Source organism: Leptidea sinapis, chromosome 1 (genome assembly GCF_905404315.1).
Source record: "Leptidea sinapis chromosome 1, ilLepSina1.1, whole genome shotgun sequence".
NCBI classification, from domain to species: domain Eukaryota; kingdom Metazoa; phylum Arthropoda; class Insecta; order Lepidoptera; family Pieridae; genus Leptidea; species Leptidea sinapis.
This window is the reverse complement of record NC_066265.1, coordinates 9,058,326-9,202,504: the sequence shown is the minus strand read 5'-3', so window position 1 is coordinate 9,202,504 and position 144,179 is coordinate 9,058,326. Positions and strand designations below refer to the sequence as shown.

General features: G+C 37.5%; 3 protein-coding genes and 1 long non-coding RNA gene across 4 annotated transcripts; 2 read left to right on the top strand and 2 right to left on the bottom strand.

The window, feature by feature from the left end:
- Positions 1 to 52,797: 52,797 nt before the first annotated feature.
- On the bottom strand, positions 52,798 to 107,539 carry LOC126971262 (putative odorant receptor 71a). Its single transcript, XM_050817503.1, has 8 exons — positions 107,502 to 107,539; positions 60,191 to 60,316; positions 59,482 to 59,696; positions 59,003 to 59,036; positions 58,127 to 58,305; positions 56,232 to 56,321; positions 54,893 to 55,048; positions 52,798 to 52,891 (listed from the first exon to the last, which is right to left on the bottom strand). The coding sequence occupies exons 2-8, from the start codon at positions 60,285 to 60,287 to the stop codon at positions 52,832 to 52,834; spliced, it is 831 nt and encodes a 276-aa protein (XP_050673460.1). The 5' UTR covers positions 60,288 to 60,316; positions 107,502 to 107,539; the 3' UTR covers positions 52,798 to 52,831.
- Positions 86,963 to 88,127, top strand: LOC126971483 (uncharacterized oxidoreductase SSP0419-like). The gene has a single exon (XM_050817823.1). The coding sequence runs from the start codon at positions 87,057 to 87,059 to the stop codon at positions 87,798 to 87,800; it is 744 nt and encodes a 247-aa protein (XP_050673780.1). The 5' UTR covers positions 86,963 to 87,056; the 3' UTR covers positions 87,801 to 88,127.
- A 640-nt stretch (positions 107,540 to 108,179) lies between the features above and the next one.
- On the top strand, positions 108,180 to 110,713 carry LOC126971993 (NADH dehydrogenase [ubiquinone] 1 beta subcomplex subunit 9). The gene is made up of 3 exons (XM_050818557.1): positions 108,180 to 108,415; positions 108,805 to 108,947; positions 110,455 to 110,713. The coding sequence occupies exons 1-3, from the start codon at positions 108,318 to 108,320 to the stop codon at positions 110,646 to 110,648; spliced, it is 435 nt and encodes a 144-aa protein (XP_050674514.1). The 5' UTR covers positions 108,180 to 108,317; the 3' UTR covers positions 110,649 to 110,713.
- A 1,007-nt stretch (positions 110,714 to 111,720) lies between these two features.
- On the bottom strand, positions 111,721 to 120,596 carry LOC126972444 (uncharacterized). The gene is made up of 3 exons (XR_007731142.1): positions 120,491 to 120,596; positions 115,455 to 115,616; positions 111,721 to 111,915 (listed from the first exon to the last, which is right to left on the bottom strand). It is a non-coding gene; the product is annotated as an uncharacterized LOC126972444 (long non-coding RNA).
- Positions 120,597 to 144,179: the final 23,583 nt, after the last annotated feature.

The window sequence follows — 144,179 nt, the reverse complement described above, 5'->3', positions numbered from 1 at the left end:
AGCTTTTGTTTAATTAGGGCTCATACCGTTCTGAACAGATTATGCACTACTCGAGCAAATTCTAAGTGTAGTAGATAACAATATCTACTCTAGTAATACTTATCGAAACCCAATTTAAAGTCACCTTAATTGATACACATACCAATTAGTGTGGGTATCGAAGATATATTCCACAAGACTCATCAACAGTTGTTTTATTTGGCAGAGAAACCCTATCTCTCAAAACTGAAGGAAATATTTTTACTAATTAGTGACCCTCAATAAATAAAATTGTAAATCACGTAATTCGAAACTACTCATTTCAGATACGAAAAAATATAAATGTTCCCAAATTATACTGTGAAGAAGGAAACTACGTTATTATTGTAACCATTGCGATGACCGTGATCTTATCTCTAATGGATGCTTTTGTCAACATATATAGCTGTAAGTATAAGGGGATCAATATATGATTGTTTATTTATTATTATGAGTTACTTCAAAATTTTTATTTCAATGTACTAGTCTATTTCATAGGTACTTAAGACCTGTACTTGTAATTGTTATTATTCACCGCAGGGGGCTTGTGGATCACAGCATACAAAAACTTTAGTAGGACATTGATACTATTTATTGAGTTGCAGTTCGTGCTGGTTGCGTTTCATGTAGTTTCAGCAATCAAGACCATCAACGCATCGCTCCGCAACATACTGAAAGGTGCGCAAAACTGCAATTCGAATATATTTTATATATTTATATGCGTATACTCCATCATATATATATATGATGATATATTGTTATATAAATATATAAATATGTATATATATATATAAAACAATAACAAATGTGATGTTAGTTCCGTAGAACTTGGTAGGTAGTTGATACAGTTACATATTTTTATAAAATCTTGTTGACCCTTGTTACGATAAGAGGTGCTGCTACAATTAGGATGGTTATTGTGTGTGGATATTCTTAAAAGTTATAAGCTAAATTTTGATCACGTATAAATAGTGCTTCGTATCTGCACGAGGCATACTATAGTATAATATCTTTATTTTTAAAAGGATTTATGCTAATATAACTCTTTTTACACACAGGTTTCTTTATGATTTTTGGGATACTGTTGTAAAAAATATTTCGTCTTCAAAAGACTTACTAACTCTACCTACAGTTGTAGTATCAATGTCATAATACCACATTTACTGCTTTCCCATATTTTCCAAAATGTACGACCCTCTGCCCCAGAATAATTTAGATACATAAAATCTATAAAATAATAATATATATAAATCTATTGCATAGTAACCACCATAATAAATGTAAAAAAGGTGCATATTGCCCAGCAGTTGTGGACAGAAGTTACAAAGGTTTAAGGATTTTTGAAGTGAAACTTCTTTAGAATCGTGATTTCAAACTTGATGAAACGAAAATATAGGTTGATGGCCAAGATGGCCGCCGCGCAAAATTATGATTTCAACAATATGGATATCGTATCCGAGGTTCTCGAGGGTGCAGAGAATGAATTTGGAATCAATTTTGAAATCCAAGATTGCTGTCGCGCAAATTTATGATTTCAACAATATGGATATTGAATTCGAGGTTCTCGAGGGTGCAGAGAACGAATTTGGGATCTTTTTTTAAATCAAAGATGGCCGCCGCCCAAATTTATGATTTCAACAATATGGATATGTGAGGTTCTCGAGGGTGCAGAGAACGAATTTGGGATCATTTTTGAAACCCAAAATGGCCGCCACGCAAATATATCATATCAACAATATGGATATCGAATCCAAGGTTCTCAAGGGTGCAGAGAGCGAATTTGGAATAATTTTTAAATCCATGTCTATATGTGCCAATAAAGTGTCACGAAAATTTGGGACGTTTTTATCCAAGAATAGGGAGAGGGAGATTGAGACCGATTGAGATAGAGTGAGATAGAGTGAGAAAGGGCGAATGTAGGACAAAGCACGTAGGATTAAAAACCCCAGTTGTCGTATCACCGCTCTTCGACGAAATTTCCCTTAAAGCCGCGCCTATTGCGGAATACTGGGTCTCGAAATCGCGAGCAATTGCCAATTCAGCGGTCTACTGGAAGGCAAAGCCAAATTAGCTTCGAAGAAGCTGGGCGTTATAAATAAAGCACGGCAATACTTCAAGCTGGCCCATATTCTAGTGCTGTACAAAGCGCCGCAGGTCTAGTTCCAGTATCAGCTCCATCTATTTGACCGCGAGTAACGCAGAGCAGCTCGAATTTCTTTTTTGCTAGATTTATTCACATGTTAATTATATCAATTGATATAAAGGCATACAAAATAGTTGAGAGAATTTTGGAAGCTGCCTATGTTAAATTGCGCACGCATATAACTTCATAACCTGCGCTTATACAAATGAAATGATTCTTCGAAATAACAGATGGAGCAATTAAAGAGCTAAAAGCAACGTTCATAAATCTAATAAGGATGTGAAAATAGCACGAATTAAACTTTCTTGGGGAGGCATCACAATATAATCAATATAAATAAAACGAAGTAATATAGGTTCATAAAAAAAGGCGTAAATTGTCAAACATTTAAATTTTTATAACTAACCACCCGATTGTTAAACATATTCTGCATAATTATGTTGAGGGGAATCAGCGCATCATAGAGGTGATCAACTTCTATCATAAATTGCTAGTAATGAGTATGGCTCCTTTGACGTTCATAGGTAACGATTACCAGACATGAAACGTCAATATATTGCTTGGATAGGCCGTGCCATGTTCTTTGTTAACCGTTAGTTAAGTTTTTTGTTTCATTGAAAATTTGTTTTGTATTTTATTTTATAATATTTTTACATTGGATGAGTTCATTATAATTTCGAAATGATGTATCCATAGATTTTGTTGATGTGTGTACATTCTTATGCCACTTATGGTATTGCCACTTGCTAAAATATTTTTACTTACAGATTTAGACAGACAAAAAGAGATTAAGGTATCACATAAGCAAATACAACATAAACAAGTGCTGGTTCCAATAAGATATATTCATATCTCGCAAACAACAAAAGGATTTTTGGAGACTAATAATCTATGTATGTAACGATTTAAATTCTCTCTTTTCCTAGTGGTACTCTGTATGATACTTTTAACAACATGGATTTATAATTAAAATATGACTGAGAACTTCGAAAGTTGTATTTAGAAAGAAAATCGTTAATTTAATTTCCAAAATGCTGACACCGATTCGAAAAATAACAATAATCGCAACTAGAATTAGATTAATTGGATTGTACGCATTTATAATTATGCATTTTTTTTTACTTTTTAGTGCTTATTATACATGGGGCACACTTAAAGTTTTACACTTCTAGCTAATCGGAACTATTTGAATTGCGAATGTTATATTTTTGAAATGTTGCAACCTTCTTAAAAACCAATTGGCGAGAAATCATTTTTCAATTGTTTTTCATCACACATCAAAATTCCACGTGCGCAACGAAAACGGAATGAAGTCGAATAGATTTTAGAGCAACGATTTTTGACGATTTTAAAAGTTCTCTCTCTCCGCAACACTGTGCCTTTCGTCTTCAAAATGCTTTTATCAGAGAAGAACCTTGTTTGAGCACCGCGAGGCGATGGTTTGCTGAATTTGAGAGAGGTCGGGTTTCTTTACATGACGAATTTCGTGAAGGGTAGCCTTTAACTGCCGTCAACGAAAATAAAGTGGCTACTGTTAAGCGGCTAATTGAAGAAAACCCGCGGCTTTTTTATGAAACAATTCGAGGACTATTGGGGATTGGTATGAGCCAAATTCAGAAAATTTTGCAGCGGAGCAGAAGCGGGCTCGCGTGGAATGGTGCTCACAGATGCTAATGAAGTACGACCACGAACAATCTAATGCTGTTTATGACATTGTTACAGGACACGAAACGTGGATTTATTGTATAGAAACCGAAAAAAAAATCTTGTGAAAGGGTGTTAAAAATGAGAACAGGCCAACAAAAGTGAGGCAGGCGCGAAACGTGGGTAAAAAAATGATCGCATTTTATTCTCAGCTACGGGTCGCATCTGCATTCCACTTGAAGTTCAAAAGAGTGTTAATGCCGAGTGGTATTCTACCATTTGTTTACCCAGCCCAGGGTGTTAAAAATTATTCGCGAAAAACGACCAAAAAGCCGCGTACTCCTACATCATGATAACGCTTCTTCACACACGGCCAACAAAACTAAATCATTTTTAGCTTCCGAAAAAGTACAATTCGACACCCATCCTGCACAGAGCACCCGACCTAGCACTCTGTGATTTCTGTATTTACCCCCAAAATCAAAGATTTGATGAGAGGTTGGTTGATAGCGTTCAATCATCACGTAGAAAACATGCCTTCAGATCTGTGGTCCTCTTGTTTTACAAAATGGTTCTAAAAATGGTGCAAGAAAAAAAAGTTTAAAATGTGAAGGAGAGTATTTTGAAAAGCAATAAACATAATATTTTGTTTATAGCATGTTGTTTTTTTAAGTTATACAAAACTTTTAGTGTGACCTACGTATCTATTGTTTTGGAATAGTATTTTTAGAAGTGGGTTGTTTTTGTGTTAAAATTGTTTTAAGTTTTGATTAATCAGTTATTTATAATTTAATAAGTATCCTCTTATGGACAGGATCTATCTCTGCCTGCGTGTAAACTGCAATGACCATCGCAAATCTAAATATACCTGTCCCACAGCGGCAACGTAGAGAAATGTTCAAATAGCTACTAGATTCCTTATTGGAGTAGATCACCACTGCCACCACCTGCGGGATATCCCTGGATCATGATTCTTGGCAATTTTAACGCTCACTATACTGAATGGCTGGGCCCACGTACCCCGCTTATGAGGGAAGATCTGTTCACGACTTAGCTTTAACATAATATTATAGTCTGACACAACTGGTTATTGCGGTAACGCGAATAGTAGACGTGAAAGATAGTAGACCTTCTCTGTTAGACCTTCTGTTGGCCTCACATACCTACCAGAATTCTGTTGTCCCATGGGATCGTTGGACTTTCTTAGTAAATAATTACTCGTTTTTTTTTCTAAAATTCTCAGTCCTGTTTGTATTATAAATCTATAGTTGACAGAGGTTAGTTGAAAACTTGTGAATATTAGAAATGTAACAAGTAACAATCAATACTAAAAGCCTTGCGAGATCTTCTATATTTAAAATGAAACATAATTTTTCTTAATTATAGCAGGACCAATTAAATCAGGTGTTTCAAATTGAATTTAATATTGTCATGAATTATAAAATTTAATGATTTTGATGTTTTTGTGAAGGCAGTAAAATTAGAGAAATAGGCCGCTCGCTGACAACAGTTTGCAATAATGTGAAAGAACTCAATGATTGTGAGAATCTAAGTCTGTTCGTTCTGCTTATAATTGTGTCACTCCGATTCATTGTAAGCGTCGTCTTGTTCGTGTATTCCATCAGGATGCTCTCAGGTACTTTCCAATAAATTATCCTTTTTACCCTTATATTATTTAAATTCTCGTCAGTATTTGCGCAACAGTGTACGTATAATATCAACCGATTCCTCAAAACTTCGCTGTAGGTACATTTCTCAAGCGATTAACATCAAGAAATACATATTATTTTTGTTCTGAGTTTTTTTTTAAATAAATTTGGGGAATAATGGACCTATAGAGACGAGCAGGACATTCAGCTGATGGTAATTGATACGCCCTGACCATTACAACGCAGTGCCGCTCAGGATTCTTGAAAATCCCCAAAAATTCTGAGTGGCACTACAGCTGCACTCGTCACCTTGAGACATAAGATGTTAAGTCCCGTTTGCCCTGTAATTTCACTAGCTACGCCGCCCTTCAGTCCGAAACACAGTAATGCTTACACATTACTGCTTCGCGGCAGAAATAGGCGCCGTTGTGGTACCCATAATCTAGCCGGCATCCTGTGCAAAGGAGCCTCCCACTGGATTATAAGAATACGTCATACCGCTTCTGATGTGATATCAACCGCAAACGACGTAGATATGTTAGGACAGGGTTCCCTATAGAAAAATGCTCTAATTATTTTGAAAAAAAAATGTGTTGTAACAAACATACTCAAACATTCATCTACACACACTAAATATAAAGATATTATGCGAATATTTATAATTATGTATATGTGAAGTATGTAATGTAATGTCGTAGTCAAGAACGTCGAGCACAAGAAACGAGTACGATGGTGATTCGGTACTCGTTTTTGCTCGAGTATAAATGGTGTGCGGTGCGAGTGGGGACGGGAGCAGGCGCCAGATGAACACCGAGCGGGCAGTCAGGGAAGAAATATCGAGCGAGGCTCTTGTGTCGCACGCACAGGCCGGGAACACCACGTTCTTGTTACGTTATCTTATTCATTATAATGGACAACGAAGACACGCATGAAGATCCTGACAAAACAGAATTTTCGATGACACGACTTTCCAGACAATCCGGCCGTTCACAAACATGCCTCATCCATCATTCATTGGCAATATTTTTAGTTCCGGAATGACCAATGAGGCTTCTTAATAAGTACATTGAAGACTATTTACATAGCCATTATGATTCATGGTGGTTCATTTTCACCCTTTATTCTTAAATACTACAAGCTCTATACTATTATTGTTATTTGGTATTACAGCAGCTGGAGGAAGCATTGCGTTATTAGGTATTACAGAGGAGTTATTATCAATTGTGTTGTATGCTGTTATGCTGTTGCTGTTACTTGAACCGTCTTACCGGATGCGCACCGAGGTAGGTACAAGTTGGATCAAAATTTTGCATTAATTTCCTCGTTACAACTTCGATAATCTATTAATTTCATTCTGCATAAGGGCTCCCAATTTTCGCAATATTGAAAATTATGTTTAGGAAAGAATAATAATAGGCCTTTGTTAGGCACAAAAGTGTAAAGAATTTACAAAATACTAGGGCTACTGGAAACCCTATCGCTACAGGCAGCCGTTTTGGCCAACGGATCAACCTAGCTATCCAACACAGAAATGACGCCAATATTCTTGGTTGGTTGAAAGTCTTAAACCTTAATTAATCATAATAAAAGTATTGTAGATATAGCTTTAAGCACTATTTTATTAAACTACATAAGATGGTGTATAGGGAGGTATTCTATCTTGTGGCAATCTTCCAATGAATCGAAAGTGGTTATAGTATTTGGCCTCCAGCTTAGAACTTATTCATGGCTGCAGATGACACGAACGAAGCTGCTGGTGGTAACCATCCTGAATCACATTGTCACTCAGCCTGACATGGAAATTACACAACGGGAACTTCTAGACGAGTTATTTCTCTTGATGAAGTTTCTGCAGTACGAACAGCCGATCTACTCTGCGTTTGGGGCTTTTAACCTGGACAAACCTTTTATCTTAAATGTAAGTTTTTACATTCAACATCAATGAAGTATGAGTACTATTTATTCGTAGTCTGCTGGTACTTTTTGTAAATTTTGAAACATTGGTCTGGAATATTTTTATATATACTTGCTATACCTGAGATTCGTTTTTAAACATTAACTGTGTGATTGTGTTGAACACTTTTTAAGTTATAATATGATTAAAGTATTTGTGTAATGTGGAGTCATAATATAACTTTAATAGTCAGAAATCGTGCTAGTAAATTGGGATCCATTAGGATACCGTGTGAGCGGGTATTGGATTTTCTTCGTGAAACTTAATAAGAGTTAAACATATACATTTTTTGCATTGCAGGTACTTGGAAGTATCGTCGCCTACTTCTTGTTTATTTACAACTAGGATATCTACCTATCTAACAATTAAGAATCTTAGATAGTCGAGCTTTCTTTTTATTCAGCAGTTTTTACAGTTTAACACACAAGCTAACGTCTTCTTTCGTGTTTAGAGAAATCATGTCATTTAATTAAGTGAGGTTCTCAAACTATAAGCTGATTATTATTGCAGGTGTGTGTGTGTAATAGAATAGTTAATTTATTCATGTTTGTAACCACTGTAGGCATTTACTGCTTTTTTAATTCTTTGTTAACAATAATTAATATTTGGTTTTAAAGCAGAAATGTTGTTTTATTCATGTACTGTGACAATTATAACTATTTGACTCTACCACACAAAACTTTGCTATTTTAAATTAAAAAGTACCGCATTGTTACATAAAGCTATACACAGTCCTGTCACGGTCGCCAATTATGTACGTCACTCGTACACTGGAGTACTTATTTAAAATGATAACACTAATTTAATTGTTGAAAACGGTTTAATGTAAGTACTCGTTAATTACAATAGAAGTTTCTAATAAAGAATGATGCGAGCAACCACCATTACGTGTCTATAAAATCAATGTGACAGATCCAACTAAAACATTGTGGGTAATGTTAGAAAAATAATGACGCGTTGTGAAGTACCGCCGTGCACGTTTTTATACGCCTGAACATATACTACTAAAGCAAGAATATCCAACCAAATGTCATTCAGGGAATTAGGAGGAACATCAATTGTAAAGGGAACGCAAAATAAGGTATCGTTGGTTTTCATTTCCAGTTTTATTAGTACTACACTCAGCAGTATACTTTAAAGGTATTTTACGTTTGAAGCCTCGTTAGAAGGTGAGTCGCATGTTGATGAGGGAGATCGAGATGAAATGGGTTGCTTGGTTCGAGTAAAACTAGATTTTACGGTAATAAATTATTAGATTAATGTAAAAACAAATTTAAAAAATTATATCACATGTTCAGGTGGTAAATAAGTATAATATATATGTATATAAGGTAAATAGATATTTCATGCCAGCACTAAAACTAAAGGAATTAAGTCTCAGTAATTTTCGGAAAATATATATAATAGTACTAATAATTCAAAAAATAGGACTAATAATAATAATACATAGTACTGCTAGGTAGTACTATAGTATATAATACTACCAGTTGTATCACATTGTAATAGGTAACGCGAATAGCGCTTAGGCTGTCTTCTAAGAGTATACTTCTGCGGCTCAGAGCAATACATCGTTATGTGATTAAAAGAAAATTTTACAGCAGAGGCAAAAATGCGCTGAATCAAACTTGAATGCAATTTTGGCATCTTTACTTCACATGAAGTAGTTTGGCTCTATTATGGGACTTCAAGTATGGATGCAGATGTTGCGGTAATCAAAAATATTTTTGATGCTTGGGAGAATCACGGAATGCACTTGGAACATTCAACTCTGTCGTCGCTATGGCATAAAAGGAACGGTGCTTGATCTGATTTCATATTTAAACAATAGAATTTAATAAGTCGATGTTAATGGCATGAAATCTCGTGAGACTCCTCTCAGGGGGTACCACAAGGGTCTATTCTTGGACCGTTCCTCATCCTTATTTAAATAAATGATCTACCTTACCTTAAACTCCCCGGTAGTATTGCTTACGGATGACATTTAACTCATATTAAAAGTGAAACCATGATATGTATGATGAAGTAAACGTTGTTCTATCGGATGTCAAAAATGTAGAAGCGAATGTTTTGTTAAACGGAAAGGTGGAAAAACCGTTGGAATCAGCTATCTTTCTTGGCGTTACACTTGATTCCTAATTAAATACAATGGGGCCCCTATATTAAAGCATTGACTAATAGAATTAATTTACAGCATACGGGTTTAAAAAGATTAGACCACTAGCTGACACAGATACGGCGTGACTAGTTTACATTAGTTATTTTCACAGTATCATTTTCAAGGGTATATTCTTATGCGGCAACGAAATCGACATTAATACCATCTTTGTGCTGCAGAAAAGGGTAATTCGCGCCCCTTAACCTAGGTCTTATGGGTATAAAATCATTGAGAGCAAAATTTAAACATTTTAACTGTGGCCTCATCAAGTTATGTTAATCTATCTAGTCTAGAAACAGTGACATAGTAGTGGTGACATAATGTTGTTAATAGCAACAAACATTAACGTCATATGCCTACAATGCGGCTAAGTTGAGATAGTAATTCTTTTGTGGGGCGATGTGTTTGCTTTTATAATATTATCCCAAAAAATGTTTAAAATAAATGTATTACAAAACTCAAAAGAATTGTTTGCAGTCGTTTAATTATCCCTATTTAATAAAGTTAATTATAACGTATATAACGTCGATAATAAGATCACAGATGTTATCAATACCATAAATATTTAGTGTAATTACACGAGCTTATATCCATTGCTTACTTTTTCTCGTTAACTTTAACTAATAGTGTATAGTAGGAAGTAGTCGACGTTTTGATAATCTGAAAAAGAAAATATTTATATTACAAGATAACAACAATTCTGTTATAATATTACAAGTACAATACAATATTGTAAGTTGTATTCTGTGATGTGACCACTTAAGGCCATAGTTAGATTGAACGGCGGATACTTGGTAATAGTATCTTCCATGAAGTTGCCAAGTTTGTACACAATCAACTGTCACATCACATTGTCAATTGCGCCGTGGGGGCACCGGTGACTTCAATCAAGAGTCTTGATTCAAATGATTTTTCACATCGGCCCTATAATACGCGTTTGTAGGTGGCTGGCGGGGCTCTCAAGAGTTGCAGTTAATCCCTTGCAGTGGGACATAGCAGCTAGGGAAATTAGAGTATTAAATTTAAAAATTGATTGTATATTGCTTGCACAAACGCGAGGAACTATTATAATTTAGGAAGATAAAAAATTAAAGAATATTTATTTTCAGAATGACGAAAAAAAACCTATCTAAGAATAATATCATCATAGCGGTATTATTTAAAAAAAAGTCTAACGTTGATGAGTCGAGAATTGATATTGAAAATATTTTTACATTGTGGGCAATCAGTGTTGACCTTCTTTGCATTGTGTTTTGCTAATTTTAACCCAAATTGTTGCGCGACATCTTTATAACAGCTTTCGCAAAATCGTCTAGCATCTCTGATCTTACCGGCTCTAATTTAGTTGTTGGCCTTGGTGGATTCAAAACTTTTGTTAAATTTGTAGGGGACCAAATGAATACGTCCTCGACAAGTGGCTTTCTGAATTAAGCAATGAGAATTCTTGAGTTTTAAGTTTCGCTTTGTATTATCCACGCATTTAAAACGGCAGTATTCAATAAAACCTTGATACCTAGTTTTCTGTACCATTTCACGGTATTTCTTAAACGCGAAATATATGCATCCATTTGGTCAATAAATCCTTTTGATTTCGTTTAATCCAACTTTTTCATAACTGTTATGGCATTTTTGTTTTCCATCGCCATGAAATCTCCTCTATGTAGCTTAGGTTCTGTAAAACTTATAGGTAAACCTTTTCTGGATTTTCTGATCGTTCCAAAAATGTGTGTATTATTTTCCAGCATCAACCAACAGCATAGGCTTAGTCCAAGATATAAATTATCCGATGTTAATGTGTGTTCCTTTTTCAGTATTTGGCTGCAAGGGGACATATTATCTACTTTTGCAGGTGCAGTATTCATGAGTAAAAAGTAAGAAGAGCTTGTTATATTATAACAATGGCTCAGTTGGTAAGAGAAGTGGGTTCGAGATTCGCAACGTTCATAAATAAATAGAAATTAAATTCATATATCAACATTTCATTAGCCGTCAAAATGCAGATAACACAGATCGCATCTCCAAGATATGACTAATAATTGTAAATAATATGATAAACGATACTTTTTAAAAATACTGTTCCCCCAAGGAAATCGTTTGTGTAAAGGAAAGCCAAGTACCAAATAGAGGGTGCATAATATTTCAACAATTTAATAAAAGTAAGGTGCACAAATACGGTATACCATACAGGATCTACTTTACAGTTGATAGTCTGCATGATGATGATGAAATCAGATGGAGCTTTACGATCGTTGCGTCACTCGTATGGTTTTCACCGTTGGTCAGAGCGCTTGGACGAAACCCGAGAGGTGTGGGTTCGATTCCCGCATCGGTCATAAATTTTGGTGCAAATTAAATTAGTACATTTAACCACAGAAGTGCGGGATAATACTGTTTAGAAATGAAGATAAATACGGAGCATCTCAAACCAATTTTGGCTCATGACAGCTGTTGCAAAGTTCTGTCCACCCGTTGTAAATTTACCTTTTCTAATAATAAGATACCCTGGCAAGTCTAGCAAATACCTCCCTTGAGAACCAATGCGAATCTCTCATTGTATCGTTCAAAGACTTGTCAAAATTAGCAATGTCAAAAAGGGATAACTATAAGACAATAAAATTAAAACTCCCAAGTAATAATATTATTGTGCAGGATTAGTAGTGGAAACCAAAGTTAACCTTAAAGTTATGGGAACCAGGGCAGCTAACTGATGAGCTTGCTAAAAAAGCAGATTCGCACACTTCCTAGGCTCACAATCTAACTGTGGTCCAGGGGAGCTATTTAGCAGCTTCCAAAGCAATCAGATTATATCATAAAATAGCTACTAGACTTAGTCACCGGGCCATGAGCAAGCTATGCTGTTCCAAAAAGGCTACCAGCTGAGGCAATCTTATCTATGCATAAATATGGGCGGAAGACAACGACGAGAACCCTAACAATTTCCCACTCTAGCCATTGCAACTTGAATCAATGGAAAATTAACCACGATCTAGTCTGCAGTGGGAATTAGAGAACAAATCTCAAGCATATGTTCGAGATTTGAGAGGTTGTCTGATGTAGGGGGAACAATCGACCTACATGAATCAAATCAATCAGAAATGAAAACTAAAATTAGCCATAATATATAATATAAAGACAATAATTATAATTAATTATTTACAATTAGTTCATGTAATGATAGTAAATTATCTAGTAAAATACAGATAATAGACATAAATAATATAATTAATTATAAAAAATGTAATATATTCACATCTAATAGGTTACACCTACCTAATTATTATAAAAGACAGATAGCAAAATCGCTATCATATTATTTATTTTATAACACAGCCAACTATTTGGCAATCCCGTCTGCTGCTTCTTTTGAGCAGGTTAGTTGTAAGTTGATAAGCACTGCTTCTATTGAGCAGTGTGATAACTTTTTGGACTCCGCTTCTACTGAGCGGAGTAATAATTTAATAACCACTGCTTTTATTGAGCAGAGTATTAATTTAATAACCACTGCTTCTATTGAGCAGTGTACTAATTTAAGTAAAGATTTGGAATATTTTCCAAAAAATTAAACAATAAGACAATAGGGGACTCCTCTAGCAGTGTAAAAACAAGTAATTTAACATGTACAAGAATAAGTAATAATTGTAAAATTGCAAACCTGATGCACCAAAACATGCAAGGATTATTTGGTAAAGAACTTGAACTGGAGTTATTTAAGGATCATAAAGATATACATATTTTATGTTTAACAGAGCACTGGCTCAGAAAATATGAGCTCATCTTTAACTTCAGTGGTCATCAGGTGGCAAGTGCGTTTTGCAGAGAAAAGGCTACACGTGGCGGTTCTCTTATACTTGTAAGTAAATTATTTAAATTCAAAGAACGTGAAGATATTGTAGGCCTCTCTGTTGAACGTACCATTGAAATAGCATATGCAGAGCTTGATCACGCCATTGTTGTCAGTATATACAGACCCCCAGATGCACTATATGAATTATTTGAAAGTGTATTGGAGGAGGTTTTTCTAAAATTATGTAAGTCGAAGAAGTATATCATGATATGTGGTGATTTTAATATTAATTTATTAGAAAAATCCACCACCAGTATTAGATTCAGATCTTTGTTCAAATCATATGATTTAACCAATATTTTCTTAGAGCCCACTAGAGTAACCGGCACCTCCAAAAGCTGTATTGATAACATATTCTCAAATTGTAAACCCGTTTCTCAGACAATAATAAACAATTTGAGTTCAGACCACTTTGGCCAGTTAGCCTCTTTTAATATTGAGGTCAATAAATGTACTAAAATTAAAAAGTTTACGTTTGTTCCTGTGAATAATAGGCGAATGGAGAAATATAGAGGTAATGTGTCAGTTAAACTCTCAAATTTGGATTCATTGAAATATAATATAAATCCTAATGAAATGTATGATGTACTTCTATATTTACTTCAAAGACAGTCAAATCAGGTGGTCTCTTGTCATTTAATGATTCGGCAACAGCTGGCATTCATAGGAGCAGACAAAGGCTATATGAACTATATAGAGATCATTATATAATCATGATACATCTTTTCTCGAGTATGTTAAAAAATACTCTAAATTATTTAAAAGTGTTTGTTCTATTCCAAAGTCTATGCATATCAGACAGATAATTAAAAATGCACCGAATAAAATAAAGATGACTTGGAATGTGATTTACTGGGAATCTGGAAGAGTGAATGACCGCAACAATGAATACAATTTATCAATAAACAATACTATAATTCAATCTGCGCAGGAACTTGCTTCTGCTTTTGAAATTTTTTTTTTCTGACATTCCAGTTTCTATCACAAGCACTCTTGTCTCCTCCACCAGTGTTGCTGAGTCACTTCTTCTGGAAAATGTTAAAGAATGCCAACAAACTTTCAATTTTAGTTTTGTTAGCCATGGAGTAATAATTAAAACTTTTAAGTCTCTCGACATGAAAAAAACTGCTGATATATGGGGCATTTCTGTTAAAATAATAAGTTCAATAATTGATGTCATAGCACTATATCTTGCAATAGTCTTTAATAATTGTATTAGTCGTGGCTTGTCTGACCTTGTCAAACATAGTAAAATTACACCAATATTTAAGTCGGGTTGCTCTTCTGACCCGAATAACTATCGTCCTGTGTCGGTTTTGCCGACCCTTAGTAAAATTTTTGAAAAAATAATTTTAAGCCAAATGCTTACTTACTTTAACTCTCATAAGTTACTTCATTTGAAACAATTTGGCTTTACTAGGGGACGTTCAACAACGGATGTAGGTGTTGAGCTAATCAAGAATATTTTTGATGCCTGGGAGGAATCGCAGAATGCACTTGGCATCTTCTGTGATTTATCTAAGGCTTTTGATTGTGTTCAACATTCAACGCTGGTCAGGAAGCTATACCACTATGGTATAAAAGGAACTGCGCTCGATCTTCTGACTTCATATCTAAACAATAGAATTCAGAGGGTTGACGTGAATGGCAAGAGATCTCCTGGGACTCTTCTCAGTATGGGGGTACCACAAGGGTCTATTCTTGGACCGTTCCTCTTCCTTATCTATATAAATGATCTTTCTAATCTTATAGAGAAAAAACATAAGGTAGTATTGTTTGCGGACGACACTTCACTGATTTTCAAAGTGAAAAGAAACCAAGCTATGTATGACGAAGTGAAGATATTTTATCTGACATCGTGTACTGGTTTAGCGCTAATAACCTATTGTTAAATAGGAAGAAAACTAAATACATTAAATTTACCGTACCAAATGTCAAAAATGTAAATGCAAATGTTTTGTTAAATGGAGAGGTGATAGAACCGGTGGAATCTGCTATATTTCTTGGCATAACTCTAGATTCCAAATTACAATGGGGCCCCTAATTGAAGGATTGGCGAACAGACTTAGTTCTGCAGCATACGCGGTTAAAAAGATTAGACAATTAACTGACATAGATACGTCGCGACTAGTATACTTTAGTTATTTCCATAGTATTATGTCCTATGGTATATTGCTATTGGGCAACGCTGCCGATATTAATACAATATTTGTGCTACAGAAGAGGGCTATTCGCGCTATTTATAGCCTAGGTCCTAAAGAATTATTGAGAGCAAAATTTATAGAAATTAACATCTTGACTGTTGCTTCTCAATATAGTCTTGATAATGTAATGTATGGTCATAGGCACATAAGTGAATTTGGCAGAAACTGTCATAACCATAATGTTAACACCAGGAATAGACATAAACTTATGAGGCCTACTACTCGGCTAAGTCGAGTTAGTAAGTCTTTTGTGGGGCGATGTATATGCTTTTACAACAAGATCCCAGAAAATGTTCAAAACAAAAGTATAATGTTATTCAAAAGAATTGTTAAAAAACATTTGTGTGGTAAAGGTTACTATAACATAAATGACTTTCTTAATGATACCACAGATTGGGAATGGAGTGACCGCCCTCAGGCTATTAAATAATAAGTTTAATTGTACAATATTACTTTGTAAACATATTTATTCGATGAAAAAAAAAGCCCGCTGAGTTTGTTGCGCCCATTCTTCTCAGGTCTGAGGCATTGATTTTGGAATGGGTGGTAGTTTTTGACTTTCAATAAGTGATATCACATCCTATTTTGAATAAAAATATTTCAATTTGAATTTGAAATTAAAATATACCTGGGCATTAGTAACGAGCAGATGACAAATGTGATGTTAAGCGGAGTCTTCATCTACCTACCACAGTTATGATGAAATGTCTAACATCAGCATGCATTCTCATTAAACCTGGTCAAAGCAACATGTGCAAAACTGATTTGCGGTAGGTAATCTCACAAGCTAACAAAAAGTGCAATAATCTAAGTCAATGAGAAATGAAGTCAATAAAAGTTTCTTGCGTCGCTTCTTCTCTCTCAGAGCGCCATTTGTTTCCAAAGCGGTAGTAGTATCTAGTATATAAGCAATGACATCAAAATAATTCTAAAGGAATCAATTTTGAGAAAATAAATGCCTTTTATGCCTTTTAATGTATAAAAAAAAAATTGTCTAAACATGACGTCATAAGGAGCTAGGCGCGCACTGCGAAACCATTTATTTGTAACATACTATATACATTTATATACTTAGTCTGGCCATAAAAAAGGTTACAATTAACAATAAACAAAATATAACATTTGAATTTGGAATCTGTCATTTTAAATGATTGTTCATTGAGTTTTCTCACTTTAGTGCCAATACATCGTAAAATATTTTGCGATATGAAAATGGAGTGGGGTGATACCGAGATAGAGAATCGAATAGCTGTGATTGCATTTGACAAAGTAGTTATGAAGCCAAATGCAATTGTTAAAACCCTACGCGTGGTATTAGTAAAATGTTTGTGTACCGGGCTATTAATAGGAATAATGAGAGACCTCCTCCAAAAATTTGGTCAAAGCAGTAAGGGAAGAAATTCGAAAAAATCCTGCCCGAAAGCAAAAGATTTTATATCGGGAGATGAAGATAGCACCTAGAACTATGTCGTGTATTTTAAAAGATGACTTAGGACTTGCAGCCTAAAAGAGAAGTGTACCGCTTCACAGAAAAATATTGTTTACGAATCAGAATTTTTTTACAATTGGGCATCATTATAACAAACAAAATTACCGTATCTATGCTCAAAGCTCTGAGGAAGCTTCCCAATTAGTCGACTGAGTGCAACGTGGGCACTATCATTTTCATCTGTTTTCACTAGCGGGAGGCTCCTTTGCACAGAATGCCGGCTAGATTATGGGTACCACAACGGCGCCTGTTTCTGCCGTGAAGCAGTAATGTGTAAGTATTACTATGTTTCAGTCTGATATGAAAGTACTGGGACTTAACAAATGAGACTTAACATCTTATGTCTCAAGGTGACGAGCGCAGTTGTTGTGCCGCTTAGAATTTTTTGGGTTTTTCAAGAATCCTGAACGGCACTATATTGCACCGTACTTTTGTGAAAAAGGTATCAAAACATCGGCACATGTGTATCAAGATAACATTCTTGAGAAGGTAGTGAAGCTCCTTAACAACAGCATATTCAATAACCAAGAATGGTCCTTCTAGCAAGACTCGGCGCCGGGTCATAAAGCTCGGTCGACGCAGTCTTGTTTGGAAACAAACGCTTCGGACTTCATCAGAGCGGAAGACTGACCGTCGTCTAGTCCCGAACTTAATCCCCTGGATTATGATTTATGATCAACTGTTTTAGAGATTACGGCTTGCTCTAAACGCCATGATAATTTGGAGTCCCTAAAACAACCCGTACGAATGGCAGTGAAGAATTTTTCCCATGGAAAGAGTGCTTCTATTGATGGCCTCAACATTTAAAGGACTGTATTGCAGCCAATGGAGACAACTTCGAATAAGCTTTTAATATTTTAAATTTGTTTATATTTAAATTTTATTTGCAATAGAAATTTTTATTTTCAATGTTTCAGTATTTATGGCAAGTATATAAAATCGTAACTAATTTATAACGGTACATCGAATGCATTCGTCAAAGATTAATTGATGTGTGTTTTAGAAACATTACTAAATCCAAAAGAGTTGTACTTAAAAAAATTTCGTCTGTTTTTCTGTATGTGTGCGTTCGGGAAAAACGCAAATCCTACTTAATTGATTTAATTCGAATTTAGTACAAATATTAACAAAAGGTTGGGACAACATATAGGAAGATTATAATATATTGTCACGGTAGATGCAAGTAGAGTACTTTTATATTAATACCTAAATACATAGTTTTACAAATTTACTTTATTATTTTTTTTGAAAGAGATGGACAAAATAGCGTACGGGTACCCCACTTGATCATAAGTGATCACAGCCGCCTAGATTATCTTGCAGCACCAGAGGAATCACAGGAGCGTTGCCAGCATTTTAGAAAAGTGTACGCGCTTCTTTTGACGGTAGTATCATCTTGAAAACACCGCACAAGGAAGCTCATTATACCTATAGCTTGGTTGTACGTGAATGAGAGTTCCTTGAAAGTTGAAATCGTCGAAATACACAAACTAACCGTTCACAGAGCACTGGATGTAAATTATCTTCTTAAATTTTTATTATCTTGAACAAAATGTATAAATCAAATATTGTAATTAGGAACATAGTCTCGTGCCTGATTTTGGTGAGACAACGTCTTGAGGATGCATCGTGTAGAGGCGAAACACGTATCGAATTGTTTAAAGACAAAATATGCTCTTTTCAATCTTTTTAATAAATCGTAACAGTGGTTTTTGTATCGCTTGTAAGTAATGCTGAGAATTTGATTGTCAGGTTCTTTTTTAGACTTTGTATGCATTCTGTCACGGGTTTTCTGCTATATTTTGAAGTGTTTCTGTTTAGTGCAACACTTTTCAAAGCTCGTCGTAGAAGAACGTTCCGGGGAATGTCGTCTTTATAGTTGTGAGTAACTGGTGAGTGGTTTTTCACTGATCGGTAGCAATTAAAAAATATTTCTAATTTCAAACTGAATATTAAGAAAGTAAGCTAGTTATTTCAAATAGATTATACTTAATTTGCAACTATCTCGACAACAAACAAAATAAGATAAGATAAAATAGATAGCGTAGCGTGTCACTTAAGAGGTTCGGGCGGAAGAATTTCCACAAGGTAACGCCTACTTCAATAAATTTTATTAGGAACATAACAATGCATAAAACAATTTTTAGAAAACATAATCACTACATATTATAAAACAAGTCCTCCGCCCCGTCTGTCTTTCTATTTGCGATAAAATGAACAATATCTGAATCGATTTTCCTGTTGTTTTGACCAATGGATAGCGTGGTTCTCGATGAAGGTTTTAGTATATTTTCTTAAATTTTTGTATACTTTAACGATATTTGTTTGAGGAGGATTTAAATGAAAACGCTATCTAAACTCTTTGAGATAATATAATGTGTGGTGGAATTGTGTAACTTATATAGGACTACTAGCTGACCCAGCAAACGGCAATACAATTGCCGATATTAAAATCGCGATACAAAAGTAACTGTTGATCGTAGATGGGTGAAAATTTGAAGTTGTATGTATTTTTTAATGCTGACTCATAATCAAACAAATTTAAAAAAATATGACAAAAAAATTAAAAAAAAAATTCGTGTGGACCACCCTTAACATTTAGGAGGATGAAAAATAAATGTTGTCCGATTCTCAAACCTACCCAATATGCACTCAAAATATCATGAGAATCGGTCAAGCCGTTTCGGAGGAGTTCAATGTTTAACACCATTATTTTATTTTATTTATTTATACTATTAATCATTTACAGAAAGAATCTTAAAAGCTAACATAGTCCCGCAAAACTGTTAGGACAGTTTGTCTGCAGGATCAAGTCTCTTGTAATACATTAGTGCTTATTAGAACATTGATTTTATACAAGTATACAAACCATGACACGAGAATTTTATATATTAGAGATTGAAAAGTCTACGATGGTGTATGACTATCTCTCAAACTTCCATCCATTTTATACTTTAAAAAATTGGCATTTATAAAGCGGTTATATAAAAGCTGTTTACACAAATACGATATTATTCCTTATTATTTTAATCAAGTTAGGTATTTTACTCTTGTACACCATAATAGAATTGTTGGATGTGATACGACCCTCCCCCCGCACCGTCTTGCCTACTACAAATGATCATTTAGAAAGAAGGATTTGTTTGATTTTAACTAATTAAATGAAATTATACTTACGCTTACGCTGTAAACTGCATTATTCCCGAATACTTACGTCATATTTTGTTATATAGAAGAAACAGTGTCTGTCGGGTCAACTAATGAATATTAATTATAATTATTAGTATATTATAATTTGATATTATTATTGTTATATCATCTTGATTACATTACTTGAGTACTTGTGCGTATAACAATTATTTTTAAAATTATAGCATGAAAGTCATTAATTAATTTAGTAAAAAGGATATTCAGTAGTTCAAAAAATGCAAGGTCAATACTGAATATATATTGGTATCAGGTAGTAATTACAATGACCGAGTTCAGAAACGCCATAATAATTATTGGAAGTACTAACATCGCTGGTGCGTATTAACCGTATTATTACTAACTAGCTGATACCCGCGACCTCGTCCGCGTACACACATGTCGTTATATAGATATCGCAGTATTTTATATCTAGTAAGGTTCAAGTGTCTAAGGAATAAAACTGAGAAGTCTGAATTATTAAAATATTTCCAATAGTTATCCAGGATGCGCGCTCAAATGAAAACCTCTACCTCTATCTATTTTTTTTTTTCACGAAATATTTTATTAATATTACCAATTATTTAATTTAGTGATAAATTAAAGTTTACTACGAAATGTTTTGAGTGAGGGTCCAAATGTTTGCAACTATCGTTGAGTATTTTAGACATCCTGGAAATTAGCCAGTTATAATTGCCGGGAACAGTTTTTCGAAAAGGTCTTTGATGAAGTGTTATTGTTTTGCGGGGTTAGCGATCGATTAAATTTAATTGTGGATATCAATCTGGATAATCTGGATTATCATAGTTGTTAAGATTTTTATACAGAAACATCAAATCCAACTAATCTCTTTTTTTGGCTCAAGCTATGTATATTAAAATATGTTAGGTTTTCTTTGTACGAAGAAAGTTCTTTAGCTTTTCTTTGAGAGAAAGTTAGATGGTAGAGAATACGCCGTTGTATCCTCTCTATTCTAAGGCAGTGTGTTACATAATGTGGCCTCCATATGACACTACCATACTCTAGTACACTTCTTACTAAGCTGTTATATAAAACTATTTTGGTATGTACATTTCGGAATACTTTGTTGTTCCTTAGGACGAAACCCAACGTATTTGAAGCTTTAGTGACTGCATTACCTATGTGTCGAATAAATGTTAACCTCTCTTCAAAGACCATACCAAGATCCTTGAAAATATTTATGCATTTTAAAGGAACATTAGCAATGACATAAGTACGCTTATGTCATTGTTAATGTATAATAATAACTTAAGGATTATTCTGAGTGAAATATATAGAAGAACATTTTTCTGTCTCAAGTACCATTTCGTTAACCTTAGACCAATGATACATTCGATTAAGATCTTCCTGTAAGAGTTTAGCGTCTTCAAAGTCGTCAATGATCTTAAGGAGTTTGAGGTCATCAGCAAACATGAAAGGTATTGAGTGATGAAAACTATGTGGCAGCTCATTAATAGAGGTATTAAAAAGTAAAGGAACTAGGTGCGAGCCTTTAGGAACTCCAGATTTTATGTTAAATTTTAGAGTCATAACCATTGCAACAACTTAGAAACACCTATTATAGAGGTATAATTTTAACCAGTCCAATATAGATTCAGAAATACAATATGCTGATAATTTTGTAAGGAGAACTGGAATGGAAACCAGGTCAAGGCCTTGCTAAAGTCTGTATAGACTACATCAACTCTTTTTCTTTTGTCAACAAAGTCGATTAAAATTTCAGTGTAGGTAAGTAAATTCCTGTTGGTAGATCTCCCTGTTATAAAACCGTGTTGATGCTGACTACTACAACCCTTTAACTGAGCATATATGTATGCATAAATTAAGGACTCAAATATTTTTCTGAACACCAAAATAATAGATATTGGCCTGTAGTTCTCTACTTTTTCGTTATTAACCACTTTTCAAAATGGGATCAACTTTTGCCATCTTCCACTTAATTGGAAATGCCCCCATACTTAGTGATGCATTATAAATTATTCTTAGAAATTCTGAAGAGATGATGCATAGTAAATTAAATAAACTAGTGGTATATCGTCCGGTCCTGCTCATTTATACAGATCTGGGATCTACAATTTCTTTAAAATTTCGTATTTATTTAGCTGAATGTATGTTTGTATTAGTGTTACCAAACATATTAGCTAGGATATCATTAAGAAGATTTCACAAGATGTCAATTGAATCGGTGCAATAGCTTCAGAGATTACCCCTACAAACAGACAACTATAAAAACCAAAAATTTCAAAAAAATCGGGACTTGTTTTATTTGTCATCTTACATCCCCCTGACTTGGTTTTGCACATTTTTTTTCTATTTGCAGAAATTTGATCTCTACACATTTATTATAAGTATAGATATACCAATATATATTAAAGTTTATTTCAATACCTTTTTTTTATTGAATAGGAGGACAAACGAGCGTACGGGACACCTAGTGTTAAGTGATCACCGCCGCCCACATTCTCTTGCAACACCAGAGGAATCACAAGAGTGTTGCCGGCCTTTAAGGAAGGTGTACGCGCTTTTTTTGTAGGTACCCATGTCATATCGTCCCGGAAACACCGCACAAGGAAGCTCATTCCACAGCGTTGTAGTACGAGGAAGAAAGCTCCATGAAAACCGCACTGTGGAGGACCGCCACACATCCAGATGGTGGGGATGATATCCTAATTTGTGGCGTGTCGTGCGAAGGTGGAATTCGGTGGCAGGTATCTGATTAAACAGCTCTTCGGAACTGATAAATGCTGCCTTCGGAGCCATGATAAATGCGGTAGAAGACACACAATGAAGCGACGTCTCTACGCAACGCCAAGTGATCCATCCGTTCACAGAGCACTGGGTCCCCGACAATTCGAGCTGCTCTGCGTTGCACGCGGTCTAATGGATCGAGCAGATACTGGGGTACGCCAGACCAGAGATGACAGCAATACTCCATGTGTGGCCGGACCTGCGCTTTGTAGAGTGCTAAAATGTGGGCCGGCTTGAAGTATTGCCGTGATCTATTGATGACGCCCAGCTTCTTCGAAGCCAATTTGGCTTTGCCCTCCAGGTGGCCACGGAATTGGCAATCGCTCGAGACTTCGAGACCCAGTATTCCGATACTAGGCGAGGCTTTAAGGGAAGTGTTGTCGAAGAGCGGTGACACGGCAAATGGGGATTTTTTAGTGGTAAATGCGCAAACTTGAGTCTTCTGGGGGTTAAATTGGACAAGATTCAATTTACCCCATTCCGCGACCTTCTCGAGAGAGGACTCGATAGAAGACACAAGTTTCTCCCGGCACTGGTCGACGATTTCCCAAGAGAGACCTGCATGGCCCGTGTATACGGCATCATCAGTGCTGTCGTCTGCATAGCAATGCATGTTGGAGGTGTCCAACATATCATTGATATGCAGTATCTGCCTCGTGACTGGATTTCTTATTTTTATAAACACAGCTTGGAGCTACAATGGCATCTTTAAATGAACGCACCGCAAAAGCTACTTATTCGAGATCACAAAAAAAATATTCACCTAAATTTATTTAGTTTTAAGAATTTCGGCCTTAAATAATATTTTATAAACATCTAGATAGACTTTGACTATGAAAACGGCAAAAAGATAGCGGCGAACTGTTAGGCTCTATTTTTAGCAACACACGCACACTTAAACAAAGTGACTGTCATGCACACTAAAATAATAAACCTGGCCTGTTGGCATGCGTTGCCTAACAGCAAGAGGTTCTATCTTGGCGTATAAATAATTTATATAATATTTCGGCACAACTGTTAGTATTCTAGTAGCCGAGCGTCAGTGTAGGCACCTACTGACACGTACTTGTACTACGCAGAGGTGCGACCGTTCAGAACTCCCAGGTGAGTAGGTCCACGTATATTTGAAGAGCTTAAAACATTGATTATTATATATAAGTATATTGTGTTATTATTAACGGTTAAGTGATTCTACCCGTGAATATATTTAATGACACGATTTTTAGCGCCAAGCTGTATGATTGATTAAATTCTTATATTGTCCTTAAAATATAGGCATTAGATGTTCTCGGGCCATTATTGCCTATTTTACGTGGAAACACCAAGGGCTTGACCCTTGCAAGTCCAGTGCCGGTTGGTCATTTTAACACACAAACTTGAAATATCTTCAATCTTTGCAGATAACGGTAAACGTATGACCGTCGAATAAACGTAGATATGGATGGTATCGGGAAACCAAAAACACATTGGCATGGAATGCTAGTACTAACTTTATTGTCACCGAAGTTCATCCCTTAAAATATATTAAAATCAGATTAATAAAGGCAGTCGTTTCATTTGACCACCACAACGTAGTTATTGTTCATGAGAACAATAACTATGTTTATGAAAACATAAAGATATTTAATTAATAATATAATACATGGGGCACACTAAAAGTTTTGCATTTATAGCTAATCGGAACTATTTGAATTTCGAATGTTATATTTTTTAAACTGCTTAGTAAAAAAAAACTTGTCAATTGTTTTTTATCACCCACCAAAGTTCTACGTACGCAACGAAAATGGAATTAAGTCAAAAAGATTTTAGAGCGATGATTTTTTATTATTTTAAAATTTCTCTCTCGCCGCAACACTAACCTCACAGTCTTCAAAATGCTTTTGGGAGAGTTCGGGTTTCTATACATGACGAATTTCGTGAAGTTACTACCTTCAACTGCCGTCTAAGAAATAATGTAGCTACTGTTAAGCGGCTAATTGGAGAAAACCCGTGGAATACCTATGAGACAATTCGGAGAATATTGGGGATCAAAGAAAAAAAAGTATGAGCCAAATTCAGAAAATTTTACACGAAGAATTGAAAGTTCGGAAACATTGTTGTCGTTGGATTCCTCATGAACTGACAGCGGAGCATAAGCGGGCTCGCGTGGAATGGTGCTCACAGATGCTAATGAAGTACGACTATGGACATCCTAATGCTGTTTATGACATTGTCACAGGAGACGAAACGTGGATTTATTGTTTTGAACCCGAAAAAAACAGCAATCTTGTGAATGGGTGTTTGAAAATGAGAACAGGCAAAGTGAGGCAGGCGAGAAACGTTGGTAAAAAAATTATCGTATTTTTGAAGTTATACTTCTTTTGGCGCGATGGAGAAAAATGATGAGAGTGAATTTTTACGAAGCGCGCGCACACCGACACCTAAATTCTACATCGTGAAGTTAGTTCTAGGTGGCATGAAAATCGATAACAATGTTCAAGTTGTATAGTCTAGTATTTTTATATTTAGAACACGTGTTTCGTAACAGTACAATTAAACAGTGTGAATAAATAAATATTATTTTGGTGTTTTTATTAAATCAATTTCATATACGACGGTGATAGTATTTACTAATAATTTATTGGTATATCTATATATATTGAAAATTAGTGATAAAACTGATTTGAATAAACTATTTTGAGTGCATTTATAGATTTGAGGTTAATTGTCTGTATGTATAATTTATTTACATCGTTAATTAAAAATTATAACATTATTATCTAAATTTTTTTTTTCATTTTGGTTTATTTCTGGTATACCTATCAACAAATTTTATGTATAAATAAATAAAAAAAAATCTATACTTGTTATCTTTGATCTTAACCATACGCCAAAGAAGTATAACTTCTAACGCGTGTACATAAGTACACACATTCTTTTTTTTTCAGCTACGGGTCCCACCGGCACAGTTCCACTTAAAGATCAAAAGAGTGTTAATGCCGAGTGGTATTCTACCATTTGTTTACACAGGGTGTTAAAAAAAAGTTTGCGAAAGACGACCAAAAAGCCGCATCATGACAACGCTTATTCACACACGGCCAACAAAACCTCATTTTTAGCTTCCGAATAAGTACAACTCGTCACCCAGCCTGCACATAGCCCCGACCTAACACCCTGTAACTTCTGTATTTTCCTCAAAATCAAAGATTTGATGAGAGTTTTCACTTTTACCAATTCCGAAGAGACAGTGACAATATTCAATCAGCACGTAGAAAACATGCCTTCAGATCTGTGGTCCTCCTGTTTTAAAAAATGGTTCGATCGCATGAAAAAATGATTAAATTGTAAAGGAGAGTATTTTGAAAAGCAATAAACATAATATTTTGGTTAAAACATGTTGTATTCTTAATTTACGCAATGTATTCTTAAGTTTTTTTAGTCAAATTTAAATGTGATGTTAAATGTAACAGAAGAACTCTATAAGATCAACTTATGGAAGACATTCTTTAATTACGTGAAATATATAAAAAATGTATAAATAAAATCACAGACAGAAACATCTCTTTTACAACCATATAATATAAAGATTGTATCAACATAATTTATGGCACAACTATTGACTTACATGCCTTGGTCGGTCACTCGTCACTCAAAGGTAGGTATTACCGCGCATCGCGACATCCTACCCAATTAATGGTTATTTATAAGTGTGACCTTACTTGGGATATAAAATTCTTTAAAAGCATAACCTGGACTTAAATGTAAGTAACGTGGTAAAAATTTCATTCACCACTCTTTAATTTATCAGGCAGGTCCGATCATATACAAAGCATTTCTCTCATTTCGGGTTTGGCTCCTTCACCTTATTGTCTGTCTTTTACCCCTTTTATCACGAGAAGTGTTTTACCTGACCCCTACCGCCGAATTGCCAAGAGCCACCTTCATAGGACACGCGACAAACTAAGAAATTAATCTCAGCATCTGGATGCGTGGCATTTTCAGGGAACCTTCTGCCACGTACAGCCGTTTGGCTGAAGCTACACATTCCACATTCCTTCAATTTTGATTCCACAGTTTTGTGGAATGAGCTTTGCTCGTTTGTAGGCATTCGCTCCACGTCAAAAAAATATACAGTATAATTATCATGACCACAAATATGGCTATATTATGCCGAAGTGTAAAATAATTTATGTTTTAGTTGTTTTGCACGAGTCGCACCTGATTGTGGTAGTAATCACCAATGTCAAGAGTGTGCAGCGACAAATGCTCGTCAGTGAAGATGTGGCGAATGACCCGCGTGCTGGGACTCGCCCCGGTGCGGTTCGTGGCCACGCTCGCCTCTCATACCACACACGCGGCAAACTACGTGTACATTTCTACTTCTCTCTGCGTCTATGGACTACTTGTCTTCGTTGCAGGCAGTAAGCATTTAAATTTGTTATCAACATCAACAACTCGTACGCCTAATATAACCTTTAATACAGATTTATACACGCAGGTATTAAATTATAGTTTTAGTGGTCATAGAAGAAACATTAGGTCGCGGGTACTGCTGTGCCCTCCAGGGATAGCAGCAGAAAAGCTCCTACTTCCACAGTGACAGTCTATGGTCAGTCAGTTCGCAAAGAGACATATTCTATGCTGTGCAGCAGATTGCTTCTCACGATGAATCACAATTCGAATGAAACAACAGGCTCAAAAACCGAACCACATTTCTTGGTCAAAGACCAAATTTTTGAGTGGTTTCAGGTGATTCATACCAAAATCAACGAATACGAGATCGACCATTTGTTAGACAAACGTTATTGACGATCTTTGTAAAAATAACTGTGAGCGACGTACCAAAAGACATGCTTTCAAAGTGACCACTGAAGCGTATTCTGCTTAGTAAGGCTTATTCATACGAAATATTACCGGAGAATATTTTGAGAAACAATAAATTCAGTTTATGTCATTAATACTATTTTGTTTTCATTCCGCATTTTTAGTGCACGTAGCATTGACTCTTAATTGAAGCCTTTAGTGCTTACATAATAGTTATTGTTGGAAACTCTAAATTAAAACAAATGCACAACGACCGAACCATCGCACTACATTACGCTAACACACACCGTGTTAACTGTTGTAATATAATGTCGAAATGTATACCATTGGGATTCAAACCAATTTGAATTAAAATTTTATATAAAAAAAGCCCGCTGAGTTTTTTGCTCCCGTTCTTCTCAGGTCTGAGGCAGCCTATTTTGAATGCGTAGTAGTTTTTGAAGTTCAATAAGTGATTTTGAATCCTATTTCGAATAAGAATATTTAAATTTGAATTTATAGGTACTGATGTTCATCTCAGTAGAATATTATTATTCACTTGTTACTTTTTAGGACAAAATTATGGAAAAATAACAATAATATATTTGTTCATTGATCGAAGATGTTAATAAAGCATATAGATAGTGGACATTTTAAAATGTATAAGTATTTATAATAATTTTCAGTTATTTCCATTGCCTGGGTATTTAACATGAGTATCGACTACATTTACTCTGAAGGAAAGAAAGGAAATACCGTATATGTTTCTGTATTTCCGACGCTGGTGGTAACGCTGACTGCTCTTTTGTACGCGAATGCAGCTATCAGAATAAGAAAGCGCATGAATGTCATGATCGCTATTGTGCAAAGCCATTTTGAGGTAATACATAGATCTTTCCTTAGAACCAATAACGTTCTATACGTATGTATGGACATATCATTCGCAGTCTGTTAGCGGAACGGCAAAAGTGTGCTTAAAGACAATATAAGCACACTTTTCTCCTTAGTCGTGTGTCAACTGTGTGTCTCACCAAGTCTAAGTGTGCTATAAAAAAATGCCCAAAAATACGTTCACGACGCAAAAAAAAGATGGTGTGACTTATCACTGGTAAGTTTATTTTATTCGTATAAGATGGGTTGGCTAAAAGCGTAAATAATATAGTAAAAAGAATATTTTTTCATTTAATATGCTACAATTATTCACAAGTATTCACATCCCTTTTCTCTACCGCTTGTCAGAATGAGACAGATAACAAACAGGACGCGACAAGCACACAGTCAGAAATGAAAACTATAGAGTCGCTATTTTCAATATTCATTTTTTAAAGGCCCAGTGAACAATGAATAGCAATATTGTATTTTGTGTACGGAAAGTAATTTGCGATAGAGCCGCTTTTATTAAAGGCCTTTAGAACAATATTGTATTTTGTGCACAGAAAGTTATTGCCACTGAATATGAACGGCTTACAAGAACTAGAACAATTACAAACAAGGGCTATTTACACGCTATCACAGACTTATCATAACCTAGTGCTAATTGATACTTATTTATTCCACAAATCTGTAAAAGCTAATCTTTTTCAGCTTTTCCGTAGACGAGATAGTGAAAGAGAATTGGCGTCAATTGGTAGCAAGGCATAGAAGTGAAGAATTTTACAAACCAAATCAGTCAAGTGGTAAATATTGAAGTAGGCGTTACTTTGCGGAAATCCATAACTATTAAAATGATTTGAGTTTTCTTTAGTATTAATTCCGTCAAGTTGACCAAGCTTCAGCGTCTGGCAGCCCGAAACGTTTGGTTCAATCAACAGTGTAAACAACTAAAAGTCATTCCTAATTATATTGACATCCGATCTACCACACATTCGCGCGCAAGCACTATAGCCGTAAATAAATGTAAACAAATATGGTTAAACGATGAGTGCTGATATTGGTTTTCAGTTAGAGACAATCTCAAGCTTCACTTGATAGTGTTATATTCCGAATTGACATTCAAATTACATTATATCGAGTTTGACATTTAAGACAATAAAGCGCGGTTATTAGCTAATAGACTAGTACAAGAAAAATATCAAATACAATCTAGGAAATTGGCACAGCTATTACGAGATAGTCAAATTAATAACTCCTATCACGATGACGCACCAAACACGGTCCACCAATTTATTTTTATTTTTTTTATTTATTAGGAAGCCAACGTGCATACAACTATCTTAATCTATAGATACATTTAAAAATTCTTTTATAATGTTGTATACTCCACTTACAGGCTAACTCGACATGCTTAATAGTATTATATACATCCTTTGTTAAACTAAAACTTTTGAAAACAATTTTTGATAGAATTTTTACAAATTAAAGGCTGATAAAACAATAAAATAACTATTTTCTTACTTAATAACCAAGAAAAAACTAAAGAATAAAACAATAACTACGAACAATGACTAACCATCTTGCAGTACTTTCATAATTTTTTTGATTTCTTTTTTGAAACATGGGGCAGAGTGCTGAAAAATATCTATACCAGCTCTTTTAACCAAGTTGTTGTAGGTGACAACTATTCTATACAAAGGGGCGGATCTGCCTAGGTTCGATCTAGTTAATCTAGGCCTGAACGTTAGTTTTTTGAGAACATGTGACCTAGCATTACGCTTTGGTACCGCCAATTGAACCCTACTCAACAGATTTGGGCAATCGACCCCTCCATCTATAACATTTTTTAGGAAAGAGAGATCAATTAAGTCCCTGCGATCTGACAGTGACGACGCTTTATAAAATTTTAAAAGATCAGTGTAGGTGTTACCCTTTTTATGTATTTTATCCTTGTATGCTAGGTGCCGTAAGAACTTCTTCTGGACTCTCTCTACCCTATTTTTATGTATTTGATAATATGGGTTCCATGCAATAGAACAGTATTCAAGTCTGCTTCGAACAAGCGAATTAAAAAGTGCTAGTTTAGTAGAAGACTTTCTATTTAGAAAAAAGAAAGAAAAGGCATTTGCCTTTTAATAGTTTTATAACATCCATTTTTGTTATGTTGATACTGCCTAATTGTGAGTTATGTATGGAATTTGTATTAATAGATGGTTCTCTTTTTAATATTTTATCTGACATTATGTACATATTTGAAAAGTGATTTGCGAATTGATTGCAAATATCCAAGCCATCAGTGAATGAGTAACCATTAAAAGACATAAGATCAGGATAGTCACATTTATTATTACGCTTTTGTTTTAAGTAAGAATGAAAAAATTTAGGGTTTAATTTAATATTATGTTCTACCCTTTCTAAATAGTTTTTATAATCTAAATTAATAATTTTTTCACATCTTTCTCGTAATAACATAAATTCAATTTCATCCATAGGATTACAATATTTTAAGTACAGTTTTCTATATTTATTCTTCTCAGCTAATCTTTTAATTAAGTTTTTTGAATACCAAACAGAAAAACAACTTTTATTTTTAATTTTTTTCTTAGGCACACATTTTTCAATTATTTTACGCAGCTCTGCATAAAATATAATTGTCATATGATTTACAGTTTGACACTCACTGAAAAGAGACGACCAATTAAGGCCCTTAAGATTGTCATTGATGCCTTCATAATCAGCGTTTCCAAAATTATATTTTATGATCACATTAGGAGACAGCAAAGCTTCTTTATCATCTATTTTAAAGTTTATTTCAAGAGGCGGATGATACTTATCTATAGAGCAAGCAGAAAAGTCACTTTGTGCTATTTTTATATTATTAAAGTTGCAGAAAACAAGATCTAATATTTTACCGTATGCGTTACATATGCAGTTATACTGTGATAGACTTGTTAGTGCCATAAAATCATTGATAATTGTAACTACAGGACCACTATTGGATGGGGTCATTCTTGTGCCGTGAGTATCTTCATAACTCCATTTTATGGATGGAATATTGAAATCACCAAGCACTATCACTTGTAATTGGTCATTTATAATAGTATGTTCTACATTCTTTATGAAACCTTCAATAGTTCCATATTTAAGCGGTGAAGGTATATATACTGCACATATCGATATAGTTATTGATTTTAGGACCATATTAACCCAGAGGTCTTCATGATCAGATTCCCACAAATCTACCCTGTAGCATTTATATTTTCTAGAAATAGCAATTAATACTCCCCCTCCATCCAATTTGCATGACTCGCTAGATTCACGATCTCTACGAAACACATTATATCTATCATCAATAAACTCATTATTCAATACTCCGCTGTTAAGCCATGTTTCTGTGAACACTATAATATCAAAGTCCGAATTCAGTACTGCAAGATATATGTCATTAGTTTTTGTTCTTATTCCTCTAACATTTTGATAGAAAATTTTTAAACCTTTAACCATCAATTCCAGTTACAAGTTTTGATGCCTTTTAAAATACAAAAACAATTACACAATAAAAAGTTATTTACACAGTGACGGACAAAAGATTAGAGAATTTTATACTAAGGTGGCTAATTGATCCTTTGATTTTACTAATATTACGTCACTTGATATGGTTTTTCGTAAGAATATATTACCGTTACGCGACCAGACGAAACGGTAATGTTTACTCTTGGCAAAAATACGTGTTGCGGCGTACAAATCTTTAGCGGTGGAGGACAAGTGCTCTGAAATATAAACCGGTTTCTTGTCTCCAGATAATCCCAAATGTGATGTATTTAGCTTATCCTCCTTGTTAGATTTATTGAACTTTATTGCACCAGCCAAAAATTTGTCTCTTAGCAAAGATGAGCTAAACTTAATAATAACGGATCTAGGCCTCAAAGAGTCCTTGTTAATTTTAGCGACTCTTGTGCACTTAACTACACTCCCTTCAGGTATTGTAGTATTTATAACTCTTCCAATTTGTTCTACTATTTTAACTAAGTTCTCGCCTCTATGCTCTGGAATACAATTTACCTCAATATTGGTGGCTCTTGCCTCTCGATCCAATATATTAAGTGCGTTTGTATGACTATTTATGATATCTCGGAGTTCAATATTCTCTTTCTTTAAGGTTGAGATTTCCGCCTTTGCGTTTTCTAACTCTGTTTTTACTGTATCAAAAACTCCTGATAAATAGTCTATGGATGACTTTAATACTTTGTAGACCAGTCAGCTCCTCACAAATTTTTTTTAATTCGACACTTACGGTTTGAGAAATTATTTCCTGCACCTCTTTCCTTACAGCCGATAACAGTTCGTTATTTGAAGTAAGCGTACCATCAGTCGTTATGCCTCCCAGTGCTGATGTTGATGACAGAACTTTTGACGAGCTCTTACAGACTGTACAAGTCCACTGCCCCCGGGGCACAGGTGATTTACTCCCAGATGGCACAACACATTCAAGGTGGTACATTACTTGACATATTGTGCATTTTATTCTTTTTTGTGTAACCAACACATTCAATATGCAATTATTACATTCGTTTGTCATTTTTAGAAAATATAAAATTCGAAAATTTGTTCGGTGGTAAGATTCAAACCAATTTGTATCAAGCGCTGGAACTACTACACTGTATATTGGGAAAGTTACGAATTTTGCAATCTGTATCTTATAAACGACTTACCAAATTGCATTCACACTGCTAACAAACTTAATGTTATAATAAAAACAAATCTTTATTCAATCCTCAGTATAGTTTGAAAAATAGTCTAGATTTGAAAAAAAAACATACCAACCTTCCACCAAATGCCAAAGTATTGTCTCTCGATGTAGATAGTTTATTTACCGATGTTCGATATGAACAAAGTTTAATTATCCTTGATAACCTCTTTGAAAAACAGAAGATACATCCGGGTGAAAAGGATGACATCATCAATCTTACTAGGTTATGTATAAAACAAAATTATTTTAAATTCAAAAATCAATTCTTTCGTCAAAATGAAGGATTAGCAATGGGATCACCATTAAGTCCAATTATGGCTGAAAAATTTATGGATAATTTTGAGTGTAATTACGTGGTGATGACCCACATATCCTTTTTTATTACCGATACGTTGACGATGTAATACTTTGCTGGACAGGCACCGAACGTCAAATCGGTCTTTTCATTAATAAAATTAATAAGATCCACTCTAAAATAAAGTTTAAATTGGAATTAGAATCAATCCAATATCAAAGTTTTTTGGATTTATCATTTACAAGAGAAAATAATAAATTAGAATTCCAAATCTATAGAAAGCCGTCAAATACAGATATTGCAATTCCCGCCTCATCTTGAAACCCCGTACAACATAAACTGCAGCCTTCCCGCTGCTATGTTCACAAATTAATGTCAGTCCCACTGTCACGTGATAACTTCGCGAAAAAAAAAATACGATAAACCAAATCGCGGTTTCCAACGGCTATACAAAACAGTTTGTGAATTAATTCATTAAAAATAAACAAAAAAATATTTAATTCAGAACTTTATCCCGTCCCACAAGCAAATACGAAATATGTGGGTAGTTTGACATATATTGGTCCAATATCAGATAAAATAATTAAAATATTTAGGAAAAACAATATGAATGTGTCCTTCCGAACGAATCACAATATCACTAGAATATGTATTGGCAAAGATCGATTAAATAATTGCAAAAAATCCGGTGTTTATAAACTAAGTTGTGACACTTGTCAAACGGGTCGAAATTTCGAAATAAGATTATACGATTATATTGCCGCATTTAGGAAGAATCATCCCAAAAATTCACTCTTCGCGAAACATTTAATTGACACCGGTCATTCACTCGGAAACAATAATAATTTTAATATTTTACATACATGTGAAAAAGGATTTCGCTTGAAAGACAAAAATAACATGTTTACATTTTTGAATTTAAATAACTTTCTGACTTTTCTGTGTTTAAACTATTTAAAAAATACGTATAATATGAGCGTTTACGGTATGCAAATATGGTTTATTAGTTACTGAAAAAATAAAATATTAAGAATCTGGTGGCGTTAAGGTTAAATTTTCTGTAATGGCAAGTATTGTAGCACTGTACTTAGGATAGTTACTAAAGTAAATTCATTTTTGTTCATTTAATAATGTATCTGAGCCCTACATTTAGCATAACATTCGATGTTGTGTTATGTCTCAATAAAGTTATGTAAGTATTATTAAAATCAGTTATTAAAAATTAGGGCATTAAAAGTTCCCTTAGTTGTCCTTTCATGGTTATCGTTTAATTTTGACACTAGTTTTAATGCTTAAGTAGACACAATTGCCCCACATGACGCTAAGTGTTTGCTCTAAGCAGTGATGTTCTATACATATAGACAATGCACGTCATACAAAATCAAAGCTGAAATCGCACGTGCAATACTGCAATGTCTATACATTTCTGTGTTTTAGCAATGTAAACACTTTTTCAGTTTAAGCGGCGTATTTTGAATTTAGAACCCGATTTGGACAGTGACATCAGTGGAATAGCAGTAAAGTATTTTTTAAGCCCAGACGAAAAAAAGGGCTGCTATCAGTTTTACGTTTGTCAGTCTGTCACTATTTTCTGATCAAGTACTGTTCAGTCACAGGTTTTTCACATTTTTTATCAAAAATCACACTCATATTTTAAAGGCGAAAGTTTGTATGTTTATTTATTGGTTTGAGCCTATATTTGTCACTCCTTAAAGCTCTAAATGTATTTGGATCTAATATTTAGAGACAAACACTCATCAAATAATTCGGGAAACTGATTATTAAAATGTTAGGTTCCCTGAAATAAATTTAAATTGTTATATTTTTTGTTTTTGAGACATAGATATATTTTCCAGGGTATCTTTTTGACATATGTAGTGTACGTGGACATCAACATATCTTTGTGTAACAACTTTTGTCAAATTATAAATATGGCTAATTTGGACTTTTGTGTGTGGATCAACTTGACTAAGTATATTGAATTGGGAAAGAGATTTAAATACTTTTAATGTAAGAAAAGTCTTATCATACTATTTCAGCATGAACTTTTAAAGTCATTTAGTGGTGAAATATAAATCGACCTCGAGGAAATGATTCGAGCAAATGCCACTCGACTTATTTGGTTTGTAAAATTCTTCACAACTCTATCTTGCTATCAACTGGCGCCAATTCTCTTTCACTACCTCGTGTACAGAAAAGTTGAAAAAGTTTAGCTTGTACATTTCAAATTCAAATTCAAATATTTTTATTCAAAATAGGATGTGAAATCACTTATTGAAAGTCAAAAAAAAAAAAGTACCACCCATTCCAAAGTGAATGCCTCAGGCCTGAGAAGAATGGGCGCAACAAACTCAGCGGGCTTGCGGTGCAAATAAGTATTAATTATCGCTATACGTCTGTAATACCGTGTAAATAGCACTAGTTTATAACTATTCTCGTTCTTGTTATCTGTTCATATTCAGTGGCAATGACTTTCTGTGCACTAAATACAATATTGTTCTAAGGGCCTTTAAAAAAAGGCGACTATCGACAGTGACTTTCCATACACAAAATACAATATTGCTAATCATTGTTCACTGGGCCTTTAAAAAATGAATATTGAAAAGAGCGACTCTATAGTTTTCATTTCTGACTGTGTGCTTGTCTCGCCCTGTTATCTGTCTCATTCTGACAAGCGGGAGAGAAAGGGGTGAAGTGAATACTTGTCAATAATTGTACCATATTAAATGAAAAAATATTAGTTTCACTAAATTATTTACGTTTTTTGTCAACCCATTGTATACGAATAAAATAAACTTACCAGTGATAAGTCACACCATCTTTTTTTTTGCGACGTGAACGTATTATTTGGGCACTTTTTATAGCACAATCAGACTTGGTGATTGACACGTAGTTGACACGCGACTAAGAAGAAAAGTGTGATTACATTGTCTATAAGCACACTTTTGCCGTTCCGCTACAGACTGCGTATCGTCGTATCGTCGTAGTAGAATGTCATTGCACACACCAATTCGTGTGGGTATCGAAAATATTATTCCTCAAGACTCGACATCAGTCGTTTTATTTGCCAGAGAAATCTTATCTCTCGCAATTGAAGAAAATATTTCACTTGGAATTTGGTGACCCTCAACAAATAAAATAATAAATCACGCATTTTGAAATTACTCATTCCAGATACGAAAAAATTTAAACGTTCCCAAATTATACTGTGGAGAAGGATACTACCTTATTATTGTAACTATTCCCATGACCGTAATCTTATCTATAATGGGTGCTTATGTCTGTAAGTATAAGGGGCTCAATCTAAATAAATCTTTGTTTATTATTATTAGTTAATTTAAAAGTTTTATTTCTATATAGTAGTGTATTTCATAACTGGCTTAGACTTATAGTTGTAATTGTTATTATTAACCGCAGGGGGCTTTTGGATCACAGCGATCACTATCTTTATTAAGATTGTGGCTCTATTTATTGAGTTGCAATTCGTGCTGGTTGCGTTCCATATAGTTTCAGCAATCAAGACCATCAACGCAACGCTCCGCAAAATACTGAAAGGTATGCAAAACTGCAATTCTAATATAATTATCATCCCCAGTATCTATATAATTATATAAAAGAGATTTCCACCTGTAATTGACTCATCACGAAATCTCAGTAACTACAAAGCCTACAAACTTGGGATATGGAAGGTAGGTTCTTTCTAGGACGTAGGTGTCAGTTAAGAAACGGATTTGAGAAATTTCTCCCCTAAGGGGGTGAAAGGGAGTTCGAAGGTTGTGTGAAAGTCCTATGTTTTTGAAGTTACAGACGTACATACATATACATACACACTCACGCCTTGTTCCCGTCGGGGTAGGCAGAGACAATAGAGTGCCATTTGCTTCTATCCTTACAAACCTCACGCGCTTCCTCTACATTCATTACTCTTTTCATACATGCTCGCCGGTTGCGGGTGCTTCGGAATTCTATCAGTCAGTCTTACCGCACACATACTATGCAGTGATCGCATCTCAACTGCGTTAATTCTGCTTTTATGCTTCTTCTGCCATACCCAACTCTCACTTCAATACATTAACGTGGCGACAAGCACTCCATTATGTTCAGCCATTCGCGCTTCTATTGGCACAGTCTGACCGTTTATAAAGGCATGCAGCGCTCCATTCCAATTTCCCGCAGTCACTCTCCTTTCAATATCACCTTCATATCTTGCGTCTCTTGTAAACACGCTACCCAAATATACGAATTCTGTAACTTGTTCTGCTCTTTCATCTTTAATCATGATAGTACACTCAGTCAATCTTTCATCCTTCTCAAATACCATCACTTTCGTCTTTCTTGCATTTACTTTCAAACCTCTTCCTTTAAAGCTCCCGTTCAAGCAGTCTATCATTTGTTGCAACTCATTTACCGTTGATGAAAAAATGACTTGATCATCGGCGTATAAGAGGCACTTAACACTCAACCCTTCCATATTGATTCCCATCGCATTTCTCTCACATCATTCATGCATCTATCCATGAATAGGTTGAACAACCAAGGCGACACTACATAACCTTGTCTGACACCTTTGGAGATATCAAACCAGCCCGTATAGGCGCCATTAATACGAACACAGGCTTGAGAATCCCTGTACAGAGATTTCAGTGCCCTTATCAGAAAATTGTCAGTTAGAGACGTGATATTCGACATTTAGGTTATTAGCTTTAAATAATAGAAATCTGTATAAGTTATTTTGGGCAATACTCTTTTAAGGTTGATAAAATAGGGGGGTATGGTTTGTTTAGAAAAGTTATAAGTATTGTTATTTCAACTTGAAATTTGAAATGTAGGTTCTTTATAGAGGGCAAGCGCAAGAAAAACGGATGCTATGAAAAACCCCCACCCCCCACGGGGTGAAAGGTTCTATGAAAGTCCTATGTTTTTGAAGTAAGAGACATGAAAATCGACATTTAGGTTTAGTTTAGGTTTAAATAATAAAAATCTGTTTAAGCCATTTTGGGCAATCCCCTTTTAAAAGTGGTAATATAGGGGGTTAAAGTTTGTATAGAAAAGTTGGAACTATAGTTATTTCAACTCGAAATTTGAAATGTAGGTTCTTTCTAGAGGGCAAGTGCAAGAAAAAAGGATGCTATGAAAATCCCCCACCCCGAACGGGGTGAAAGAGGGGGTCGAAGGTTGTATGAAAGTCCTATGTTTTTGAAGTTAGAGACGTGAAAATCGACATAAACCTATATAATTAAAGTACTTTGGACACCCACGCTTTTCGATAGTAAAATTATTAAATAGAAAAAATACTATTATATTATATTATTAATGTTATACTTAGTCATTTAGAAGAGAGATTGCTTGATGGAGTCAATACGGCTTATTCTGCTTTCAAATTACCTTTGAACCAGAACACGTACTTCGAGAAGCCAAAATTATTGTATGGAATGAGTGTACTATAATAATAATATAAGCCCATACGAAAGGCATTGAAGCCCTAAATAGGACTCTCCAAGATATAAGGAATTGTAACCGACTTATGGGCGGAGTCACGACTGGTGACTTCAGACAGACGTCGCCTGTTGTCTCACGAGGGACACGTGCAGATGAAGTGAAGGCTTGCCTTAAGTCATCAGTTCTATGACCTAAAGTTAATATTTGGCCTTAAAAGTAAATATGGGTGTCTTTCTTCAACATGATTCAAAGGCGGAGTTCTGCAATTTGTTGCTAGACATTGGTGATGGAAACATTTTGGATGAGGGATGTAAAATAAACATTTGCAGTAATCTTGGTCATGTTGTGAGAGATCTGACTAGCTAAACGGACAGAATCTACCCCAATATTGTTCAATCTGGAGTAAAATGCGCTGCATGGCTAAGAGAAAGAGCTCTTCTTTGTCCAAGAAACGACTTAGCCAACTAATAATTTTTTTGTTAGTTCAAATAAAATATGAATCTTTAGACACTGTATTGGAGATTAATGATGCTGTGCATTATCCTATGGAGTTTCTTCACACTCCTGAGGCACCAGAAATTCCACCTCACATCCTATACCTCAAAGTTCGCGCTCCAATTATTTTAATGCGTAATCAAAACCCTACTAAACTTTGCAATGGAACCAGACTTCAGGTCAAGATCTTGCATAAACACGTGGTCGAAGCCACCATATTTACTGGCGTCAACCAAGGGGAAATAGTCTTTATCCCTAGGATTCCCTTGATACCATCGGATTACCAATTTGAATTGAAACGTCTGGAATTTCCTGTTAAACTATTCTACGCGATAACAATTAATAAAGCACAGGGCCAAACTTGGAAACAAGCCGTTTTAGATCTAATAAATGATTGTTTCTTGCATGGCCATTTGTATGTGGCGTGCTCCAGAATCAGTTCACCAGATTTTTCTTCAACCCGAAAGAAGAACAAAAAATGTTGCTTACAGGGAAGTTTTAAAGAATTAGGGCTGTCAATTTATTTTTTTCCATACCATCGAATTACCAATTGCAACAATTTCTGGTTAAAAAATCATGCTAATCGATTATTGCTTCTTATTTTAATAATAAATCCAGAATCAAACATTGAAAACAGCCAGTGTACAACTCAGAAATTGTTTCTTTCACGACCAGTTGTAGATACCTACGTGGAGGCTTATAACAATATGTAAATTGAAATTTTGTTTACGGAGAAAATAGAACTGTCAGCTTTTTATTCCAAAACAAATGTAAATTGCGACCTCTTTAGATATAAACTATAAAGTGTGGTTTTTACTAACGGTAGAACTTTTGTCGATAAGTTTGATAACCCTTCAGCAGGAAAATAATCTCATCGGAAATGAGAAACTATACACAGACAAAGTCGCGGGCAACTGCTAGTACGTATATACATATATGTATACCTAGTCATGCCATAAATACTAAAACTCAATGAATAATCATATAAAAATGATAGATTACAAATTCAAATGTAATATTTTGTTTATTTGAAAATTTAAATCGTAATATACTACTATAATCAATAAACAAATACCTAAGTTAATATTTAATAAGACATCTACAATATTTTGACAAAGTACCTATGAGTCTTCTTAAAATTATATGCGTAGATGCCTATTTATTGCTATTTTAGGGTAACTTATATACCTGAGTGACCTAAGGAAAAATTTTAGCTTATCAAAAGGTATTTCATAAAGAAATCAGCTGTTATTTCATATCAGCAAAGATATGGATTACAATTAATCAATTCTATTTATAAATGTAAAAAGGTGATATATGAATATAACACTGAAATATAACACGTATTTAATAAATTGTAATCCATATTTTTGTTGCAATGATGTTGGACACCTTCAACAAGCATTGCTATGCAGACAACAACACTGGTGATGCCGTATACACGTCTGCAGGTCTCTCTCGGGAAATCGTCGACCAGTGCCGGGAGAAATTTGTATCTTCTATCTAGTCCTCTCTTGAGAAGGTCGCGGTATGGGGTTAATTGAACCTTGTCTAATTTAACCCCTAGAAGACTCAAGTTTGCTCGTTTGTCACACATTTGTCGTTTCACCTCTCTTCAACAACACTTCCCTTAAAGCCGCGCCTGGTAACGGATTTTGGAATACTGGGTCATTGGTCATCTGGAGGGCAAAGCCAAATTGGCTTCGAAGAAGTTGGGCGTCATAAATAGAACACGGATTAGATTGGAAATAACTGGAGCAGTAACTACAGAGCTAAAATAATAAAGATAAATCTAATAAAGATGTGAAAATAGCATGAATTAAGCTTTCTTGGGGAGGCATCACAAAAAAACAACATAAGCATAACGAAGTAAAAAAGGTTCATAAAAAAAGCGGTAAATTGTCAAACATTTAAATTTTTATCACTACCTAACATCGATTCTTAAATGTGTCCTGCACACTTATGTTTACGAGAATCAGCGCATTATAGACACGATCAACTACCACCAAGAATTGCTAGTAATGAGTATGCCTCCCTTGACATTTATAGGTAACGATTACCAGACCTGAAACATCAATGTCTTGCTTGGATAGGCGGTGCCATATTCTTCGTTAACCCTTACTTATTTTTTTTTTGTTTCATTGAAAATTTGTTTTGTATTTTATTTTTAAGAAGATTTTGTTGATGTGTGTGCATTCTTATGCAGGTATTGCCAATTGCTAAAACATGTTTAGGTACTTACAGATTTCGGCAATCATAAAGAGACGAAGGTGTCATATGATCAAATACAACATAAACAAGTGCTGGTTCCAATAAGATATATTCATATCTCGCAAACAACAACAGGATTTTTGGAGACTAATAATCTATGTATGTAACGATTTAAATTCTCTCATTTCTTAGTTGTATTTAATGGATTTATAATTAAAACATGACTGAGAACTTTGAAAGATGAATTTAAAAACATAAGCTGTATTAGTAGTAAAATCTTTAATTGTATTTTCAAAATGCTGACACCGATTCGAAAAATAACAATAATCGTTACTAGATTAATATTATAATTAGATTGTATATTCTTTTTTTACTTTTAGTGCATATTATATTGATTGTTTTGTAATAGTTTTTTAGAAGTGGGTTTTTTATTAATTTTTTTTGTTAGAATTTTTAACTTATTACTTAATCAGTTATTTATTATTTAATAAGTAGGTATCCTTGATAGAACAGTACCTACCACTGCCTGTGTGTAGACTGCTATGACCATACACAAATCTGCACATACCTGTCCCACAGCGGCAACGTAGAGATATATTCAAATATCTACTAGATTCCTTATTGGAGTAGATCCCCACTGTCTGCGGGATATCTCTGGATCATGATTCTTATGCGACTTAGCTTTAAGATAATATGGCCTGACACAACTAGTTATTGCGGAAACGCGAATATCAGACGTGAAAGATCATAGTATAACTTCACTGTTGGCCTCACATACCTACCTGATTTCTATTGTATTTGGGGTCGGTTTCTATAGTAAATAACTATGTAATTAGACTCGTTTTGTTTTCTATAATTCTCAGTCCTATTTATATTATAAATCCATAGTTGACTGATCTTATATGAAAACTTGTTTCTATTAGTATTGTTAAAATAAACAATCAATAATATAAGAAAAACCACTGCGAGATAAATATAGAATATTAGAATGAAACTTTGTTTTGTATAATCATGGCACGGCCATTTAAATAATGTTTGAAATGAATATGTAAGTATAGTCATCCATCATAAAATTTAATAATTATGATCTTTTTGTGAAGGCAGTAAAATTAGAGAAATAGGCCGCTCGCTGACAACAGTTTGCAATAATGTGAAAGAACTCAATGATTGTGAGTATCTAAGTCTCTTCGTTCAGCTTGTACTTCTATCAATCCGTTTGCTTGTTAACGTCTTCATCTCCGTGTCTACCATCAACAGGATGCAAGGTACTTTCTAATTTATATATTTTTTTCTTTTACCGTTATATTATTCAATTCCTCGTCAATATTTGCCCAAGAGTGTAGACACTATTTCAACCGATTCCTCAGAACATTTCAAATGATGAACTAGTTTGTAAAATATATATTTTGGGTCTTAGTTTATTTTAAATGGATCTGAAGAGAAATGGACTTTCGAGGAAGCCGAGAATTTCAAGAATATGTCACACCGCATCGGACGTGAGATCGACTAAGAACGCAAACAAGGTAGATGTGTAAAGACACTTGAGCAAAAGAATAAGTGATAAAAGAAGTTCAGAGTTTTTGAATAGATACGTCAATCTACACACACTGTTAAAAAAAATATAAAGCGCATATTTATAAGCATGGGAGTATTGTTTGAGAAAGCAATATATATTTTACCAATATACCTTTAACAACAAAATAGGATTCTCGATGATACGACCATCCAGACAATCCGTCCGTTCACACTCATCCATCAGTCATTGCCAATATTTTAGGGTACGTAATGACCCACCCCATGAGGCTGCCTCAAGTTTTCTTAATATGTATATTGTAGACTATGAAGATAGATATTCTGATAATGAATTCGATAGTTAAAATACACAGCTGATAGATGCTGTAGGAGATGCTTATTAATGCGACACGTCTGCAAAGGAACACAGATATGTCTTGGATCACGTACCACTGACTACGCAGGGCGATCTGTGCATAATTTTGCATTGGCGTATGGTTTGTCCCAATTGGCTGAGTCGCCAAAAAAAAAAAAAAAACGCGGCTCCCGGATGTGGATAGCCACATGCCGTCCTTATTAGATCTTCTGCTGACTACACATCCCGATGGGTACCAGGTCTTTGTCGACGCCCCTCTTGCAACGTCCAATCATTGCCTGGTCAGAAGTGTAGTGCCTATCCGATGCCAACGTCACAGACCACCAGCGACCCACCGCGTTTGGTACTACAAGTCAGCAGATTATCCTTCATTAACCTATCCCAGGTTGCGTTCCTTTTTTGCATCCTACCCTTGGGGCAAGGTTTGTTTCCCTTCCGATGATCCTAGTGCCTGCACCGTTGCAGTAGCCGATGTGATACTACCGGGCATGGATATTTTTATACCAAGCTCTGTAGTACCAATCGATGGCAGATTACATCCCTGGTTCGATGCGTCAGTTAAAGCAGCATCTGACTGCAAAAAACAGGCGTATCGAACTTGGGTTGCGGCGCTGTGCACAAAGGATCCAAACTGCAAAGTTCTTAAGAGGAAATATAACCGTGCCTCCAGATTTTTTAAGCGGCAAAGCGCCCGCGCGAAATCGAAGCACGTCGTCAAAATCGGAGAGCAGCTTTCCAGTTATCCGAGCGGAACACGCAAGTTCTGGTCGTTGTCGAAAGCTGCTCTTGGTAACTTCAACCAGCCGTCCTTGCCGCCATTGCACATGAGGAATAACACCCTGGCCCATACGGCAAAAGAGAAATCCGATCTCCTGTGCGCTCTTTTTGCCTCCAACTCGACTCTTGACAACAACGGAAAAACACCGCCGACCATCCCGCGGTGTCAGAGCTCTATGCCTGAAGTACAGTTCAGACAGAAAACTGTTAGGCGAGCTCTGTTTTCGTTGGACGTCAGGAAGTCGGACGGGCCGGATGGCATTTCTCCAATCGTGCTTAGAACGTGTGCCCCTGAGTTTACGCCGGTGCTAACGCGTTTATTCCGGCACTCTTATTCAAAAGGCGTAGTCTCTGACTCATGGAAGTCAGCCCTTGTCCATCAGATCCAAAAAAAGGAGACAGTTCGGATCCGGCAAACTATAGGCCTATTGCTATTACCTCCCTGCTCTCCAAAATCATCGAGAGAATAATCAACTGCCAGCTTTTGGTATACCTAGAGGGTCATCAGTTGATAAACGACCAGCAGTACGGCTTTCGCCATGGTCTGTCAGCAGGTGATCTGCTGGTATACCTAACACATGGATGGGCGGCGGCTATTGAAATCAAGGGGGAAGACCTGGCAGTTAGCCTGGATATAGCGAAGGCCTTTGATCGTGTATGGCACAAGGCGCTCCTCTCAAAACTTCCATCATTTGGGCTTCCCGAGAGCTTGTGCAAGTGTACCTCCAGCTTACTCACTGGGCGCAGCATACAGGTCGTTGTCGACGGATATTGCTCGAATCCGAAGCCCGTGAATGCTGGAGTGCCCCAAGGCTGTATGCTATCTCCTACGCTGTTTCTTCTGCATATCAATGATTTGTTGGACACCTCCAACATGCATTGCTATGCAGACGACAGCACTTGTGATGCCGTATACACGGGCCATGCAGGTCTCTCTCGGGAAATCATCGACCAGTGCCGGGAGAAACTTGTGTCTTCTATCGAGTCCTTCCTCAAGGTGGTCGTGGAATGGGGTAAATTGAACCTTGTCCAATTTAACCCCCAGAAGAATCAAGTTTGCGCGTTTACCACTAAAAAAAACCCCATTTGTCGAATCACCAGTCTTCGACAACACTTCCCTTAAAGCCTCGCCTAGTATTGGAATACTGGGTCTCGAAATTTCAAGCGATTGCCAATTTCGTGGCCATCTGGAGGGCAAAGCCAAATTGGCTTCAAAGAAGCTGGGCGTCATCAATAGAGCACGGCAATACTTCAAGCCGGCCCACATTCTAGCGCTCTATAAAGCGCAGGTCCGGCCACACATGGAGTATTGCTGTCATCTCTGGTCTGGCGCACCCCATTATCAGCTCGATCCATTTGACCGCGTGCAACGCAGAGCAGCTCGAATTGTCGGGGACCCAGTGCTCTGCGAATGGCTGGATCACTTGGCGTTGCGTAGAGACGTCGCTTCATTGTGTATCTTCTACCGCATTTATCACGGGGAGTGTTCCGAAGAGCTGTTTAACCTGATTCCTGCCGCCGAATTCCACCTTCGCATGACACTCCACAAGTTAGGATATCATCCCCACCATCTGGATGTGTGGCGGTCCTCCACAGTGCGGTTTTCAAGGAGCTTTCTTCCTCGTACTACAACGCTGTGGAATGAGCTTCCTTGTGCGTTGTTTCCTGGACGATACGACATGGGTACCTTCAAAAAAAGCGCGTACACCTTGCTTAAGAGCCAGCAACGCTCTCATGATTCCTCTGGTGTTGCAAGAGAATGTGGGCGGCGGTGATCACTTAACACCCATACGCTCGTTTGTCCTCCTATTCCATAAAATAAAAACTATTTATTAAAACAATGCGATTACTGATAGAATGTGAGAGGTTCATTATGACACTGTTTTCTTCAATAGTGTAAATTGTTCGGTCATCTATACTACTAACTGTTTTTCATGTTACAGCTATAGAGATTTCTTCGTTAATAAATCTTATAGAGAACTTATTATCAATTGTGATGTATGCTGTCATGCTGTTGCTGCTACTTGAGCCATCTTATCGGATGCGCACCGAGGTAGGTATCAAAATTTACACTAGTTTCCTTGCCACAACTTTGATTTATCCAGTGCTTTTAGGTTTTTTTTTCCTTATGGATCCAAATTTTTCCTATATTAAAAATAAGTATGTACCGAGTTATCTATCGGGCGTCGGGAATTAAGTTTTTAAAAAGCACTATATTTAACAATATTTAATGTTACTCACAGATAAATTGGAACAAGACTGATTAAACAATATCATAATTAAACTAAAATCTAAAAGACAATGGGTGCTCGATCAGCACTACGTCGGGGTACGGGGTGGCAACGTATCAGATTTAGCCGTGTTGGGCCTGCGTAACTCCTCCCTCCTTAAGCTGGAAGCTGACTGGCAGCTTCCCACAGTGTCCTCACTGTTTTGTACAGCGGTTTCCTTGGCTGCTTGCGACTTCCTCCAGCTAATGATCGTTGTGACTCCAACAGCAATCAGCAAGCCATATAGGATAAGGGGAGTCCAACTTGGTTTTGCCATAATGGTGGTCCAGTGTGGTTCCTCTGTGACAGATATGTCTTGGGCTGCCTCCAGAAGGTGCTGCAGGTTGTCCAGTTCTATATTTTCCAATTTTATATGATACTGTACTGGTGCACTCTTTTCAATATTTCTAGGCAATGGAACAACTTCATTAAATGTTATTTCTTTGCGGTTTGAGTTTAATGTTTTATTCAGTATCTCAACTTGGCATTCCTCTCTAAGGGTAAGTAGGAATGTACCTGAAGCCTTTTTATATGTAGAATTTGCTAAACACTTGATGTGGATACTGTTTCTTCTCTTAGGACAATTATCCAAGTATTTTCCTTGATCCTCTGCACTATACTTTTATTAATCTGCATTTTCGCGTATGTACAGTTTGACGTGCGGTGTTGAATTCGCGATATAATACAATCTTCCGATGCCCTCGTGGATGCTGTGTTGGACATGTCGCAGAGCTGCGTGTTTCCGTTGATTGTTCTGCATTTGCCTACCAGGTATTTGTACTCATCGCTACCAAGTGCTAGGTATTTGGATTTTGGAATAATAGGTTTAACGAGTTAGGAATGGAGTACATGTGGATGAGGTCATATATATTAGAATCAATGGAAGGGATTTCTAAGATAAAAGTCAAAGAATGTTCCGTACTATATGATTTTACTTTTATAGATTTTTCCAACTCATGAATCTTATTTAAACTTATATCTGCTAATGGCAAAAACTTGTGTTTTTTTATGAATTATTGAAATTTCATTTAAAAGGTTATATGGACTTATAATACTAGGGTGCATTACTCCTAATTGCGCAAGAGTCATTGCGTCTTCTAAAATTTCTAATCTATCTGAAATAATTTGTAGGCTAAAATCTATTTCTACGTATATCTCTAAAAAATGTAAATGGTTAGCAATTTTATCGCTAATCCGTGATTGATTTTGGAGGATTAGAAGCAATTTATTTTGATTTAAATTTATTTTCTGAATTTGATGATTTAATTCGTATTTTCGGCAAGAATCAGGGATTTGCCCTGGGTGCTCGCGATATTATTCACTTTATTATGGATATTAGAAATTTCTGCTTCGAATTTAAGTGTATCGTCATTATCCAAATTTCCTGTGATTGATTTTACTATAGAGCCTAAACCATTTACAGGGCCTGTCTTCCTTCTATTGATGTGCGGTATAATAAAACTAATTTTATTACTTATAAGAGATAAACTATGTTCTATTTGATCTTTATACGATCTATGTATGTCTCCAATTGATGTATCTTTTTCGGCAGCTTTAACACTCTCGAATAAAGATAAAAGTTTAATTGATGTCTGTATTTGCGAACAAAGATAGGGTTGTTATTTGTCAATCTTAGTTCGTGTTTCACAGCATGAGTGAAAGTTAAGGGTATATGTTCCGAATAAAAATTTCACGATATTGATAACGTATTTGTTATTTCCCTTTTTTCTTCCTCATTCATGTGATTTGTACATATTTGATTAAAATTTTCTTTTAATATTTTGTCTACATCTGGATTTACTTTTAACGAATTTATTTTACTTGTTTCTAGATTATCAGATATTTTTTCTAACTTAATATTGGTTGCAACTGGGATAAATTTATTTTCGTTATTATATTTTATAACCGTCGTTCTGAAGGAATCATTTTTTATCGTCACAAAGGCTGGTCGGTGACTCTAAGTCTTCCGACCAATAAAGTTTTTCTTGTAAATATTGGCCATCGATATGATGTGTTTTCACTTGAACCAATTTTTCACATTTAGGACCTATTTTAATCTTCCTAATTGGTTTATTTTAGGTACATCGGAATATCTACCGCCGATGTGCGCAATATTTTTTTAATTAAAACTATTGTACTTTTTAGTGACCTCAATAAGTCACAACATATAAGACCTCTATATTTAGGATCGAAATCAAATATAAGAAATTCAAGACTAAGAATAATATAAAAAATTGGTGGTAAGGGTAGGTTTATTACATAATTATGGCGAAAAACACTATGAGCCGTTGATATTTCAAAAAGGTTCATATTCCACAAAAGGTTCTGAAGCAATCACACCTCGGCTTGCTCCAGTGTCAATGAGAAACTTACCTCCTAATTGGGGTTTTTCTATGTAAGGGAGGTGATCCCTGACCAACAAGTTTATTTTCACTAGGTCTGGCCTGGCATCTCCTGGGTTTGAGGAAAATCCTGCTGGTACTCCTCTTCAGGTTCCTGTACTACATGATATGGGTACTCACCTTCGTTGTAGTTGCTATGGCATTCATTGCCATATAATACTGGTTGACCTTGAGTATAGAAAACGTTCTGAGCAGTATACTGGGGCGTATCCGGTTTACTCACGGACCGCATAGTTACATCGGAACTTATTTTAGGTGTTACCTGTCGTTGAGGTACATTAAATTGCCTAAAGTTCGCGCTGTTACTATTTTTAAAATTACCTGAGTTTCTCTTAACATTAGGTGTAGGGGGTATAGACATATTTTGACTATTTACGATATTAGAAGGCTGGTGGTGCTGAGGTTGCGTGCCTATAAATTCCTTGATGGAATATTCCGCTGTGGCGAGGCTCTAAGGGCATCCTTTTGCTTAAAATGGGAAGTAGGTGACCCGATATAAAAAGGTTTTACTGTGAGCGAGCCTAGCCTCTTCATACCTTGCTGCCATAATTGCTGACTCTAATGTTAACGGTTTACTTATTCTAACTCCTAACGAAACATTGATGTCTAATTGATTGGTATATATTGCTCTATAACCATTTCCTCGTAGTACGAACGGTCACCGTGTTTACCGACCGAGTATAGAGTATCTAACAACTCACGGAGTCGTTTGCCAAATATCTCCGCATCTTCGTATTTATTCCTACGGGTCCGCGTGAGCTCCTGCATCACCTGGATTTCGTTGCGCGATCTTAATGGAGTCCCACGTTATTAACGACTCTTCGTAGGCTATAGCATCAATAGCGACACCTCCTAACTTACTTTTTAATAAACATTTAAATGAGGGTTCACTTAAAAGTTGTATAATATTCTCTACTTCTCTAATATAATAGTTTAATAACTTTGGGTTCCCATCATACCGTGGTAATAAATCGGCAAGGAACTTAAAATCCTTATCACATTCACTGAAAGACATTGCGTTTCGGATTACACTATTGTTCTAATACTCGGTAATTATCACCTAGATACACCTTTCTTGTTACTAAGTAAGTATAACCCGTTATTTAGCGATATTAGCTGTACGCACCGTTCTTTAACTTTATAATAAAATATATATAGTACTAGGACAATAGATATAGCAGGATACTTGAATAGCGAGAGTACTCACCAAATCAGCATCTGTATCTGCTGTCGAGTCTTGCCCAGCGCGTGAATTACCAATGTTCCGGGTTTTCGTGCGCGTTGATTATGATGTCCCAACGACCGACGAGGTTCATTAACTCTTGCGGTTTAGCGGCTCGAAAACCACAGCTATTTTACACTCGGAAGATTTTATACCAACGTTAAAAAGAAGCTACCGCGAGACTACTCGACTGCGCCAGTTATGTATCGGGCGTCGGAAATTAAGTTTTTATTAAGCACTATATTTAATGTTACTCTAAAATAAATTGGAACAAGACTGATTAAACAATATCATAATTAAACTAAAGAAATCTAAAAGACAATGAGTGCTCGATCAGCACTACGTCGGGTACGGGGTGGCAACGTATGCAGGTTTAGCCGTGTTGGGCCTGCGTAACTACCGACGTATCAATTTTGCTATCGAACGCGGAAATGCTGCAAATATTCTTCGTTGGTTGGTTGGTTATACTAAAATAAATAAGAAGTTGTTTTTGGACATACTTAGCAATCTCCCAATGAATCGGAAGTGGATATGTTATTTGGCCTCCTCCTCCTAAGGAACGTACCTATGGCCGCAGATGACACGAACGAAGTTGCTGGTGGCGAGAATCCTGAATCACGTAGTCTCTCAGCCTGACATGGATGTTACACAACTGGGTCTCCTGGACGAGTTATACCTCTTGATGAAGTATCTGCAGTACGAACAGCCGATCTACTCGGCGTTTGGGGTTTTTTTGCTAGACAAACCTTTTATCTTAACTGTAAGTTTAACAAAATCAACATCTATGAGTACAATTTATTAGTAATGCAGTGGTATTGTATAGAATTTTTGAAACATTGGTTTGGAATATTTTATATATATACTTACTCTAAATGAGATTTGTTTTTAACAAAAAATATTTAGAATTAGTTTTCATGCCACGTAATGGAATAATCCTTATATATTGTGTGAGTTTTTAAAAAGTGGTTGTGTCAGTAGTTATTAGATGTAAAAAGTAATCATCATTTGTGCCAAAACTTTTAATTTTAACTTTCATTTACACTCCGTATATCAAACTTTATTTATAACACTTGTATTGTTTTTTGCAGATACTTGGAAGCTTAATCACCTACTTCGTCTTCTTTCTCAAATAATGGATTCTGTTTATTTACAAAGATTATATTATGTATTGGGTTATATCTACATTTACCTTAAGAATCTTACATAGTAGAAATGTTCCATATTTCATCAGTTTTACAGTTTAATACGAAATCTAACGTCTTCTTTACATAAATCATACAAACTATAGGCTGATTATTATTGCAGGTGTGTGCACATTTTAGGTATTTACTGTTGCTTTTATTCTTTGTAAACAATTGTTTTTGGATTTGAAGCACAAAAGTTGTTTTATTTATGTACTGTGACAATTATATCTATCTGACTCTACCACACAGAACTTTGGTAATATAAGGTTTAGAATTTAGGATCAATTATTAATTATCATAATAAAATAACCCAATTGTTTCATAAAGCTACAAAGATACAAAAAAAATTATGTAGATTGAATAGGAACAGCTTACTTGAATTATAAATAGATTTAACGGTATAGTAAAAATAACTTAAAAATATGGTAAAAACTATTTCACCTGTTCAGGTGGTTTGTACTAAATATTTTTTCATGCCAGCAAAAAATTAAAATTCTCTGTGCTTATCGGAAATTTTTTACTGATGTATTGAAATATACACTGTTAAAAAACCCTGTACGATAATTGACACGGATATGAAGTAGAATGCGGAGTCACCACTAAAAATAAAATCAAAACCTCTTCTTTAGATAAAAAGAAAACCTACAGTAAAAAGAAAATTTCATGTCAAATGGTTTCAAAAATCTTTAGAACCCCTGGCTTATTTATTCTACCAGTAAACTAAGATCAACGCCCTGAACTCAGTTCAATGGCGTAGAGCTAACGTCGCCAGAGATCACTAACCCGGTTAAGTGATCATCGCCGCCCACATTCTCTTGCAACACCAGAGGTATCACAGGAAGGTGCGCTTCTTTTGAAGGTACCCATGTCTTATCGTCCCGGAAACACCGCAAAAGGAAGCTCATTCCACCAGCTTTGTAGTACGTGGAAGAAAGCTGCTTGAAAACCACTTGAAAGTCGAGTTAGTAATTCTTTTGTGGGGCGATGTTAAAATATGCTTTTACAGCATCATCCCAGATAATGTTTAAAACTAATGATTTACGAAATGCAAAATAATTGTTAAAATAATAAAGACGTGTAATATTCCTTATGTGGTAACGGTTACTATAACATAAATAACTTTTATAACGATACGACAGATGTTAACAATTACCCATAAATATTTAGTGGCGATAACATGAGCTTTGCTTACTTCTTCTCGTTAACGTTAACTAACAGTGTGTAGTAGGAAAACGACGTTTTGATAATCTGAAAAAGAAAATATAATATTTGTAGGATCTACTCTACAGTTGGTATCTGTATGATTATGATGAGGATGGATGGAGCCAAAACCTGAGAGTTGAACAAGACATACCATCATTTACGGTGGTTGCGTTTGGCTCGGACGGTTGGCTCAGTTGATAAGAGTAAACCCGAGAGGCGAGGGTTCCAGTCCCTCATCGTCCATAAATTTTGGTGCAAATTAAATTTGTACATTTAATCCCAGTAGTGAGGAATATCACTTAAAAATAGCAAACAGTTTGGAAATGAAGATACTTTAGGAGCATCTTAACCCTATTTCGACTCATGGCAGCTGTTGCATAGTTCTGTCCCATAATTTTATCTTTTCTCCAATTATGAGATACCCTGGGATGTCTAACCAGAGCCTTGTCCAGTCCCTTGAGAACTAACGAGAACCTCACATTGCATCGGTCAGACTTGTCAAAATTAGCAATGTCAGTGACAACTCATCAGTTATGGGCGATACTCATTTATCAATATCTTTAACTTAGTCGGATCGATTATGATATTACGGAATAATAAAAAAAAAAAACATGTTACTTATTATACAAGTTATAAAATATAGTAGAAACAGTAACATCATAAAAAAACCGACTTCAAAAACTGAAAAGAATCAAATAACCAAAAATTTAATTTAATACACCTCTTATGCAAATCTTTACCATTAATATTAATAAGATACTATTATTTATATGTGCTGCCTATTGATAGGTTTAAAGTCAATGCCAAACCCTAAACAAAATATAACTTAATATTATAAACAGCTTACCTACTGTAATTATTTAGATTGTCTGGCCCCGCGTGTCTGTCCGCGTGGGTTGTTTTAATCTAGACGAAGCTATCCCGCTCAAAGTCACACGTGGCAAGAGGTACCTTTATAACATTTGGCTTGGCACCAACTTCAAAGCTATCAATATATAGCACATACAAATAATAGTATTTTATTAATATTAAAGGTAAAGGTTTGCATATGAGGTGTTTTAAATTAATTTTTTAGTTATTTGATACTTTTCAGTTTTTGAAGTCGGTTTTTTTAATAGTAGTTTTTTTTATTTTTCACTTTTTAGTGCTACCTAATAATAATATTTATTCAACCTGAATGAAAACTACAATAAAAAGCCGTACACAGAAAACAATTATGTCATCCAGGTATACGAAAATTTTGATATAAATGTTCATAAAATGAATACTACGGGGCCAAACTATGTAAAATTTTTATGGGACCAAATGGCATCTATTTCGCATCAAACAAAAGAATAATTACGTAAATCGGATAATGAATCTCAGAGTAATCGGTGTACATACATAAAAAATAATACCGATCGAACTGATAACCTCCTCCTTTTTGAAGTCGGTTAATAATAAAGACTATTTACTCTTATTATGTATTAATTTTGTACAAACACTTCTTATTAAGTCTAAAGAATTAGGAGGTAACATACCTACATACCCTCACACATACAAACTTCCATATGGGCCAACACACTACCCTCCTTTCAATAGTCGGATAAAACACAAAAGTGTAGAGTGCTGTACGAATGTCAAATCTCAACATATAATACTCATACTCATTACTAGTTTACATGTGCTAATGACAGAGCGAGATAACTTTATGCGTCTACAAAAGAAAGGGACCTAAATAAATCACGAATGCGAGCATTTTTCATATTTTATTCTTGGGTAAAAAATTATTCAAATGATAGAACAATGGTTTATCTTGGAAATGTAATACCATCCTTCGGACACTAGACATTGTACACTTTCCACACCATCTCACTCAACGATACCGCATTATAACGGTAACACGGACAATGTTGTGACTGTGACCCTCGACGGTAGACTGAGAAACGTAGAGGTGCGGAACCAGCTATTATGTCGTGTCACTGCCAAACCTATGGTAAAGCATATCCCAGTAGCGCGTTGTCTTTAGGTAGCATTTTCTGTGCTAGTATCCAAATTTTGTCATACCAGTACGAAGGTGTGTAAGTCAATGGGCAGGAAGCCTCCAGCTCGAATAAGCAGCGGTCTCCGATGCGACAGCAGCAAGTTGAGCAGCAGTCTGCGAGACGCCAAGTCCATGCTGGGCCACTCGCTCTGGTATGCAGCTACAGTCACACGCCCAGCCTTACAACAACACCGTTTCGGGTATTAAAAGTAGGATGACGGAGATTTCATTATCATACCTACTTGATATAAATTAATTTAATACTAATATTTACACGTCATAATGAACAATCATGGTGTGGCTTAGGAACACCACGTATCATCCATGATTTTGTTTTGAGTTTGCAACGCAGAGCTGTTATCCTCTGCTCTGTGAAGAGCTTTGACGTCGCTTTATTATGTGTCTTCTGCCGCATTTATCACGGGGAGTGTTCCAGAGAGCAGTTTGACCTGATTCCTGCCGCCGAATTAAATGTTACCACAACATGCCACAAATTTGGATATATTTTTTTTGACCTGTACCTCGTTTGTCCTCCTTTTCCATAAGAAAAACCTCCCGACCATGTGCATGAGATTTGGATTATTTCCTATTGATTCATGATTGATTCTTGCAATGACTAGAGTGGAAAATTGTTAGGGTTCGTCGTTGTCTCCCGCCCATATTTATGGATAGTTTAGCTTGTCCCGAGTGGTAGCATTTGAGCAACAGCGCAGCTTGAAGATGCCCGGTAAAGAAGTTCAATGGGTAACTATTTTAAGATTTTCCTGATTGCTTTAAGCTGCTGATTAGCTTCCCCTGGATCGCCGTAGGGTTCTGAACCTACTAAGGGTGGGAATCTCCTTATTCAGATAGCTGGTCAGTGAGATGCCCTGTTATCGTATCTTATATGCATACTTTTAAGGTTATCTTTAGTTACGACTACTAATTCCCATTATTTATCCTACATAATAATGTTATTACTTGGGAATTTTTAATTATTTTGTGTTATAGTTATTACAATTTTTTTCATGTCACTATCGACAGATTATCGTGGAAATCACCTTTTGGTTAAGGTTAGGGTTGACCCTGCGTTTCAAACGGTGAAATGGTTCGAGCTTGATACTGGGGTATTGTTGTAGCAACACTGCGAAAATTAGAATTTATAAGTAACAAAAAGAATTTATGCGGATGGCCATTTGTCATTGAACATGAATTTCAAAAATGTCTACCAGTTATGCCTACAAATTAACAGCGCATTTACCCATTTTTGTGATGATGTTTCACATCGCGATCTCGCGTCATACTGGCAATGCAATATAAAGAGGCTATTGGGCTCAGTAAGTGGCTAGAGTACTAAGGCCGTTCGGGGTAAACAAGAAGTACCTGTACAGCGAGCTGGTTACCGAAATAGCAGTACACGTATATATCCAGCGCTACGGCGGCCAAGTACTCCACGGTCACCATGTCGAATTTCTATAAATCAAATATCACATTTCTTATTTATATTTTAAAGCTACCTATCAGGCTGATTGACTATGTATCCATAACATTACAGTAACGTATAGTCCACATACATAAACATTTGAATAATATGCGAGTATACTACAAGTAGACCTTACGTACATATGGTAACGTGTCTATATAGTAGATTCCTCTGGTGTTGCAAGAGAATGTGGGCGGCGGTGACCACTAATATCAGGTGATCCGAACCCGGGTTAGTCTTCGTCTTCCAATAAAAGATATGAGTCTTTTGCGGACGTCCGTTAAACTTCCGGCTTCACTACGAGATCGGTTCAATGGTACCTAGTATTAGCATTCATTTTAAATCAATAATATGACACAGTTGCGTCATCAGCTCCTATTAGCTGCTACAGCATTGGAAATACACATAAATCTACCAATCTGCTACTTACTATGAAGGTTTACAATAAAAAAAAAAGGGAGACGTGGTTAAATCCAATCAGAATATTATCTTATATTACACTCCGAATCGTGAAAAAAGTAACTCTTTTCTCTTATCTAATCTAATTGCTTAAATGTGGTTGGCAGCCTTACAAATAAAGGAGAATATGATAATATCAAACTGGCAAAGTGGTCAATGTTAACGCCTGATTGAATACGAAAACAAATTTAATTGGCTTTATCTTAATTAAACGTTATTATAACATTGTGTTCTAGCCACTTCCTAACAGTATTAAAACCAGATTGAGCAGCATCAAAGACTTCATTTATCATCGGAGACAAAGAGAGCAGTATCAACAACGAAGAAAATTATTTCATTCTGAGTGATTTTTAGGTTAGCGAGGTCATTTTTGTATATATGAGAAATAAGGTTGGACCTAAAATGCCACTCTGTGGAACTCCATGTGTAACTAGAACTTCAGTGCTAGTAAAGTTTCCCACATGAACACTCTGATGGCGATGAGTAAGATAGCTTTAAAACAGTTTCAGCTAGGTGCCTCTGATTCCTAGTTTGGTCAAAAGTACTTTTAAGTGCTTGTAAAGGAGATTGTGTCAAAGGCCTTATCTACATCTATGAAGGTGGTTAGGTATTTCTCTTGAATGTTAGTTACTTGAAGGTCGTGAAGTCCACCTACTTGATTGCTTATAAGATTAAGATAATGGAGAGAGCCTAGGACTAATTAATAGTTTTGTAGTTAAAACAATATACAACTTTTCATAACGCCTTTCAGACTTGGTAGGTATCCGTAATCCCAAGACCTCCACTGTATGAATTTAATATATGTTGAAATAATACATAGTTTTAAATGTAATAGTCGTAATTTATTTCAATTCCAATAATTTGAAAAGGCATAATACGTATTATAACGCTATCTCTAGTGTGATATCAGTAACGTTTTACATCTTGATTGAAGGTGTTAGTATACTTTTGAATCGTAGTAAAACAACTGTGTAAAAAGAACATTGATGATACCAACTACTACTTTACTGCTCCTCCCAACAAACAGCATCAAGTGCAACGTGGTTTCAAGAATCGAGGGGCGGTTGAGAACGTCTCGGACAGCACCTTCACGTACGGCGGTTGCAAGCAAAGAGGGGGTGTAGGGGCAAATATCCAGCGACCTCACATACGTCACGCTATTGTCACTAAGCGCTACAGATTTGCTACCGGTTTCAACAGTAGCGATAGATGGCACCTTAGCATATCTGGTCTTCGAAGTTGAAATTTACTGGCACTTATGAAACAATATACAATGCAAAGACCGAAAAATATGGTTCAGTAGTCGATGTATAGAGACAGCTCAGCACCCTCTTACCAGGCTAGCAGAATAGAGCAGCGTGCACAGGTACAGCGTGACCTGAACCACTCTCAGCGCCAGCAGCGGTGACACGAACCTCTCCAACCGCTCCTTGAACTCCTGCACTACTTGCCCCATACGCACACACTGCACAAGAGCCAACGTAGTGTGTGTGTCATACGCTTTGCTATATATATCTGCTGGCACAACCAAACTATTATCGTTCACAACTTCAGAATGAGATTTTCCCCTAATATTAAGATAATCGTATTCCAAAAGCTGATAAGGGCCAATGATTATAGATTTAACTCTCAAGCTTATTCAGTATATCTATTGTGCTCATTGTACTCTTCTCTTTAAGACATAAGTACATACATCGCGGGATTTGAATGCAGAGTTTAGGAATGCGATAGTGGTGTGACCTAATTATAATTGATGACCATAATCATGAGTGTGTCGATAATTTTAAGTTTACCATTTTACACTAGGATAAAAATATTATGAAAACATTTTTCGTGTTTGGTGGTGAAGAAATACTCATTTTTTTTAACGGAACCTGATGGACTCGCATTTAAATTGAAATAAAAGAAACAGCACGGGGTCGCAACTGTAGTAGTAACGCGATAACACGGTAAGCGTACAATAACTTACAAGGACGGCACAGCACTACAGTGCAGGCGCGCGAGGCGAGGCGTGCGGACATCGGGGGGAGATCTCCCGCTCTTTACCTCAGGTAATAGTCTAGTCCCGCATCGTTCATAAATTTTGGTTACAAATGTAATTTGTATAAGTAGTTAAAACTCAGTAGCCCAATTAGGTACTTAATTTCAATAGCTTCGACGACTTTCAAGCCCACATACAATCAACCAAACGTAATTACTGCAAAACACTTACCAAAATCAGTTTTCCGCTCATTAGTTATTTTGATCTGAAAAACATAAAGGCTTATAAATAATTATCAATATTAAAAGCGTACGAAAGGATTCCTAAGCCTAAGAGCTTTTTCTTTATAGTTAAAAATTCGTCAAATAATTACATAATTACATAATTTTGTTAATTTAAAGATTAATTAATTATGATTAATTTAATTATTATGTCCTACGAAAAATACGAGACTTCATCCTTTTTAAATTTGGTTATGCTGTTATTCGGACAGATTTTCACTTAACACTTTATTTTTGCGTGTAATTTGTAGGAGTCGTATTCAAAGCGCAATCAAAACACAACTGAAAGAAAACTCTGCCTAATAGATCCGTAGGCAGAGTTTTGCTTCAGACAATTTTTGAGCGTGATTCTGAGTCTAGTTGTTTTGTACGTCAGTATGTTTTTACTTAAGAAATGTATGAAATGAAAAAAAAAATCAATTATCAAACCTTTTTATCATAATGATGTACAGACGGTTTCATTTCGGATTTGTTGTAGAGGTAGTTATGTCGCTCATCATCCTCCACATTGTATCCTTGTGATTTGATTGTATCGTAATCGACTCCGTTAAGCAGTAAACCAGTGTACCTTGCATTGCGTAGAGAACAACATAGCAGCTCTAGTTGACCACAGAGCAGTATTGAATTTGACGCAAATAATACTCCTAAAAGTTAAATGAACAATTCTAATATCACTTATTTCTTTAAAGAATATTCGCTATCGCTTAAGCAGATCGCTGATCCGTCATTTGGATGTCACAGCTGTATTATTTCGTGGTCTGCATGTGGTGTGCTTGAATTGATATCTCATTACCAGATAATAAGTTTTTACATGATTGTGAAACTGAAGTGGTATTGAGCAGGGCACATATGGCTTGACGGACATGTGGCCGATGAGGCAGTCCTCGAATTCAGTGGCGACCGCGTACCGGAAGATGCAGTGTTGGTTGGCGGGCAAAAGAGGGACCGATGATCTGGTCAAGATCGCCAGGATAGGTTGGATGAGGGCAGCGCAGAACCCATCGTTGTGGAGATCTTCCAGCTGATGATGATTATGAAGTTTATGCAAGTCCTTCCTTTAGAAATAAGATATCCTTATAGAAATAAGGTTGAAAATATGTTCTGGGTGGGATCCCATAATACTGTAATAGGTACCTACCCAGCTGACCGAGGGCCAGAGCGACGAACAACTGCACCACGCACTGACGAATGAATATAAGAGCGATGATTGCTGCGTGCTCAACATCTTTGTACATCCACGGGTACAGAGGGATGTCGAAGAACACTGCAAAATAATAACAAGTTGGTGGCCTGAAAAGAACGGGTACAAGAAACTCAGCGAGTCTCTTTTTTCTCATGTTGTTATTATAAATGTATTAATTAAATAGCCTGAGGGCAGTCGTTCCATTACCAAGGTACTACATGCAAGGTACACCGAACGTTTTGTATATTTTCTGGGATCTTGTTGTAAAAACCGTACGATTGGCAGTGAAGAATTTTTCCTTGGAAAAAACCTGCGTGCTTCTATTGATAACTGGCCTCAACGTTTAAAGGACTGTATTGCAGCCAATGGAGATCACTTCGAAGAAGCTTTTTATATTTTAAATTGTTTCATATTTATGTTAAACTAACATGCTGTAAAAGTAATAAATATTATTTTCAATAAAACGTTTTTCATTGTTTCAATATTAATGGCAAACTAGGTATATATTAAAGTAGATTCTTATATTGCGATCATAACCAATCTACCATCTACAGCGGTTAGAAAGAGCAAAGATTCAATTTATTCTTTTTGAGCTAAACTTGGAAAAATTTATATACAAACGGATCTCACAGTAACCAACAACCGGCAGCAGTACATACACCGCAACACTGAAGAGCGTGCAAGCCGTGTACAAGTAACCAAAGTTCCTCGCAGTCTCTAAGCTCCCTCTCATCGTGGTGTTGGTGAGCCCGCACGCCGACGACCATTTGAAGTTCCTCTCCATGTACTCTATCAACTGGTACAGCTCCTTCTTGAACACAGCGAAGTAGACCACGATCGCCAAGGAAGCCACCACCGGCAGACCGTCAGCTATATTATCTAAGTTTGACATAACGTCTGTCCATTCAGCGTGTAGGTGGACTACCAGCGATATGGTTAGGTTCATCAACGTGAACAGAACAAAACCTAAGTATAAATTGTTCGCCAATATTTGGTACTCCGTTGTGGGTCTTTCGAACCAATCCCAACATGCAACAATCTTAAACGGCAGCACAATATAGTGCGTATAACTTTTGCCAATAGACTTTAGTTCACCTGTCATGATAGGAGGTAATACATTACTATAACATCTTTAATATCGGCTGAAGCGAAGGCGAAGCTAATTACAAATTATTTATTTATAACTATTGCTTCAAAGTTTCGATTCAATTGAAACGATTCAGCTACGTTGAGTTAACATTTTAGGGTCAAGTAGGCACACAAATGGATGAACGGAATACTATTTATAAAACGATACAAAAAAATATATCTCCACTGTCAAGGGATACTTGAAAATAACAAAAAATAACGCCGGATATGAATAAACACATACAAGGAAACTTTAGAATACTTTTTAATTATTGCCCATACAAAATGTTATTTGCAATTGAACCATATTTGGAGGTCTGTTAGAGTATTTTTTCCAAAATTGTACGTTACAAATAAGCACAGTATGGACTTTTGCCTTCTTTCCTGGTCGGTTCTATAGGAAATATTTTACAATGGACCACTCTCGTATAGACCAGTAAATCCCTAAAATAAATGACTTTCTTAATGAAAGCACAGATTGGGAAGGAAACGACCGCCCTCAGGCTATTAAACAATATTTTTTATTGTAATTCTTTGAAAAAAAAAAAAACAATTCGTGTAGGAAAGTCCACTTACCTACTTTAGCAAACTCTCAAATTTTAAATGAAGTATGATCATCAATAAAAAAAATTACAGCATAAAAAAATATTTTAAAGTTATAATATAAATCAACTCTTCGAATATCTACAATTTATAATATCAATTCAATTAATTTGATGTAAATCATAATTAATCCTTCCGTTAGTTTGCTATTAACCGACAATTAGGTGGAAACTTAATTGTAGAAGTTGCTACTTAACTTTAAAAACTTTATTGAGAGTTTCAATTTTGTTTTCACTTAAATTAAATTTTGATTTGGCTGAGTTCTTGAAAGTGATAATAATAGTGAAAAAAAAATTATGAGAGTGACTCATCAAAAGAAATAAGTTTCTTTTTAATTTAAAAGACATTCTGTAGTATGAATAAAAAATATCATCTCAGATAACACAAGATATGTGAACCCTAAAAGTTGTCTTTCGTTGTTTTCTATTTTCGTCTTCTTTTTAATGGCAATGAGATCGTTTTGTTTTCGCATTTCCACGCACACGTCACCCCAATAGCAACACTGTCACCGATGAACGGCCGTACCCAATATTCAGTCTATCTCTTGCTTGAGATAAAAATCGTAAGTATCGTTGACTTTTCTGTCCCAATAAACTTATCGACGGTAACTCACCTTATCCGTACACGCTGTCTGTCAATGGGACGACATATAGCTTACCAGCGACAGAAGTATGTATGGAAATTGCAATTCACGCGTCCCAATATAATTCGATAAGAATGACTTATACTCGGGTATATTGAGACAGCTTCAGATTAGTGACAGCTAATTACTGACAGTAGAAGGTAGTAATTTATCTCTATCTGTAGATAGTATATTGGGAACGGCCGTAATTTATTTAAATTAGCATTTTCATAACGATTGCTACATTGAGATATACAGTCTCAAATACCTGATCCAATAAAAGCTATTTGTTCAAAGCCCTAAAGTAATTCTTATTTAATTTTTGTGCATTTTAACATAGCACCCCAACTTAACCCAGGCGCTGTATAATAATGTGCTGAATCTAGACCATATTATAACTGTAAACATAAAGCTCGGAAATTTATAAAATACATATTTTGTTTAAAGTGAAACGTTGACTTTAAGATATAAATCTGAATTATCTAACTTAAAATCTTCATCAGAAATATATGTGTGTCGGTAAATGTATTGTAAAATTTATCACGACCATGGAGTGCTGAAAGTTTTAAGCAATCAAAGCAAAGTGTGGTGTGATAAATTCAAATGGATAAATTATTTTTTTCTAAGACGTAAAAAATCATTATTATTTGGAAAATTCAGTCTTAAAGTTTGATATTGTTCTTCCTTCAAATATTTGACAAGTTTGTCTAAACTGCTGTCAAGATTGGTTTTACGTCACCCCGTTTTTTCCATGTGATGATGTGCCGAAGGTCGTCATCTCTTTCTTGAGCCTCCCTCATAGCATCATTCTCCCAGAGACCCAGACGACTTGTTCTCGTTAGCTTTAATGTTACTTCATTAGATTCCTGTTTAACACAATATTTGCAGTCTTCCGAACACGGCCTTCGTGAGAGCGTGTCGGCATTTCCATGCGTCTTTCCGCTGCGGTGTTCCGTCTCGAAGTCATACTTCTGGAGCTGTTCAATCCAACGAGCTACTTGACCTTCTGGGTTCTTGAATTGCAGTAGCCACTTCAAGGCTGCGTGATCAGTTCGCAGTAAAAACTGTCTGCCGATGAGATATTTGTTGAAATTTTGTAGCGTCTTTACAACAGCCAAGAGTTCTTTTCTTGTCACAGAGTAGTTTCTGCCTGGCTTGGATAAAGATTTGCTGAAATATGCAATAACAACTTCTCTTTCACCCTGTTTTTGAGATAACACGCCTCCAATGGCCATGTTGCTTGCATCCATGTCAACTATAAACTGATCTTCAGTTTGTGGTTACATCAGGATTGGTGTTTCTTCAGTTTCTGAAAAGAATCTTCACAAGTCTATCTTCTATCTTCTGTAAGCCAATGTAATGGCTTAGCTATCTCTGAGAATCCCTTAACAAAACGCCTGTAGTATGAGCATAGGCCGAGGAATGCCCGCACTTCGGTTTTGTCCTTAGGGGTAGGCAATTTTTGAACAGCTTCCAGTTTCTCCGGGTCTGTCTGGATTCCATCACTGGAGATAACATGGCCGAGATAATTGACCTTACTCCTGAATAAACGATACTTTTTCGGGTTCAACTTGAATTTGGCTCCCTCTATTCTGGCGAAAACTCGCTCCAACTTTCGCAAATGGTCCTCGAAGTCACGGTTGACAATGATGACGTTATCTAAGTAGACTAAGCAAGCCTCTCCAACTAAGCCTGCCAGTACACACTCCATGAGTCGCTCAAATGTGGGAGGTGCGTTGCACAATCCGAAGGGCATGACGTTAAATATCCATAAACCTTTACCGGTCAACAAAGCTGTCTTCTCCTTGTCCTTTGGATGAATTTCCACCTGCCAGTATCCGAATTTCAGGTCTAGGATCGAGAACCATTTCATGCCACTCAACGTGCCAAAGTATCGTCAATTGGAGGTAACGGGTAACTGTCCTTCTTAGTGACATCATTGAGACGCCTATTGTCCACAAAAAATCTCGTGCTACCATCTTTCTTCTTCACTAATACGACAGGTGAGTACCACGGACTTGCAGACGGTTCAATAATCTTATTACTTCTCATGTCCTCTAAAAGGCCTTCAACTTCTTTTTCCTTTGCAATTGGTATCTGCCTTGCTCGTTGACGAATTGATCTCTCGCCTCCGGTATCTATACTGTGCTGAACCATCGACGTTCTTCCAAGGTCCCCTTCTTGACTGGAGAGGATATTCGCGTAGCGCTGTAAGAACTTCTTAGCTTTCATGCTCTGCGAATATGTCAGATTACTCTTGCAGTCATCGAGTAGCTCAGTCACAAATCCGTAGTTGTTGCTGTTTGCTGAGCTGTTTCCAAGCTGTAAGTTCCAAACGGATTGACATCCGTGAATCAAATCCTAATAGACGTAAACTGCGGCCTATTGGAGTTCCAAACGGATTAACGTCCGTGAATCAAATACAAATGGGCATCATCCGCGGCCAATTGCCAATGTCCATAACGTGCGCCACGCCATTTGGAGGACGTCTGATGGTTGTCCATGAATGGACAAAACTGCATCCAATTTTGTGATTTTTCTCAGTTTATGCTCTGAGTATCAAAATCGTACGACGTTCGAAGTGACGGCGCATACGTCCAAATAATAATACTTTTATTTCATTTTCTTTTACACTCACTGCAAATAACTTAAATTACTAAATGTACAATATTTATTACAAATGCAAGTATAGTCAATGTGTTTTTATTCTGGAGTACTTAAAATAAGAAGTATTCCAAACGAAAGCATTCCAAACATGACTTTTGGCAAGCCTGTCTCATTCCCCGTGTGGTGGCGCGGCCGCCAGTGTGATATTCCAGTATGGACTCACGACCGAGTAGTGGACGCACGCGAGACATTTTATCGTCAGTTACTTCACCGGTCCGACAGATCTTTTATAAATGGAGAAACATATTATTATTTTTTGAAAGTTCCTTAAGACTCTTTTTACCAATGGGATTCTCCTTTGCGCGGGATGCAGGCTAGATTGTGGGGACCCCAGTTGTGCCTATTTCTGCCTTGAAACAGTGGTGTGTAAGCGTTGTTTCGGTCTGAAGGGCACCGTGGCTGGTAGAATTGTTGGCCAAATAAGACATAGCAAAATACCTTTAGAGACTAGAAAAATACTGTTATTTATTTGCGGTGTGTGTGGGTGATGCCAACTACTGTACTCGATAACTTTTGTTTTCTATTAATTTACATTTACTTTTATTGTCTTACTCGTAGGCACTAACCAATTGACGTTTGGAGTATTTTCGTTGCATCACCTCACATATATTGTAACTAGCTGACCCGGCAAACGTTGTTTTGCTATATAAATTATTTTAAGTGGTCAACCGTTTTTTCTCCAACTTACTTAACAAATCCGACTACTATGAAAAAGTTTATTCATTCTACGGGTTAATATATTTATATAAATACAAATTCAAATATTGTTATTCAAAATAGGATTTAATATCATTTATTGAATGTTATGTAAGATTTTTTTATTTATATTCGTCTACAGTCTCGTTTCTTGGTGCCAGTATGGTTCTTTCACGCAACCAATTTTCGTCATTAATATGTTGTTCTAGGAGTTTTTGAGCATATGCTCCTGACTCGATATCGCTAAATAGCTGAATTCGCATGTTAATGGTAAGATAAATCTTTTCAACTTTCCTCCACAGATATGATGCTTTTAGACATGCATTAATCTCGTCTACTGCAGTACCTCTCTCGATAACAGGTAAAGTCTGTCTGAAATCCCCTGCCAATAACACTACCAGACCACCCATCAAATTTTGATTTTGAAAGTCTTGTAGACAGCGATCAAGCGCCTCGATGGCGCGTTTGTGTGACATCGTGCACTCGTGCCAGACGATCAGCTTACATTGTTGCAACAGAACACCGCGGGCACTGTTCTTACTGATAATGCACGTTGGGGTTTCTTCGCTTGCCAGATTAAGAGGTAATTTAAAAACCGAGTGTGCCGTCCATCCACCGTTCAGTAATGTTGCAGCGATCCCAGAGGAAGCCACTGATAATGCAACATTAGAATCCTTACGAATTTTCGCAATAAGCAAAGTAAGCATAAATGTTTTGGCTGCACCCCCGGGTGCGTCAAGAAAAAAAAGGCCAAGCTCAACTCGTTGTAATATTTTGTTGTAAATATTTTTTTGGTCAGGTAGCAGGCGTGGCTCAGTTTCGCTTACCTGAGCATCTAATAAAACGGTATCGTAGCTTAGCTCTTTGATCAAATCGGTCGACAGCTCTCCTCGAGGCTGTGGTATGTATGTACGGTAGGCATATGGAAGTCAGACAATTTCTTTCCAGAAATGGTTATTATTTTATCCTCTTTAAGTCTCAGTGCTTCATTAAACATAGATACTTGCTGACTTGATCTATCCTTTCAAATCTGTGTAAAATATCTTCTGATAATGCACTTTTATACTTATTCCATAGTTGAAGAGGATTGGATAAGCCGCAAGTGCATATCAATATTGCAAATAGCTCCCTTATTTGCGAAGGAGAGCGACACAGTACGGCCTCTTCCATTGTGGCATCCCAGTGGTTGTCATCTTCCTACAATCCCAACTTCTCACACGCTTCTCGAAAAGTTTCAATTTCTTGGCCGTCAACTGTTTTTAGATCCGAGAAGTTAGTGGGGCACTGTATTACATTTACCAGCATTCGCAAACAGAAACATTCGAAGTTACTAACGTGCACTGTGTAAATTCGCCCAAGAGCATCTCTAGCCTTCACGCCTGGCCAGCCGTCTAGAGGTGTTCCTTGTAAACGACGTTTCCATTCTTTCAACGACACGTTCCCCGTATAGTAGCGGGGTATGTCAACATAAAGTAATGTTTTTGCAAATGCGTCATTTTGGCAAAGCAGGAAGAATGCAGTTAGTGTCGTCTTAGGTGGTATGGCCATTCTCTCTCTTAAATTGGTTTCAGTGAAATAAATCCGGTTTTATCGCCTGTACCGTATTGCAGAACTCTACATTTAGATGCCAATTAAACATTTTGATGAGAAGAGGAGAATATGGGACAATCCAGCTATTGTCAAGCAATACTTCCTGTGTTCCACCTCGGATTTTTTGAGTTTTCGTGATGCCATCTTCTGGTGATCTACGCCTGTACAGAGGATAGCCTTTGTCGTTGGTTTGAGTATCTTTTAATAGCACTCTTGGATACTTTTTGGTACATTTGCCTTCCTTCATGCATGGTGATGATGGATTTTGTGCCCCACAGGGACCATGAATAACATTTTTGGTCACAGCATCATAGAGGTTTCGATCAGTTTCTGGGTTTGGTATCTCTGCATTTATGACTTCGTCGATTTGTTTAGGGCGTTTTTCCATTAACCATAGGAGTAAGTGCACATGAGGCAAGCCTCTTTTCTGTCACTAAATCGAATACATGAAGCACTTCATATCACCAAATATATTGCCTTTGCAAGTAGAGCAACTAAATTTTGAACTTTTATTTTAAATACTCTGGCAGTTAAGTCATGTCTATCCGTTGAATTTTGACCTGGAAATCAAATACCAACCTAAGTAATTAATTAATTCTCATTTAGGACACAACCTTCAACGCTGACTGCCCGCGTTCTACAATATTTACATGCTCTTGCATCATGCGTTGATGCAGCTATGAGCGACCCCTTCCCGCAGTCGTCCGACCGCCTGCGTGTTAGAGTACAGACACAGACTACAACATAATATTATCATTATCTTCATAACTTTTATTATTAGGATTTATGATATTAGTAGGACTTTAGAGTAAAATTATTAATCTTATTTTATTTAGCTATATTATTGTAATAGTTCATTAAAATCCATTCAGTAGTTTGTGCGTGAAGACGTTACAAACATACACACACACTCACAAACTTTCGCATTCTCATTGAACTATTCACCACAAAGAAATGAATTATATAAAAATCAAAAGAAAACCCAATACTAACCTATGTAATAAAAATAAAAACGAAGTAATAACTATTCAACACAATATGTTCAGATAAGTTAAGTTTTCATTTGTCTATTCATCTTTTGTTTGCTAGTCGATAAGATATGGCGCTAGTTAAGTTTTCATTTGTATAGATCTTTTGCTTGCTAGTCGATAAGAGATGGCGCTAGTTGTATTCATTTGTAACAATCACGCTTCTTTTATATTTTGTTTAATTCACACTATAGTTTTATAAATTATAGCTTATTTGTTATTCTGGTGTGTAAGCTATATTATTGTAAAGTTTTATCAAAATCTATTCAGTAGTTTTTGCGTTAAAGAAGTTCAAACATACATCCAGACATACAAACTTTCACATTTATAATATTAGTAGGATTAAAGTGAAAAAAAAGAAAACTGAAAATGTAAATTTTGATTTAAGAGAGTGGAAATGAGGTTCTTGTCACTTCTTCTCATTTGCTCAACCCTTAACGAAGTGGCGGTAAATTAAGTAATTAGGGTTCCGTAGCCATATGAAAAAAAAACGGAACCCTTCATGGACAAGTGCGACTCGACTTGGCCGCTTTTATTTTTTTACATTCGTTAGTGTGCATACATCAATTCCGTGACCTAAATGGTGAATAAAGTGATTTTGATTGTGGTGCCGCACTTCTGAACGGCACCACATTGTAATGGGCAGGGCGTATCAATTACCATTAGCTAAAGGTCTTGCTTGTCTCTATTATATATATCTCTCTATTTATTTAATTTATTTTGCGGAGTGAGCCTTCTGTACTTGTACTATTACATATTATTTGCTTTTGGTCATGTTCGACCGAGCGAGATAGCAAACAACCTTTTTTACTACGTACGGCTCTGCATCTGCTGTTGCTGCTATAAAGCGGCATCTGCTCGTGCTGCTACGAGGCAGCATCTGCTCGTGCTGCTACGTGGCGGCATCTGATCGTGCTGCTACGAAGCGGCATCTGCTCGTGCTGCTTTTCTGAGAATTTCTGTTTCTTTTTATTAAGATTGAGGAGAAAGTCTGCTACCGTGGAGCTTTATCTGAAAGGTGCAGTCTGCCTATGCCATATTGTATTGATCAAGGCCCCATGGTCGCTGTGAGCTGCATCTGCGAGCAGGTTCGCATAGAAAAGCGGCCTAGGCTGTGGTAGAATTCATGGTGCCATGGAGAGGGGAGTGGACTCTGAATACGTTCTTCACGAGTGGCGAGTCATTTAATAGCCACGTTCACTTGTCTTAAGGCAGCCACGTATAGCGTGTGCTTTTATAGTTTTAATTAATTTGTCGAACTATTTGTTTCTTATTCTTTTAGTAGTTCTCTTATGTCTGTACTGCACTACTATTCAAATTTTTCTCACATCACAGCAATTGGAAATTATTAATTTATTATTACTACTCAGGTTAGTTAGGAAGTATGTTGGCTTCTTAACAAGTTATTATTCGTTGTTCTTGTTATACTACTGCCATGCAAAGAAAAAGAAATGAAATATCTACATACATAAGAAAATTATAAACAGTTATTTAAAATTGGCGTTATTGGCGTGTGGAGCCGTCTAATAAGGCACAAATAATCCTATCCTAAAAGGAATATCCCCTAATAAGGTCCCCTGTGTACCACGACGTACAAGACCGCCCAGAGCACAGCATCGTCCTGCCCAACATCCTTTTTTTTTCCTCTGTTGTAAAACAGCATCGACCTTCATCGACCTATCCTGCCCATATTATGAAAAACAAGAGGTCATGAAAAGATGCATTATTGGCGTGTGGAGTCGTCTAATAAGCCACCTCAAATCCTGTCCTGAAAGAATTATAGTCCCCTGTGTACCACGGCGTATGAGACCGCCCAGAGCACAGCATTGACCTTTCCAACATCCCTTAGAGCCTCTGTTTTAAACAGCATCGTCCTTCATCGACCTATCCTTACCTTATATAAATTATTATAACTATAAATACTGTTGTCATGTGGAATGAGCAGTTAAGATTACACAGCTGTTAAAATAAACGCGCTATTTTCGTGAGTGGTAAATAGTATGTGTGCAATTATTCTTGCAATATCGAATTTTTGAAACCAAAAAAAAATACAGTAGGATGAAACCCATTGGTAAAGGACGAGAATATAACAAAAATTAAGGGAAAAATAAATTACGGGCGATCTGAGGTGATATAATGATGAAAAAAAAATCGAATTTGAGTTTTTTTCAATTTTTTGCATTTTCTGAGAATATTTATATTTTTTTTTACACCATCACAAAGTAGGTATTTTAACGAACAAAAAGCCCCCAAACTTTTTGAAAAAATCTGATATTTTGACGTCAGAATTTTCGATTGACAATTTGGGCGATAAAATAAAAATCAAATAAAGCGAAAAAATAAACATTTTAAATCAAATAAATTACGGTGTATTTGGGACATAGGTAAGTTTTCACCAAATATCGTAGAAAAAATTTTTTTTTGAAAAAGATATAAATAAAAAACCAAAAACTTGGTTTTTTGAATTTTTCACCAAAATTTTGAGGTTATGTGAAAAAAGTGTAATTTTAAAGTTGTAGATCTCTTTATTACCTACAACTTTGCGAATTAACTTTTTGCCATAGGACTTGTAGTTTGGCCGGAAATCGAGATACACCGTTTTTTACCCTAAAACACCCCCCCCCCCTTTTCCAATTCCCGGCCTCATATCGCCCGTAATTTATTTTTCACTTAATTTTTATTATATTCTTGTCATTTTCCAATGGGTTTCATCCTACTATTATTTTGTTTCACTTTTTATCATTTTCAAAGGCTTCGGCACTGGTCTATAATTAATGACTCCAAATATGATTAGTTTGAACTCAGATTAGTTTCAATCATTTTTAGTTAATAATTACTTATTTTAGAATATTGTTTGAATCAAAAATAAGTTGAATTTGCTTTGTAGCAATTATTTAAAACGTCACTTGATTATTTAGTAGGTAGGTACCTAATTTAAAAGTATTGTGAATAACGGTCGGCGGGCTGACATGCGAACGATAGCGAGGGTATGAAACCAGTTGTTTGAGTGCGCGCAGTTCGTCTATTCTTGTCTCGGCCCCCGCGCCGAGCAGACTACTATACGCGCCTGTGCTCACTCCGCTACGCCGCCAAGCTACGCCCAGTGCTACGCTACGTGTGGTACAAGGTATACTACGCCAAGTTTAACTGGTTACGTCGAATCGTTCCGACCCGCAGCTTGCTTACAGCAATTTTTATTGTAGTAAGTGAGTTGCGTGTCATCGCGGTTGAGCTGAAAGATACCTAACGGTGACAACTAGCTCGGCTAACGTTGACCCGGTGCGTTTCTCAGGCCTCCTGACTTGAGAGAAACCGGACCACCCGATCCCATTGCACTTGGGCTTTCCCAAGGGTGACGGTTCGCGGCTATAACCAATAGGGATAGCCACGTCACTTCCGACCCACGTTGCTCCCTGCCCTCAGCGGGGAGGCTCCCTCAGCATGGCTCCATCAGCGCATCCTCTCAACGCCGTGTTAGTCCAGATTGTGGCTTTGCTTAAAGCCGCAAATGTCCAACTCGACAAGTCACTTCTCGCTAGCCTCACCTCCGTGTACAACACCCCAAGTCGGCCCCTCGCGTCCCCGATGAGCCCTCCGCTCACAACGCTACTCCCGAGGTCATGGAGTTCTCCGACTCCGCCTCCTGCGGCCGAAAACGGCCAGTCCAGTCCTCTTCTGAGGACTCAGACAACGCAACTGTCACCGGCTCCGTCAACACCTCCCGACGTTCCTCTGGTGAACCATTCCAACTGGTTCAATCCAAGAAGAGGCGCCAGTCCAAGCGCTCAGCCACCTCCACGGAGAACGTAATCTCCGCCTCAGCCCCAGTCCCTCTAATGTCCCTCGACATTACTTTACCCCCGGGCTCTGTCACCTCATCAATGAAGCTGGCCACACGCTGCACGCCTGTCCTCCCAGCGAATAAGCCCCCACCGTCTATCTTCATCCGAGATAAGGCGAAGTGGACTTATGTCGCACAACTCTGCACCGACAAAAAGGTGCAATACACCCGAGCTACCAACACGGGTGAAGCTATCCGCTTAGTCGTCCCGACTACGGAGGACTTCCGAGTCCTCACTTGCATTCTCACTCACAAAAGTGTCGCGTTCATACTTATGCGCTCCCGGATGAGCGCAAAGTCAAAACCATCCTACGTGGCGTCCCCTATGAGCTCCCCAGCGAGGTCAGCCTGGAAGACCTGACCAGTCAAGGGTTCAAGGTCGAGGCTGTACATTTAGTGTATCTATCCGATCCGTCAGGAAATACCCTTTGGCACTGGTCATACTCACCAATGTCCCCGAATCGAGGGAAATTTTCAATAGAGAGCTTCCGTATGGGGGCTCTCAAACATCCGGGTAGAAGCCCCACACAAACGGGGCTTCCCAGGTCAATGCCATCGCTGCCAGCTTTATGGCCACGCAGCGGCTAACTGCTTAGCCCCCGCCTAGGTGCGTCAAGTGCCTAGAGCCTCATACCACCAAGGAGTGCAAACGCACCCGCGATGCGGAGACTCCTCCCGCTTGCGTCCTTTGTGGGCAGGAAGGACATCCCGCGAACTACCGCAGATGCCCCCGCGCCCCTCGTCCCTCAACAACGAAGACTGCTAAAAAGCAGTCTTCAAAACCAGGGCCACCTCCGGCCACTGGCGCAAACTTTTCTCAACTGAGGAACAGGACAACCAGGCCGTTACTCTCCACTTCTTGGAGACAAGCAGTCCCGGACTCCCAGACATCTAATGTCAACTCACGCCCCGTGCAGGTCACCCCGAGTGGCCGCAGATGGGCAACACCTCCTCAACCAGACCAGGAGTGCATAGCCCCCTGAGTTTCTTGACAAATGGAGAATTCGACATTAACGAATTCAACATTCTGGCAAATAAATTCAATGCAGCTAGGTCTGCTAAGGAGCGCCTTATTGCGATGATTGAGCACCAAGACTTGGTGAACTCTATGTCTTAATGTCCCAAACGCTTAACGCTTCATCCCAGAACACGGTCGAGTGAAGCCTAAGGGCGTATCACTTGACTCATTCAATACGCGCGGCCTGCGCACCAACCTCCCAGAGATTAAGGAATTTGTTCGCAATAAGGACATCGACCTATTGCTTATCCAAGAAACATTCCTTAAACCCGACGCTTTTAAGGGCTTATCGATCCCTTTCTACTTTTTTGTACACAATGGCAGAGCCGACGACCGTCTTGGCGGAGGCACAGCCATGTACTACAGGAGATCCCTTCACTGCTCGCATATCACTACTCCAGCGCTTACCAACATGGAAGCAACTGTTTGCCAGTTGGGCATGTCAGGACATCCGTCTCTGATCATAGCCTTAATTCACCTCCCTACTAACAAGATCCCTCTCCAGAGCGACCTTGAGACTCTTCTCTCACTAGGTGACTCAGTCATCTTGTTTGGAGATTTCAATTCCAAACACACTGACTGGAAGTGCCTATCCACAAACGGGAATGGCATTAAGCTCCGTCATCTAGTTAGGTCTATGGACTTCTACGTCCTAAGTCCCATCTCTCTAACACACTATCCGGATAACGTAGGACACTCTCCCGATATCTTAGACTTCGCCTTGGTCAAGGGTGTCGCTCTTAATTTAAGGGCGATTGAACCACTCGATGACCTGGGCTCAGACCATCGTCCAGTCCCCTCACGCTCGGGCCTCATGCCCCCACCCCTACCACTCACCCTAAAACCCTCACCAACTGTGAAGGTTACAGGGATTCTCTTGCCTCAACGTTTGATGCCCCCAATTCACCGTATGCAGTCTCGTCCACCTATTTCGATAGTACGGATAAGATTGACATCACGGTAAAAGCACTTACCCAAACAGTGTAGTTGGCTAAGGTTAACAACCATAAACTCCCGCTTGACGTCATGAACCTCATTAGTGCCAAGAATGCAGCTCTCAGAAGAGCTGCCAAGTACCCACCGCCCAACTATAGGTCACGCGCTAACTTCCTCCAGCGTCAAGTTACGTAACGTAATCTCTCCGAACTGAAGAATTCCAATTGGGATTCACTCATGGAGAACATTTCCCCCTCACACCAGGCGTATTACAAAGTGGCGAAAGCCCTTCGTACTGACGCAATACTTCACACTCCGCCTTTGATACGCCTTTGATACACCGACGGCAGTACAGCTTTCGAGGACGGGTATAAAGCGGAGTGTTTTGCTGAAAGCATTGCTTCACAATGCTCACCCAGCACTTCTTCTTTTGAACCCCTCCACGTAGCGTCGGTGGAGAATGAGGTCAGCCGTCTGAACTCAATGCCTCTCACCGACGATCCTGTTCCAATTACTGTAGAGGAGGTTAAATCCATCATCCGTGGATTAAAACCTCCCAAAGCTCCAGGAGCCGATGGTATTTCCAACCTGGCGCTCAAACACTTCCCCGAGCAGGTGATCTTCTTTCTTGTCCTCCTCTTCAACTCCTGCCTCGACCACTGCTTCTTTCCAACCGCTTGGAAAGAGGCCATAGTTATGGATATAGGATTCCTAAACCAGGGAAACCCCTCAATATCCCCTCCAACCATCGCCCCATCAGCCTCCTCAAGGCTATGGGGAAAGTCGTGGAACGGGTAATTCTGCTCCGTGTGAGAAAGCATCTCTCCGACGGACGGTCCTCCCTTAATAATACCCCCACAATTCGGCTTTCGTGCTAAACACTCTTGTCTTCAACAAGTCCACCGCATTGTAGAGTACATCTACAGCGGGTTCTATCCAAAACGTAAGAACACAATCGCTGTCTTCGACGTCGCCAAGGCTTTTGACAAAGTCTGGCACGAAGGCCTAATATATAAACTCCACGCTCTAGGCCTCCCGTCCCGATTAGTCCGCATAGTTGCTTCTTATCTTCACAATCGTACCTTTCGTTTCAGACACGAAGGTGTCCTCTCCTTCCCTCGCCTGCTCACGGCTGGGGTACCACAGTGCTCTAACCACTTCTATACATATCGTATACCAACGATATTCTCTTCCCTAGTAATGGAGTCCAACTCTCTCTCTTCGCTGACGATACCGCTCTATACATCCAGTCCCAACAGATATCTTCAGTCCTCTCCAGGCTCCAACGCTCAGTTAATGAGCTAGGTTGGAAATGGCGTATTGATCAACCCGGATAAAAGCTCCGCAGTCCGTTTTGATATAAAGCGCAGACGCTTCTGCGAGGATCGACCCATTCATCTATTAGGCTGCCCTATCCCCTTCAAGTCCACAGCCAAGTACTTGGGTGTGACCCTCGACTCCCAACTCACCTTCAGGCCTCACGTCCAGAAGGTGACCGGAACCACCCACTTCTATCTGTACCGCCTAAACAGTATGTTAGGTAGGCACAGTAAAATGTCTTTTAGGAACAAGCAAACACTCTTCAAGGTTTGCATTCGACCGGTTATGACTTACGCCGCTACAGTTTTCGCTCATGCGAAACCCAATATTATTGATAAACTCCAAACAGTCCAATCCATTTTTTGCCGTAAGGCTGTCAATGCCCACTGGTGCGTTAGGAACGCAGACCTTCACCGGGACTTAGAGCTCCCCACCATCCAACAACACTTAAAGTGCTCGTCTGAAACTTTCTTTAAGTCCTCAGACAATCACCCAAATCCCCGGAGGCAGCGGATTATACCGCCCCTTTCCTTCACATTATCAAATCAGGAGACCCAGACACGCCCTCACCGATCCCCCTAACAAACTCTCGTCTGACCTGGAACGCCTTTTGGCATCCGGGGATTATCAGACGCATTTAGATTCACCTCTAGTTTGTGATCTCTGATGTCACGAGTCCCAATTAGATAGCACCTTCTGTGCTATATCTCAGCGGATACTCCATAGGGAGTGCCGCTTGCGCCTCTCTCTCCCTAAGAGAAGGTCACCTCGATGTAGGTGGTGTTTGGTGGGTAGGCACCTAGGTTTTCACGTGAGTCCCACATAACCAACGCAGAATTAGGCTGCGTTGATATGCATGAGCATTCACCACCGTCGTTATCCCGGAGGGTAGCCCTTTCTCTTGTTGGGGCGCAAAAAAAAATGCGTGCAGTTCAGTTCGGTGCCAGCAGTCGGAGGGAAAACATTATAAGTAGAAGCTTTGTCGGTTTTAACTAAAAACTGTAATTAATTTTGTGAACTTGCTTTAAATTTACTATCTCAAAATGATAATGTGATTAACTTGTTAAACTAGCTGCTCGATACTTTTAGTTTAAGTCTCTAAAATTATAATTTGTTTATATGGTTAGCTTGATTTTCATTAGTATTAATTTAGGCTCCCTAATTCAATTTCAATCGTAGATTATTCATCAATTATATTATCTGAGTAATAGTTAGTGCAGTACCCTCATATTTGCGACATATATATCCTCTAAATATGACTTGTACGTCCTTCCGTAACTGCTTAGTCCGTAGTTTTTAACGGAATCCGCCAGAGCCATGTATAATAATTTTAGGGCAGTATAAGGTAACTTATATTTAAAGTATGCAAGTTTACAAAGCACCGATCTTAATTTAGCACATACATGGTTTTCATGAGGTCCCCAATTGAGTCTATTATCAATCACAAGCTCAAGGTACGAGTATTCTTGTACATTTTCTATTTTAATAGAATCACACGTCTCTATTGGATTGTGTAAACAAAGGTGGTGGTGGGCGATAATAGCAGGTTCATTTTGTGATTTAAGATGAGATGAATGTACATACATCATATTAAGTTTAGTTTTGTCAATATTTATAACCAAACCGGCATCATGAGCCCACATACACATATTATTGAAATCTGATTGCATATCATGTTCTGCTAATTTAAGGTTTTCTTTTGCAACAACCAAACAAGTGTCATCTGCAAATTGGTACACTGAGGCTTGTGTGATTATACCACACATATCATTTACATATAGTAAGTTTTCTAAAGGTCCTAAGATTGAGCCTTGAGCACAGCCGCTTAGTGTAGATATCATAGCGCTTTTAGTGTTTAATACTTTCACTGATGTACAGCGATTATTATGATAGCTGTTGATTAAGTTAAGAAATGGTCCCTGTATACAATTTTGCGAGAACTTTTCAAACATCACTAACATATTTAGTTTATTATTTAGATGACCATTTACTTCATTCGAAAAATTTTCTAAGAGTTGCGAAGTACTCTTGTTTTTTTAAAAACCAAATTGATTTTCGTTAATTATATTGTTTTTGATTAGAAAAGCATTTATTTTATCACAAATGTATCGCTCTATTATTTTATTTATGCTCGATAAAATTGTTATTGGGCGATAATTATTGTAATCATTCCTTTCGAATTTTTTATATATTGGTCGTACTATTCCTAACTTTAACAGATCTGGATAAATGCCAGTTTTAATGGAGCAGTTTATGAGGTCACTTAATACGGGGACCATCTTTTCTGAAATATATTTTAGGTCACAGGCTCGTATGCCATCATAACCAGGACTTTTATTAATATTAAGTTTTTACAAGATTTGACTTACTTCTTCCTTTTGTTGTTTTTCCAGTCCAGATAGCGCTGTCAGCATTGTTATTGTATACATTAGGATTTAGTAGTTTTCCTAAGTGACATTTTTTCGTGATTTTATAACATTTCTATCAATTTCTTGTATAAAATTATTTGTTAATTGTAATGGTTCTAGACTAAAGGATCTTATTAAAATTTCATCTATACTTTTTGTGATTTTACCTGTCAAATTGTTTGTTATTTTTCACACCATATGGGGTTATTAATTATTAGAAACTGTTTTCATGGTTTACGTATATCTGAGCTTTTGCGCATATTTATTTGTTTTATTTCTGTTTTTATTATATATTAGCCTATTATTTCCATTATTCATGTCTTGACGCCATATGTAAAAAAAATTGTCACGTTTTTTACACTTAAAGTCAGTTGATCTGATTCATGAAGAAGCTTCTTTATACCACAGATTGGATATGGAGTAATCGCCCTCGGGCAATTCAATAATATTTATTTTTATTTTATTGTGACGAAAGTTTATAAAAAAATAAGCCTACTGAGTTTCTTGTGCTCTTTTTTCTCAGTCTTGAGGCATAAATGGGTAGATCTTGACGTTCAAGCGAGTGATTTTTAATAAATATTTTGAATTTGCATTCGATATTCTTCATAAGATTCAAATAGCTGGAAGCAAATTTTACCAGTTTGTTTGAGATAAATTTAAGAAAAAGGAATTACAGATTGGAATGTATCCCACCGAACACCTTAGCGGATACAAATGATTTAAGTTTTCTTTAGTCTGTCAGTCTTTGGCGAGACAACACGTCCTGAGAATGCCTCGTGTAGAGGCGAAACACGTGTCGAATTGTTTAAGAAACAAATATTGGCGGAATTAACACTAAAATAAACTTAAATCATTTTTATAATTATGGATTTCCGCAAAGTAACGCCTAATTCAATAAATTACGTTAGGGGATAGCTGAAAACCATCGCTGAATGAAATAATTATTTCATGCAGTATAAGCTGAGCCTTCTCCCCTTGGTCTTAGTTAATGTTTTTATAAGATGGTTTTCTACATTTGAATATACTTCAAGGCAATAAATATTATTATTATTATTAAATACTATCGCTTACCTTACTATCATCAAGTTCTCGACAACCATTCTTGACATTGTTTTTATCTACATAGTCCCAGAAACAAATGTTCCCAATTTACGAAGAAACCATGCTACTAGGGCTGTGTATTTCCTTAAGTAATTAATTACTTATATGCAATAAACCATATATTTAGTTTAAATAAAAAGTCAGTTTTAGAAATTCGGACCCTTAGAAAAATAAATTCAACTCTTATTCTAATGTGAATCTGCCAATCGAATCCCAAGCCTAGTGAACTCTAATTATTTCGAATTATTTCAAGAAAAGCAGACAGAGTCAGATACCTCACTCAGGTGGATTGAGAAAATATGAATATTAACTAATTTAATCACGTATTCCGAACTCCATCATTTTCCTCAAAACATGAAACTGAACACAAAAAAATGAACTGGATTTGATAATTTTAAATTATTCATAGCATATTATTTTCAAATTCTAATTCTAATATTTTTATTCAAAATAGGAAATAAAATCACTTCTCGAAAAGATCAGAAAAGCCACCCAAAACGCAGACTACTCGTACTCAACCCGACTTAACCAACTTGTTACTAGATCCCTTTTTATGGAACACCTCACGAAAAAAATTCTTACGTGGATTGAAGGTAGTTTAGGATTTATAATATTTGGTTACTAATCTGCTGATTAGGTGTATAGCATTGAATTGAATGTGATTTCAGTGTATTCAAAAAATGCTCATTGTGTGTGTTATTGAAAGGTTTTATGAAAAATAATTATAATAATACAAAATATTTTCTGCCTGCTGCTTTCTGCTGACCCATCCAAGTACTTAATAAGTGTTCTTATTCTTATTCTTATAATGAATCATCCATAACAATTGTCATATAGTAACAACAGCAACTCATTTTACTATTTTACTACCTTTAAAAGAACACCACACCCCCCCTTTTCCTGGGAGAGTAGGTAATTTTTTTCAATATTTTTTATAGGATTTTTAGACCATAATTATACACTTTAGTGAAAATGAAAAAAGATCGCGCACATATTCCATCTCCCGTAATATCCGGGTTAACTCAGCCTATAACGTACCATCTCTGCGTCACCACTATGGAACTGTTGCTAATATACTCGTATATCGATACAATTTTTAAACTTCGAAAGTCAAAATCTACCACCCATTCCATAAGGTATGCCTCAGACCTGAGAAGAACGAGCGCAATAAACTCATGGCTTAATATAAAATAAAATATGGTTACAATGTAAAATCGTACAATTAAATTTATTATAGCCTGTGGGCGGTCGCTCAGTTCCCAATCATTAAGAAAGTCATTTATATTATAGTAACCTTTACCACACAAACGTTTTTAACAATTATTTTGAATTTCGTAATAGAATTTCATTTTGAATATTATGTGGGATCTTGTTATAAAATTATATACAACGCCCCACAAAAGACTTACTCACTCGACTTAGCCGAGTAGTAGGCATTATAAGTTTATATTTGTTCCTGGTGTCAACATTATGGTTATGATAGTTTCTAGCAAATTCACTTGTGCCTATGTTCATACAAAACATTATCGAGAATTATATTGAGAGGCACAGTCAAGATGTTAATTTCTTTAAATGTTTCTCTCAATGATTGTTTAGGACCTACGTTATAAATAGCGCGAATAGCTCTCTTCTGCAGCTCAAAGATGGTATTGATATCGGCAGCGTTGCCCTATAGCAATATACCATAGGACAAAATACTATGAAAATAACTAAAGTAAACTAGTCGCACCGTATCGTATCGTCGGGTTTTTGCTTTTAACCGCGTACGCTGCAGAACTAAATATACTAGCCAATCCTTCAATAAGGGAGCCCCATTGTAATTTGGAATCCAGAGTAATGCCATGAAATATAGCAGATTCCACCGGTTTTATCACATCTCCGTTTAAAAAAACACTCGCATTCACATTTTTGACATTTGGTAGGGTAAATTTGATATATTATTTCGTTTTCTTGCTATTTAACAGTACGTTCCAATATTATGTCATTGTGTAAATGTGTAGGTAGGTATGTACAGCTGTAACAACAAAAATGGCATGACTGTGTGATGAGAGTCATCTGTACCTGTGTCTATACGCCCGTGTTTTATGTGAATTCTTAACTATATAAAACCCCTGACTGGGTGAAAGCCACCCCCACAGAACTCCAAATGTCATATTATTTACTTATGTTTACTTACTTAAAAATGATGTTTTATATATTTAATTGATCTATTTAAAAAGTTAAAATGAAGAAGTGATGCTAACATTCCACATAAGACCCGCGCTTCGCACGACTCTTTAAATATACCCATCTTCCACACATCCGCATTTTGTGGTAGCTTTCGCTACGCAGCCACTGAGTGTTGGAATAACCTGCCACCACCACTTCGAAATTTGCACTCAAAGGAATCTCTTAAGAATAACTACAAAAAGCTATTATTGCAAGAGCAAAAACTAAATTAAAACCATCGATTGTAGTGAGGATGGGTATCAATTATGATACATGATATCCATTAGGATATATTTTATCTATGTAATATTAAATTACTCATGCATTTTTTATATATATTTTTATTATATACTTGTGTAGCTAGTGGGGATGTACGTTGATGCGTGTATCCGCATCACTAAGTGATATATATTTTATTTTCAGATTTATAAATTTACTAAGTTCTGAGCTTTTGTTTGTTAGATATAGGATACGATAATTATAATTATTTCTTCTCACGTTACTGCCAAATTAGCTTGCACGGAAAAAAAATATAGGAAGTTCATAATATCAGTGTTAGGAAAATACGTCCTAACGTTTGCTGAGAACTTTCCATTTTGCGAATCGCGCTACTGCCTCGTTTGTTATCATTCTAGTTATTAAATAATCCTTCCAAATTTTAAAGCATTAATATCTCTTTCTTTATTGTTTTTTAACATTTGTATTGTTATTTTTTCTTTTCTTTATATAATGTTAATTGTTCATATCTATTGTACTTGTAAAGAATTTTTAGGGGTTAAAGTATGATGTTGCCAATTTGTACTAAAAAGTTGATTTTAATTTATTTTTAATTTAACATATTTATTTAATTAAATTACTATTATCTATAGATTCGACAAACTGTGGGAAAGCATTTTGTCCTGCCTTGGAACAAGTCTGGCAAATACGGAGGGTAACGAATGGTTTCTAATTGCAGTTCCTGTACATTTAAAACGGTTTCTCGTGCTATATGAGGTCTCGTGTTATCATGGAGCAATAATGTTAAGTTAAGATCGATTCATAAGTCAGGGCTGCTTCACTGCTAGTTTTGCTTTCATTGTTCGAGGTTCGGCATAGTTGACATCTGCCTTTTTTGCTTGACCAGATCGGAGGAAGCTGAATAACACCGTTTGACCGGGTCAGCTATTGCATCTTTCGCTTACGGCTATCGTAAAGAATCCACTTTTCATCGCATGTCACAATTCGTTCCAATATTCCTTCACTTCTGTAGCGATTCAACGGTGCCTTACCACAAGTTACGTTCTGCAGATCAGTCAAATCATGAGGATTTTTATGTTGAGTCAATATTGTTGGTAAGGTAACGATAAACCATGTCGCTAATTCATCAATTCATTCATTCTTGTGATGGTGTCTTTAACGTGGTAGTTCTTGAAATCAATGTTTCCATCACGAAAGCGTTTAGGTAATCCAAAATCTCATGGTGTGTTCATTAGCAGACCCCTCTCTAAACAATGATATTTCTCTTTTAATACTATAATATCATTGTCTTCATTTCTCCAAACTTAACATACCGCGAGCTGTTTCTGCCGCGTTAGTTCCGCGTCGGAACTTTCTTCTCTAAGCTGAATAAAAAAACTGAAAGTCGATAATCGAATGTTGCACATTTTTTAAAAAGAACAACTACATAGGTAACATGTTTAAAAAGTTTTACTCGAAAATCTCAAACCATGAAGGTTCTATCTATTCGAAGTACCTATTATAATAAAACGGCAATTTCGTACTTTAACCCCTATTATTATCAGTTCCAAAAGAAGTACCTGGCAAAAAGAATATAAAACAATGTAAAAAACGTATTGGTATAAATTATTAAATGTGCTGACCGTACACGTACACACAAAAAAAATCAAAAATATAAATAGCGTAAAAGATTACAATATATTTAATTGCGCGCATTTTAAATATTGTTAATACAAGTGTATAATTTATGGTAATACGTTATGTATTGTGTCTGAAATAAGCATTGCTCCGTTTCTGTATACTGAGTACTGATCAGATTGAAAGAGCAGAATACTATCTGCGAAATATATTAATAATACGGTATGACTACTGTATCATAATATTATCATGTATGGAATATGGATTTGACCAGCGTTCGGAACCGTACGATAATTATCGTACACATACGATAATATTGTGCCTACGTACGATGTACGATAGCATATTATTATCGTACGCAGATTGTACGATAATTTCTATCATGATGCAAAATTTCACTCATGCGTTGATAGTCTAAATCGCAGTAGCATGATTTTATTTTGTCCAATAAAATCTTGGGAAAATACCGGGAAATATAAGTTCTCTATTCCTATTGGTCCTTACGATCCGCTCTACTAAGTTTCAACACTGCCGATACTGTAACTTTATCCAGCGCCTGCTGTACACGCTTTCTTATTGGTTAGTATAGCATCTACCAATGCGAACAAGAGAATATAAGTTCGATATTTCGATTATATTCACACTTCATATGTATAGTATATTTTGTGTAGAAAAGTTGGCAGTTATTTCGTTATATTATTATGATTATATGTCTGTATTCGCTCTGACAAACGGAATTATTCAAATTAAGTGAAGAAAGAAGTAATTTTCTAGAGCAGCAAAATTTTGATTACACACTCGGAGTGATTGTTATCATTGGCAAGTAGGTATATTTATCAAATACATTTTTTCAGTGGCTGTATATTTTCTGTAACTTACTAACCTATTAATTATTTATTATCTGTGCAATGAAGAATGAGTTCTACATGCAAAGTAGATAGTACGAGCAGTCAACTGACTGAATCAGACTTGGATATCACACCTCCCAGAAAAATAACCAAGATCAACAAGCATCGCCAGCAAAAATTCAGAGACGCCTGGCTTAAAAATAATGATTACAAGGAATGGCTTAGTAAAGTGCCTGACGACCAGTACAAAGCTAAATGCCGTACATGCAATGTAATAATGAATGCAGAGTTGACTGTGATAAAAAATCAGATTACATCGAAAACTCATCTTCGAAAGCCTTTAGCATCTCAACAGTCAATTTCTACTTTTATAAAAAAAACTGACGAAATCAGCACGAAAGCCAAAGCAACTCAAGCACTTGAATTAAAGTTATGTGGTTTTCTAGCCGAACATAATATATCCTTCACCACTTTAGATCATTTGACAACACTATTGAAAAGTTCTGTGCCAGACTCTGAAATTGTTATGAACATGCAGATGAAATCGACGAAAGGAACTGCGATAATAAAAAATGTCATTGCTGAGGCTGAAAAGAACATCTGCAAAAAAATTGCAGATCAGTCGGTTCAGTGTTTTAATTGACGAATCAACCGATATTGGGGGCATACAAACGATGTGCATCATTGTGAGGTAAAAAATAATAATCATATTTCACTGCTTTTACGGATAATAAATATCTATTATGTGTTTTTATATTTTAAATTTTGTAAAACAGGTTTTTTGACGCTGAAGAGGGTCGAGTGGTCAGCAAGTTTTGGGATCTCTGTCAAATTTTCGAGCAAGATTCGGAGGTGGAGAGTGCTACAGCAGAATATTTGTTCAGACTAGTAATGAAGTCCTTTGAAGATTACGAGATTCCATTAGAGAACATCATTGGATTCGCGTCGGATGGAGCCAGTACAATGATGGGAAAAGATAACTCGGTAGCTTCAAGATTTCTCGAAAAATGCCCTGGCATTTACATTTTCAAGTGTATATGCCACTCATTGCATCTTTGTGCCAGCAATGCATGTAAAAAATTACCAAGAAGTTGTGAAGATCTGGCTCGTAATGTCTATGGTGAATTTAAAAACAGCGCTAAACGACAACACTTGTTCAAAAAGTTCCAAACATTTTTAGACATTGATGTTCACAAAATTCTCCGCCCAGCACAAACGCGTTGGTTATCTTTAAAAGCGGTCGTTTTGGGGATAATTGAACAGTGGCCTGCACTCGAATTATACTTTAGAGACCAAATGCTAACTATTCGATTAAAATCTGTTGAACAGATTGTCCAGGCTCTCAACAATCCGATCATCAAACTATTTTATCTTTTTCTGGACTTTATACTTCCTAAATTTACTAAACTAAATGAACTCTTTCAGTCATCGTCGGTAGTTGTGACAAGCCTCCATGATAAAATGTGTAAAAGCAATCAAGAAATTTTAGAAACGTACATGTCCAGAGATTATATTTATCGGACCAATTTAAGTGAACTAGACCCATGCAATGAGTCGCATCGTTTACGTCCGGAAAATATGTACTTCGGAGTTGAAGTCAGAAAAATGCTAGATCAGGTCGAAATTCGCAATAATGAAAAATTAAAATCAGATTTCGCAACGACTTGTACCGATTTTCTAATTGAAGGTTGTAAAGAAATTAAAAAGCGCTTTGATTTTTCAGATCCTGTTTTAAAATTAGTCTCGTATCTGAATCCGTCGAAGCAATGTTGAGAAAGACCAGAGATATTGTCCCCAGTTTGCTGCCCTTGATGAAGGCTTTGCCTCGTATTGCATCAAGTGATCAACATCAAATAATCGATGACGAGTGGCGTCAATTACCGTCTTTCGAGCTCCCGGCAGGTATTGATGTAAATGATCCGGTCGATATTTTTTGGGCAAAGCTGTTGGAATGTGAAGAAGGAGATCAAGGAATGACTTTTAAAAACCTTTCAAAATTTGTGCTCGAAACAATTTCACTTCCACACTCGAAAGCTGACAGTGAACGCATATTCAGCAAAATTAACTTGATTAAAACTAAGGTCGCAATAAAATGACAATTTCGACGGTAAACGGCGTGCTATTAGCTAAACAACGAGTTAGAGGTAAAGAAAACGATTGTACAACGTATGATCCATCACAGAGTGAATACAGTCGGATGAACAAAGCGTTACTGTACAAAAAAAAATTCCTACAGAAAGCACTGCCAAAACGGTTCAAGATTTATATAGTGACGCGTATGTAGAGGAATTTAATAATATTTTAATGCCAAACGATTTCTAAGTGATAACACAAATAATTAATTTTTATGAATACCTTAATTATATTAAATTATTTTTTAAAAACTATATTAAAATATAAAAATTATATTTTCTGTTTTTATGAATATAAGTGTATATTGATATATAAAAGAAATTCTTTCATTTTTTATTTCACTACCCATTCATATTCATTTCTTCTTTATAAATACAAAATTTTGGCGTGTTTCATACCCAACTTGCATGGGAACAGTGAAATTTTGTCTGATTGAATTTTAAGCTTGGCCTTGGCGCGTTTATTGAACTTAAAGTGGAAAGGGAATCAGTTCAGGTCTGTACCACGTGTAAAACATTTGGGTTTCAGTGTTCTGTTGATTTGACAGCGGTGGTTTAAAAAAGATAAAATATAGAGTACTTGCATGCATATCAATATTACAATTTATATGATTTATTTATCTATAATAGACATTATCCTAAAAAATACGATAATTTCGATGCATGTACGATAATTTTACGCCCCTGGTACGATAGTCAGTCCACTTCAAGTTGCTAACGCTGGATTTGACTTTAGTATCTCGCTGTCAACCGGCGCGGTAGCACGTTTCTCGAAACTCGTTTGTGAGTTAAAAATAAAACATCGTATAAAATTGATCATAATGAGTCTTAAAGATAAAGTTGCAATAGTGACGGGTTCGAGTTCAGGGATTGGGGCAGCAATTGCAGTGAAGTTCAACAGCGAAGGAGCCAAGGTTGTGCTCGTCGGTCGGAACGAAGCCAAACTCAACGCAGTTGCGGCGAAGTGCAACGACCCGCTCGTCATTAGAGCCGAGTTGGCCAATGATGACGACGTCAAACGTATTCTCGACGAAACAATACAGAAGTTCGGCAAACTTGATATTCTTGTGAACAATGCCGGCACGTCCGTCATGGGGAGTATCCTCATTGGAGACATAATGAAAGCACTGGATGATGTTTTCAAGGTTAACTTCCGATCAATAGTATATTTAACCAAATTGGCAGCGCCGTATCTGACACAGACAAAGGGAAACATTATAAATATCTCCAGTATCGGCGGCCAGCGTGTGTCCTCTGTTCCCGTCTTGATGATGTACACATCATCGAAGGCGGCATTGGACCATTTCTCCAAGCATGCCGCTCTAGAGCTGTCGTCTCACGGAGTCAGGGTGAACGTGATCAGTCCGGGACCAGTGAAGACTGATATATTGGAAAACACAAACACTAATATTAGTTGGGAGACCTTCGCGTCGAAGACGGCGCTTAGCAGAGTATCAGATCCTGAGGAGATCGCGGATCTAGCCAACTTCCTTGCCTCCGATAAAGCTAAAGGAATAACTGGATCAGTGTACGTTCATGACAATGGAATGATGCTGAGGAATTAATTCATATTCATGATTCATCTGAGGTACCTACCTACCTGCAATATTGTTATTGTTTTCTGTTGCATGGTAAAAAATTATTTAGGTATACTATTTCATTTTTATCTTCCAATATTTACTATGTACCTACTTATATATAAGTTATAAATAACCGTTATACAATCAATCACTTTATGTAAGCAAATCCTTGTTACTTGCTAATGATTTGATATCGGTAAACATCGTAAGCTAAGGTCATACTCATTATAAAGATGGTCATGTTTTGTTATTTTTTTACGATAAATATGTCATACAATGCCTTATAAGTATTATAATATTATCATATATTCACATTGTGTTTTTAATCATTCATATTATAATACCTAAAATTACTAAGAAATGAATTTATGGAATCAATTAATAGATTCAATGAATCAACTCTTCTCCATGAGTAGGTATCTACGATCGTCGTGAACAATGAATTGCCTCGCCAGTTGCATGTACACAACTACACGTACAGATAAGTGGCTATGAAGTAATGTACTCTACTGTCGACAAGATTGAATCGTAATCCACCCAATGATATTATACTTTTAAATATCATTGAATCCACCATAATTTCATTTTCCTGCAGTCATAATACACAAATAGGCCGAAATTCGCTTGAACATTTACACCCGCATCTTTTGTATTATTGATTGATGTAAAGGTGTTATGTTGTGATGCTAATTATTATTATAATGGTGAAAAATCTAGGTAGGGTAGGTACAAATAGTATTGTATTTATCTGGCAGTACTATTATAGCAACACAGAACAACAGAAACTACAGAACTATTAACAACAAAATTCAAAACGTAACAATGAAAACTTCATTAACAAATATAACGACATGTTAGGTTCATGGTAATGAAACTGCAAACCGTACTGAGGCAACGAGGACGAGCGCGAGGGAGTGAAAGGGAAACGGGAGGGGATATTATGTTCCAGCGAGGTCCGGAGATAATGTGACTGTGTAGTACATTTCCTAACTAACTGTTATCATTTTAGTATACACTGATAGTACTCCTCGGCATATATTATAATACCAACGTACATAAATATAGGCAGATGCTCTTGCGTCCACTAGCAGTTCGATTCAGGCAGGCGACGCGAGCACACGTGCCGCGTTATCTGTCCTCCTTCGATTATTTTATTACCTGCGTTATCGCACTATCTGCTCAGGCCACCTGGGCTAGCTATTGTTATCGCGCGCTATTGTTCGGGACTCTTTGAGTCTCGCACCTGTTACGTTCCTTCGCGGAACGTAGCTTAGTGATTATAAGTGTTAATTACCCGGTTTTACGATCGTGTTAGTTAGCACCTGTGCTGTGTTTCGTGATTCTGCACGCTAATCGTGTGTGTTGTGAGTGTTGCAGATCGTGCCGTGTGTGTCTTCTCCGTGGGGGCCTGCACAGCGTACATCGGGGTTCCGGCCCAGCCAGTCTACATCCAGCAAAGCTAAGTCTTAGGCTTAATTATTATTATTAATTTCTTTTAATTTTTGTATATTTCATTATTATTAATAGTATTTTATTAATGTGCAAGTGTACAACAAAAGTATAGTTGTCCACTTTATCATTATATTCCCCCTCTGCCTGACTCGGGCAGCGGGGGTTGTCACCCGCTTAACTTATAATAACAACCATGGCTTCACCAATGGTTCCCGACGAGGGCCTCTTCAGCGCTCTCTTAGATAGATTATTCACGGAGAAGATCGCTCCGTTAATGAAGGAATCTATAAATGAGACAGTGGATGCCGCTATTAAAGCGAAATCCAAAAAATACAAATCGACAACTGACGTTTCGAGTTCCGACGGGGAATCCGAAATGGAGTTAGGTAATGCGTCCGACGCAAGTTCCGTGGCCTCGGTCAAACCGAGGAAAGTGATCACCCGATCAGCCCGTCCGCCTGTCCTTCAGGCGTACTTTGACGCGCAGGCGACCCCTAAGGTCCCCGCGGTCAGTCCTGACCGCACGGTAGCCCCTCAGGCTTCCAGTGCTTCACCGGCCCGGCCGGAAACCGCTCTACCGTCGAGAGCGGAGAGTGTCGCGTCGGATGCTGACGGCTTCATCACCGTCAGTCGCAAGAAGAAGCGCGGTCGTGAATCGCCTTCTCTGGATAGCACACCCGCGAAGAAAGCCGCGGCCACGACTGGCTCCGCTCCCGCGTCCGCGCCCGCGCCCGCTAAAGCCCGCGTACCGCCTCCGACCAAGCGCCCGCCTCCTATTTTTATAGGGGACCGAGGCCGATGGTTAACCGTCAAAAACAGGATCCCGAAGACGCTCTCCTTCCAGGCGAGGGCGTACCAATCTCTAATCAAACTAGAGACCAGAGAGGTAGCGGACCACCGCGCCCTGACATCTCTTCTTAGAGAGCTGAGTGTGGGTTTCCACACGTACGCCCTGCCTGAGGAGAAGCGTCTGAGGGTCGTTATTAGAAACGTCCCCAAAGAATTAGACGAGGCCGACATTCTGTCGGACCTCAAAGAGCAGGGTTACCCTGCACACGAGGTGCACCGTATGCGCGGAACCAACAATAAACAACCATTTAACATGGTTCTCGTAGTCCTCGACCTCACGCAAGAGGGAAAGGAAATCTTCAATATAAAATCGGTTTGTTCCCTTCAGGGCATCCGTACCGAAGCTCCTCGCAACCGCGGGGGGCCCGGTCAGTGCCACAGATGCCAATTATACGGGCACTCGGCACGAAATTGCGAACACACCCCGAGGTGTGTGAAGTGCCTAGGGAAACATGGCACGCCAGAGTGCCCTCGACCAGCGCAATGCGCGGAGCCCCCGGCCTGCGTCTTGTGCGGGGAGAAGGGGCACCCCGCGAGCTATCGCGGGTGTCCCAAGGCACCAAAACACAAGCGTCACCCAGGGCGCCGCCAGCCGCAAGGCAGAACAGAGAAGGTGGAGTTCACTCCAACCTTCAAACCTGCGCCGCCTCCAAAGGTAAACGCCTGGGCGAGGTCTCCTCCGGCTGCCAACGCTGCCACAGAGGCCACTTTCGCGGCCCCCGCGCCCCTCCGGCCTCCGCTAGCGTCCCGCCCGGCGGCGTCGGTCCCGCGACCGAGGCCACCGGCGCCCGCGTCCGCGGCAACAGGTAGCAAAGGCGGCAGCACCTTTGCTTTCATGTTCGAACTGTCAGAGATGTTCGACATTGACGAAATAACAGCCCTGGCCAGCAGGCTCGATGCTGTCCGGGAAGACCCGCCGTCGCTCCTGCAAGTTATGGCAGACAACGGCAAAATATTCCGTGCCCTCACCGAAATAGGGCTAAAGTATAAAAACAACATTCGCGATGCCTAATTACGTAAGCGGACGGGTCAAACCACATACGCTCCGTATAGCGTATTTTAACGCCCAAGGCCTTAAGCCTCAACTAGACTTGGTGAAGGAGTTCGCTCACGAACATCAATTAGACCTATTCTTAGTGCAAGAGACATTTTTAAAACCACGTATACGCGATCCGCGTATCGCTAATCATAACTTAGTTAGGAATGATCGCACCACCCGTATGGGCGGCACCCTCATTTATTTTAAAAGGTCTCTACACTGTATACCTATAGATCCTCCGGTCCTCACTAACATCGAGGCCTCTGCCATCCGGGTCAGTATGGCGAATCACCAGCCGATCACTGTTATTTCAGCTTATCTTCCGCCGAACAAACAAATATTAGACACAGATATAGAAGCATTACTCGGCCACGGGGCCGCAGTCATAGTGGGCGGCGATCTTAACGCCAAACACTCCAGCTGGAACAGTAGAGCCACAAATAGAAACGGAATTTTATTAGACTCTCTCACAGACACGCGGAACTTTTCAGTAATAGCACCCGACGAACCAACACGTTATCCGGATAACGTCGCGCACCGACCCGACATTCTAGACGTTGCGTTACTTAAAAACGTAACGCTCAATGTAAATTCAATCGAGGTTTTTCACGAATTAGAGTCAGACCACCGGCCCGTCGTCCTAAATCTAGGCCCACCGGTTAACTTTCAACCACCGACGAAAACAGTGATCGACTGGCAACGGCTGGAAAAGGATCTCGAGTCTATCAAGTCCGACGACCTTGACCGTATACCGGACGTCATCGACTCGGTCGACACGGCTCACAGTGCTATCTCTCATGTGACGTCACACATACAGAGTAGGATCAAGGCCTGCTCCAGGCAGGTTCCGACGATGCAACCGCATCGCCTAAACCTGCCTCCAGAGGTCAGGAACTTACTCACACAGAAGCACAGAGCCACTAGACTTTACGACAGGTATCCGTCGGTCGAGAATAGGCGCCACCTCCGCTACCTACAGCGGGTGGTACGGGAACGTATCGCGGAACTCCGCGGCGAACGTTGGGACCGCTTGCTCGGCAACCTTAAGCCATCACATGTGGCTTTCTGGAAGCTGCCTCGCGCGTTCAAACAGGAGCCGCCCACTGTCATGCCTCCTTTGGACAGACCGGGACTGCAGCCGGCGCTCGATGACGATGAGAAGGCTGAATGCCTCGCCGATAGTCTCGAGAGTCAGTGCTCTCCAAATGCAGCAGCCGACCCGACACACGTTGACGAAGTTGATCGTGAAGTTGAATGTCGCTCCGCTCTGAGCCCTTCAGGCGACGTAATAAAACCCACCTCTTACGAAGAGGTGAAACTAATCATTAAGGAGCTTCACTCCAAGAAGGCCCCGGGGCCCGACACTATAAACAATAGGGTTCTTAAAATCCTACCCTCGACCCTTATTACTTTATTGGTTACCATTTTTAATATTCTATTGTCTAATAGCGCGTTCCCCGAACAATGGAAGGATTCCATTGTTATCGGTATCCCAAAACCCAATAAACCTAAAGCTAATCCGAGTAGCTATAGGCCTATTAGTTTAATTAACTCGATCGGGAAACTTTACGAAAGATTAATTCTCGCGCGTCTTAATCATTACATCGCGGAGCTTAACCTGATACCCGACATACAGTTCGGATTCAGAACCGCTCACTCGTGTCCCCAGCAGGCTCACCGACTCACCGAGTACATTCTCATACGGCGTCAATTTCACGCTACCACGGCAGCCGTGTTTTTCGATGTCGCGAAGGCCTTCGACAAGGTATGGCACAACGGCTTAGTATTCAAGCTGTATCAACTGGGAGTGCCAGACAGGCTCGTGCGCATCATTCGAGCCTACCTTACCGATCGCTCCTTCCGATATCGAGTAGAGGGCACCCTATCCTCACCCAGACCCATCAGGTCTGGCGTGCCACAGGGCTCGGTCCTCTCTCCCACTCTTTTCTCGCTCTTCACGAGCGACATTCCCAAGTTTCCGAGTGTCCAGCTCGCTCAGTACGCTGACGACACGGCACTCTACTTCGGCTCCAACCGCTCAACCTTGAACAAGAACATTAAAGTGCTTCAAGCCGCCGTCGATGAACTAGGCAACTGGTTCAGAAAATGGCGGATTGAAGTGAACCCCACCAAGAGTGCAGCGGTACTCTTCGGTAACGCGAATAGCATCCGCGCTAAAAAACAACCGACTGACGTTATTAAACTGTATGAAACACCCATACCGTGGGTGAAGGATTACAAATACTTAGGAGTCACGTTCAACAGCAATATGAACTTCAAGAAACATATTGATACGGTATGCAATAGAGCCCGATTTGTCCTCAGTCGCCTTTATCCACTTGTGTGTGGGCGAAGCAAACTTCCGCTCAAACACAAAGTGACGATGTACAAAACCATCGTACGGCCCATACTGTCATACGCAAGCGTCGTTTTCGCGCACACCCGACCGAGCTACTTACGTCGTTTGCAAGTAGTTCAAAATAAATTCACGCGCATGGCAACCGGAGCCCCGTGGTTCATCCGAAACGTTGACCTTCACCGCGACCTAGAGCTTCCGACAATAGCTCAACACTTTAAAGAGATCTCGCGACGCTTCTTTGACAAGGCGCCTAACCATCCCAACATCTTGGTTAGGAAGGCATGCGGGTACACCCCCCTTCACCATAGTCTCAACCCAATAAGACGTCCCAGACACGTAACGGTAGACCCGGATGACGACATCACCATCGCGAACGCGACACCCACACAAACACCGACACAGACACGCACACACCGCCTTCGCAGGCGTAGGCGCGGTCAACCACCGCAAACCACTGGCACTCGTCACTCTGACGATGGCCAGCGGCCCGCACCCTAGATACACCACACATTGTTTTGATACCCGACGAGACGTTACTCCTCGTCCTGTAATCGCTTCACTACACTCACTCACACACGGACTGACTGACGGACTGACATACACCACTTACACAATCACAAACACACTCCACAAACAGACACAAACACAAACATACATGCACACAAACATTTACACTACGTACATACATACAAACACACATACATGCAATCATAAACACATACATACACACTTACATACATTACACAAAACATCACCACACTCGCCGGCGAGTGTGCTCTTATCACCTTGTCATCTTTCATCTTCATGTCATCTTCATTTTCATTCTCTCTCCTTCCCACAAGCACACAGCCGGTCTGAGGTTCGAGTCTCCTTAGGAGACGCCCCGCGACTGTTGTTGCGTAGTCTTTGCGGCCTCCACGGCCCACGTCCTACTTCGCTGTGAAAGCCAGAGCTGCTAACAGCACAGAGGAGGTTTTAGTCGGTATGGGGTGTCCGCTTACGCGGACACTCGAGTCCGACATATTACGCCCCGTTCCGGGGCGTAAATACGTAACAGTATTTCCTCCTCTCAAAAAAAAAAAAAAAAAAAAAAAAAATACCAACGATTGCACTAAATCAAATACTTGGTAATTATAATATATTGTCAATCATTGTCACATTGACACAGTCAATAATTGCTCTATACTGGGTGGCCGAGAAGCTGACGTCCAAAGCTAAAATTTGAATTTGGCTCATTTTATTGGCCAATGTTCTGGTAAGTATTTAAAAATAGTTAGAAGCCATAGGCTCCCCATTTTATTTTATTTTATGATACCTTGAACATTTTCATGAATTTAGCTGGAGCAGTTACCTTGAACTAACGACTCAATTCTAAACTAGTTCCGCATTGTCTAAACTATTCATAGTTTCTTATGTGGTTATTGCAACTGTAGTTAATAATTATCATTAGTAAAATTAACTAAAAGTGTTCAAAAAAATTAGAAAAAAGTCTTAAACCACAATTAGGTGAAAAAAGAGGATAAAAGGGGAAAAAAATATTATCTCCTAAACTACGCAAAATCGTAGAACATACATAGGGGTGATTCGGATACTCATCACCATGAGGCTTTCAAATTTTAGCTTTGGACGTCAACTTCTCGGCCAAATAAGAATCATGCATCTTTTATATGGAACTCCCAATACAAGACACATTTTTTTTTTAATGAAAATAAGGGACGAGACGAGCAGGACGTTTAGCTGATGGTAATTGATACGCCTTGCTCATTACATAATTAAACTTAAACGTATTGAACAAACTTCACTCAATTTTTGGCTTTTAAGGATCGGAGTTGTCCATACCGTGCTGTCTATAAACTCAAGGCTCGAAGCATTTAAGGCTTCGGTCACTCGAAAATTGACAATATCATTATAATGAAAAATAAAATGTGCGCACATTTTAGTAAATAATAATCTTCCTTATTTATTATGTTCCTCAGATCCTTCCAAGACATGCCATTAATAATCCTTTCTATCACACAGTAAAATGAATCCCTCGGTAGAATTAAACTTATAACAAATAGCAAGCTATTAGCACTACCGATATCTTCCGATATAATAAGGGTTCAAGTTTATATGGATATGTATAATTAGTGACCTAAAAATGTCAAGTAAACTACTTATCTTAATTGTTTTATCTAATTTTCAATAATTTGGTTTTTACTAACATGTTGTCTTTGTTTCGTGAATGATGTAAATGAATAATAAATCTATTCAGAATATGTCTGTTCTGTTTCGCACGGACATACGGCAGACAGAAATTCGATGAACTACTTTTTTTCTTCAGTAATATTTGAACAGAAACTTCGGATAGATTTAACGTAGGTACATCAACTTAGTATAATAATTAAAACCAATAAGGACGGCTCAATCAACGAATAAGGTGTTAAGAGGAAACGTGAGCTGGGGCCTTTTTTAAGATTTAACAATTATAAAACAGGACAGAGAAAAAAACTTGAGTAGAAAACTCAAATCTCTTCTTGGATATTTATAAGTTGTGCACCTGTTGTGCAGTAGGTATTATGAGTATGTAACAACTTGTACATGGTTATTTGTATTATAGATTTTCTTTTGAGACAAATAAAATATTTGTATTCTCCTCCAAAAATAACTTATCATAATGACATTTCGGATTGGGAAGGAAATATTCTGAGTTGACTGTATCTTTTTTTCGCTTTTTTTATGTATTTGGATAGCTAGGCTGATCCGTTGACCTATTTATATTTAAAAATAATTTTGATCTAAGGTTAAAAGCCAAAGGCACCATTGGATGTGTGGCGGTCCTTCACAGTGCGGTTATCAAGGAGCTTTCTTCTACGTACTACAAAGCTGTGGAATGAGCTTCCTTGTGCGGTGTTTCCGGGACGATACGACATGGGTACCTTCAAAAAAAGCGCTTCCACCATTCTTAAACGCCGGCAAAACTCCTGTGATTCCTCTGGTGTTGCAAGATACTGTGGGTGGCGGTGATTACTCAACACTAGGTTACCCGTACGCTCGTTTGTCCTCCTTTTAAATAAAAAAAGATAAGAGTTGAAGTCGTTTGTATGGAATAATGATAGCAAATTTTTCCTCGTAACAGTTAATTAAATTGAAATAAACATTTACCCTTATTCATAATGGTCTGCTAACTTAAAGCATTGCTAATTCTCTCTCTCTGTATTCTTCTATTGACCTAAGTCAGAATGAGAAAAAACACTCCTAAGCGGCTGTTTAAAGCTAGCGGACCATTATGAATAAGGGGGATAAAGTACAGTAATAAACAGTTAAACTTAAATGAAGGTAGGACTTTTAGGACTACAATACGTATGCAGACCTTTTAAATCGTTGAACCACTTGAACTGCAAATTAAGGTCAGTTTTAGAACACATGGCCTGTTCTAAACAAAACGCTGACAAAGTTTGAACTAGCAGTGACTTTATTTTTATTTGTTTTAGAACTTATGGTCAATATCATTGTGGTCAATCTAACTTATTTCCACTTAAAACTATAATTATAATTTTTAGTGAGTTGTTGGACTGTGCCCGACCTCTTATCACTGGCCATTCTGATAAGAACATATGGAGGTACCTACTACAGGAAAAAAGTAGGTAAGGAAGATATTATATTGCTATCGGTCATTGAGGTGATAATAATGTTTCAGATGCTTTCATTTATTATACCTACGTAATAACGAGTAAAAAATACTCGCCTTGGAGTATATAAGTAATAATATCTCCATTATCAAAGATGTGTTCTGAGTACAATCGATTTTCCGCGTCCATAAAAGATTTTGATATTTTTCATGACACAGTGACAAGTCTGAAAAAAAACTAACCGCACATTTCTGTTTGTAAATAATAATAATATGTTAGTTGACATTCATACAAACTATTTCTTCGTTATATTGTATCTATTATTGTTAGTAATCTGCTTAAAATCCTTGTTAAATTTGTAGGTCGAACTGTATTTTGTATTTAAATTAATGTCTTGCAATGAGAGTGGTGTATGCACCAGTAACTGGCATTCATACCAGATAATAAACCTATAAGACCATAATTATTTTTAATGTTTTGTATGTAATGCTGTTGGTGTGTCAATAAATAAATAAATAAATATAAGTATTTGATTATTTACTCTAAAGAATTCGTATTGAAAATCTACGATTCTGTGTAATACAATGATTAATATAAAGTTAATTTTATTTGTTATATATTTTATTTTATATTAAATTATAGGTGACCCAACAGACGTAATCATCCTGCCTTAGCTGAAGTAAATAACAATAAATAAAAATACTTGTATTGACTTAGAAATTATTTTTTTACAAGCAAGGGCCTAGGTGTGGACCTGTATTACCCAGCTCCGCTCATCCACCAAGACTTAAACAGAAAAGGTCAACAGAGTGGGAATAAAATTAAATTACATGTGTGTGTATGTGTGTGTGTGTCAACCTATATGTACGGAAATGTAATAAAATATACATTACTTACATTAAATTCAAACTGAAATAAATAATTAAAAGGAAACTATTTATTTATATTCTTTTATAATATTGTGACGTAGGTACCAAGAATACAGGGTTCGGAATGCACCAGTATAATATATTCAACAAATTATTCATTAGACGTCGACGCAGTCAAAAATATATCTACTCATTACTAGGTAGGTACCAATTACTATTGTTTACCAATATCACATTAATAAAATCACTTAATTATTGGTATCGCCCCGAAGTATCGGATTGAATCAATGAATATTGCACGGCCCTTACATACACACATACACCGGTAAGGATCACTCTAGAACAGCCGTTTTCAACCGGTGTGCCGCATATATTTTGAGGTGTGCCACGATTGCTGCATTGAAATGCAGCCGCAGGAATATCTATTTTAATGAGAAAGTAGCACGAAAACAACTGACGCTTGATGTGTGCGAATAGCATTTCATTCACATTAAAATAATGAAGATTTAATTTTTAACTATAATATACTTATTTATATTATCGTTTCTTTTTGGGGTTTCGTACGTAAAGGTGTCAATGAGATCCTATTAATAAGGCTCTGCTGTAAATACTGTACGGAACCCTCTACGCGCCAGTCTGACCCGTACTTGGCTATTTTTAACTGGTGTGCTGTGATACTTTGATGAACAAAAAGTGTGCCGTTCATATCAAAAGGTAGAAAACGCCTGCTGCAGAATGATGTAGAACAGTGTAACAAGAAAAACAAGTTTTTTTTAACAGAGTTGTAGCAGGTATGTGAAGGTCAATGATCCTTTACGCCGGTGAGTACCCATTTAATTCTTGCAAATATTCAGTCGACTGAACAATATAATATTGCTGTTGATTATGCTTTGATAATGCTAATATTATTGATAATGCTTCCTGTTGTTCTATATTGTTTCAAAGTGGAACTGTCAAACCCTGTGTCAATAGATTCTCTCACAGAAAATATGTCCATACAAAACAAATATTGGAAATAAAAATAATTATGGGTCCCAAATCGAAATAAAAAGTATCCTGTCTCTCAAGTTGGACTGAACTACACTCCATGAAGTTATCCCCATTTTAATCCGTTCATTCGTTTAGGAGTCCATCGCGGACAAACAACGTGTCACGTAATTATATCAAGATATATATATTACTAGCTGACCAGACAGACGTTGTTCTGTACATAATAAATAAAATACCGTTTTTGATGAATTTGTCAATAATTTTTCATTGTAACATAATAATATGCTCCTTGTTGTTATAATGAAATTGTTTCACAGCAGAACTGTCAAACCGCGTGTCAAAAATACTCTCACAGAAAATATGTCCAAACAAAACAAATATTGGAAATAAAAATAATTATGGGTCCCAAATCGAAATAAAAACTATCCTATCTCTTAAGTTGGACTAAACTGCACTCCATGAAGTAATCCCCATTGAAATCCGTTCATTAGTTTAGGAGTCCATTGAGGACAAACATTGTGACACGAGATTTATATATATTAAGATATATATTGTTCCGCGTAAATAAAAAATATTGAATAGAATAGAATAGAAACACTTTATTAACAGTAAAACACACACCTTCAATTTACAGTAAAAATCTTAAAGAAATAAAAAATTAAATTAAATGTAACAAAAATTATTAAATATAAACAAAAACAAAATATTAAATAACTGTGCGGCGCGTGATTCAATGCTAAAAGGAGCTGACTCAGTATATTGTTGGTCAGTGCAGAAGACACCAACACAACACTGGTTTTCAGCAGCCCCTCGTGACATTTGGAGTAAACAGCTGTTGTAGTGTTCCCATTGTAATTTTTTTCATGTACATGTTAATTTATAGTTATAAAATAGAATTATAAATAAATATTTATAATTAATATTAAATCATATTATAGTTATTAAGCAAATATACATAAAATATCAATTTTTAGTCGAATTAAAACTGTTAGTGATTGTATTAATCTACAATTTGATCTTGATACTCTACTCGATTGGTGTGGTGCTAACAGTATGAGTTTGAGTATAAAAAAATGCTCCATTATATCTTTCACTCGTATTAAAAACCCAATTTTGTTTGACTATAAAATTGATAATATACCACTTGAGCGGAAGTTTGTTTTACGGGATCTAGGTATTGCTTTTGACTCGAAACTAACTTTTAAATATCACTATGAAGAAATAGCCAAGAAATGTAATAAGCTATCTGGCTTCATATGCAGAGCTACTAAAGAATTCAAGTCACCAAATAGTTTACTGTTACTCTATAAGTCGCTAATCCTGAGCCAAATCGAGTACGCCTCCATTGTCTGGTCACCTCAATATAATACATATACTGATATGCTTGAGTCTATTCAAAGACGTCTTCTTCGCGTATTGACGATTAGGTTTGGTCTAAAAAGGGAGCTGACTACATATGAGGAAAGGCTATCTCACTTCAAGTTACTGAGCCTCGAGAGTCGTCGCAAATTGCATGGCCTAACGACTTTATACAAAATACTGGATGGCACAATTTCTACTTCCCTCTTGTCGAATATCCATCTAAGAGTTCCCAATCGGTCTTCAAGACATGAACAGCCTTTTATCATTCCGTTCTGCAATAATAACGTGTCCTTCCAAAACCCCATCTATAGAATTTGTCGTCAATACAATGCACTACTACTCGAAATCAGTGAAGTACCTGACATCCACAGTTCATCTGTTTGTAAATGGAAATCTAGTTTATATAAATTCCTTAATTAGTTTAAATTTTTAAAAAAGCATCTTAATTTAACTACCATAATTATTCACTTCTATTTGTCCAAATATATATTCTCTCTATCTTTTTCTTTTATAATACTACATGACCTAAAGTTAGTTTTAAAATCGCTATTTCTGTTGTATTTGCATAGTTATCAACTTATGCTAAACATGCTGAGTACACACCCTCGTGGAGTTGCAGCATATCTTGTATTTAGCTGATAGTTTATTTTTTATTATGTATTTGTTGTAATTCTGTTGTGTGTACCTATTAAATAAATAAATAAATACTTATATTAAAGGTGGCACAAGGTACATTAGTATAAAAAATGAGATATAGATAATATATTGGTAAACATTAAAAACACATAATAAGGATACAGAATTGTGTTAGTCTATATTTACTATAAGATACATTGCATATCAAGATTAATTATTATATAAAGAATCTAAAATAGTTTTTTTATATTTAAATCTAAAATTTTGAATATTTTTCAGTTGTCTGATTGGTGGCGGTAAATTGTTCCAACACTTAGTAGCATTGTATCGAAAACTACCCCAGAACGCTGTTGAGTGATGCCGGGGTACTGCTAATATCTGCGAGGCAGATCTTTTTATATTACTTGCACTGCGTTGCCCTAGCCATTCAAGTTTTTTAAATAAGTAAAGAGGTGTTTTATTATTTACGATACCGAAAAGTAACGTTGCTAAGTGCAGACGTCTCCGACCTTCCATATTAAGTAATATGGCTTCTTTTAAATATGGAGTGATGTGCTGCCTGGGTGGTATATTCCAACAGAATCGAGCGCACGCATTTTGCACTCGTTGGATGGAACATTTTGTTTTGTATAGTAATCTTGGCCCATACACCACGTCACAGTAATTGATTTTTGATAGTACAAGTGCTTCACATAATCTAACTCGAAGTTCTGTACTTAAATATTTTCGAATCTTATATATTACTTTAAGTCTATAAAAACAATTTGCTATTACTTGGCTTATATATTTTTCAAAGCGCATGTTTTCGTCAATTATGAGACCTAAGTTACGCGCCTCGTGGACCCGCTCAATGTCCGTGTTGTTGATCATGACCTTCGGATTGTACTGCTCAGTCGTTTTCACAGACATAGGGGTGCCAATTATCATAAATTTTGTTTTCGAAGGATTTAAAAATTAGAGTGTCGATCTGACCAACTGCAAATTTGATCCAGGTCGGAATTTAACAGATTTGTTGCATGTAACGTGTCCTTGGGTTTAAAAGAGATATACAATTGGATATCGTCAGCATACATATGATAGCGCGTATTTTTTATGTTGCAGATTATATCTGCACTATACAAATTAAACAGCAGAGGTCCTAGAATTGATCCCTGGGGAATTCCTCTGTTTGTTGATGCTTTTCCGAGACGTGAACACGTGACATACAATCAGCGATGTGAAAAACATGGATTTGCAAGATTAATGCCCCAAACACTTAACGACTGCCCTTGAGATATATTTAAGTTGTTTATGCACGAGAAATTGTAACCATTTTATGTAAAATTGCATGTCGCTCGGAATCAGGATGCGTGGAATCAAACGTCTTCGACATTCTTTAGGTCATCTCTAATGACTATGTGAAATCAGAAATGAATTAGCATTATATTTTAATACAATATTTAAAGTGCTAAGTTTTCGCAAAAACTATGATTACCTCCAACCCTAATCAGCTGTTTTTTTGAACTCTCTTTGACCTAAAACAGATGAAAAACGTAGATGTGACATAATATCAGATAATAGTAAAATGCCTACTATTCATTGCAGCTGTGAAGCAATTTGTGTTCTCATTTTCCCATGAAGACAAAGTTATTTTGTATGTATATTTGCTTTAGTTGACATTGAAAATACTTCTAAATTTGTATTTACTGTAGTTATGTATTACCCAATAAAGATAGTTAATTCCAATCTAATTATGAAACTATGTTATGTTAGTATTTACTCTGATTTCCGCGAGTGTTACACATTTAAATAAAACTCGTTTGAAAGATAAAAACTAGTGTAATTGTAACTGTGTTTTTACATTTTGTGTTTATTTAAATATGTTAGGTTGAAAAGATCGGCCTGTCTGCGTTAATACTCTATGAATTGTGCTTTGAAACACGATATTTACTGCTCTGTCTGTGTGTAAATGTCTATTCTAAAGGCACCCTATACACTGCACCATTTTAATTCAAGATTTTTTTATTATGTTCGATATTAAAAGAGTTCACATTTTTGATAAGTTATTACGTATTCAATGTAGAATTATTTGAAGTTTTCTTCAAGTTACATTGAAAATAATTCCAAATTTGTAATTGCAGATTATGGGTACCACAACGTCACCTTTTTCTGCCGTGAAGCAAAAATGTGTAAGCATTATTATAGTTTGGTCTGAATGGCACTGTAGCTGTTGTTATTACTGGGCAAATGAGACTTGCCATTTAAATTCAAAAATGTTTTTTTAAATAAAGATAATTCTAATACTCCTATTAAGATATTGTTCTTCACGGATTTTTTTTGTCAAATATGGATATCTTTGACCATCCTCGTATTAATAATAGGTATTCCATTCCCGGACCGGGTTTTCTTCCCGGCCTGGGTATGGAATGGGGCAGTTATTGAGTTTTTCGTAGGAAATTTCTCACTAGCAGCCCATGGTTCAGAAATGTAGATGCTCACGCCCTATTACGTGGGAATTAAACATAGTGAAACGTGTGTGGAAAAAATACACCTCTAACCCTTCAGGAATACAGATATGAAACTGTATAATGTTATGTAAATTCTTATTTTGTTTATTTGATTCGAAATAACAGGAAGTAAAAAATGAATGAATAAATACATAGACACAAGCCACATTTCATGTAGTGTGCATACTCCTTAATCATAGATTAATCTTTATGTTTAAGTTCATAGGTAGGTGACCTCATTCTGTTTATAAACAAAGGCCCCGCCTAAAACCGGCAGTCTCTTTAAAAGTTAAGGTTGTCTAAGAAAAGAAATTGAGAAATAATATTTTTATTTAAAACTTAAACATCACCATACTATTGCATATGACCTAAAAAACGTACCATTGAAGGGATGTTATACCCTTTCTGGTTCACGTTGTATAGAAAAAACTTTTCCAGACTCGTCATGTAAGAAATATATTCCGCCAGATACATCGTTCACTACATTCAAAGCGTATTATATCCATATTTTATTGCCTATTTAAAACGGGAATGTTAATTTCAGCAGCTTCCGTTAATGCTCCGAAATCTTATTCGGTTTCGCGTCTCAACTCTTAATTAGAAGCGTTGTGCATTACGTGTTTTAATTCCTACTTTTATTAGTATCCTTTATTATTAATAATCAAGCACATATCTTCAACTAAAATAAGTTCTTCATTGTGAATTCTATCGTTCATTTGCATCTGCATTTGTTCTAAGACGCTTGTCTTCGTTACCGTTTGGTTCTTCCGTAAACAAAACAAGGAGAAATGTAATTAGATATTCCACCATGAAATATATTATTTGTTACAACCTCATAACAAAAGTAGTAACAGTAGATCAGTTTCAGGAATTTTCGCTGATATAACATCATTAATTTCATTCGGTCTTATCCATTACCAACATCCTTGGTGTAATGGCGAGTAGGCTCATATTGAGGTACTGGGAGAACCTCCACGCTAAACAAACGCCTTAGCACTAATGCTAAGTCTAAACTAATATTTAGGTTTTAAGCCTGGTTACTAACACAATAAGGATCTTTGTTATTTGATATTAAATTAATTATTATTATTATTATCGTCTCAGCCCACCGTATGAGGATATAAGCATAGAATAATAACTTACTTATTAATTTACTTATAAATGTATTTATCACCTTCACCTTGCAAAAGTAAGATAAGACATTGTAACGGATTATGCGATCGATGTTTTTCGGTCACATGCTGCAGCTAATCGTTCCGCCGATGTTTGATTTTTGACCCGCAAATTATTGTCGACTTTATCATTAAAACCTCTTGCGTGTTGTCCTGCAGATACCTTATCGGCTCAAATGACAGTTTGGTGGTTATCAGATAGCATGCTATCTAATGCGGTTGTCAAAATTATCTCATAGTAGAAATATGTTATTTACTTAGCTGAAAATATTGTAGAAATTGACAATGAACTATGTTACAAAATATTTGCAACAATAATTCTCATTCTATTATGCAGATATTCGCACTCCGAAAAAATCTCTATGATTCGTACCTTCGAAAAAATTTAACAACCAATTTGTTGTGTTGATGTAAAAGTGCACAATGCTGAATCACGAAATAAATTTTGCAAAACTTTGTTGTCACTATCCGAAGTTGCCAATAATGAACATATCCGATGACATTATAATATTTGACCATGAATTTGCGAGGGTATTATACTAAATATGTACCTAATGTAATGTGAGTAATCAGGAAATTGCGAATATGACGAATATATAGTATTTAGTAATGCATATTTTTTAACACGCCTATCTTTTCGTTCGATACGTTTTACTATGTATGTATGTTTACTATGTATACATATGTATGTATGTATGTTTATGTATGTATGTATGTATGTACGTATTACTATTGCAAAAAGATTCGTAAATACTCGGTATATTAGTAGTTCATTAACGATGTGTAGACGGCGTATTCCTGTTATTCAAACGTCAACACGAGTAATAGCCGATAGCGAACAAAGCCGGATAAACGCAAAAAGCGCCATAGCGTTGTGAAGTGCCACCATGACAGACATCGTCGTGTTTACTCTTTGTATCGAATATTCGATACGATTACGCGCAAAACATCAACCTAATGTAAATAATACATATAAAAAATAAAATAAAAGGCCTTTTTTTTGCATTATAACATTTCGTAACCTTGTAGCGACGGGCATAAAATAATATATTTTTGTTTTCTTAGAACTGCACAATTGCTTAATTTTTTCAATAACGATTACATATTTATTGTTTTAATGACCGATACGAGTCATTTTATGATTTTCTTTCACTAATAAACCATTCTAAACATAAATAAACAATGACTGATCTAAATAACTGAACATCGTTATAATGTTACGTAACACAGATTTTTTTATTTTTAAGCACTAGCGATGTTATTCTAAAAATCGAAAGCTGATAAGTAGAATCGAATACGTAGAATAAGTATTTCGCATTGGTTACTTGTGAAGAAAGCACCATATATTAATAACCACGTTGTGATTTTAATAATGCATAATTATATATATTTATAATTCTTTTAACTAAGTATAAAAATACAAAAAATAATTTAATAGAAAAATAATTGATGTTAGGTATTATTATAGGTACTATAATTTAGGTTGCTGGCAGTCTTTTGTTGTTGTGCGAAGTGACTGTTCGTTTTTGGTGTCCTCCCTGTTATTTTTATTCTGACCCGGCTTTTTAATTGGCAGTCCAATTAAAAATCTTACTGTCAACGTTTACCTGGCTATAAACTGGACTCCGATTGCTTAACGGTTAGTAAACAAGAACAACATTAGTCTTACCAGTCGAAACGGGGGAAAACGCTAAACACTCAATCTCGCGAACTAGTGGTGAAATTGTATAATTATAATGAACGTGTATCAGTCAACGATGGGCCTCTTTTACCATTGACGAAACCGAGAAAACGCGTTGCCGAAGCATTGGGAATAGGAAAGAGGACAGTTACTGAAATTCTGAAAGAGAAATATGGACCATCAGGCTGAGAAGATAATTTTTACTTACTTTACCAACACCGGAAAAAGGAAAGAGGGACAAGAAAATTGTTGGCGTTGATTCGCATTCAACCAGAATGCGTATCATGAGGTTTAGCGGATATGGACCGATGATACAGCGGTCTCCACCTCAAAAGTTCCATCGGGAAAAGGAGCCCGACTAATTATATGTCATGCGGGATCAGCTTCGCAGCAAGGTTTTATTCGAGACTACCTTCTCGCCTTCGCCTCTAAAACTAAAAGTGATTACCATGACGAAATGAACTTTGAGGTTTTTAAAGAGTGGTTCGAGAAGCTGCTAGTCAGCTTAGAAAACCCATCAAAAATTATAATGGACAATACACGGTGCATTGTCCATTATAAATCATTCTGTACAAGTTGATAAACCACCAACTCAGGCAAATAAAAAGGGAGAAATTGTCTCGTGGCTGGTAAGTAATGCTGTGGATGCAAGTCTGACTTTATTAAAAGTTGAGTTGTAAAATCTGGTAAAAGCAACTAAGCCGTCCAAGCTCCGCTACGTAATCGATGAACTAGCCCAAGAGCATGGACACGAAGTTATTCGATTGCCTCCCTACCATTGCCAGTATAACGCCATCGAGCTTATTTGGGCACAAATAAAGGGTCATGCAACGTGAAACAATAGTGAACCAACCTTCAGTACTCCTAAAATGATGACTCTGATTCAAACTGCGTGTGCAGAAGTCACTACAGAAGACTGGAGAAAAGTCGTAGAGAAAACAAAGAAAATAATTTTACAAGATTTTGAACGAGATGTGAGAATAGACAATATTATTGAAAATTAATTAATAATATCTCTGAGTGCTGACAGCAGTGATGAAGATGACGATACTAATAACAATTATGATAGTTCATCTGAATAAATGCATTGTTTTTGTTAAATTTGTAATTGTAAATGTAATTCCCATATTTTACTCCTTAAATTTAAAAAAGAAAAAATAATAATGGGACAGGGACTCACCTGATGATTTTTAAAATATACATATATTTCAAGTCCGTATCGATTCATGTACTGCAAGTCACCTCACTATGAATATAAAACTGACAGACGTCAAATGTTACCTATTAAAATGACTCTACTGTAAGATCAGGTGGTGAGCCGTAGGTACGCTCGCTTGTCCTCTACATCAATTATTACCTAAAATAAAATTGCATCAAGCTGACAAGCTCATAGAAAAAAGAGTAATAGCTGTGATTGTTTCAGTATATTATATTGCACTCTGTGGCGAATTTAATCAATTAATTGTGCGTTTTTCCATTAAACCATCAAGTAATTATAAATATTACGTAGTATTTACATTCTCTTTGATTATAAACAATTTTATAACAAATGCTCTTAGCTGATGTAACAACTAAAAATCTTTTATTATAGTGGTAAAGCCCTAGATGGCGTTTTTCATCAGAAGAGGATGTTCTAGATGCTAGAAAACAGGTACGACTTGTCCACAACCCCAAATGCCCCATAATTACCAAAATAAGTGTTTTTTTTTGTTTATAACTATGTCATATACACTTGAAAAATTATAAATATTGAAAATGAAGTTGAACTAAGAACCAGATCACAAGTGACCAACCCTGTAACAAAGGCATAAAAACAAAAAAAAAACTGTCAAAGTGTCAAATGTCAATGTCAAAAGTTAAATCAAATCCGACCGAGCCATAAACACAAAAATATTGTAAACTGCGAGAGACGTAAATCTCGCAATTTAAAAACTCATGTAAATACGTAGTGTCTTAGTATGTGCTAATACTAACTAATACACAAACAGATATTAAAATGGCACAATTACCCCTTGGAATTAAAACCCAAACTCAGAAACTTTGCAGCGTATATAAAAGAGCTTTACGGGATTTGGAGTCGTATTACGATAGGCGGTAGGTATCTTTCATTCCTAAGACCATCCAAACAGTGTTATGTAATGTTTTAATTTCCATTTACTTCACAGCTCAACATTCTGGAGGATAAACTTAATTTAAACACGCTATCAAAATATTATATACCAGCAATCACGTATTATTAATACAAACGTAATAAAAACAGTACTTTCATAAAATTATGATTAAAGTAACTATGTCTTAACTTATTAATAATTTAATAACTATGTCTTATATTATATTTAGATTTGTATGTGTAAAATAATAATAAGTAGACTAAACCTAGTTACAGTTATTTTTATGACATAGCAATTTTTTTTTAATTGTATTTTGTGCAAATATTTTGATAAGTATTCAGCCAAATACTAAATAACATCATTATGTTTCAGACATGTATATCGTTTCCAAGCAGTCTTGCTTCGTGACAGGTTTGACAAAATACTGGAGCTGAAGGATCAGAGAGAATTCAATAAACGCGTACAGGAAGAAGAGGATCTTCTGTTCAAGTATATTCACCCAATTCCAAGGAAATGTAAGCCGAGCATTATTCTTTATTTTACGAATTAATTCCCTTACTGCTTTGCCAACCTTTTTTGTATGAACACTATGTGGACACCCAGATCTTTTTCTGTCACAAACAGAGGAGGTCCTACCTATTAATAGCCCGGTACACAAATATTATAGTAATACCTAGCATATGGAGAGTTTTTAAAATTGCATTTGGCTCCATACCTACTTTGAGTAATGCATTCACAGCCATTCGGATCTCTATATCACCCCACTCCATTTTAATATCGCAAAATATTGTACAATGTATTGGCGCCAAAATGAGAAAACTCAATTAACAATCATATAAAAATGACAGATTCCAAAATCAAATGTAATAATATTTTCTTTATTTTGAATTGTAACCGTTGTTATGGCCAGACTTAGTATATATACTTTTGTTGTTTAGTTGGTTTGAAGTTTCACAGCCATTTGTTTTTCAAAGTAGGAGTTATTCATTTTGCTGACATTGGTATGAAGTTTGGTTATAGATTAACAGAACTAAGCTAACTAAAACAACTTTAACACTAGTGCTATATTTGTTTTGGTTCTTAACAAGGTAGGCACTGCCTAATTGCCTGTATGGTATGCATGCCTGGTATGTAATCTCAATGAAGAATCCAGTGACACTTTTCCATTATTAGTTAATTGGAAAATCTTTTTAATAGGTTTGTGACACTATTTTGTTGTAGTCTAAGTGAGCTGCACTCTACTTGTGCCATTTAAATTTAGCACCACTCCAATGAAGTGTTTCATTAACCTTTCTTAGTACTATTTACTGTTAGTTGCTACTTCCTTCTTTATTATTTTGTACTGTACATAGCTAAAATATTGGGCTAACAATACTTAACGGCTTATATTTCAAAGTGACAGGTTTAAATTGTGATGCCACTCAGAATTTTGGGTTTTTGAAGCATCCTGAAGAATCCTTTTGAAGAAGAATGGCACTGTAGTGTAATAGACAGGGTGAATCTCTAACCATCATGTGAATGTCATTACTCAGGTCCAGGTTTCTGACTGTTTGCAATATATTATTTTGAACTATCAAGAATTTCTATATGACTACTTGGTTTCAGTTCCACAATTATTATTTTGCTGGTTGAATACTGGGATACATATATTCAAATTCAATATATTTCTTAGGTGTCTTAAAGCTTAGTCTAGATCTGCTTTTGCCAGGTGCATACCATGCTATTGTACAACATCAAACTGGTACACACACTGTATATGTGGTGACATGGAGACCAGTTTATATTTATTTGCTTTGAATACCATTTAAGAAGTAATAATTTATCAGTTTAACTATTAATTATCTTTAATATGGGTTGCAAATAAAATAACTATACAACATAGTTGTAATGTGAGGGAAATAGTTATGGAGCTATAATTATATTAAGTTTATAAAACACTGTATAAGTAAATATTTTGTGCTATAAATTAATTCTTAAATTGACAATATTTAAAACTCAACTGATCTTTGGAAAACATTTCAGTTCCTCATAGTGTGGGTGGTGTAGCATACAAGCGGGTAGTGACTCCTCCTGACTGGGTCCTGGACTACTGGCACCCATTGGAGAAGGCTCAGTACCCTGAATACTTCAAGCGCAGGGAGCAACGTAAAAAGGAATATTTGGCTATTTGGGAGAAGGAACATGGCAAGCCTGGGTCTGATGAGAAACATCATTAATTTGTAAATAGATACAGTATCACTGTTTACTATAGAAAATATTATCAATCAATAATAACTGAAAATGAGTTTTATTACACAAAAAAGTGTTTTTAAAGGAGGATGGCAAGAATGGACCCACATAATTTAAAAATTAAGGAAGCATCGAACAAGTACAATTTTATATTCATTATAAACATAAGTGTATACGAAGTTTATACAAAAATTATTAACGCCCTAAGATATGGGAGTCAAAAGAAATAAATTATTATAATTTATTAGAAAATAAGTCATCTTGTACTAACGGAATGTTTTGCCCAATTGACATTTTTTTGACATGGCAGTCCTTGTCATTATATGGATATTCCGACTCCATGAAACTATTGATACCTACTCAAACCAGGAGTAGTTCACAATAAGATTATTATCGTTTTTTGATACTAAAATCAGTAGGTAACCTTTCACATATATACTATATTATCTTTTAGCAGACAGTAATTAGGTAAATTATTGATTGAACACTACATATTGATTAATAATCTTAGGTTATATTTTTCTTTTAGGTATATCTTTTTTCTCCCTCTGTTTTAGACTTACGATTTGCTTTTTTTTTAGTTTTGTTACATTCTACAATCATTAATAAGTTTCCGTGATGTACACCACTTCTTTCAGTGGGTCCGAAAATACAAGCATTCTCTCCATCCTCCTTTGAATTGTATAATGTCCCTAAAGGTGGTTTGCAACGGTCCACTCTCAATTCTTTCCAGTATACTTTATTAACTTCCTTTTGAGTCCGAGTCCGAAGTAAGTTTTTGCAACTTGATTAGCAACGAAAAGTCGGTGTAGAAATAAACTTATCGTCTGTTATTATCTACATCTAAGAATTCACACAATAGCTTCTGAATCTCCAAACACTTCAAGCACCTCTGCAATGCATGTGGTTAAATGGCTGGTAAAATTCTGATCTGAAGATCAGAGATGACTGCAATAGGTACTTTATATGTGGTTCGATCATGTCTTGTAAAGCGCTAGTATACTTCAAACAATGTTATACATAAAATGTTTGCCATCAATGAATAATTAATAATTGTTTCTTCCAATAGCAAAGTAGCTTTTATTAGCATTATAAGTATTATCAATCAAAGTGAATCACAAACTGACAAAGGTGCATGGTTATAGAAGAAAGAACACTTGTGCGGATGTCAACTCAGCATGTCTTAGTCTTCATCTAACTCTTCACTCTCAACTGTATAATGGCCACCAGATACGTGACAATGCAGCCAAGGATCTGGAACATAAAAAAACACCGAAATTATAACACAGGCACAGGCGAGGACATGGGTTGGACTTGTTATCTCTTATCTATCTTAGCACAAATTTGGAGGTAACAATATTGTATTAGAGCTTTAGTCCACGATAACGATATAACGAAAATAAAATTCTAAGCTAAAACTTATTTATCTTCATATAGTATAAAACTTCTGTACGTATGTTGACAGTGAAGTCCTCCCAAACGGCTGGAACGATTTGAATGAATTCTTGTTGCGTGTTAACAAGTGTTACATTGTAAACATAAATACTTTATTTAATGTAATCGTAATATTATAATACGACATACTATAATTGGTATATTTGTTTGTTGGAGGGTAGTTATGAAAAATAGAACTAGCTAACTGCTAGTCATTTTGCATGGCTTGCATACTGAAACGAACATAGCGGATAGAATACAAGTCACGCGAAGCGCCTCCCTGCTTCCCGCACATAACTGGAAGGCAGCCGAAAACGAGGATTTATGACCGGACCGGTACGTGTGGAGGCGCCTCCATCCGCCACTACTATCCATTCCGATGGCGAGAACAATTAATGTGTTGGCAAAGTCGCCTTTAACTAGAGCCCTTCGCCATATACTCGTAAATGAACTCCACAACAAAGTGGGCATTTTTGAGTGTACGTGGAGTGAACTCACAAGGGTATTGTTATATGTAGTATGTTATGGTAAATAGTAGTATGTTTAAGTTTTTTCTATTTCTGGTGTGATATATTATTTGTTATGTAATGTTTGATTGTATGATTAGTTTTAGTTTAATTTGATTGTTGTTTGCTGTGTTTGTTATTCTTGTTTGTTTGTAACTGTCGCATTAGGTAATACCTGTAATGATAGTTGCTATGTGGGTGAAATAAATAAATGAAAGACGGTGCACTCGTGTCGTAGATATTGGTTACGCTTACAGTTACGTCATCGACTCGCGGAAAGAATACGAAATAATGGGGCAATTTGTACGTTCCATATCTATCGATATAATATGGTAATTCAATTATTTTTTTACAAATATTTGCTATCAAGGGATTTTTATGATTTTTAAATGACGTAAAGAATTTATGTGTAAGTTTATATTATATGAAATCAAAAATTTCGTAATGTAATTGAATTAGAATACATTTAAACGGAGTATCGTAAGCAATTTTAAATGATTTATTTTCTATCCTTTGTAAAAATTTGTGGTTTGTCAAACAAGTAGAGGGTGTTTTTTTAACCTAGATAGAACTTTAAATTGTAAAAAGTAACACAAAAAATTTAATTTTGATAAAACATTTTTTTTTATTTGTTTCAGTATACTCTGACAAATCATCATGAATAGACTCACGCTTGAACAACGCTACGAAATTATCCAAATTTACTTTGAAAATCAGTCGTCGATTCGCGCAACTTATAGACGACTTCGTCATTTTTATGGCGTACATAATCGTCCATCTGAACAAGCCATTCGTCGAACTGTGGATAGATTTCGTACCACATACTCTCTAGAGGATGCAATAACACCAACACGTCGAAGGAATGTGCGTAGTGAAGAGAATATCGCCGCTGTAAACGAAAGTGTGGAAGAAGATCCAAATTTATCGATTCGTCGTCGGTCGCAGCAATTGGGGCTCTGTCCGTCCACTACGTGGAAAATTTTGCGCAAAGATCTCGGCCTACACCCGTATAAGATCCAGCTGGTGCAGGAATTGAAGCCACGAGACCATTATATGCGTCGTTCTTTCGCCGATTGGGCTCTAGAGCAGTTGGCAACTGACCCGTTGTTTTATCGCAAAATTGTGTTCAGCGATGAGGCGCATTTTTGGCTTAACGTGTTTGTTAATAAGCAAAATTGCCGCATATGGAGTGAGACCAATCCACAAGAGACCATACAGACTCCATTACATCCAGAAAAATGCACCGTTTGGTGCGGTTTTCACGCTGGTGGCATCATCGGACCTTATTTCTTCAAAAATGAGGCCGGAGCTCGCGTTACGGTCAATGGAGATCGTTACCGCACCATGATCAATGATTTTTTGTTTGAAAATATGGATGACATTGATCCGGAGGAGATGTGGTTTCAACAGGATGGCGCTACGTGCCATACGGCGAACGCAACCATCGACTTATTGAAATCAAAATTTGGCGATAACTTGATTTCGAGAAATGGACCTGTCAATTGGCCTCCAAGGTCGTGCGATTTGACACCTTTCGATTATTTCCTGTGGGGCTACGTGAAGTCACTGGTTTATGCTGATAAACCAGCAACAATTGACGCCTTGGAGGCCAGCATTGTTCGTGTTATTCGTGACATACGGCCAGCAGTGCTCGAAAAAGTGGCCCAAAATTGGACGTCCAGAATGCGCTTCGTCAAGAACAGCCGCGGTGCCCATATGCCCGAAATCATTTTCAAATGTTAATGTCACGTATTGATCTTTCGAATAAAAAAAAATTTTGATTACAATTTAATTTTTTGTGTTATTTTTTACAATTTCAAGTTATATCGGGCTTAAAAAAACACCCTTTATTACCTGCTCCAAATAGGACACACATATGATAAGGTCGGTCTTACGAGTGCACTATAAATGTTCAGTTTGGTTTTAGGGCTAATTTTACTCTTACGATTTAAGATTTGACTAAGAGCACCAAGAGCTTACGCGCCCTTGACACTAAGATAAGCAACGTGCTTAGACCAATTTAATTTAGTGTCCATAGTCACACGAAGATAGCAAACGGAGCGCCTCCATTCCACACTATGTCCTACGATCTCAAGATGAATAAGATGGTTTCAGCATTATACTCATTCAGGTTCAGCTTCCACTTAGTGAAGAAATTGTGAAGTAAATCAATAGATTTTTGTAATTGACAAATTATTAAATCAATGTCATCAGATGATGTGAAAGATGCGGTATCGTCAGCAAAGCAGTCTAAGCTTGTTCTAGGTTGTATTGGTATGTCGTTTAGTAAGGTATAACAAAAACGGGTATGGGCCCAAAATAGATCCCTGCGGTACACTAGCTGGCACTGTCTGGCACGAAGACTTAGTTTTACCAATGTGAACTATGAACTTACGATTCTCAAGATATGACTTGATGAGCTTAATAATAGCCTAGGGGATACCCATTATTACCAGTTTATGAAGAAGCCCTGATGCCAGACACTCGAATGCCTTTTGTACATCTAATAGGAACATTACAGTAGATTGGTGAAGATTGAGATTGTGGGTTACATGTTCGCAAACTCTAGCCAGTTGATGGGCTGTAGAATGTGACTGACGAAATCCAAGTTACTCATTAATAAGCAAATGCTTTTTGAAGCTGATATATTACCTTATAGACAATCTTTTCGAACAACTTCCCTAAGGAGGGAAGTAAACTAATGGGTCTGTATTTGGTTGGTATAAAATCATCCTAGCCTGGTTGTTTTAGTGCAATTAAAAAATATTTATAATTTTATTACAATTTGGTATTCATAAATTGAGATATGGCTACAGCACGTTACCTGTTAACTCCAGGGGCTATGTTAGTTACCTTAGCGATGAGAGGTCTGGCTAACGTGCACACCTCAAGTGGGGAGAAGGTAACTTTGTTGAGGTCCAGGATATGCGAGAACAGCGCGAGCTCGTTATGGGCGCCACGCGGCAGGTTCGGTCTATTCCTGAACTGATCCACCAGCATTTTGGTCTTCATCATCTGAACAGAAATTTAAGTTTGTATCCATAACATTGTCATATTTTGGGTTTTTATTTACAATAACCTTATCGAAACCATGAGTCATGATAGCGAAAATTTGCTTTTTATACGAGAATGAAATCATAACAAAGACACATCAGCAGTTCTATACATTATAATAAAATTTTATTGAAAAAGTACCACTGGGAGGCTTCCGTTACATAGATACCTACTAACACACGTATGAAGCTAATAAAGCGTGTTAAAGCAGTAATTTAGTTAAATTAAGTTCAGCAGCTTTTGCTGTAAAGTACGAGAATTTACTGACATAGATATAGCAAGAATTGTCTATTTTAGCTATTTTCATAGTGCAGCGGAAGAACATAATCCTATTAATATTATAAATGTGAAAGTTTGTATGTCTGGATGTATATTTGAACTTCTTTAACGCAAACACTACTGAATGGATTTTGATGAAACTTTGCAATAATATAGCTTACACACCAGAATAACATATAGGCTGTAATTCATAAAACTATTGTGTGAATTATCTATACATTGAAATAAAATTGGAGTGTCTGTTTGTAATATTGAAATAACCGTTTTTTACTAAATGTATATTATGAATACATATACGTACCGTATATGCACTAAAATAAATTTTTTTTTAATTTTTGTCTGTCTGCCTGTATGTCTGTTCTGTTGTTTGTTCCGTCTAATCCGTCGACTTTTATTGGCAGGTAGCTGATGCAATAAGGTACTCCTTAGGCTACGTTTCTTTTAGAAAAATAAAGAAATGTCCAAGAAACGGTCTAACTCTAAATAATTTAAATGGCAAAACAAGGTTTGCCGGGTCAGCTAGTATCTTCATACTTCAAAAAAGAGCTGTACCTATGTGCTATATACCAAATGAGCCCACGAGAATATCTAAGGGAAAAATTCTAAGATATTCATATTATGACCATGTACGGCCAATATTTTTATAGCAATCTCCTGCACGTACATAAACATTATAATTTATTCAGTAAAATTGCCGACAAACATAATTTAAACACTAGAAATAACTACAAGCTTATAGTGCCCCTTGGCATGCAATGGTATTAAATTTTACAATAAATTACCAAAAAGTGTTTCTGAATTATCAATAAATAAATTTAAATATTTTACTCAACGTACACTTATGTTGAAGGCTTATTAAAGCCAAGGACTCCGTGTACATAACAGTGAAGCATCAAAACATGCCGGTTAATGTGTAAATACATAGCCCCACAATATAAGCCGATCAGCCGCCATTGTGACATCTGCCATCGTCTGTGACGGCCGGTAAATAAACAGGGATTTACACGAAAAATTGGGTAATTTATGTAATGGTGTTCTAATGTAGATAAATCATCTGTTTCAAGATGCAGTGATTTATGATAACAGGTATGTCTTAAACAATATATTTTTAAAGTAGTGTGGAACACCACTTCATTACAAGTATCGTTCTCATCGTTGATCTGGTGCATCCCTGTATCAGTTCTAAACATTAACCCCCTTATTCACAATAGTCTGCTAACTTAAAGCATTGCTAATCCTCAGTCTGTCTTCTTCTATTGATCTAAGTCAGAATGAGAAAAAACACTCCTTAGCGGCTGTAAGTTAGCGGACCATTATGAATAAGGGGGTAAATCGCTTAGCAGAGTAGCTCAAATTGACAGTACTCTGCCAAAATTTCCATCACTTGTGTATTTATCTAGCAACTAAATCACTATAGAGCACAAACGAATTGAAGTATGAGTTTCGTGTAGGTATTCTTAAAAATAAGAAATATTAGTATGTAATTTTTATATCAGTTAGAACAAAGATACTGCAAACAAGACATGGACACAAATAAAATCCGCAATACTTACATTCAAAGTGTGTAAGGCTTTTTTATGTAATTTATTTATTTACTCATACTATGACTGCGATATTTATTTTTAATTTAAGAAACAATCTGACTACCAGAAATTAGAAAATCGGAGTTAAAAGTAATGTGGCTATATAGGTAATACTATGACTAATAACGGGACATAATATGTGTGAGCTGGTATCCCCCGTAACTAATCACACACTAGCTTCAAAGGTGCTTCACTTGTTAATATCAGGGCGCGGAGTCCTCCTTTTTTTACTCGTCCGTGATTAAAGTATTGAAGATTATGTAAACGATATTACAATATGGAATTGAATAGTATTATAGTTGTTTTTTTTTATGGTTCAGCCTTGTATTGTTTTACAGGATTGCATTATTTTATAAATAGGTATACCTTTTACGTAATTAATATGTATATGAATTGTATTTTTAGTAATTGACGTTGGCGAGCAATGTTGATTTTATGTTAATAAAATATTTTTTTTTTGTAGGACCCATAGATAATACACTTATATAACTAGAGAGTAGTCCCTGCCGCCGTTGCACATGTACGGTCTATATATCGTGTATGGCACAAGGCGCTCCTTTAAAAACTTCCATCATTTGGGCTTCCCGAAAGCTTATGCAAGTGGACCTCTAACTTCCTCACTGGGCGCAGGTCGTTGTCGACGGTTATTGCTCGAACCTGAAGCCCGTGAACGCTGGAGTGCCCCAAGGGAATGTGGGCGGCGGTGATCACTTCCAGGCGACCCGTACGCTCGTTTGTCCTCCTATTCCATAAAAAAAAGAGTAGTACCTATATTCTTTACTCTTAATGTCTACTGAACCACAACCAATGGACGAGAATTTTTTAAATTTCAATAGGTATGTATTTTGTTTAGTTAAGTTGTAAAATGAAAATTAAAAAATCTGCCTATATCTATGTAAGCGTTGGGAACATATATAGACAAAAGATATGTTCAGTATTTGCTGTTGAAACAGCTCATGTAAGCAGAATTCAGTTTCTAGAATGAAGGCATAAAAGGCATTTATTTTCTCAAAATTGATTTCTTTAGAATTCTTTTTGATGTCATTTCAGGTATTTGAAACTTCGGAAACAAATGGCGCTCTTAGAGAGAAGAAGTGGCGAAGAAACTCCCAGCATTTTTTTTTGCTCTCTTTTTAATAAAATATACAATATTGTACGGTCACTTCTATTGCTGTAAAATAATCATTATCTAGTCCCATGCTGTCCGATCACTTTGATATTCAGCGGAGTAATAAGATTTACGACAGCCATTTTTTTATAAAACATTTAAATTTATTTATAGATAATGCCTGAACAGTGGCTGGGACTTCATTTTAAAAGTGTATACATTTACCTATAAAGCTATAATGTATCTTATGAAGCCTACTAGAGTTAGTTACAAGCAATCTCTTATTTCTAGTGTAATAATAATGAAAATCACCATTAAGAGCAAAAAAGTGACGATTTTTGGGAACGTATATTAAATTATCATAAATCATAAATGTAGTGACAACAGAGTCATTATATTTATTTCTTTAAATTTTGTTTGAGAGACTATCTAAAACCAAGCTGATATATAGCACGAACAGTTCTCTTTTGCAGAGCAAACACTATATCAAAGTTAGCAGCATGATCCCACAGTAAAATACCGTACATAATGGTGATGTGAAAATAACTGAAATAATAAGTAATCTAGTAGTCGCAACATTCGTGTACCTACTCCCTATTCTTTCTAACGGCGTATTCCGCAGACCTGTCTATCTGCTAGTTAACCAATATTATGAGGACCCCACTGAAGCTTTTTATCTAACGTGATACCCAAGAAGACAGTAAGTGTCCACAAGTTCCAATCACTGGTCATTTATAAGCACGTTGGTTTGTACCTCCGGTGTGTTTTGTGTAATGAACCGTAAACACTGTTTTATTACTGTTAAAGTGCAGATTGCAGTGCTCTAACCAGTGACGAATAATCTGCACATAAACATAACATTGAGAGTGTATTGTTTAATTCGTCATCATCGTGGTCATCTGGAAGGCAAAGCCAAATTGGCTTCAAAGAAACTGGGCGTCATTAATAGAGCACGGCAATACTTCAAGCCGGCCCACATTCTAGCGCTCTACAAAGCGCAGGTCCGGCCACACACGGAGTATTGCTGTCATCTCTGGTCTGGCGCACCCCAGTATCAGCTCGATCCATTTGACCGCGTGCAACGCAGAGCAGCTCGAATTGTCGGGGTCCCAGTGCTCTGTGAACGGCTGGATCACTTGGCGTTGCGTAAAGACGTCGCTTCATTCTACTGCATTTATCACGGGGAGTGTTCCAAAGAGCTGTTTAATCTGATTCCTGCCGCCGAATTCCACCTTCGCACGACACGCCACAAGTTAGGATATCATCCTCACCATCTGGATGTGTGGCGGTCCTCCACAGTGCGGTTTTCAAGGAGCTTTCTTCCACGTACTACAAAGCTGTGGAATGAGCTTCCGTACACCTTCCTTAAAGGCCGGCAACGCTCCTGTGATCCCTCTGGTGTTGCAAGAGATTGTGGGCGGCGGTGATCACTTAACAACAGGTGACCCGTACGCTCGTTTGACTTACTATTCCATAAAAAAAAAAAAAAAAAAAAGCTTTACTTTAAAAAAAGTATCATCAGCAAACAATACAATCTCGTGGCCATCATCTACCACAAACGGTAAATCGTGAATGTATATAAGAAACAAGAAAGGACCGAGAATAGAATCCTGCTGAACACATTGTTTAACACACATTTGACATAAGTTTGAAATAGTAGTAATTACAGTATGGCGATTTGAAAGCGAACTGTTGCATAAACAAAGTTGATTTTGGCTATCTCCATTTTTTTACAAAATTGTAGCCGTCATCTGTCAATCTGTCAATGACTGCACGTGTCATACATTCGAGTGAATCGCGTGAGTGCGTTGAGTTGCGCTAGGCTGAATGATATGATGTACGGTACAAACACAATTCATACACACCTGTTTATGGATGTCATGGCAAGGTTCCGTGAATATTATCATAACAACTATGTGGAATGATGACAACAGAATTTCCAACCATATCGAGTGCAGATTTGATGGTTCTGTAAAAATTTATGTTATTAATCCAATGAATACATTTTAATGAAATTAAATGTGCTTAGGTATATGCCTGCTTACCTCTTATAAACAGCGCTATCTTTTGTTTTCTTTTTTTTTATTTGCTATTTTGTTATGCATGTATGCTCTTAAATTAATTGAAAGTTATGTTGCGTAGCAACCCTTCGAAGTATATGACGAGAGTTGTCAAACTTCAACACATTGTTAATTTCAACAGCTCCGTCAGCAATACTCGTAGCTCAGCGGAAAAGTGTTTACTTTAGACGCTGTAGACCCGGGTTCGATACACCTACCAATGTATAGATTTTTTTGGGTTTTGTAAAGTTAAAGGAAATTTCTAGTAAGTTCAGGATCAAATCGAACAGAAAAAAGGGGATGGAAAATGTGTAAGCAGGATAAAAATAGTTAAAAGAATTTTCTAGTACAATTTAAATTTAAAGGTCGAATGGGAGAATTATTTTGAAAATAGAACGGATCCGGGGGTATATAAGCCGTACTAAGCATGGCCTACGGCAGTTCTAGTTCTGACTCGAAAGTGTAAAGAAGAAGTAGTGAAAAGTGGAAGTGCTCCAAGAAGAAGAAGATAGAAGAGACTTAGTGTTCGGTGCGGTGTGACGCGTTGAAGGTACCGCCGCCCACAAGAGACCGGCGAAGTGCAAGTTCAGAAAAAGTGAACGCAAATATAGACTCGTTCTTATAAGCGGAGTATTATTTCCAATCCCTGACCCACTCCCGTGTCAATTGGTGTCAGAAGTGGGATTGGAAAGATGCCATTAGTGCCCAGGAACGAGAAGGGAGTGACCACGCGTGCGGGAGCAGCTGCAGCGGCAGAGGACGAGTCAGAAACATCCGGCTCTGGACTCAGTGCGACCGTGTCAGCACCGCAGGCTCCTGCCGTAGACATCAGCGTGCTCATGCAGCAGATGGCCTCCATGATGCAAGAGCAAGCGCGCCGACAGGAGGAGCAAGCGCGCCGACAAGAGGAGCAGTTGCGGGGTTTGAAAGAGGAGCAAGCGCGCCAACAGGAGGAACAAGCACGCCGACAGGAGGAGCAGCTGCGAGGCCTGCATGAAGGCCTCTCCAAATACATTTTATCCTTTGTGCAGAAAAACTCCACCCGTATTGACGCTGTGGAAAAAGAGATCGCCCGGATTGACAGTGTGGAAAAGAAGATGGACAAAGTTGAAGAGAACTTTCCACGGAAGATGGGAGTGATGGAAGTTACCATTAATCAGCTCAGTGGGAGGGTCGTGTGTCCTTCAGCCAACACAGGAGTTTCCTGCGGAACCACATCGAGCAGAAATTTAAAAGTACCTCCCTACGACGGCATGTCTTCCTGAGCTGCCTTTAAGCTACAATTGGAGACGGTCAGAAGAGCCTGCGGTTGGAGTGACCAAGAAGCGCACTCTGCCCTCACACTAGCGCTCCGTGACGAAGCACTCTCCGTATTGGAAGCACTCGGCGCTGGGAAGGAGGAAGTGACCTACACAGACCTTATTGACGCGTTGGAGGCACGCTATGGTGATAAACACCTCGAACATGGGTACCGAGCGCAACGTAAGGACCGCAGTCAAAGGGCCAGCGAAACTATACAGCAGTGTGGTCCGTGGAAGCCTAGAAACTAGTGCGTAAAGCATATCAGTCGTCGCCAGCTGCAATAGAAGAAATGTTGCTCCAAGTTTTCATCGATGGAATACGGGACGCCGAAGTTAGAGCAGCCGTACGATTGAGTCATCATACCAGCTTGAAGAAAGCGGTGGCACATGCGTTGGAAGTGGAAGCGGTTCGCCACGATTCTCGGGCGTTGAGACTCCGCAAAATTGCATCAGCAGATTCCAGCCGAAGGCAAGCATATAACCCAGTATGCTATGGTTGTGGGGAGCGAGGACACATTAGGAGCACTTGCCCCAGGCGTAAGAGCATAACGCAAGGTAGGAAGGATGCGGCGGTCTCAACATCACCGCTGGAGCAGCAGAAAAACTTGAAAAGGCCAGGGCAGTGGGGTGGGCGCTGGCCGGTAGAAGCAAAGCAATGGAAAATCTTGCCGTTTCACTTTGGATACGGGAGCCTCACGTACAGTCGTTAGCCAAAGAACGCTAGAGAGCATCGGAAGACGACATATGCGAGAAAATGTAAACTTAACACTCACAACAGCTACCGGCCAGCGCATACCAGTCCAGGGAGAGAAGATCGTTGTACTGGCAAAAGGTGGTAATCGCGGATATCACAGATGACTGCATCATTGGGTTGGATTTTCTTCGAAATCATCAGTGTACCATTGACATGAAACATGGTGTATTGAAGCATGGAGGTGAAGAAATTCCAATAAAAGGCGGAACTGTTGGGAAAGTGTTGTGCTTAAGAGACACTACTTTAAATCAGAGATCGCAGACCGTAGTCCCGGTAGTCCTGCCAAGGGATGACAGAGGAAGACCTTGTAAATGCGCTATAATAGAAAGAGAGACATCGGACACGACATGGATCCCAGCCAGGACTGTTGTGGGAAACTCCCAGATTGCGATGGTTCCCGTGTTTAATCCTCATGAGGACAAGCAAATCATTAGGAAGGGAACAGTGATCGGAGCTTGTGAGGACATAGCTTGGTTAAGAAAGTGTGAAGAAGGGAGGAAGACCGTAGCTGCAAGCCAGGATGTGAACATACAGAAACTTCTGGATGGCTGTAAGGACAATCTTACCAAGCTATAGTTAATAAAAGCGAGAAATTTCCTGCTACGCTACTACGGGATTTTCTCAAAGAACGACGGGGACATCGGAAGAACTGGTTTGGTGAAACACAAGATCGACACAGGAGACACTGTTCCGATACGGCAAAGACCAAGACGTATTCCGTTTGCACGCGAACAAGAAGTGGAAGACATGATTCGGGATATGAAAGAAAATGGTGTGATAGAACCGTCATCGAGTCCATGGTATTCTCCAGTGGTTCTGGTAAAGAAGAAGGATGGATCAACTAGATTTTGTGTGGACTATCGGCGTTTAAACGATGTAACTAAGAAAGACAGTTATCCATTGCCAAGAATCGATGACGCCTTAGATTCACTTTGTGGCATGACGTGGTTCTCTACTCTGGATTTGAAAAGTGGCTACTGGCAAGTCGATCTGGACCCTAAAGACAAGGAGAAGACGGCTTTTTCAACCGGAAAAGGGTTATGGCAGTTCAAAACAATGCCCTTCGGATTATGCAACGCCCCAGCTACTTTCGAAAGGTTGATGGAGCATGTGCTGGCAGGTATGTTGGGAGAAACCTGCCTTGTCTACTTGGATGACATAATTATTATGGGACGAAGTTTTGAAGATCATCATAAGAAGCTCGAAAAAGTCTTCGCAAAACTGCAGGGTGCCAACTTGAAGTTGAGTCCAAAGAAATGTTCCTTCTTTCAACGTCAGATGAATTACTTGGGGCACGTTATCTCGGAGCAAGGGGTTGCGACGGATCCTGCCAAGATAAGTGCTGTCAAGGACTGGCCGACGCCGACAGAAAAGAAACATGTGAGAGCATTTCTAGGACTATGCTCTTATTATCGGCGCTTTGTGAAAGGGTTTTCCGATGTTGCTAAGCCCTTACATCGACTGACGAAGGAGAAAAGAGCCTTTTCATGGGATGAAGAATGCGAACAAGCTTTCTTAGAGTTGAAGTAGAGACTGTGTGAATCACCTATCCTTGGATATCCTGACACAGAGGGAAGATTAATAGTGGATGCTGATGCTAGCAACACCGGAATTGATGGAGTATTATCTCAGAAGAGAGGAGATCAAGAAGTTGTAATTGCATACTTTAGCAAATCTTTATCGAAGCCGGAGAGAAACTACTGTGTAACTCGTAAGGAGTTACTGGCCGTGGTAAAGACATTACAACATTTCAAAAAGTACTTATTGGGTCGCAAAGTCCTCGTTAGGACTGATCATGCCGCCTTGAAGTGGTTACTAGAATTCAAGAATCCGGAAGGACAAGTGGCCAGATGGATTGAGCAACTTCAAGAGTATGACTTTGAAATCGAGCATCGAGGAGGAAAAAGTCATGGAAATGCAGATGCGTTATCTAGAAGACCTTGTCCGATGGAATGCAAACATTGCATTCGTCAGGAGGAGAAAGAGAATTCTATGATCCGGCTGATCAGAACAGATTCGATCGACGAGAACTGGAGCAACGATGCAATGAGGAGAGCTCAGGAAAATGATAAGGATCTTCAACCACTTTTACATTGGCTAGCAAGTGGATCACTTAAACCAAAATGGTCTGAAGTGGCTAGACACAGTACGGCTACCAAGAGTCTCTGGGCACAATGGAATAGTTTGGTGATGCATGACGGGTTGCTTTGCCGGGAATGGGAAACCCCGCAAGGAAAGGATTGCCATCTGCAACTGGTCGTTCCCAGGGAGAAGGTGAACGAGATCCTGAGAGCTTATCACGATGGTTCTTCAGGTGGACATTTGGGAATAAGAAGAACTCTCATAAAAATTAAAGAACGATTACGCTACGATCGAAGAGCTAATATTCCTAGTTTTGAAGAGGGAACCCTGATTTGGTTGCACAATCCTGTAAGGCGAAAGGGGAAGTCTCCGAAGCTCCAACCAAGTTGGGAGGGACCATACAAAGTAATCACAAGGATAAATGATGTGACTCTCAGGATCCAGCGTACCCCTCGAAGTCCCCCGAAAATCGTACATGTCGATCGGGTGGCTAAGTACTACGGAAGCAACGATGATCGGGACGATCACGTCTTGGGAGGGAGCAGTGTTGCGTAGCAACCCTTCGAAGTATATGACGAGAGTTGTCAAACTTCAAGACATTGTTAATTTCAACAGCTCCGTCAGCAATACTCGTAGCTCAGCGGAAAAGTGTTTACTTTAGACGCTGTAGACCCGGGTTCGATACACCTACCAGTGTATGGATTTTTAGTTAAAGTAATTATAAGTGATTGTGTAGTTAAAGTAAATTTCTAGTAAGTTCAGGATCAAATCGAACAGAAAAAAGGGGATGGAAAATATGTAAGCAGGATAAAAATAGTTAAAAGAATTTTCTAGTACAATTTAAATTAAAAGATCGAATGGGAGAATCATTTTGAAAATAGAACGGGGTATATAAGCCCTACTAAGCATGGCCTACGGCAGTTCTAGTTCTGACTCGAAAGTGTAAAGAAGAAGTAGTGAAAAGTGGAAGTGTTCCAAGGAGAAGAAGATAGAAGAGACTTAGTGTTCGGTGCGGTGTGACGCGTTGAAGGTACCGCCGCCCACAAGAGGAACAGCGGCAGACCAGCGAAGTGCAAGTTCAGAAAAAGTGAACGCAAATAAAGACTCGTTCCTATAAGCCGAGTATTATTTCCAATCCCTGACCCACTCCCGTGTCAGTTATTAAGCCGATAGACAACAAATTGTAGACATAAATACAATGAATGAGAAACTGGAGAGACTCCGTACAAGTACAATTACACCCTATTTACTTAGTAAATTTAGAGTTCCTCGAGGCAGTCTTATGGGACTCTTACCATTTTTAATAGGTGGCAAGCAGACATATTATGTCTGCTCGCGGGGGGTGTGTAGATATATTTTTTTCGTTAAATATACACAAGACATGCTACACGATGCACATGAAAGGTAATTTAACGGACTATAAAAGTAAAAATATTTAATTTTAAAACTATCTGTGTAAAATACGACAACCCGTCAAAATGCGGTTAGCCGTAAAAATTGTCTGTAGGAGTCGATTTAAAAATTCTTTTTTGTATTATCTATTATGTTTTAGTAACTATTCTATTACTAAATAGTAACTTTGAAGTATGTTTAAGTTATAAAAAACTACTACATTCATTAGTAATAATCGAAATGTAATCTGTAGGTAAATCTAAAAAAAAAAATTATGACAGCCCTACTTTATACGAAATTTGTTTGAATTACGCAGTATCTATTGTTTATGTTATTTAACAAAGCGCTAGCTTGTTTAAAAAGAAAAGCGTCGACGTTCGTCTTTATAAACAAACCCAAATACTTGAACAGCAATAAATTATGTTGTAACCCGAGCTCGTTGCGTCATGCGGTGACCTTGGTGTCGATTGTCCTTATATGTAGAGGTGGGCGTTATAACACAACACATTATATATTTTTACAACAGTATAACACATTATAAAATTTGCCACTAGCCTGTTATAATATAAACTAGCTGACCCGGCAAACGTTGTTTTGCCATATAAAGTATAATTCACACGATAGTTTTATAAGTAATAAAATATTGCCTATACTATAGCCTGTACATCATTTTGTTCTATTGTCAATAGTTTTTGCAGCGCACGAAAAAATAGGTTTTCGATTTTACACCTTGTGTTACAAAATAGCAATTTTATTACGAATCCCTAATTTTGAAAAAAAAATAAACATAGCCTTCCTCGATGAATGGACTACCCAACACTGAAAGAATCATTCAAATCGGACCAGTAGTACCAGAGATTAGCGCGTTCAAACAAACAAACACTGCAGCTTTATAATATTAGTATAGATTATTTCCATAGTGTTATAATTCGTTTGAAATTTAATTACAGCGCCATTTATGCACACGAGCGGAGAGTGGTGCGTTTCTTTAATGAAATTAAAATTTTGTATAATTAATATTTTTAACGTTTTGAAGTAAAATTTTGGCAAAAACTAGGTATAGTGTGAATAGTAAATTAGTTGAGTTGTTATTATTAGTTTTTTATGTAAAAAGACAATTTTTGTGTAAAAAAAAAGTTTTGTGAATAGTGTAAAAATATGATTAGTTCATGGTTTCTGGAACTCATTAGTCGTTAAGATTGTTCTGTGTAGGTACTTAGATAGGTATAAATATAAAAATAAAGTAGGTAAGTCATATCGCGCCAAATCAATGGAACAATTTGGAACTATTTTACCGTAGAAAATAATGCTGAAAATAAAGCATTGTGCAATTATTGTAAAAAGACTTTGTCGTACAAAAGTACAATAACCAATCTTAAATTACACTTAAAACAAAAACATGTTGTTGTTCACGAAGAGTTCAGTAATGCTGGTAGGAACGCTAATATTGAATGTGGTGAAAGTAACCATGGTGGTGGCGTTACTTTCAGTGGTGGGCATGTAACAGCAGCTTCTGAGACTGACCAGTCGCTTTTAGTTTCAGTCCCCGGACCCTCCACCCAATCAATGGCGATCGACAATCATCACATTGATTTAGCTCCTCTAGGCCCTCCAAATAAAGTCCAAAAGATGATGTCCACCTATATTCCCCGAAAGCTACGTCCTACAGAAAAAGCTCAAATGGACGAGTCCTTGTTAAAAATGATAACCAGGGACTTTCAACCTTTTGATATTGTCAATGATGAAGTTTTCAGAGCTTATAGTCGAGCTTTCAATCCGAGCTATGACATTCTATCTCGTAAAATGCTATCCAATAGATTACTAAGTGCAAAATAGGAAGATAAATTGAATAATATTAAACAAATAATAAAAGAATTTTGCTAAAAGATCTGTCTGACCGTGGATTGCTGGTCATTCCGAAGTATGGAAGCGTACATAGCCGTTACCGGACATTTCATACATATTGAAACATTAGAGTATGTCTCTTTTTTGTTGGAGTGTAGTGCTTAAGAAGGCCCGCATACGAGTTCAAATATAGCTCAGCAGCTGAGGAGGATTGCGGACTCCTAGCAGATCAAAGATAAGATAAACTTTTTGGTGACCGACAATGCGTCTAATATGGTAAACGCTGCTAGCATACTAAACTGGTTTCATTTTGGATGCTACGTTCATAAGTTAAATCTAATAGTCCAAGAAGCTTTGAGCCTACCCAACGTAGCATCCACAATTACTAAGGTACAAAAGACCGTAGCGCATTTTAAAAGGAGTTCCCAAGCGAAGGATAAACTTTTGAAATATCAGGTAAATGCCCAAGATGTTACTCACGGCAATGCAAAAACTGTGAAGATGTCAGTTCCCACCATATGGAACTCGACGTATCTGATGCTGCAGCGCTTCTCAAATCTACAGGAGGCACTAAGGGCCACTCTGGAACCTAAATGCAAATCTGCCTGTTATTCCGATGGAAGAAGAAGAAGAGTGGACATGCATCGAGGGATTCATTATTGTCCTAAAGCCTTTTTATGAAGCTACACGATGTGCGCTGACAAATACTTAACAGAAAGCAAAGCACTTGTAATGACACAGGATTTGACTTCTGTATATGAGCGACTTTTAAAAAAAGAATTATTTGCGCCTGTTAAACAAGTGGTGCAAACTCTAAAGGCAGGACTTAGTTCACGATTTAAAGATATTGAACACAATGAAGCCATTGGTTTGTGCACCTATTAGACCCTAGGTTTAAACAAAACGCTTTTAAAAGTCAAGATGCATTGGCAATTTTAAAATGTGTCATAATTGAAAAAGCCGCCGAGTTACTTCATACCACGATAATATTGCTTCAGTGTTACGGTATGGAGTAATTCAACAACTATTTCAAATATTTTTCTGGCACAAAAAAGTGTATAAGTGTTCTATGCAATGTCGGTCCTCTGGAATTGTGTAGACTGTGAGCAGACTCTCTTCAAAAAGTACCATCTCTTAACGCTTACTAACCTTTGTATATTAGGAATTAGTATGTTTATTAAAAAACATGGTAAACATTTCGCGCAAACAACTATTCTATTCATATTTGTGTTTCCTTACTGAGACGCAGATATCTCGACCTAGCGATACGTCATATTTAACGTACCCCGAGTACAAAATTGAGCACAATTTTTTGCCTCATGCCGGGGTATGTGTGTACGTTAGGGAGGATATCTGCTGTCGCCGTCTCGGCAATTTTGAGGGTAGGGACCTGTCCACTCTTTGGCTCCGCGTAGATTTAGAGGACCGCGTCCGCATCTATGCGTGTGTCTACAGGTACCACAGTGGTAACGCAGACACCGATCATCTCATAGGCTGCGTTCAAGCGGCAATTGACGACGTACTTGCACAGATCCCCTCCGCTGAAATCGTAGTCTTGGGTGATTTCAACGGGCACAATGCCGAATGGCTTGGATCACGTACCACAGACTACGCAGGGCGATCTGTGCATAGTTTTGCATTGGCGTATGGTCTGTCCCAATTGGTTGAGTCGCCAACGCGGCTCCCGGATGTGGATAGCCACATGCCGTCCTTATTGGATCTTGTGCTGACTACACATCCCGATGGTTATCAGGTCTTTGTCGACGCCCCTCTCGGAACGTCCGACCATTGCCTGGTCAGGAGTGTAGTGCCTATCCGACGCCAACGTCGCAGACCACCAGCGACCCGCCGCGTTTGGCACTACAAGTCAGCAGATTGGAATAGGATGCGTTCCTTTTTTGCATCCTACCCTTGGGGCAGGGTTTGTTTCCCTTCGGATGATCCCAGTGCCTGCGCCGTTGCAGTAGCCGATGTGATACTACAGGGTATGGATATTTTTATACCAAACTCTGTAGTACCCATCGGTGGCAGATCACAGCCCTGGTTCAATGCGTCAGTTAAAGCAGCATCTGACTGCAAAAAACAGCCGTATCGAGCTTGGGTTGCGGCGCTGGGCACAAAGGATCCGAACTGCATAGTTCTTAAGAGGAAATACAACCGTGCCTCCAGATTTTTTAAGCGGCAAATCGCCCGTGCAAAATCAAAACACGTCGTCAAAATCGGCGAGCAGCTTTCCAGTTACCCGACCGGAACACGCAAGTTCTGGTCGTTGTCGAAAGCTGCTCTTGGTAACTTCAGCCAGCCGTCCATGCCGCCGTTGCACATGAGGAATGACACCCTGGCCCATACGGCAAAAGAGAAAGCCGATCTCTTGTGCACTCTTTTCGCCTCCAACTCGACTCTTGACGACAACGGAAAAACACCGCCGACCATCCCGCGGTGTCAGAGCTCTATGCTCGAAGTACAGTTCAGACAGAAAACTGTTAGGCGAGCTCTGTTTTCGTTGGACGTCAGGAAGTCGAGCGGACCGGATGGCATTTCTCCAGTCGTGCTTACAACGTGTGCCTCTGAGTTGACGCCGGTGCTAACGCGTTTATTCTGGCACTCTTATTCTAAAGGCGTAGTCCCTGACTCATGGAAGTCTGCCCTTGTCCATCCGATCCAAAAAAAAGGAGACAGTTCGGATCCGGCAAACTACAGGCCTATTGCTATTACCTCCCTGCTCTCCAAAATCATGGAGAGCATAATTAGCCGTCAGCTCTTGGTATACCTAGAGGGTCACCAGTTGATCAACGACCGACAATACGGGTTTCGCCATGGTCGGTCGGCAGGTGATCTTCGGTATACCTGACACATAGATGGGCTGCGGCTATTGAAAGCAAGGGGGAAGGCCTGGCAGTTAGCCTGGATATAGCGATGGCCTTTGATCGTGTTTGGCACAAGGCGCTCCTCTCCAAACTTCCATCATTTGGGCTTCCCGAGAGCTTGTGCAAGTGGACCTCCAGCTTCCTCACTGGGCGTAGCATACAGGTCGTTGTCGACGGATATTGCTCGAACTCGAAGCCCGTGAATGCTGGAGTGCCCCAAGGCTGTGTGCTGTCTCCCACGCTGTTTCTTCTGCATATCAATGATATGTTGGATACCTCCAACATTCCTTGCTATGCAGACGACAGCACTGGTGATGCCATATACACGGGCCATGCAGGTCTCTCTCAGGAAATCGTCGACCAGTGCCGGGAGAAACTTGTGTCTTCTATCGAGTCCTCTCTTGAGAAGGTCACGGAATGGGGAAAATTGAACCTTGTCCAATTTAACCCCCAGAAGACTCAAGTTTGCGCGTTTACCACTAAAAAACCCCATTTGTCGTATCACCGCTCTTCGACAACACTTCCCTCAAAGCCTCGCCTAGTATCGGAATACTGGGTCTCGAAATCTCGAGCGATTGCCAATTTCGTGGTCATCTGGAAGGCAAAGCCAAATTGGCTTCAAAGAAACTGGCCGTCATTAATAGAGCACGGCAATACTTCAAGCCGGCCCACATACTAGCGCTCTACAAAGCGCAGGTCCGGCCACACATGGAGTATTGCTGTCATCTCTGGTCTGGCGCACCCCAGTATCAGCTCGATCCATTTGACCGCGTGCAACGCAGAGCAGCTCGAATGGTCGGGGACCCAGTGCTCTGTGAACGGCTGGATCACTTGGCGTTGCGTAGAGACGTCGCTTCATTGTGTGCCTTCTACCGCATTTATCACGGGGAGTGTTCCGAAGAGCTGTTTAACCTGATTCCTGCCGCCGAATTCCACCTTCGCACGACACGCCACAATTTAGGATATCATCCTCACCATCTGGATGTGTGGCGGTCCTCCACAGTGCGGTTTTCAAGGAGCTTTCTTCCACGTACTACAAAGCTGTGGAATGAGCTTCCTTGTGCGGTGTTTCAGGGACGATACGACATGGGTACCTTCAAAAAAAGCGCGTACACCCTCCTTAAAGGCCGGCAACGCTCCTGTGATTCCTCTGGTGTTGCAAGAGATTGTGGGCGGCGGTGATCACTTAACAACAGGTGACCCGTACGTTTGTCCTCCTATTCCATAAAAAAAATATCTTTTTTTGGAGGATGAAGAGAACCAACTCGCCTCGACAAACGGGCAAGAGGCTCACGGAATGGAGAGTGGAGATGCGTTATGCGATGCCTTTAAGGTGGGAGTATGCTCTTTTCTTTCCAGATCGGCTATGGATAAATTGAGGAAAATATGGAAGGATCGCAATATCACTAAAACCACAAAAATACGACTTGTAAGGGCTCTCATATTCCCCATATTCCTCTACACTGCTGAGACATGGACCCTACGAGAAAGTGAGAAGAAAAAGATCAATGCTCTTGAGATGTTAAAAGACGGGACCATCTTCATTCAGTTGCCAAGAAATTTCCTGAAAGTGCGGAACATAAATTAAAATATATCAGTTATAGAAATATGTGTAAAGAAATAACTAAGAAATTAAAAATAAATTATTATCAAAATAAACTCCGGCAACAAAATGGTAAGAAAAAAGAAACCTGGGATGTTATAAAAGAAATATGCCAATTAAGCCCGCAAAAAACCTCGGCTAATGAATTATTAAGCTTGGCTTCCAATCCACTGGAATCCCTAGAAGGAGTTAACGATTTCTTCACTAATGTAGGAAGTTCATTGGCTAAGGAAATATTAAATTCCACCAATAAAACCGAAGAACAGTTAATATCCCAACAGGGAACACACGCACATAAAGGGAATTCGATGATGTTAGACCCCACAGATCCAATAGAAATTAAAGGTATTCTGGGGAACCTAAAAATTCGCTGCGCACCTGGCGATGATGGCGTACCTACGAGTATATTGAGAAAGTTCCGGGATATCCTTTGCTATCCTATTGATCATCTTTGTAACCTCAGTATGATGACAGGTACTTTCCCATCATTATTCAAGCAAGCGATAGTTGTTCCAATTTATAAGAGTGGTGATAAGCTGTCCATCTCAAACTACAGGCCCATCTCACTACTAAGAGCCTTGAGTAAGGTATTGGAAAAGGTGGTTAATTCAAGACTATTACGCTACCTTGAACAACATAACCTGATAGCAAGTAACCAATATGGTTTCAGGGCTAAAAAATATACAGAAGATGCTGTGATCTCCTTTTCCAATACTGTCACCAAGCACATGGACCAAAGAAACAAATGCCTGGGAGTATTTCTTGACCTCAAGAAAGCGTTTGATACCGTGTCCATACCTCTCCTACTCCGAAAAATGGAAGGCCTTGGTATACGAGGAATCGCACTTGACTGGTTTAATAACTACCTATTAGGAAGGACGCAAAAAGTAAAAGTAGCAGAATATTTTAGCAAGAACCTAAATGTGACACACGGCATTCCACAAGGTAGCACGTTGGGACCTACGCTTTTTTTAGTATACGCTAATGAAATTTGCAACATAAGACTAGATAATACCCAACTTATTGCCTTTGCCGATGACACTGCCATAATATTTCATGGGAGAACGTGGAATGAGACCCGCACAACAGCTGAAATTGGACTTAGCAGGATCACAAAGACATTGGAAAATAATCTACTCACCATAAATGCTCAAAAAACCAAGAACATTTGCTTTAGCATAACGCGAGTCACCCAGCCCCCTTCTAATTTCAAACTTAAGTTACACACGTTTCCCTGTAACAAATTAGAAGTCACTCCTAATTACTGCTCCTTTGAAGTACTCGGTAAAGAAGTAACCATGAAGTACTTGGGAGTTGTCATCGACGAAAACCTAAAGTGGCATCCCCACATCACAGCACTTGCTAATAGAGTCAGGAGGCTAATCCCCGTATTTAGAAACCTCCGTGACGTTGCTGACACTAAATTGATAATACAGGTTTATAAAGCACTATGTCAATCCCTACTGATCTATTGCATATCTGCATGGGGTGGAGCAGCCTCCTCACACCTTATTGAGGTAGAAAGAGCGCAAAGAGCTATCATAAAGGTGATGCTCGGTAAACCTCGTAGATTCTCTACTGAGGAACTATACAAAATCACTGAACTTCTTACGGTACGTCAGCTGTATATAGACAGAAGCGTTACACGTTACCATCGGATGCACCGAATTCCACCACTGGACAGTACTCCCCGACGTCGACCTGTAATACACATTCCCCGAACAAAAAGTTCATTTGCACAACGCCAATATAACTATTTGGGACGATATCTTTTCAAAAATATTAATACAAAACTTAAAATTATGCATTTTAATGTATAAGAACTTAGACATAAACTAAAGAACATGTTAAGAAACCTATATTACGAAGCTACTGAAAATCTTATTCGATAACCACTACTTAAACCAGGTATAGCATTTGAAAAATAAAAAGCTAAACACACTCACACACACACACATACACACACAAACACACAATACACGCCCTAAATTATATATAAAATAGTTTCTGTGTTCATAATTTGCTGCATAACTCCCATTGTTAGACCTTAAAATGTTAATGTTTGAATTGACATTTTACAATGCACAACTGGGAAGAGACTGACCCCCATGTCACGGGCTGTCCTAGTTTGGGGGTCGAGGGTAATTTTAAGCAAAATTGTATTTTTTTTTGCAACAAATAAAGATTTATTATTATTATTATGTGGTGCTGGAGAAGAATGCTCGGTATATCGTGGACCGAATTCCGAACCAATGAGTCCATTCTTGGGGAGCTCGGCATCAAACAGAGACTGTCCACTACCGTACAAGCTCGCATTCTCACTTTCATCGGGCATGTATCGCGACGTGGAAGCGACTCCATAGAACGCTTAATAGTGCAGGGTAAAGTCGAGGGCACTAGACCAAGAGGCAGTCCCCGATGAGGTGGACGGACCAAGTGAGGCAAGCTGTCGACGGTACTCTGCATGAATGCACGAGAAGAGCGGCAGTTCGCAACGAGTGGCGTCGCATTGTGAAACAGGCCACTAACCTCGACGTGACGACCACGACCACTCTGACAAGAGTGTAACGCCGAAGAAGAAGAAGAAGAAGATGCTCTTTTCTAGAAAGTCCCTAAGTCGTATCATATAAAACAGCAGCCGTTAATTGATTCCAAGTGGCTATGCGAGGCAAGAAATTTCTTGTAAAACACGCGGTTCTGGAATGCCAGACGTGAATGTGAATCGGGTGGTATTTTGCGTTTTAACGTAATATCCGGTGGTGGAATTCTTTGCTGGAATCACCCCGAACTCCTCTGAGCACTCGCCGTGATAAATGCGATAGGAGATGCAGAGAAAACCCACATCTCTACGCAACGCCAAAGAATCAAGCCGATCAGCGATGACTTGATCGTCGATGATTCGAGCCGCTCTTCGTTGTATGCGGTCTGATGGAAAAAGGTTATACTAGGCCGAATTTCCGCCTTATATAGTTGCAGGCGATAGCTTATAGTGAAGTACTGCCTCGCCTTACTGAGTACATCAAGCTTTTTAGAGGCTAGAGGCCAGTTTGGTCTTCTCTTCCCACTTGGAAGAGAAGACCAAACTGGCCTCTGACCACGGAACTGAACATCGCTCGATATATCGCAACCTAGTATGCTGATACAGGCTGTCAGTTAGAGGAGTGATCTCGAATCAAGAGGATACGACAAAGGCAGAATTTTTTGCGGAATACAAACTTGTGTCTTCTTCTGGTTGAATTGGACTAAAGGAGGATGGCGAGAATGCATGTATTTTGGGACCCACTGAAAGAAGTGGCGTACATCATGAAAACTTATTAATAATTGTAGAACGTAACAAAACTGAGAAAAAAGTAAATCGCAAGTAAGTCTAAAAAAGTGGGAGAAAAAAGATATACCTATGAGTAAAGTATAACCTAAATTTATTAATCAATATCTATTATTCAATCAATCATTTGTATCTTATGGCTATACCTAATTACTGTCTACTAAAAGATAATCTTATATATAAAATTCTCGTGTCACAATGTTAGTTACCTTACTCCTCCGAAAAGGCTTTACTGATTTTTTCCAAATTTCATATACATATTCAGTATATCTATTTTTCATACCCCTAAGTTATAAGGGTTGGTCACCCTTAACATGTTTTTTTTTAATTTTTGGACAATTTTTTTTATTTTTATTTTATTATGATTCAACATTAAAAAATACATTCAACTTCAAATTTTCACCGGTCGACGACTAACACCTTTTTTGGATCGCGATTTTAAAATTGTTCTCTTCCATCCACAGATACGCAATAGAGTTGCAAGATGGCAATCGAATATAATGATATAGTACGATAAATTTTATTTTCGATATATTTAGTAGGTCTGAGAATCGGTCGTCATCTGATTTTTATACCCCAAAAATTCATATTATTGAATTTTTTTATTACTTTATATGGCAATACAACGTTTGCTGGGTCAGCTAGTATAATATATATGTGGAAGATTGGCCAGCAGCATTGAGGAATCAAAATTAATTCTTTTTTCAACAGGTATCGAATCTTTTAAAGATACTTACCTACTGACTTTAGTCGGTATCAAAAAACTACAATAATCTTATTGTGAATTACTACTGAATTACTGATTTGAGTTGGTATAGATAGTTTGATAGTGTCGGAACATCCATGTAAAAATGACTGTGTAGTGAATAACAGGCAGCTTTGCGGGACACCAGCGTTTATGGGTTTTAAGTCGAAGCATGCACCGTTGATAACAACCATGATGCTCCGATCGGCCAAAAAGCTAATGACCCATATGCACAACCTCTCGGGAAGCCTTTCGCTTTATTATTTTACTGTACTTTTGACGCCACACTGTAGATCAGCGGTTCATCAAAATAATGCTAATGTTATGTGTATAAAGATCTCTAACCACATTCCAAAAATATTAGAGAGTTGCCTAAAACTCTAATAACGCACAAAAACTTTAAATTATTGCTATTAGAGAAATGCTTCTATAGTTTGAAAGAATTCTATAACCATAAGTGTTACTACTTAAATGTATTTAATTAAGAGTGTACATACTTTTATATGACATTATTAAATTATAATTTTATAATGTATGTTATTTTGATACAAAAATATTTGTATGCCATTTTGTTGGCGATTTGTACCAATTTTACGAATATTTAATTTTAAACTAAAACAAATAGGTACGAAAGTACAACAGATACCATTAATTTCGGGCAGAATGGTTTTGGTAATGTTATAGACGGTCACCACCAGCCGCAGGCTGAACGCAAGCAGAGTGAGCAACATCAGGACTCCATCGCTGGCCGTGATCCCGCGAACGGCAACGCACACATTGAAGTACCACACGCTCAACTGCCGTAGGGACTGAGGCAGCTTCGTCCTGTCAACATCTACACACAAACTTTGTTTATTGGATCTGAACTATTTGTGGCCTACACCCTGGATGACCTGCATCAGGCCTGCATAATAAAGAACCATACCTAGGAGCCATAGGATAAATACTGGACGGAGGTGAGTGGACCACTAAGGCGAAAGAGGCGTTACCTTCCGTCAACCGTAGGCTGCCTACGGTTTAAGTGCAACTACAGCATTTGAATTTTAACAACTTACGACTAATAAATACTACTACTTTAAATAAATAAATAAATAAGACTAATGGCTAAATACGTCATGAATCAACAAAACACGGCTCTTCTTCTTCAAGGTCTGTTGAAGATAGGTGTCGCTGACAGTCCTCTGTGCATGGAAGTACAGACTATATCGAGTTCAAAACCTGAGGTCTTCCTGAAGCTATTCGTGATATCAGACTTAAGACTTTTGATAAATTATCTTAACAAGTTGGGATGTCAAGATCAGCCGCTACTGGTGCACTACCTCTGGTTTGTGAATAAAAGTTTTAAGCATTATTTAATACCAAAAATCTCTTGCCTGTTCGTCATAATATACCGCGTACCGGAAGACGTGTTGGTAGACCCCGCACAAGATGGACCGACGATCTGGTCAAGATCGCCGGAATAAGTTGGATGAAGGCAGTGCAGGACCGATCGTCTTGGGGGATCTTTGGGAGAGGCCTTTGTCCAGCAGTGGACGTCTTCCGGCTGATGGAGGCTTTTAGTTATTACCAAATATCATAAATTATACATATACTCAAATTAAAATATTGATTTTTATTTAATTCATTTTAGAAATTAGATTTAATTGGTGAGATTGGACAAACAATTATTATGGATACTGATGGTTATTATATACAATAGCTAGATGTGTAGACTTACCCCCTTATTCATAATGGTCCGCTAACTTAAAACAGCCGCTAAGGAGTGTTTTTTCTCATTATGACTTAGGTCAATAGAAGAAGACAGAGTGAGAATTAGCAATGCTTTAAGTTAGCAGACTATTATGAATAAGGTGGTTAATGTATGCAGCAGATATGTTTCTTTGATATTATTTATACAAAAGTTTATTTTAATTCAAAAGTTAGCGGCAAATAAACATAAAACATACAATGCTAAGTTTAGCTCGATTCTATATGTGTGATAGAAAGTTTCTGGAAAACTGGGAGGCAATTTTTGAGTTAAGAGCACTAGAACGGAAATATGAACATAAGCTTGTGGCTTGTGAATTAATAGGTACATAAATATAATAACATGCTTGCCTCGTCGAAGTGTCGACTCTTGAACAACGTAGTTGTTAATCAATTTTGTTATCTTTCGTTTGTCAACATCTACATTATCTGTAAAGGAGAAACATCGGCATTATTCAATTATATATTAAAATTCAATTATTATTATTTATAAAACTTTGTAACTGTGCAAGCGATGTAAGTTATTACGCTTCTAAGTAAGAAAACAGTATCGTTGCTTTTGAAACAATAGTGATTTGAAGAAGAATGCATCCATCAAGAATTAAGCCAAGCCGCTTTTGGCTCCATATGCGAGTCGGTCAGGAGGCGTGATTAAGAGTATTTTGTCACTGACTTCGATACTATTTATTAAGGAGACAACAATAAATTTGATCACGTATTAGATATTGAGAAGCCTTCTGCAATGCGGACCTATGTCTACCATGAGAAAAATATCGGCATATCGTGTCGCGCACTACTAGCAATATCTAAACTACGAGTAATGTTGCAATCGGGGAATAAGTCTAGAGTAAAGAACAGTTAAGGTACGTAGGTGCTTCAATCACTTTGAGTTTAATTGACAATGAGACTATAATTGTGAGATACATTAATCGAGCTAATTTTGCAATGTTTTTGATGATTATGAAAAATATTTAATAATTCAGGAAAGCTTTAAGCGAAGCGCTAGTTATTGTTAGGGCGTTTGAGCGTTTTTTCCAGGTCAACACGACATGGCAGAAGTACTTAATTACCTTCAAAAAAGCAACATCATCTGTCTAAACTGTCAGTAAAGCTCATGTGAGTATTCCCCCGCTGCCGCTTGCACTCTTCAAGACAGAATGGACCGTCATGATCATCTACCATTAGGTGACCCGTACGCTAGTTTTACTCGCATAAAAAAGCATCTAACCATCTACTTGAATCCATATTATTTAAAAAAAAAATGTGTGAATGTCGTGGCACACTCGGTTGGAACGAAGTTCCTTTCGTCCGTCTTCCGTTTAGTAAAATATTATAACATATTGGTAAGCGTATTCTGCTATTGATTATAAAATACAAATAAATAAATATGTAGCGTTTGAGAGTAATTAAATCAAACGGAGAAATAACTAATGAATTAAAGGAATAGCAGGAAATTTTCGTGTTGTTAAAATAAACATTCTATTGTAGGTACATGATTCAATACATGTAATTCATCAGTAGGTAGGTACATCTTCTATCTGTGCATTTAATCTTACCTATACCTGCGCAGGCGGTGCGAACTTGAACCAAATTTGCTGGCTTGAACCAATAAGTGGCCAACTATGCCTGGGCATAACTATGCCTGTGCCAACACAGCCAATAGCATACGCGCTATGTATAACCTTTTACACTATAGAAAGGGTCGTGATGGAAATGCTTTTTCCTTTTTTTTTTTCGCCTAGTCCCAATCTGCCAGAAGTGATAGAACGTACCGTGCGATAAGGAACTTCGTTCCAAAAATATTGATTAAGTAGGTATGTAGTACCTTTTCAAGTACAATAATTTAGGCAAATTTATCTTTAACTTAATACTAGATAAACGTAACTATTGTGATACTTCTTAACACGGTACCAAAGCTATTGATCAAATCCTTTAGTTTATAATTCACAATTCTAATTGCTCTTCGAATTTTGAGAAAAATCAGCACGTACAATATTACAACAAGCATTGGCATTAAAGTCTTGACCACTTCAATAATTCCCATCATTATAATATCAACTGCAAAGTAAAAAAATAATACAATTAGGTATATTAACTTTTGAAAGTTTTTATAAAAAAATTAAGTACTAAATATATGAATAGGCACGTCATATCGACGATCAAATCGCAGATAGTAGTAGTTCATTCCACTAATGTTTGTTGTGTTAATAGACAATTTTAAGCCACGTGATAATTTACTGAACCCAAATCATAGTTAAATAAAAGAATTAGCCCCTGAATTTTTGCCCAATAAGAATTTGAGAATATTTACTTAAGTACAATCTAGGTATCACGGTCATTATAATTCTCATGGTCTGGGCATTTCTTATAATTTTATTCGCACTTTATGACTATTTGGATATATCCCTGATTTGTGAAGCATTTTTACCGACGCGCGACCATTTTCACATGACACCACCTTCAGTCCATTCACATTTATTTTGCCTCTTGCTGTAAAGTTGGCTTTGTTGAAGTTGTTTTGTCTTGGCGAAGACTCTGGCGCTGGATGATTTTCAGCGTCATAATGTGTGATAATGGAGCTATAATGTCATAGGAACTTTAAAAATTTTCTAAATAGACTCATATAGTTAGGGCTCTTTTATTTTGTCTTGGCAAACACCCTACTGCTGGATTATGTGCAGAATCTAATAATAGAAATGGCACGTAGTAATAAGAACTTTCAATTGAATTGGGGCTTATTTGTAATACTTGGCAAACACTACGTGTTGAGTGATTTTCAGCATTTGATGATGGAGCTGGAAGGTTAGGCCCAGTTCTTGCCTTGGCAAGCAGCCTGAAAGTGCTGAAAAATAACTTTATTTGGCCGAAAGATTTCAAAATTTCGTGTGTAGGTAATAAAACCAATAAGATTTGGACGAATTTGGGGATGAAATTGCGAGGAAATGGTACCTTGTGACACAGGGGTGGAAAGTAAGTTATTACAAACGAGCTGATCGAGATAAAGGCGAGAGTTTTAAATCTCGAGTTTGCAGGCTTTTGTCACGGTAGATCGTAGGCGTGCATGTGAAGGGACCATGCGCGACCTGCCGAAGATTGCAATCCGTGACCTGCTGGCGAGTTCTCCTCGGCCACGGCTAATGAGCCAGTGGCGATTCTGTATTGCTCTCGCGGAAACGTGCATCGCTCACGTCTAGTTGCAACTTGTTGCAATTGCCATTAGAACAGGAGAATAGGGTTAATCTGTGATGTACAACTTCTCGGTATTATTAAAAATGACCTAATATCAATGTGTTGTGTTTTAATTGATAGTTTAGTTAGAGTTTTGAATATAGCATAATATAGTGACTCTCAGTAATTTAAAATTAACATAACTTAAAAAGGTAATTTTATATTAAATGTTGGTTCGAGGTTGGTGGTGGTTACGTCGAGCACAACCTGCGGTTGAGAGACGCTCAGCAAGTGGACATTATTCTGAATCAAGTGCTTTGCGTACATAGTTTGCGTTATTTAAGAAACAACAATCTAAACAGGAGATTGTTTGCAAGCAATTTGAGGTTGCCACTCGCTCGTCGCAGGTAACATGAATGAAGTGGGTTTGTGGGCGGGAAAAAATCTAAATGAGGTGTTAAAAATTTTATGATTGGTTACGTTATTAGTTTTTTGTCACTTTTTGTTCTCAATACCATTATTTTATTCGCATTCAAATTATATTATAACTTTTTACAGCCATATTATTAAAATAATTGTAAGGTTCTGACAGCTCTAGAAACATCCCTTAGTTTTTTTAAATTATAGTATTTATTATTTATCTGACAATAAATAAATTCAGTTTTTTAAATCAGAGCACTACTGCATAATACCCACTACTTAATAAGTTATACCTAATTAATAGTTATTAGGTACTCAAAATCTACCAAATCTATATAATAATTAATAGTACGAGTGGTAAACATTTATTATGCATAACCCGTTGGCATAACATAGTTTTTCTGGGAAATTCAATAAAATAACACACATATGGGCGGCGGCTATCGAAAGCAAGGGGAAAGGCCTGGCTGTTAGCCTGGATATAGCGAAGGTCTTTGATCGTGTATGGCACAAGGCGCTCCTCTAAAAACTTCCATCATTTGGGCTTCCCTAGAGTATATGCAAGTGGACCTCCAAACTTCCTCACTGGGCGCAGCATACAGGTCGTTGTCGACGGATATTGCTAGAACCCGAATCCCGTGAACTCTGGGGTGCCCCAAGCCTGTGTGCTATCTCCCACACTGTTTCTTTTGCATATTAATGATATATTGGACACCTCCAACATACATTGCTATGCAGACGACAGCACTGGTGATGCCGTGACACGGGCCATGTAGGTCTCTCTCGGGAAATCGTCGACCAGTGTCGGGTGAAACTTGTGTCTTCTATCGAGTCCTCTCTTGAGAAGGTCGCGGAATGGGGTAAATTGAACTTTGTCCAATTTAACCCTCAGCAGACTCAAGTTTGCGCGCTATCACCGCTCTTCGACAACACTTTCCTGAAAGCCTCGCCTAGTATCGGAATACTGGGTCTTGAGATCTTGAGCGATTGCCAATTCCGTGGCCATCTGGAGGGCAAAGCCAAATTAGCTCGAAGAAGCTGGGCGTCATTAATAGAGCACGGCAATACTTCGGCATTCTAGCGCTCTACAAAGCGCAGATCCGGCCACACATGAAGTATTGCTGTCATGTCATTTGATCGCGTGCAACCTAGAGCAGCTCAAATTTTCGGGGACCCAATGCTCTGTGAAGGGTTGGATCACTTGGCAATGCGTTGTGATCTCGCTTCATTGAGTGACTTCGACCGCATTTATCCGAAGAGCTCTTCGGAACACTTCCCGTGATTCTGTTTAACCTGATTCCTGCCGCTGAATTCCACCTTCTCACGACATGCTACAAGTTAGGATATCATCCCCACCATCTGGATGTGTGGCGGTCCTCAACAGTGCGGTTGTCAAGGAGCTTTCTTCCACGTACTACAAAGCTGTGGAATTTGCATCCTTGTGCGGTGTTTCCGTGACGATACGACATGGGTACCTTCAAAAAAAGGGGAAAAAACCTTCCTTAAAGGCCCGCAACGCTCTTGTGATTCCTCTGGTGTTGCAAGAGAATGTGGGCGGCGGTAATCACTTCACACCAGGTGACCCGTACGCTCGTTTGTCCTCCTATTCCGTAAAAAAATCAATTGTAAAAACATACATCCAAGTACACAATGGCGTGCTGAGAAGTCTTTGATTATTTCGCTATAATAGCCTTCGTTACACAATAAATAATTCTCGAACAAGTTAAACACAATTTTAATGAAACAGTGCAATAGTAGCGCCACGATCCACCGAGCGTCCGTGTTGCGAGCGGGGCAATCCTGCTCCAAAATCTGTAAAGTCGTAGATATTAGTCTTAATAGTGATTTTCATTATTACAATAACTAATTGCTGGTAACTAGGTCTAGTTGGTTTCATGCAATACATAATAGCCTTTATACACTATTGTAATGAAGCCACTGTTCAGGCATTATCTATAAATAAATTTAAACGTTTTATTAAACAATGGCTCAATGGTCAATTCTACTACTTCACAGCTGAATATCAAAGTGTTCGGACAGCCTGGGACTAGATTATGATTATTTTGTAGTAATAGCAATGACAGTACAATATTTCATATTTTATTAAAAAGATCACAAAAAAGAATATTGAGAGAGTTTCTTGCGCGCTCTCAGAGCGCCATTTGTTTCCAAAGCGGTAGAAGTATCTAGTATAGTAGTAGTAGATATAGGCATATTTTTACTCTACACATTTCTTAAAAAAAAAG

Bases quoted from the DNA above. Each gene is read 5' to 3' on its own strand.
- LOC126971993 (XM_050818557.1), top strand. From the start codon at position 108,318: ATGGCACAATTACCCCTTGGAATTAAAACCCAAACTCAGAAACTTTGC. The intron at 108,416-108,804 runs GTAGGTATCTTT...ATTATGTTTCAG, and splicing joins GAGTCGTATTACGATAGGCG to ACATGTATATCGTTTCCAAG. The intron at 108,948-110,454 runs GTAAGCCGAGCA...AAAACATTTCAG, and splicing joins TCACCCAATTCCAAGGAAAT to TTCCTCATAGTGTGGGTGGT.
- LOC126971483 (XM_050817823.1), top strand. From the start codon at position 87,057: ATGAGTCTTAAAGATAAAGTTGCAATAGTGACGGGTTCGAGTTCAGGG.
- LOC126971262 (XM_050817503.1), bottom strand. From the start codon at position 60,287: ATGTACAAAGATGTTGAGCACGCAGCAATCATCGCTCTTATATTCATT. The intron at 58,306-59,002 runs GTAAGTGTTTTG...TTGTGCCAGCAG, and splicing joins TGAGCGGAAAACTGATTTTG to ATATATATAGCAAAGCGTAT. The intron at 56,322-58,126 runs GTAAGAGGGTGC...TTTGATTTATAG, and splicing joins TGCTCTATTCTGCTAGCCTG to AAATTCGACATGGTGACCGT.